Genomic DNA, 144,179 nt, shown 5'->3' on the forward strand with positions numbered 1-144,179 from the left:
GCTTGCCATGGAGTCCGACAAAACGGTGCTAATAATATTGGATACGTACCGCTTCCTAGTGGTGCCACCTATGGACACTAAAGGGGTCCTCCCATGAAACAAAAATAGCCCACCCGAGACCACCACTCGTTGTCGGGCTGTATGGCGAACGACAGTCAGGTTGATCAAAGGGCTCAACTCGAAGCGAGACTCATCGTTGAAGACAATTCTGCTCCCACCAATTACATTCCAGGCCTAGGACAATGTCTGGAGACACCAAGGATTCCGGCGGAATACAAGCCTGACAACCAGGATTGACGGTCTGACGTGACATTTCTGTTCATAGTAGGACCCGTTTGGTTGTCATTACTGGCACCATTACAGCGCAATGCTAAATCAACGATATTCTACTCCTTGTTTTGTTGCCCCTCATGGGAAGCCAACCTGAACTTAAATTTCAGAAACTTAATACCGGCCCACACACACCCACACACACACACAAACACACAGAGAGCCGCGCGGGATTATCCGAGCGATCTAGGGCGTTGCAATCATGGACCGTGCGGCTAGTCCCGGCGGAGGTTCGAGTCCTCCTTCGAGCATGGGTGTGGGTGTTAGTTCTTAGGATAATTTAGATTAAGTAGTGTGTAAGCTTAGGGACTGATGACCTTAGCAGTTAAGTCACATAACATTTCAAACACATTTGAACACACAGATAATTTCTACTGCACATCTTCGTGCTTATCAGATCCTCCGTTGGTCTAAAGTTCACCTCATGTCTCTCTAATTAAGAACTTTTGAAGCATTGTGGGCAGAGCCTACCAACAAGCTCAAGATTCTGACAATCTAGCGCGCTAACTGCACAGAATTCGGTGCGATGTCTCTCACGGGGACATCCAACGAGTTCGTCTAGTGCAAAGTCAATTATGTGCTTGTATGAGGGCCGAACGTGGACCAACGCGTTATTGACTTGCGCAGTTTGTGAAGCTATCTTCGCATCCCATTGACAGAATTCGTGGAAGTTCATTTTTTTATGTCTTAGAGTTTATTATGATGTCATCGAGGCAACTATTCTTAATAAAGAGCAGTCGAAAGGAGAAGATGTGCTCATTTCAAGTGTTCGTATCAATCCCACCGCCATGGCATTTGTTTTAAAACAATAGCTGTTCCCCACTCGACTAGCACTCTCTGTAACCAACAACAAGGCATAACGTCAGTCACTTCAACTGTGCGGATTGAATCTACGCAATCCATGTTTGTTACATGAGCAACGGTATGTTTCATGCTCACGAGCTGAACAGCCAACAAATTTATTTGTTTTTGGTGAAGGAGGAAAAGCAAAAGATATTGCCTACCCTAAAGCACTTCAGTGCTAAAGTTAACAAAATAAAATGAATGTCAGTTATATTTCTTCTTTAGATATCATTCAATTGCAGTAATTATATTCACTATCGACAGTAAAATAATAGATATCATTCATTCTGTTGTTACTAATCAATGTAACTTTTCAAATTTCAAACGATATTTCCATAATTATTTCTTCTGCGGCAGCAACGCGCTGGGTACCAGGTACAAGGTTATAAAATCCCAATTAACACAAGTAAAACGTATGTAAAGGAATGTAGGCGAATCAAATGCGGCGATGCCGAAGGAATTGGAATAGGAAACGAGACACTAAATGTAGGAAACGAGTATTATTATTTGCGCGGAAAATAGAAAAAGCAGGAAAGTCATAGAACAAAAAAAATGGGGAAAAATGAACTGGTTAAAATCAGTGTTATGAAAGCTTTTGGAAAGGTATTTGGAGTGTAGATTTGTATGGAAGGGTAATGTGGATGATGGGTAGAATACAAGCTTCTGAAATATGCTGTTAGTGAAGAATGTGGGTAGAACAATTAGCTAATATGGTGGCAGTAAATGGAATCGGAGAGAAAAGAAATATGTGTCACATTTGGGCTAAAGGAAGATATTGGTTCCTAGAACGCGCCCTGAGGCACCGAGGAGTTAGCAATTTGCGAATGAAGTGAAGAGTGTCAGGTTAAAAATTAGTAAGGGAGACTATGGGGTGAATACGTAAGAAAGAAGAAATTGATGCAGTCTGCAGTAGTTATTCGGAGATGAAGATACTTACAGACTCGCTATGAAATCTGCATTAAAACTGATAACCACAACAATAAGAATAACAACGGACAACGGCAACACTGACGAGAAGTCTGCAGTGAGCAGTTCCCAAACGTACCTGTTGACCATCGTTGTTGAACTTGACGTCAGTGAGGAGCGGCGAGGCGACCTGCCGGTAGAAGTTGCACAGCTCCAGATGGGCGTCAGCTGCCTTGGAGATCCTGCGGCTGATGCCGCTGTTGCGCAGCTCGAGGTGGCGCAGGTAGCTGTAATTGGCGCCCGTACCAAAGGCCAACATGGAGCTCGCGGCCTTCGACTTCAGGTTGAACGCCGTGATGCGACGCAGGATATCGTCCGTGTCGGTCACCCTGCCGTTGGCCTCGCCACCTGTCAACAGCGCCACCATGGGCGCATGAAGCCACCGCCCCGTCCCCAAGCTGCCGCCCCCGCTTGGCCGCCCTCTTTTTTTTACACGCGCAGCGCTGTCTTCAGTGCACTGAAGATGTGCGTGCCTGCGCAATGCGCACAAATGGTTAGACATTTTAGGATCTAGTTTTCAGATCATTGGAAGCTAACAATCAGATTGCCCAGTGTACAAGGCTACCTGCGTACAGTTCAAACATGGGAACAACAAAGACTACTCCTCTTCAATTTTCTTCATACTCATACAGTTTAATGTTCACTGTGCATACATCAGTTACCTAAAGGAGTGCAACATATTTATCAAAATATTTTAAAATACTGACTTTGTAATTTAAAGCGTTTCTGAGTGCTGATAAGAAAGAAATATTTTGTATTCATTAACATAGTCGCTAGTAGTACAATTAATGGCATAAGAGTCTTTTAAATGTTACGTTAATGATCGGAACTTACTTACTGCATTTGTTTATTTAAATTCTATTAAAATTCCATATTTACTGACAGGTGTACATAATATTTCAATAAAAATAACAACATTTTAATTTTAAATACTAATCATATGAAAAGTTCGACCATTCGCTATGAATTAAAATTTGTTGCAAATCGCAAAACAAAAATTAGAGAATAACTACTTTTCTGTATCTACATTTTGATCAGTGTTATTGATGTTTACTTTTCATTTCACAACATGGATTTCATACGTCTGAACGAAATTTTAATTTACTTTCATATAAGTTAAAAATGGCTCTGAGCACTATGGGACTTAACTTCTCAGGTCATCAGTCCCCTCGAACTTAGAACTAATTAAACCTAATTAACCTAAGGACATCACACACATCCATGCTCGAGGCAGGATTCCTACTGCGACCGTAGAGGTCGCGTGGTTCCAGACTGAAGCGCCTAGAACCGTTACATACATCTACATGACTACTCTGCAATTCACATTTAAGTGCTTGGCAGAGGGTTCATCGAACCACAATCATACTATCTCTCTACTATTCCACTCCCGAACAGCGAGCGGGAAAAACGAACACACATATAGGCTGTCATTGAAAACAAAGAGATATTACGTCTATTAGAATTGTGATTAACCACAGGAAGACCAACGCATTTTCCATAATGCCTAATACCAACGGGGTTACTTTATGGCCTAATACCAAGGTGGTTCCTCCATACCCATAACTAGAAAAAACTGAAAAAAGAACAAATTTCTTTAGATTTGTGTAGCTTTTAATAATATTAAAGTTTTTAAATAGCTCCTCATGTATAACCAGGATACAGAAACTGGAGAACCTCTTTTAGCACAAACTTTGCAACACCAACACGTTTCTCGTAATGTTTACACCGAGTGAAGGGATGCTCTATAACCACCAAGAAACTGTTAAAAAATACAAATATCGTTGATTTTCATTTACAGCATACATTTTAATGTGATACAGATGTGTAAGAATGGTCATGAACCTGGAAATACTAGCATAACTTTTGTTACAGAAAGTCACATTCAAGTCTCAGACTTAAATTTTTGGTTTAAGCTTTACTGAAAAATTTAAGAAAGTAACGGAATACGACAGAAGGAACCATTAAAAGCAATAAATAATTAATTAGAATTAAAAACACAGTAGCAGATTATATTACGACATTTAGAGGGCTGAACATTTATTGAGTAACATTTCCATTTTTTAACAAATGTACAACTGAAAAAGAAAGATTTGCTATAGGCTGCTGGTGAGTTTTAGACCAGTGACCTTATCATTACAAGACTCTTGTGCTATGCGGCTACTGGCGACAGACTTAGTATATTAGACATGCTTTGTATTTAACAACACTCACAACAGTTCTAATTTCAAAACGTGATTCCGTGGAGTATTTTGTGAATTTCATCGTTTGAGCATTGGAAACCTGTTCTCAGAACTCCGACCTTCCAACGGCGTAGCTTTGAAGGGAATAAAAAGTGTGAGAATGGCAAGAAATAATGATATGCTACACAAAATGGGACAGACAAGGTCAGAGTAGAAATGGAGAGACGAAGAAAAGGTAGTAGAAAAATAAAAAGATTGGAGGGCCACATCATAGGAAGGAGGTGAAAGGCCGGCCGCGCTGGCCGAGCGGTTCTAGGCGCTTCAGTCCGGAACCACGCGACTGCTACGGTCGCAGGTTTGAATCCTGCCTCGGGCATGTACGTGTGTGATGCCATTAGGTTAGTTAGGTTTAAGTAGTTCTAAGTTATAGGTGACTGATGACCTCCGCTGTTAAGTCCCATAGTGCTCAGAGCCATTTGAACAATTTTTTGAAGGAGGTACAACTGTGTAAAAAGACATGGAGTGTACTGAGTAACAGTTTTATGTGACACTTGTGTTTTATATTTGGCTGCAACACCATTCTCAGTACAGCAAGTGAAATGTCCGGAGCACAGCAGCAAGTTCATATTTGCCTGAGTGCCAGCTACCCTAGTTATGCTATGAGAGTGAACCGTTATTTCATATGTACTCTTGACTAGTTGCGAAGGATAGATTAAGGGGTCTTAAAATGTAATCACATGCTTTATCTAGAATTGTGGACGATAATGAGGAAAACAAAAATCTGTTTTGAAGTAATGTAGGGAAGTAAATCTTTTTCTACAATGATGAAAATAAATGAAGAAGGCTAACTGAAGAGGATTTGTGAGGAACTATGAAGGAAACAGAACCAGAAGGATAGCATGGCATTACTGAAAGGTTTGTAGGTGATTCTGGACTTCCCGAAGTAGTGAAGTGTTGTCAGGTATACAAAATGGTTTTAGTCAGAAGGAGAAAATCAAAACACTTGAAGAAGGTAGTGGAAAAGTGGTTTTCCAGAACAGCATGTGGGCTTCTTAATAGGCTGTGTTTCCACAAAAAGTGATTACAGAAAGGAGATTCTATTGCCAAGATCAGTGAAACAACACATTGACACGATTGCATAATCAGTATAAAACTGATACTGAAGTCAGAAATTCAGCACAAATACTAAGATTACACAAGGTGAAAAGTACAATCAGTAACATCAGAAGAGATAACCTATAACGAATGGGCTTACTTGCTCCATTACTGATATGCAAGTGCAGGTGCAGAGCTGTTTTCCTATGGTGGGTGGTTTTACAAAGTATGTGAAGTTGTACCCAATTTGGACATCTAATGCACAAGTGCTACTGTACTATGCTGTATCGTCCGAACAAGACACAACCAGGGTAAAAGCAGCATATTTGCAGATATGTGAGCTGATGGCAGTGCCACTTGCGCGTGCTCCACCAGCGCCACAGGCGACAAAGATATCGAACTCGCCTCGGCCATTTGTCGGTCGAGTACAATCCACCAATGACCGAACGACAACGGACAGAAGCTTACTCAGAAGTCAGGAGAGCAACTCTCATCCATTTGGTTGTAGATGATCGTCCGGGGCTGATTTAGACAGGCAAAGTCGTCTACTGAACTTTTAGAAGTGAAGAGACAGTTGTTGTAAATTGCATTTGCTATGTGCTGTGAAGTTGACCAAGGATTATTTGCACTTAGCCACTGAGGAACTTTTCTTGTCCTGTAGCGCAAGTAGTGTTGCAAACTCATATTTCAACAAATCAAGAAGATAAATAAACCTTTTTAGCCCATTGGTGTGAGTTTATTATTGACTTGTTGGAGTGTTGTAGCACCTTCGCTCTGTTATCCTGTTACCGGATTCATGCACACAACTGTGTAATAGTGACAGTGCAAAACTACACTCCTGGAAATTGAAAAAGAACACATTGACACCGGTGTATCAGACCCACCATACTTGCTCCGGACACTGCGAGAGGGCTGTACAAGCAATGATCACACGCACGGCACAGCGGACACACCAGGAACCGCGGTGTTGGCGGTCGAATGACGCTAGCTGCGCAGCATTTGTGCACCGCCGCCGTCAGTGTCAGCCAGTTTGACGTGGCATACGGAGCTCCATCGCAGTCTTTAACACTGGTAGCATGCTGCGACAGCGTGGACGTGAACCGTATGTGCAGTTGACGGACTTTGAGCGAGGGCGTATAGTGGGCATGCGGGAGGCCGGGTGGACGTACCGCCGAATTGCTCAACACCTGGGGCGTGAGGTCTCCACAGTACATCGATGTTGTCGCCAGTGGTCGGCGGAAGGTGCACGTGCCCGTCGGTCTGGGACCGGACCGCAGCGACGCACGGATGCACGCCAAGACCGTAGGATCCTACGCAGTGTCGTAGGGGACCGCACCGCCACTTCCCAGCAAATTAGGGACACTGTTGCTCCTGGGGTATCGGCGAGGACCATTCGCAACCGTCTCCATGAAGCTGGGCTACGGTCCCGCACACCGTTAGGCTGTCTTCCGCTCACACCCCAACATCGTGCAGCCCGCCTCCAGTGGTGTCGCGACAGGCGTGAATGGAGGGACGAATGGAGACATGTCGTCTTCAGCGATGAGAGTCAGAGTCACTTCTGCCTTGGTGCCAATGATGGTCGTAAGCGTGTTTGGCGCCGTGCAGGTGAGCGCCACAATCAGGACTGCATACGACCGAGGCACACAGGGCAACACCCGGCATCATGGTGTGGGGAGCGATCTCCTACACTGGCCGTACACCTCTGGTGATCGTCGAGGGGACACTGAATAGTGCAAGGTACATCCAAACCGTCATCGAACCCATCGTTCTACCATTCCTAGACCGGCAAGGGAACTTGCTGTTCCAACAGGACAATGCACGACTGCATGTATCCCGTGCCACCCAACGTGCTCTAGAAGGTGTAAGTCAACTACCCTGGCCAGCAAGATCTCCGGATCTGTCCCCCATTGAGCATGTTTGGGACTGGATGAAGCGTCGTCTCACGCGGTCTGCACGTCCAGCACGAACGCTGGTGGAACTGAGGCGCCAGGTGGAAATGGCATGGCAAGCCGTTCCACAGGACTACATCCAGCATCTCTACGATCGTCTCCATGGGAGAATAGCAGCCTGCGTTGCTGCGAAAGGTGGATATACACTGTACTAGTGCCGACATTGTGGATGCTCTGTTACCTGTGTCTATGTGCCTGTGGTTCTGGCAGTGTGATCATGTGATGTATCTGACCCCAGGAATGTGTCAATAAAGTTTCCCCTTCCTGGGACAATGAATTCACGGTGTTCTTATTTCTATTTCCAGGAGTGTATCTTAGCGGGGTACTCCACAAGAAGCCGTTTTATGAACTGACAAACTCGGCCTACCGTAACAACTGTGGTAGTGTTATGAACTATCATTGACCTAAAAAAAAATATTTGAACGAAGAAGAAGAGCTGGGCTTGAGTATTGCATGCTTCGCAGTGCTACGTGATCAGTGATCACTTGATGCTTGAGTTATTGACAATATTACTTCAGTTTACTTTTGTATTGCCAGTCTTCGTATTCTATCGTTGTGGCCTATGCCCATCGTCTTTAACATTCCTCACTGCCTAGGGCAATGTCGACGAGAAATGTAATTCCAAGTGTAATATGTAACTGGATACAAGAAAAGGTTTGTGAATTTTATAAATAGAAAAAGTTGCAATTATGTTTAGTGAACGAAGTAAAAGGAAAAGGAAATGCAGAAATAAGAAATTACATATTACAGAGAGGTCTAATACTTTGGTGGTTAATCTACAGAGAGTCCTGCATTAATGATATAAAGATTGCTGAATTTCTTTAAGGAAAAAAGGAGACTGTGTGTAGAATTTAATATGATAAAGTATGCTACCAATATATCTGAGAGTATCCAGATTTCTTATATACGTGATATAGTGTTACAGGAAGCAAATACTTTGTTCTAGTAATGAGGAAAGAGAAAACTGTCAGTAGTTGAAGAAAATGTTGCCTTAGGGGACTTCTGTAGGAAATATGTAATGGGAGTGGCAATGTTTATATGACGAACCTGAAAAGATGAGACAGTAAGTATGAAAGATAATTACCAGAAGATCTCTGGAAACAGTCTCCTGATTTTTGCCTGTAGAATGCTTCTTACTTTGGGTCAAAGTTTAGAAATTGAAGACGTTTCTTGAAATCCGTGGCTGTTTCTTTACGATAAATGTGACTATACATAAATTTAACGAACGGGACAGGTAACGAATGGTAACTGTTCGATGCCTTATTTTTGTAAAAGAATGATTTTTCCAAGAAAAATATAAGTATCCTGAGCTAGCCAAGTAAGCGTATAATTTTATTGTCAGCCTAATTTCTAATACAGCTGTTTTCACATTGGGAATAATACATTTCAGGTAAGTTCGATTTAGTGTCATTTGAGAGACCAGTAACTGGACTTCTCTTGCATTACTGTGAGAGAAGGAAGTAATACCCTAAAAAGAAGCAATTAATAATGGAAAGAAAACTGAAAAATTATTCTATAAATCTATAGTCTTCGATGAGACTAAGTTTACAAGACAGACCTAAATTTCAATTAATCTGGAGTGTATCGAAGATGAGGGTAGACTGTTATGAACGCCACAGTAATGAAGTGCTGCAACCACACCAAACATAATTGTTTTGTGACAGAAGTATGACAAAAAAGTGACTGTTCTAATTTTGAATATCATATACATGTGTACTGAAAAGACGCACAATGCAACAAATGAACGGTTAGTGAAAGTGTAACGGAAACTCGAAATGTAGTAATTTACACTACAGAGATGCTTATCATAGACAAGCTACATATCTGCAAAGTTATGGTATGAACTTGTAGTATTTTAGAGACTGCTAGTATATTACATGGCTTCTGTAAAAAATTTAAAAAACAATTATTATAGATAATTTTATATACTTTGCTTTCGAGCTGCCAAGACTGGAGTAGAAATTAGTAATCTGATTTCATTTGCTTTTTGGAAACTTCGTAAATATTTATACCCTTTTATGTAACTCTGGAAATCTATTTAAATATAAATAAGAATCACAAATGTAAAGGCTGGCAACATACACCGCTCTCACAGATTCAGACAGAAGCTGGCTTAATACTTCCGGTAAGTCATGTTTAAAGTATGGGTCAGCCTGCTGTTCCAGCTGTGTAGTGTCGTAATCTTACTAGTTACTGTTAGATTCATTATTACAAAGTAATACTTGCCTTTGCCATACAACAAATGTGACAGAGTTAGGTGCAAGGTTTTGTTGTGTCAACAGCTAAATACTTTACTAATTTAAGCCTGATGTTTACGGTACACAAAATCACACAGAAAACATAATATAGAGCTTTTATGATTAATTGACTTTCTGAGAAGTTCACATTATCAGGTGAAAGTCACTGAAGAAGTTTGACGACGTATGTAGCCTATCAGTTACATAGAAGACCTTATTTGTAATTTTTTATTTAATGACATCATGACTCAGTTTAAACAATGCTAATTTCTTTTGTTTATTTGCCAAGTGAGAGGGAGAATAAATGTGGTAAATATGTGTTGAATGAAGTTCTTTGACTGTATGTAACGAAATATGAATACGAATTGGAAACTGAGAGTGCGTTGCCTTTGTGAGTCTTATACGTAGTGGGAGGTGGAAATTGTGAAGCATCCAGTACACAGTACTGTACAATTATAATACCCAGCTCAGTCCTTCAGACTATCGATGAAAATATTAATTTGTTATTATCTGTCTGTCTTGTATTTATGTTTCAATAATCCCGTCTAAAGTAACTTCAGAATGTGACTGGTTCAAGGGAAACAGTGTGGAATTGTGTCTGTCTAAACTGAAAGCTGATTGGCTAGGTTGGCACAAGGTCAATGAGAAAAAGTGTGGTGCGTGAAGAGGAAGGAGTCAATGCTATTCTCCGACCATTGTCGGTTGTGTCGTCAGAGTGCTCTACAAAAGCGTATTACTAACGAGTAACAGCGAAATTTAGGAAATGAAATGTTTCGAAAGGTAGTTACGAACAGACATAAACGAAGATCGTGCAAATTCCCAATTGTTCCGTGTAGGCTGTGGGTTTTGTTATGAAAATTTAAATGTAGGTGTGGCATGTAGAATGGTAACGAGTACTGACACTCGAAAGCGATCATCTGAAAAGTATCTTTGGAATATTCTAACCGTATAAGTCCATGTGTATTACTTTGTATCAGGTTATGGCGGAAACCTTTAGCTGGCTGCTAGTGAGCGATTGTGCTGTAAATATCAATTACGTAGTAGAGACTCTGTTCGTTTTCGTGATTTACACAGAAAACTACAAACTAATATTGACATGGCAATATAAATATGTACATGAGCGGGGTAATACGTTGGAGTGTTATTCAATGGCTGCCACTAATTTGATAGTAGTTTTTAGACCAGTTGGCACATATAATGCAGTGACTTTTCTTATAGCTTTTCTTGTCGAGAGCAATATAAGTCGCACCAGGGCAGGACTGCCTTTAGTAGAAATTCACCTAACGATGAGTAAACTTTTGTTTTTGGGACGGTACGTCGCGCAACGGCAGTACATTTTTTGAATGTCTTCATCAGCAGTGGCGTTAGTAGAGATGTGAACTTTTAGTATGGTGTCGAGTGTTGGCTTTGTATTACCTATGATAAGTCTTACAGTTTAAAGATAGACTTGATTATTGCGACACTGCTTCGCAGAGTAGTTAAGACACGTGAGCAACAGGATCATCTGAGTTTTGCGATTATAATGTAGTACTGCTATGTTTGAGTTTTAACACATCGATATTGCAACTCCTGACTTGTCGCTTGCTTCGGGAACTTTCGGGTCCGAGCCTGCTTTTTCTCCGAGGGGACATTGTCCTGCTGTTTAATAACAAGGCCGCAGTGTAATGGAACACGAGCGGACATGGCGCATGCAGCACAGTCGGTGTTGAGCTCCTGTACCGAAATGTCGCCCGCAGCTACGTCGCTTGTAATTAGTATCAAGTATCGGTAAAAATAGTTACGAGTTGCAAGTGTCATGTCGCATCATAGAGGGAAGATGCTCCAGTAATTGAGTTAATTGTTGAAAGATGCGGGGAATTAATTATGAGTTTTATGGTTTAACCGTGTGAATCATTAGTTTACTGTCGTGCAGAAACTAATTGATAGAGAAACGTAAATGATAAGGCTTCCCTGATCAGTGATTACCTGCTTACTTAGTATAGAATAGCAACATGACCATGGTTACTTCAGTGTGTATATGAAACAAGCATAACAATTAACACGAGACTAGATGGGCGCAGCCTGTTTTAGGGAGGTGTGTTACGCACTCAGCGGAGAATAACACAAAGTAATTTGCTTGTACTGTTATTACATGAAAGTGAAAATGGCTCTGAGCACTATGGGATTCAGTTGCTGTGGTCATCAGTCCCCTAGAACTTAGAACTACTTAAACCTGACTAACCTAAGGACATCACACACACCCATGGCCGAGGCAGGATTCGAACCTGCGAGCGTAGCAGAGGCGCGGCTTCGGGCTGGAGCGCCTAGAACCGCACGACCACCACGGCCGGCATGAAAGAGACAGTTTCCATTCTTTAACTAAATGACTAATATTTTAAAAGTATAACAGCCATGCGTTCTCATTAGGCACATAGTTTATATCGTAACAATGCGTGTCCTCTATTTAAATCTTCCATACTTGAGGCCAACAGTTTAGTAGCCAAAAATGATCTAGAATGACCTGAGAAAGGACATCAGTACTAACGAGAAGAAGAAGTTTACATACTGAGAAAGCATGAAATATAGTATATAATTCATTGTAGGAAATTGCATTTAGATACCACAAACTGCAGTATTAAAAGCTGGTATGAAGGTCACAGAATGTTGTTCTTCTACCGGTAAGTTTCTATGGGGCCAAATTGTTGAGGTCATTGGTCCCTAGGCTAACACACTACTTAGTCTAACTTAAAGTAATTTACGCTAAGGATAACACACACACCACTGCCCGCGGGAGGACTCGAACCTCAGATGGTGGGAGCCGCGCGAACCTTGGCAAGGCGCCCTGGATCTTGCGGCTTCCACGCGTGGCATCTGGAGTTAATTGGTTTCCTAAATGTGATCGAGTGTCTAATGAGATAGGATGCAAACCTGAACAATAACATATCGAATGTTTTAATGGTATAGAAACGTAAAGAAAAACGAAAATTGGCACATTTTCACTCAGCTTCGTCCTCTTATCGTATAGTTTCTCAACGTACTGTATCACATGTATTGCTTTAGTTGCAAGTTGCAGCAATCATTAACATATAAACTTCGTACAACATGGATGCATTTAAAGCTACTGCTGTTTGCATGCTCTAAATCGCTAATCGAAGCTATACTGGTCGGTTTACCACTGTGAGAGATACCAGTTGTTAAGCCGTTACTTTGGTACGCTACCCACAGCTCTGTTCTGCCTGTCATTGGTTACTTCTAGCGGCTGCAGCTTTAGATAGGAACGCCATTTCCACGTACCCCCTTACCAAGGAATACTTTCCGTGCAGCCTCTGCGGCACGCCATCACATCGCGTTCCAGTGGGAACTGGTTATGTGAGCTTGTAGGTTTCAGCCACAGCCGCGAGTGGGAATTTGTTTGACGCCGCGGACGTTTCCAGGTCGAGAATCATTTCAGTAGGAATGACTCATTTTTTTATCACTATAAGTTTCAAGTCCGGCATAGGAACAGCATGGATTCTGTACCGAGTTTAATGCAATGACGTATGCTGACAATTATTTACTGTCAAAAACACGGAAGGATATATATGAAAGTTAATTACATCTGATTTATTGTAGACGAGTGCTGGTAGGCTCAAATTCCCAGAAGAGACTCGTACATACCTTCATTCGCTGCAAAGGAGCTAATGCTACGTTTGGCCTTGGCGATGTTCTCGCTTGTGGCTTGGACAATGGCGCTGGAGTTGAACGTTGGGTTCAGATTCCCCTCCCACGTGGAGTGAAACCAGAAGGGCACGTCTGCATCCCATACCTGCAGCAGAGCGTTACCACTGGGTGTCACTGCTGTCAGCGCGCTACAACATTCACTAACAGTCTAATAACCCTCTACATATACACAAATCAAAGGATTTGGGTGATCAGAGCAGAATGCATAGTGCCTTGAACATTTAGTATGTGATCATCTACAAACGTAATTATATATAAACACTTTGCAATTTTGTTTTGTTTTACTGGTACTGTTTCGGCTTCCTGCCACATTTCATGATTCGAGGAATACGGGAAGTTCAAAAAATGGTTCAAATGGCTCTGAGCACTATGGGACTCAACTGCTGTGGTCACCAGTCCCCTAGAACTTAGAACTACTTAAACCTAACAATCCTAAGGACATCACACACATCCATGCCCGAAGTAGGATTCGAACGTGAGACCGTAGCAGTCGCACGGTTCCGGACTGTGCGCCTAGAAAATACGGGAAGTACCCTATAGGTTTTGATCAATGAGTTTTCAAGTATCAAAATATGTGACATACATGGTCCTATCTTTTGATTACACTAACTTAGAAGCTTACATTTATTACACCACCAACAACATATAGACCTTAGTATGTGACATAAATTTGAAGCCGGTATGGCAGCCTATTCCTGTGAGAAAGAGGTCTTGGTAGTAAGACGGACGGACAGACAGTCCGATAACAAATAACAAAAAAATAGTTTTTTAGTGTTACAGACATACAAGTTCCCAATTTTGGGATTTTCTTTTCCTTTAGTAGCACTTTCAAACATTGTTGCTTGCAAAATTTCATGATTCTAGGCCAAAGTGAAGTACGCTATACCTGCCGACGAGTGAGTTTTCGAATATGAAAATGTATGGCATAAAGGGCCGAAACTTTTCGTTGCATTCACTTAGAAGATTCAAATATCGTAGATATTAGCATGTAACACGAGTTGCAACTTTAAACGTCGACCCGTTCATGAGGAAAAGGATTTTTAACTGGCCGACAGACAGACAGAAGAAAGATGGATGGACACCAAAGTGATCCTATTACGACTTGTATGCCCATCCTTTTAGCAGGGGGTCTCTGGGACGACGGCCGTTTACTATCGAGACAAATAATAAAAACACCTACAGCGGTCCTTACGATTTTATTTTGTTTTGTCACTACCAGTTGATGGATAGGGTTCTGACACATTATCTGTGTATCCAGTAACTCTCGCAACTGATGGGTTATGCATGGTGATCATATCAACCGAAACAGCTTGAAGATGACGCAATGAAACGTGAAAACTCTTAGCGACAAAGTAAAAAAAAAATCATAAGGACGGTTGTAGGTGTTTTTATTTTTTTGTCACGATATAACGATTCTGTTTCTACCTACTGAGCTAAAGAGCACTGAGAAAGGCACATACCAGTGAAATCAGCATCTCTCCAAGACGAAAGACGCGATATCTAGTACGCTCTGTGGCAAAGTTGCTAGGTACGCGACAAGCAGCCGACTATGTAAGAGCATGTAGACAAATCATTCGCTCCATATTGCTACATCTAACTACTTCGTGCCTACGCATAGTCAAACCAATGGGCACATTTGCAAACTGGACTGGTGTTGTCGCACCTTCCCGGACAACAGCAGTAGAAGGACTGAACGCAAATACTTACGATTGCTAGACTGCAAAAGGGATGTCAATAGTGAACTCCTCTACTTTGAGTTAATAACTTTGAGAGATTCTCTGTCCACTGATATCTCTCCGCATTCTCTATGTGTTATAGTTTTTGTTTAGAGATTCGCCGAAACCAAAGAGCTATATACGAATAATCCTTTAGCCATCGACAGATGGAAAAGATTGCTAAGGATAACCTAGTGTGGAGAGTTTCACCAAACCAGCCTTCAGACTGAGAACCACAACTACAACAAGAAGAAAATTAATTTGTGGCGTATGCAACCTTGAATGGTCGTGACTTTCACGTAGTTTTGCTGACTGTCTGCTGTATTCGCAAAAATAAGTTAGATGAAAACAATCTACATAAAAAATTTAATCAAAGATGAGGTGCTCAAGGCATTCTCACGAACTAAAACAAGGACTGAGATCAAACACCAGTAAACTGAAATGAAGCAGTATTAAGTATTGCATACTTCCAAGTGAAAAACTTGAAGAATGTGGATGACAATGGAAGAGTTCCGACGACATACTGACTTGCGATATTACGTATTTCTTCAGATATTTTACTCATGTTTCTCCGAAAACATTTCAGTTGCAGCTCTTAGAACAGAACTGTAACAACGTCAGTTATGAGCCGACAAATCAGTTTTTTACCATGCGAGACTATCTGCTGGCAGTTCGCCTTACGCGCACTGCAGAAGAAAATGGGTTGAGGGAGAAGAGGTCGCCGGCGTTGAGCTCGTCCAGGATGGTGCCCATGGCCATCTTGAGCTGCTGCATCTTGGGGCCGCGCATCGAGCCGCTGACGTCGAGCACGAAGACGACGTGCTTTGGGAGCGGCGGCAGGCCGGCAGCCGCGTAGAAGTGCACAGTATCCGTCATCGCTCACCTGCAGGCGGCGAGGCCGGTACAGTGGCAGGCCAGTGGGCATTACGAGGACAACCTGTTTCACGTCCCACTTTCTTTTTGAGACTGATTGTACCACAGTAGCAGAGAAAAACCAGTGCTCATCTCATGTTTTAGTTTGAAGCGTGGTAACTTAAAAGTTTTGTGAGTTAACTTTGAACCTTCTCGTCCACGTTGCGTTCTGTAAACCAAATTTTACTCTTAATTTAAAATCGACATATACTCTAAGGAAAAGGAAGATGCGCCAAAAAAGAATTGTCTGAATGGGGCGGAAAATCGGTAGATGTGACTTACTTGTAAAGGCAAATGTTCACCACTTGCATGTGATCGAGGCCCATTTCGAAGTGGGACTCATCACCGAAGACAATTCTACTTCATTCAGTGAGATTCCAGGCCGACGACGAGGCTGGAGACAACCTGGACATTGGTGGGCTAACAATCTGACTGTTGCCCGCCAAAAGGCCCGACAACTTGAAGTGATGATTTGGGATGGTTGTCATTCGCGGCACCCTTACGGCACTGAAGTATGTCGTCGTATTCTATGCCCCGTTTTGTTGCCCATTATGACAAGCCATCCAAACCATACATTTCAGCCCGCACGGGACAAGAGATTCTAATATTTGTCTCCGTGCTTGCTAGACGCTACCCCTGCCGGCAAAGTCGCTAAATTTCTCCTACATTGAGAACATTTGCAGCACTAAGGGAAGACCCTCCAACTGGGTTGAGATTTTGGAGATCTGGCGCGCCAACTGGACACAATTTGGCACGTTATCCCTCAAGAAAACTTCCAAGATCCAATGAATCAATACCAAACCGAGTAACTGCTTTCATAAGGACGAGAGGAGGACCAATTTGTAAAACTCTTTCTCTTGAGTAAACCAACACAATTTTTTGTGAAACTGCAACAATTTATACATGTACGAGTACGTCACCTCTAGTGATTTTTGTACCATTCGGATAATTCCTCCCTCGTGCGTCTTGTTTTTCTTATTATGCGTAAGTTTTCCATAAGTCTATATCAGTAACAATATTTATCTGAAGTGCAAAATGTAATTAATCTGGTAATAAATGAAACAAGTACTCTGTATATTAGCTAGAGGAGTACAGTGGATGACTTGACGCACAGAGATGTTTTAGTTTCCTTACTTACCAGGGAAAAGTATAAAGAGACGTGTCTAGGAATGATGTAAATGGCACAATGTTGCTGTAGAGGGGACACACGCAGTCAGAACATAGCTGTATGGTGTCCACACAGAAGCACTGCGAAGGAGTCTCAGAATCTTCTACAGCTTTAGTGTAAGTAGACATTCGGTTTCCAGAAAATTTAAGTCCCAATATACCTCAGCCTAAAACCTTGCAAATGTGTTTCCATTCATAGCTCTTAAAGGTGATTTGTGACTCGAATTCTAGTGTTCAGCTTTGTTAAGTTTCCAAAAATATCTCTCTAGGGCCTGGTATAGTTATCGTCGCAAAGTATTGCTTATATTTTTCGCGCAATCGCTTTTTCATGATAAATCATAACTGGTTTCTGCCAGCATTGGCCATCTTCCGATTCTATATTAGGTAAAGGAAAAGCTTATGTTAAGACCGGAAGCATGTACAAAAATATTCACTAGAGGTACTTCTGAACTTAGTAAACTGCTATTAATATGCATGCGGTTCATACCTATGTACGGCATTTTATGAACAAGGTTACTGAGTTTACAACTAATGCAGATTTTAATATTTAAGACGGTTTACTTAGCTGAGATAGCCGCTGCCTCCTGAACAGATTCTCCAGTTTGTCGTGGGGACTTTTTGTGAACGAATGTCGCAGTGTGCTGCTCGGGTCGTGTCTGCGCTTCCTAACATCTATGCAGCTAAAATAAACATCTCGTAGCCAGAAGAATATTGCTGCGAGCTGAAACAAGTAACGACCATTGTCGTCGATTCCCTACAATCTATCCTAATGTTATGTGTAGTGGCGTAAACTCTGGCAGCCTGGAATACAGCACAGATTGCGAATCTGTATTGTTTATCGTAACGCAGATCATTAGCTGAGGTCTTCTAATCTGTTGGCAGGTAAAACCCATTTATCTCACTCAGATCCATCCGTCCGAGCCCAAACAAGCAAACTAAAGCTAGTGATGTTTATATCGCAAATTAGTGGTTTTAGTTTTATGTCTTTATCGAAGTCTTTAGATGTTGAAACAGAGCAACTGCTAAGACGGGGGGAAAAATAAAATTGAAGTGAACTAGTATGATTGTTCCATTCGTACACACCACGGAGCCAGTTAGGTATCATTTCCTTATGGAGTATCGTGATGGTTTGTATTACGTAGGCTGACAAGATGCATTCAAGCTCGATTTATTTCTTTTCCTCATGTCGTCAGTTACTGTATTTCAGAACCTGAATTTCAGCAGCTCGTGGACTAGTGGTTAGTGAAACTGCTTCTAGGTCGCGGGACCCTGCGTTCGATTCCCGGTTGGTCAAGTTTGTCTTCGCTCCAGACTGTGTGTACTTATTGTCATTATCATTCATCTCATCTTTATCGGGCACGCAAATAGCCGGAGTGGCGTTCAGTACAACTTGTTTTTTAAAGCGGAACAGCACCATATGGGGTTGTCAAGACAATAATGCCATAAACTCATTTCATTTCATCCCGTAAACCACTTCATAGCGAATGAAAATTGAAACAGAAAAGAGATAGATGAAGTGGTCCAAATGTCCGCTAATGTCTAAATTTCGGTTAGCCAGATACGCTGTAGCGTAGCGGAAACAATGTAAAACAGCACTTCAGGCCACATCACTTGTTCTGTAAAGCAGCAGCGACAGTTCACTGTGCAAGTGACTGTAGTCAACATATACTCAGTTTCGAACACTTTAAAACTTTTGCCGGTACACCTTGATCGTGGTCTCATAGATTTTCTTTGTTGACGAATAGTCTGCTCTCTAATATGTCGCGTTAAGTATAATATTAGCCTTTAGAATATATAGCTACTACTATTCGTTGATTTGTAATTAATCTAAAAATTACGTTGTTCTAATGGTCCACATTCGGGCTATTTCATATGGTCTAAACTTGCTCTGTAGACAGATTTTGGGCCATTTAGTCAGTATGACTAACGGAGCGAAAATATAGCCAGCAGGGAAAGAGGAAGAAGCGAAACGAAGCGCATATGAGCAAGGCCATTTGCGCACCCAAAGAAAAAAAAAAAACTATAGGATGACCTGAAGGGCTCCCATCCACTTCGGGTAGTCCTATGCCGAGAACGTCTGACGTGTCAGAGCTTATATTTAATAATTCCAGCCAAACAGGATGCCCTCATCGACTAGTCTTTAAGACACTGATATCTTTCCCACAGCACACAAGATAGAAAACAATCAAGGACCTAAAGGCGTAGGATATGTCCTGGTAGCTGACACTGTTCGCTGATCAATGTTCCAAAAGTGTGTTTAAGAACAAACTTCTAAAAACCATCTAGAACGAAACGGTGAAGAATAAACTCAATTTGGAAAAAAAGCTGAACGATGATAAAAAAATAAGAAGAAAAACAACCAAATGGGAAATGGACGAAAACAGTAAGGAAATAGTTCAAATGAGCGACAGAGAGAGGAACGAAACACGCCAGTCTTTGATGATGACTTGAGTGATTTATACGTACTCGCTGGACATTAACTGCCAGACACTGATGAAACAGAATATGTCTTTTGTGAGGGAAACTTATATGATGACGTGCAAGGGGAGGTCTGTGTAACGAGCATTGATTGGAACACAAGGACTGCGCCTATAAGAACATTTATACTTGTGACTTTTGTAGATACAATAGAATGTTTTACCTAATATTAACACGTTTGTGCATAAACTACTTCATCAGTATTGGGTTGTCTGCATTGCGGCAGGTTTTGACTGCATAGCCCTCCATGCTTCTCTGTATTCTGCGTTCCTCTTCATTCTTTGGTACCCTCGTTGTGGCCTGCTGACATCATCCAGCACCTGGAACCTTCTTCTGCCCTTCCCTCTCTTTCCCGGAACGAAACCTTCAGTTTACTACAAGGCCATCTCCTCTTAGACTGCGGCCTACCCAGTTTAGTTTCCTGTTCTTCACCGCCAGCAGCATCCTCCGTTCTTCTCCAATTCTCCTCAGTACTTCTTCATTCCTAACATTATCAGTCCAGCTGATCTTCTCCACAATGATTTCAAAATAAAAATATGTCATATTGTTTGTCAGTTACGTAGTAAAATGTTTCTATAGTTGTATTCTATGAATAAATTGTTTTTAATTCATTTTACTAAGTTTTTTCAATGATATATAATTAATTTTAGGACCACCAAAAATTTCTAGCACACTACTAAGTTGTATTAAGTTTCCGATATTTCTTAAATGCAAAATAAGAAAAAATAGATAGAGTGTCACAATTATTTAAAGCAGGACACATCAGAATGTTGTTTACCACATAATTCTTTACTTTGTTTCGAATAGATGAGATATGCCTTAAAATCTACTCAGTAGTGAAAATCTACTCAGTAGACCACTTCTGTTTACAATAAGTATGTGCGTTCAATGGTGGATTTGCTGTTGATCAAATAATTCGACGATAATGCGAAACAAGTAATATACAATGATTCTTGAGTTTCTCCCGGCGTATTTGATAATCAAAATATCCACGGGTGTACTGCCGGTCTATAGTGTCCAACGGGCACAATATTTCGGCGATCAAACATGTCGCCATCATCAGGTGAACTGACGGACTGAGTTACTGTGAACTTGCCAGCAAGGAGATCCGTACGCTATGGCTGCTCAGAGGGAACTGGGTTCAGTCGCGGCGGCGGCCGATTTAAATACCCTCCGCCCGCGGCGCGCTTCCTCCGCCGTCCGCACCCCGCGCCACGGTCGCGCGGTTGAACAGATTGCGACGGCGTCTGAGATGACATCGGTGTGATGGCTCTGTCCGCCGTGGACGTCACAACTATAGGTTTGCTCGGTTTACTCTTGATTAACCCAATCGCTGGTTCCCAAGCCTTGCTAAGATTATAACCCACAGTCACGGCTTATGAGGTCTTCATTGGTGCGAATTTCGATGGCCTCTCTAACAACGCTGACCCAGTATCTCGACGTCTGTACCAGAATCCTCGTGCATTCATACTCCATAGCGTGATTTTCCGACAAACAATGTTCAGCGACCACCGACTTGCTCGGATACATCAGTCGAGTGTGCCTCTGGTGTTCATGGCATCGATAAAGAGAATCAAGAAACGAGCCAGCCTCGCATTGGTACGTGAGAGAGTGCAATTCACCCGCCGGAGCCTTGAGTTTATCTCACAGGAATTACTCAAACTACATTTGCCACTGGCTAATAAGTTCACTTCTTTTTTGTGGGATTGGATTGATGGTGTCACCTGGGTGTCAGCTGACACCGCCCATAAGAAGGCTACGGGACGTCAAACAGCAAAGTTCTCACGTCTCCTTGACAAACTATCTCTGCAGGTTCCCTGCAAGACTATCTTCAATTTGAGTGGCATGGTGTTGAGTGATGATGCGGTCTCGGTTTTGCAGAAAGGTCTCAACTTCGCTCCCACCCCCAAGTTCATTCCGGTCGCAGAAATTGTTAGTGCTGTTGAACAGGTTGCAGCTCGACTTCCACCAGAATCAGCCGAGGAAATATGTCGTGAAACGTGTCGTGCGTTGACGAAATCCAAGCCTATGAAGTCCAATATCAGCAGTAAAGAAAGTGCGGCCATTTGTGATCTGAGGGAACGCTCTGAAATTGTTGTCTTACCGGCGGACAAAGGCAATGCTACAGTTGTTGTCTCCCATAAGGACTACACTGATAAGATGCAGAGCCTGCTAAATGACGATTCCTACCGGAAGATCAGCGTTGACCCTACAAAGACGGTGGAGAACAAGACGAGGGTTGATTAAGTAATAGACAGTTATCTTCTGAGCCTGCTGTTTTTTTGGTAACTGTGGCTTGAAACAATACTTGCGAAGGGCGAAGCGTACATTCGTAACTTAGTTGAAGACCAAATGGAGTATAACGAAAACTGAGAAAGTCGTCGTAGTTACAAAATTAATTCGACTGTGAACGCAGGTACTTTAAAATCAATAAAATAATGTCATAGGCAACTCCACCGTCGGTGATATAAATATCACCAAATTTTATAATTACATCGGTACTTGAGTAGCAGTGACTTCTCCTGCGTATAGCTGTGAGACTGGTAGGGACAAACGGGGGCTATCGCAGACAGAGGGCAGCAAGGTCACTCACGAATATCTGGCTGGGGCTGGCGTCGCGGTCCACGTCGCAGCGCACCACCAGCTGACCGGAGACGCCTCTCTTGTCCCGCTTCTGCTGCTCCTCCCTGTTGGGCGCCCAGCGAACGATGGCGGACGACGACGTCGGACGTTCGATGCGCGCCAGGGGGTCCGCTGCAACAGGTGGCACTCAAAGGTACGTGCGTCTTTTCTCCTTACAAAGAGGACTACGTTACATCCTTTATTCGCTGTTAAATCGCAAAATCCGTTTCTCTGACTAGAGGCGTGTAGGCTACAGATTCTTTGAAGTGTGACCCATACCACAGGCCAGCCCAGCTGGCTCTTCAGACAGTAGGGCTGGACGCAATCGGCTTTGCCATGTCAGTCAGGCATGTCGGTTTTCCACAACTGGCCGCCCCGACTTTTCCGCAGACCGGCTGATTATGGGCTATGATTACTCGCTGCGCCACGCCGTCGTCTCTGCAGTGTTATGTTCTGTATATTTCAAGCAATGTACCTGTCTCCGTGAATATTTTTACCATCTTTCCAGAAAAAATTGAAAGCAGTTTCAATGAATGTTCGAGTTTCTATAAACACTGAGGGTACAAAAGTCATACGATATCTCGCAATATCATGTCGGACTTCCTTTTGCCCATTGTAGTGCTCCACCTCGAGGTGCAAGGACTCAACAAGTCGTTGAGACACCCCTACAGAAACGCTGACCCTCGCTATCTTTATAGTACTGATTAAATTCGAAAGAGTTCAGTACCAGGCTTTGTTCATAAACTGACACTTCGACTGTGTCTCAGAAATGTTCGATGCGATTCATGCCGGGCTCTAATTGTTCTCAATGTTCTTCAAACGAATCACGGACAATTGTAGCCCGGTGACAAGGCTCACTGCCATCCATAAAAATTCCATCGTTGTATTTGAACATGATGTCCATGAATGGCTGCAAATGGTCTCCATGTAACCGATCATAGATGTGTTCCAATCAATGATCGGTTCAAATGGACCAGAGGACATAGGTCCTACCACGTAAACACAGCTCACACCAGCTGTACCAGTGCCTCGTTGAGCCGGACGTTGTGGCCGAGCGGTTCTAGGCACTTCAGTCCGGAGTCGCTGGTTCGAATTCTGCCTCGGGCATGGATGTTTGTGATGTCCTTAGGTTAGTTAGGTTTAAGTAGTTCTGAGTTATAGGGGACTGTTGACCTCAGATGTTAAGTCTCATAGTGCTCAGAGCCATTTGAATCATTTTTTCCTCACACTTGGAGGTAGAAAAATTGTTAAATGGGAATTTGCTTTATTTACAAGTTAGAGCTCAGTTTCTGAAACACTTCAACACACAAGAGAAGAACGTATCAGCACAGTGTGAAACAGTTTCCTGAATTAAATGTTCAAAATATTTTCCGTTAGCAGGGAAACAAGGTTCAACCTGCCGTCGCAGTGAATCCGTGACGATCTTATCAGTATTGTTTCACAGGTTTCCACAATATGCACGCGAAGACATTTTACATCTTGTTCCGTGGTTCCATACACAACAGCTTTCAAATGCCGCCACAAATAAAGATCTAGTGCATCTAGGTCATGAGATCGTTGAGGCCAATAAATTTGGCGCACCTCTGCCTGTTAATCAGTCGCGGAATGCGTAATTTAGAAGCCTACGAACCGTTACAGTGAAATGGTGAGTACACCCATCGTGCATGAATACATGTTTAGCCGCACTCGTAAAAGCACATGTTCTAGTACAACAGGAAGAGTTATATCAAATAAAGTTGAAGGAAGGTAGAGCAACATGGTCTGAGAAAAAGTCGCCAACATTGCCGGTCCAAAAGTTGACAGGAAATCGTTATAGATGATTTGAGTGCACAATTTCGTGAGGGTGTCGACAGGCCATACGTGAAGATAATGAAAACTTACAGCGTGTTCACAATGAAACGAAGCTTCATCTGTGAACAGTATATTTGCAGTAAAGCGAGGATTCACGTTTTTGAGTTAACCATTCGCAGCAGTGTACCGGTGGATCGTATGCTGACAGTGGTTACACACGCGCACATGGTACGGATTGACCAATTTCTCATGTAGAAATCCCGCCGGCCCTGTGCTCAACATTATACATTGGAGATAATCGTCTTACGCTGACATTATTGCTGTCGTCAACTGCACGAAGGAGTTCCTCCTTCAGCTGGAGCGTCCTCGTCCTCCTAGGCCTCCTCCAGTCAGCTGGAACGTCCTATGCTCCCTAGAACGACCAGTTGCTTCCAACATCTTCCGTTCAGGGTATCGTCGTTCTGGAAAACGTTCCCGGTATAAACAATGAGTGTCACAGGCTTTACCATCTGTTAATCTGTACAGGAAATGAGCACCTAGCACCTCTGCATTTGAGTATACTTCCACAGCTCTGTACCTGAAACCAAAACCGTGATGAACACAAAACAGTGTATGCTACGTTCTTAATCCAAGCACAGCCAATGAGTTAGTAGCGCGCCAAAAAAAGCAATGATGTTTGTCGTATTTGAACACAAGCAATGAAGTTAGGCACGTGTCAACATTCTTTGGTTCAGTTAGAACAACAAACACTGACAGTGAACCTGAGAATTACAGCTTCCTAAGCCAATCATAACCAAGAAACTACGAGAGGTGGAACTTAAATGGCGGCAATAATTTATTCACAACAGATGGAAAAGAGTTACATGTTTTCACCTGTTACTGTCCTTCAAAGTAATCACCAGCGATTTGGAAGGCGTAGTATATCGTCAGCGGAGCCTGTTCTGTTGATGGTGCGAATGGAGCGGTCTACTACCTGTCGAATCTCTGGAACAGTTCTGAAGCGAATGCCACGAAGTGGTTCCCTTATCTTCGAAATGAAATAAAAGTCACAAGGACTTGAGTCCGGAGAGTATGGTAGATGGTACAGTATTTCCCAGTTCCACAGACGGAACAGAGCAGCCACAGTTTGCGCAGTATGCTCCCGCGCATCGTCATGCAAAATGATGGTTGAGATGCGCAGAAAGCGTCGCCGCTTCATTCAAAGCTGGTCGCAGGTGTTTCCTCCAAAAACGAACACTAAAACTGTGTGCATTGACGGTCTGTCGCAGAGGAACGTAATGCGTAAGGATAACACCATCACAGTCATACAGGAGAATCACCATAACATTCACCATATTGGGGCTCTGACGCACTTTCGACTTTAGCGGCGACCCATAATGACGCCACTCGTTGGACTGGTGTATCAGTTTTGGCTTCTCGGCATTCGCTCCAGAACTATTCCAGAGATTCGACAGGCAGTGGACCTCTCCATTCGCTCCGTCAACAGAACAGGTTCTGCTAACGGTATACTACGCCTTCCACATCCCTGGCAAAGGGTTGTACACAACGCTGGTGATTACATAGAAGGACAAATGGCTTTGAGCACTATGGGACTTAACATCTGAGGTCATCAGGCCCTAGAACTTAGGACTACGTAAACCTAACCTAAGGACATCACACCCAACTACGCCCGAGGCAGGATTCGAACCTGCGACAGTAGCGGTCGCGCGGTTCCAGACTGAATAACCTAGAACCGCTCGGCCCCTCCGGCGGTCCTTTGAAGGAGAGTAACAGGGGCAAACATGAAACTCTTTTGTATCGGCTGTGAATAAATACTTACAACCCTCGTATTTTTAACATTTCTGTTTCATACTGCTGATAAGTTCTTATCCTGTGTGTTTCCGAAGATTAATGCGTTGAATGGTCGTAGAAACATAGCTCTAATATGGAAATATTCAGTTTAGATACCCACGTCCGAATAACATATTTTCGGCCTCTATGTTTAATAAATGCCTTCTGAAAGTGTGGACATTTTTTCTCGTGGCAGCTATACAGCCCTCTGTTTGTAGCGCTGCCGTCCAGATCGCGAGAAAAGCAGTGGGTGGACTATAACTTGCACGGTGAAACTGTAAAGAAGACCATCTGTAAACTTTTCTGTGTCGTAAAACGACAAAACACTGCGCATTCCTGTTGTGCCTAAGAACTATAATTGCCTGGCAATCTCGTTGTGTTTACATAGGCTGGCGGTTGTCTCACTGCTGTGCCTATATGGTAGTGTAAACATTCTAGTTTTTGGAATCAGAAATGCCGTTTTTCTAGTCCCACGATCTATGTTTGATCCACGTAAATGCTCTATTGCATTCGAGACGTAGCTGTGTTATATTATTTCTAATGGCTGTTTCAAAATGTAGATTAATGTGAACGATGTTGTCTCTTGTGGAGTGAAGTGCTGGAGAAATTGAACAATTTATATTTATTGAATGGAAAAAGCTACTTCATTGCTAACGTATTTGCTGAAGTAGCAAATCAAACAGCCTGCCAACAAAGATACTCCTGTGTTGCATGCTAACTGGGAAATTGCTAGATTCCTTAATAGCGAAGGCTCTCGTCAGTGATCAATGACTGGTGACTAAACGTTTTGCGGCCACTCTAAATTTCTAGTATTTCATCACTGACCATTGCGCAGTTTTACCATTACAGTCGTCATATTGGTGGTCATAATAAAGGAATTTCAGCAGCGAGGAAGTAGCGTGTATAAGACCTTAAAAAATTGTTTTGAAAAATCTCTTAACTCCCATCTCTTTACGAATTCAGAGACGTACAGAAAGAAAGTGCAAAGTAAGCGATGAGCCCACCACCGTATTGAAGTAAATGGAACAGCTAATTTGCACACCCCATCTCCGCAAAACTACTGACACTCAGAAAACACATGTTTGATCAGGATAAAATCGATACAGGCCTAAGATGTAAACCGATGACAACGAAAATCGGTTTTTCCTATTGCATTTCAATCCTTTGCAGTTTGTAACACAATCTAGATTTGGTAAAAGTGCCGCACGCTAGAGGCTAAAAACCGAAAGACGAAATGACAGGAAAGATCGGTGTCTCATACGATCAGATGGTGGCAGCCAGCATGTTTAGAGTTTTCATTTAGTAAACTGCTCAACTTGAGGTGGTACAATGGAAGTGGATCATCTTGTACTTGTAAGACTTAGATACGGATTGTTTTCCTTCTTTCGCGTGAGCATGGCTTGCAGGCGAGAAAGTGTGAATGTGCCCTCATGGCTAGCCGAGCGGTCTAACGCCCGGCGGTTTAGTGTCGAGCTCTGGTTCACCGGCCAGCCTGTGGATGGTTTTTTAAGGGGGTTTTCCATCCGCGTCGGCAAATGTGGGCTGGTTCCCCTTATCCCGCCTCAGTTACACTATGTCGGCGATTGCTGCACAAACACTGTCACGACGTATGCGCACACAGTAAATACTCTACGACGCAAACATTGGGGTTACACACGTCTGGAATGAGACGCCCCGGAGGCAGGGGGGGGGGGGGGGGGGGGAGGGGGGGCACTAGGGGCCGAACCTCACAAATAAGCCTGGGTTCGGTGTGGGGCGGCGGTGGGGTGAGGAGACTGCGGTAGCCTGTTGTTGGTTTGTGTACCACTGAAGGATATGGCTGGGACGAAGCCTCTCCGTCGTTTCTAGGTCCCCACTTCAATACATACATACATACAAGTGTGCATGTTGGCAGTAGTAATTTTGAGTAGGAACTCAGTGGTTGGTTACTTAAATTTGCCCTAGATTATTTGATCACTTTCTTTACCGAAATGATGTGGAACGTATCAGATTGCACTTAATGACATTTTACTCTGATATATTAAGGTATGGGAAGATACGTTTACTGAAACCACAAGTGTTAATGAATGTTGCGTTAAATTTTCCAGGTGCACTTGTCTCCTTAACTCCATACGACAATCAGGGCTTTCGGCAATGGCCACTATTGTCTTCGTCGGAAATGCAACTGTTGGAGAAGAAATGGAATCAGACATATGTAAATGATGTACTAGTCCATATTGCGACTTGAGTTTACATTTACTTGATATACTCCTATGCAGTCTCTCATCATCAAATTCCAGCCTCCACACACAGCTGAGTACAATTCAAATATCGTTATCCAAGTTTTGTTTTCCACAGCCGCTTTGTTCTTTGTGTCTCAGTATTTTGAAGAGTGGCCTATAATCCATGTCTGCTCCGAACAAGATGCTATGTTTACTTCTTATACGAACTCACAGCTGGTTGGCTGTGAGTGGTCTGATAGCTTCTTGAAACAACTAGGCCACTAACAAAGTGACTATTCTTCACTTCTAAATCCCTGTTAGGTATAGTCACTACGAACACTGCTCAAAAACAAGATTTCATAAATTAAAAGTACTGTGTCGATATCTTTAAACATCTCACACAGACTGAACCTCGAATTTGCCTGATACGTTTAGCACAAGTATTGGCGACTTGCTGGCATTGCCCGGCCAGTCCAGCGCCTCGTTGCTCTCCTGCAGCTTGGGCACCTTCACCAGCCGCAGTGGCGCCTTCTCCTCTATGCGCACCACCACCACCAGGTCGTCTACAGGCTGCAACAAGAAAATGTCAGCAATCATTGTTTAGCCCTGCAACGCTGAAACAAGATTCATTAGTATCAGATTTTGACGTTAAGGTATCTCTCACCATTGCGTCTTAGAAACAAGGGAATGAAAAATCAGGCATCGAACAACGACCATAAATGCGACGAAAACTTTCTCGGCAAGTATTGTAACAATTTGTGCATTTCGTGATCTTTTGTAATCCGACGTTTCGCTATCATATTATTGGCCATAATGGTTAGGAGGATCTTTTTCCATTGTGGAAAACATGGACAGTCACTGTCATTGTGACATGACACCTTGTTGCAAGTCAATATCCTATTCGTGAGATACTGAATATTTAGTATCTGTTTACCTCTGACGTCAATTATGGCTAAGTGCTAGTAATGTCTCTATACATTCTTCTGGAGGTTTCCTTTCACAGTGGTTAAGAAACTGTACTCATATGAGAGAAGTTGGGTCCAAATCCCGACCCAGCCGTATAGTTTCCCTACTGCAGTCAAAACAACTGCCGCGGTAGCTAGTCTGGGAAAGACACAGCTGGTTCCCTTCTCCATCACTATTCTATCCAAGTCTAAACTTCGCTCCTAATTACTCCGTTATCGATGGAGGGTATCCTCTTACCTTCCTTCATCTTCGAACATAGCTGCCGTTTGCAACAACTGTATACACAAATTTGAAAAATATGTAAAAATCTGCCAACTGGTTGCATAAATATTCTATATACCTTGACCATGTTTCGTCACCTGTAAGGGTGACTTCATCAGAAGGTTTGGTAATTACCTAAATGAATATTTCTTTTTTTCCTTATTGTTATTTTTTAACCCGTTTACAGGCAGAAGCGACAAATGAAGACAGTGTGAGATAAAAATATGGTGGACATATAAACGGAGACAAACACTTTTTAAAATACATGGAGCCGTTCAAGGGGGTAGAGTCCAAGATAAAATTTGTTCAGACAATTGGACTCATACATAGACGAAAATTGTCACACGTGAACGTAGATGCACAAAACGAAAAACACTGAACCACTTAAGCACAAAGCGACCTCACACACAGAAACACGAGGCGTTCATCTCCAGCGCGCGAAAGTTCACTAACCGTGTACGAGTCCGGGGACCTGCCTAGAGAGAAGGAGGGGGGGGGGAGGGAGAGGTGAGAGAAGATGCCATGGGCAGGGAAGATAGGGGGAATGGAGGAAGGGGGAGGGGAAGCCCAGGGAAGAGGGTTGGAGGAAGGGGACAGGGGAAAAGGAAAGAGAGGGGAGGGAGGGTGCCTAAAGGAAAGGACACAGGACGGGTGGGGGAGGATCGAAGTTGATATGGAGGGGACATCAGCAGGGAGGGGGAGCTGACAGAAGCCACCTTGGGAGAGGGTATGGAGGATGGAGAGATGGAGACCGGGTGGGATGTGGGAATAGAGACAAGCAGGTGAGGAGGATCTAGTTTGAGGGAGGTGTACAGGATGTGTATCCTTTCAAGGGAAAGGAGGAGATGGGAGAACGGAATGAGATCGTACAGGATCCGCATGGGGGAGGGGAGATGAATGCGATAGGGGAGGCGGAGAGCATGGCGTTCAAGGATTTGAATGGATTTATAAAAGGTAGGGGGGGGGCGGAGATCCAGGCCGGATGGGCGTAACAAAGGATAGGGAGGATGAGGGATTTATATGTGTGGAGGTTGGTGGAGGGGTCCAGACCCCACTACGGGCGGAAAGGAGCTTGAGGAGACGGAGTCGGGAGCATGCCTTGGCTTGGATTGTCCGGAGATAGGGGGTCCAGGAGAGGCGACGGTCAAGTTTGATTGAATGTGTCAGATTAAATATCTTATCTAATAAAGGTTTACATTGATGTAAAAGAGTGTAAAACTAATAGTACTTACATGAAGAACATATCGTCAAAGATGTACAAGGAATTAAGAGCTGAGTTGTTCAACTCATACATTAAAATATAAGACAATGTTCTTCAAAAGTCAAACATTAAAACATAAGTAACATCGGTGTGGTGTGATTAAGAAAAGGCAAACCTACGTTTCTAGCATTTGTAGACTTGGAGGAAGCGTTTGACAATGTTGACTGGAATACTCTGTTTCAAATTCTATAGGTGGCACGGGAAAACGACAGGGAGCGAAAGGCTATTTACAATTTGTACAGAAACCATATGGCAGTTATAAAGGGAAGGGAGTGAGACAGGGTTGTAGCCTCTCCCCAATGTTATTCAATCTGTATATTCAGCAAGGAGTAAAGGAAACAAAAGTAAAATTTGGAGTAGGTATTAAAATCCAGGGAGAAGAAATAAAAACTTTGAGGTTCGCCGATGATATTGTAATTCTGTCAGAGACAGCAAAGGACTAGGAAGAACAATTGAATGGTATGGACAGTGTCTTGAAAGTATAAGATGAACATCAACAAAAGCAAAACGAGGATAATGGCATGTAGTCGAATTACGCCGGGTGATGCTGAGGGAATTAGATTAGGAAATGGGACACTGAAAGTAGTAAAGGTGTCTTGCTATTTTGGGATCAAAATAACTGATGATGTTCGAAGTAGAGAGGATATCAAATGTAGACTGGCAATGGCAAGGAACGCGTTTCTGAAGCAGGGACATTTGTTAACATCGAATATAGATTTAAGTATCAGGAAGTCGTTTCTGAAAGTATTTGTATGGAGTGTAGCCATGTATGGAAGTGGACATGGACTATAAATAGTTTGGACAAGAAGAGAATAGAAGCTTTTGAAATGTGGTGCTACAGAAGACTGCTGAAGATTAGATGGGTAGATCACGTAGCTAAGGAGGAGGTATTGAATAGAATTCGGGAGAAGAGGAATTTGTGGCACAACTTGACAAGAAGAAATGATCGGTTTGTAGGACATGTTCTGAGGCATCAAGGGATCACCAATGTAGTATTGGAGGGCAGAGTGGATGGTAAAAATCATAGAGGAAGCCCAAGACATGAATGCACTAAAGAGATTCAGAAGGATGTAGGTTGCAGTAGGTACTGGGAGATGTAGAAGCTTGCACAGGATAGAGTAGCATGGAGAGCTGCATCAAACTAGTCTCAGGACTGAAAACCACAACAAGAACAGTAGTTCTAACTTCTTGAGGTATGCTCTGGCATACCCATTTTAAAATCTTACGGACAAGTTTTAAAACTAGATAAATCCTAGGCGGAGCATACGAAACAAATAATTCATGACAAACTAGCTTGTTTTACATGACAAAAATGTATAAAACTCTAATGTCAATGAGCCATGAAAGAAGATCTGCAGGGCGGAAAAATTCTCTTCAAGTTATTTGGTTATCTACTGGGCACAACTTTCTAATCTCTTGGCACAGAAAGTACTTTGTTTATTGCTGCATTGCCACAAAAGTAACTCCTTGATGCTCTAGGCACCGACTGTACGCTACATATTCTTAGGATATCAGCCTGCATTCAGTTGAATTGGGAGCTATACTTCTCTCAGCATAACGAATAGAAGAGAAAATTTGTATATTGGCAATTATCACCTGAACACTGTTAAAGCTGATGTCTGGGAGCCCTGTATGGTATGCTCTGTCTTCGACAGTTCTGGAGCTGTCTCGTGGTAAGGATTGCCATCTTATTACCTTTGTAGGCATATTGACGATAGCAATAACAGAGATTACAGAATTTTGGCTGTACTATTTCCTCCGTTAACATTCTAAAGTATTCCAAACGCCAACTGAAAGAAAATTACTAGTCGTAGAGGTACACTGGTAGTATGAATTAGAATTTGTTTGTCTAAAAATTGCATGATATGTTTCTACATGTCTAGTTTCCTGTGGTACCTTTTCCTAGTTTCTGTCCCTGACAATTAAAAGGATTTTGATATTAAATCAAGACCTGACCAGTTTTCGAGAAGTTATAGCTGACAATGGTGAAGTTAATAGAATCTTCGTGGCCAAGCAATGTTGCAAAGAATAACAGGAGTGTATTTTCTGAATGAACAATATATCTACAACAAATCGGAAACCTTCCACGAAAGTGATGGAAAACTGTCAATTGCATTACACGAAAAGCGCGTAATTGCATAAACTATTGCAACAATTTAAAATTAATGAATTTAAAGAGAATTGTTCTCGAAGATTTTTCTGTTAAGTTAGGTAACAAATATAGTTTGAGAATACTAAGTGCTTCCTCGTTGCGAAATTACAGCACTGACTTGGGATTTCACATATTTGCATAAAGCAAACGTATACTCTTAACTCACTTCAGAACAGGTTTCTTCAATTTTAGTTAATGAAAATCACTCCGGATATCAAATGATAACACTGAGATTGAATATAAAACGCAGTGACCAGACTGGATAGATTGTGGAACATTATGAACGATTTCAGGGGAGTAAATACCAACTCATTGTACATTTAAAAGATAACTATCAAGCTACTTCAGAGGGACGTTCTTTGTAAGAAAACGATATAAATGTAGTCAGTTCTCCATAGGGTTCGTAGTAGCGCATATGATTACATTCAGTATTAGGTCATATGCTTGGCAGAGATTGTGACTTGCAGTGGTAGGAAATATGTATCACAAAAACCGCGCAGATATTTATGAATTAATATTTGTCAACAGTAATATAGCGGGAATAGTAAGCATAAATATGTAAACAGATATAGATAATTTAGTCAACAAGGATACTACACAATTTCGCGAAAATTACAAAGAAAGAAGTATAAAAAACAGTCCCTCCACCAGTCGTCATCGTGTTCTGATGTTCCTACATTTCACTGATGTCGTATAGCACTGCAACGTTCCAATATGTAATAGTTGCAGAACAGCAAGGGATTGCTTCCTATTGATCCGTATATTTGCAGGCACAAGATATTACTAGTCAGTAATCAGTTTCCGATTATTATTCCATATTAATATCTGAGACATAGGTGACACTTTGTGTACTATTCTGTTGCATGCCGGCAATCAAGTTTCTAATGGGTGATTACATATTACACATTATAATTAATAGCGAAAACTTAGCGAAAGTATACGATACTAAAAAACAGAAACGTTTCCAGTAACATGAGTCTGTAAACAAGCCATTTGCGTGGTTGAGATTCGCCATTGAATTTAAGTTGAAGTATTATCCAAACTAGTATAAATTTATTTGAAATGTAGATTTATCGATCTATTTCCCGTAGAAAATGGCTCAAATTTTACCTGCGGTCTGCCATAATAGTATATATAATCGGTGCAACGGAAAATAGCCAAAGATGCAAATTTCGTTTTTATTTACTTGATTACTGGCTTCGGATCGGGACTCTTTTTCCACATCATCATACAGGACAGAAAACACTAAAATATCATTCATGTACGAGAGAGGTGTTACCAAATTATAAAGCACACGTCAAAAACATAGAACGTGTCGCTTCAGGAAATGCGAACCATATAGTAAAAATGGTATTTAAAAAAGTATAACAACCATGTCAAACTAACAAAACCATACTTAAGTTATAACAAACAGCAAATAAACAGTTACATAGCATACAGGAAATTGGCAGTCCACTCCTCCCGCTGCCATAAAGAAACATCGCGAAACGTGTGCCCTACCACGATATAGGAAATATCTTTTAAATTTATTACAGTATCCTCCAATCATCAAAAATATAACAGTTAATGCAGTAATAGTACAGCTGAAGAAAAAGGGTCATACGTTTAAAGCTTTTGCCCAAAACAGTGAAATACTTAAAAATCATCTTAAAGTAAAGCAGAACAGCGTAACACACTTTGCGTATGACAAAGTCGTATGCCACGATGGTAAATAAGGCATTAAATGTGAACCGCAACATTCATATTAAAAGAAAAAAATTAGAATATAAAATATCTTCATCTCTTCCAAAACTTTACAAGAGGAAAAGCCTGAACTTAACAAAATTTCGTGAACTATTGGAAGATAAAACAATAATCTGACGTTTCCCAGGAAAGAACAGCCATTAAACCGCAAAGTTGTCTTTCACAAAACATCAAAAACGAAAAATTATGGCTGCTACCGGTACTAAAATGACACCTACCCGTTTAGTCAAGCAGCGAGAAAGGCGTTCCAGATACACGTGTATATGGAAGGTTATAGCCAAATGGTACCGACAATCTTGGGGAAAGGCACACTATAAAAAACACTCGTGGACATGGTGGGGGTGTGTTCGAGAGAGATGGAGAGGAGACAGATAGAATGGGGAGGGGGAAGGATGGAGTTTTGGGAAAGGCGGAGGGAAGTACTACTCCAGCGAGCTGCCGATTCGTAAGTAAATATAATTCTCCTTCTTCCAGTAAAGATTTATATGAGCTAAGATTTATTTTTCATTCAGAGTTATCGACAGCACAAGGTACGCTCCAGCGGCTGAAACAGAAACCGATAGACACACAAAGGTAAGGTTAAGCGTGCCACGAGGCCTGCCCATAGTGTCTCTACAGATGCGCTGGCAAACAGTAACTCAGTCTGCCCTATTCCTAAGTATCTGAATGATAAGAATTTCGGATTATGTCCAAACGTATCCGGATGATCTAAACTTCACGTAAGTTATTGAGAACCTCAAAAACATCAGAACGATATGAATTTTGCGACATGTTTACAAGTATCCCAAAAATGTGAATTTTGTTTCAATTAATGTCAAGTTCCAAAGTATTCGAATGATCTGAATTTTCTGAAAGTTACACTATGTTATCAAAAGTATACGAACACCCAGAAAGATACGTTTTTCACATTAGATCCTTGTGCTGCCAAATACTGCCAGGTACTCCACATTTGCGACCTCAGTAGTCATTAGACATCTTGAGAGCAGAATTGGGAGCTCCGCAGAACTTATGGACTTCGAACGTGGTCAGATGATTGGGTGTCACTTGTGTCATACGTCTGTAGGCGAGAATTCCACACTCCTATATATACCTGGTCCACTTTTTCTGATGCGATAGTGAAATGGAAACGTGAAGGGACACGTACAGCACAAAAGCGTACAGGGCAACCTCGTCTGTTGACTGACAGTGACAGCCGATATTTGATGAGCGTTGCAATCTATAATAGGCAGACATCTTCCAGACTATCACACAGGAATTCCAAACTGCATCAAGATCCACTGCAAGTACTATGGCAGTTAGGCGGGAGGTGAGAAAACTTGGCTTTCATGGTCGAACCTCTGCTCATAAGCCACACATCTTGCCAGTAAATGACAAACGACGTCTCGCTTGGTATAAAGAGCGTAAGCATTGGACGATTCAACAGTGGAAAAACATTCCATGGTGTGACGAATCACGTTACACAATGTGGCGAGTACCCGGTGAACGTCATCTGCTAGCGTGCGTAGTGCAACAGTACATTCGGAGGCGGTGGTGTTATGGTGTGGTCGTGTTTTTCTTGGAGGGGCTTGCGTCCCTTGTTGTTTTGAAGGGACACTATCACAGCACAGGCCTACATTGATGTTGTAAGTACCTTCTTGCCTCTCACTGTTGAAGAGCAATTTGGGAATGGCGACTGCATCTTTCCACACTACCGAACACCTGTTCATAATGCACGGCCTACGACAGTAATATCCTGTAATGGACTTGCTTGCACCACTCATGGCCTGAATCCTAAGGAACGCCGACTTAGTGGCAGGCCTCACTGACCGAAATTATTCTCAGAGCAGCAGTCCGTGAAGAATGGGCAGCCATTTCACAAGAAACCATCCAGTACTGAACATATACCGGCAAGAGTGGAAGCTGTCATCAAGGCTAAGGGTGGGCCACCACTATACTGAATTCCAGCATTACCGATGGAGGGCGCCACGAACTTGTAAGTCATTTTCAGCCAGGTGTCCGGATACCTTTGATCACATAGTGTAGCATTGTGTTCAAAAGTTGACCGTGCATATTTTGTTAAAGACGTTCATTAGGATCAGATCACAATATAGAAATCACTGATTACTGTTTTCAACCTTTTAAACGGAGATCTTCACTTCAGAATATGATGTGCAAATCGAGCGAATAAGTAACTTCGATACGAAAACGTCACCTACAATCGTATCCACAATATGCGTACGTGGAACACTGCACAAACATAGTTGCCGTACATGACTTCAAATACAGCCATCATTCCCGACCACAGTGACACTCAAAAACCAAGCAGATCAAAATAGCAGGCAGCCTGACAGGTACAGTGTACGTATGCTCACAGGTACATCGCACGGACGTCGTTGTCTACATGACATGAGGTGCAGTAATGTTGCCTGGCTACACAATCAGAAGTTAACCGGGTCAACGTAGTTTATTCGATTAACTTTGACAGACACTGCGGCCAGGCATGATGACTGTAATTCATATCAAATTCGACAACCACTTTTGTGCAGTGTTTAACATACATACATCGTAAAAAAGACTGTAAGTGATATTTTCTTGAGGATGTTACCATTATAGTGACAAATTGTCTTACTTACTCCATCAATTCAGACAACAGTCGCCTGTTTGTATTCTCACCTGAAGATGGCCGTTTAATTGTTCGAAACAAGTAATGTGTACGCTTGTATTATAATCATGGCCAAATAAAGATTTTTAACAAAATCTGGAAGGATCAACTTTTAAACATAATGCTAATTTACCCCAACTTCGAATACTTTTGAACATGACGCCAATTTATGCAAAATTAAGATCATTTACACACAAGCATTTTTGTCGAGTAGGTGAAATACATGTTCAGAGACTGCGAAAGTATTGGCATACTGTCTCAGTGAAAAGATAGATGAAAGGTGAGGCAGCTACTTGTAAAAAATTAGTAATGTTGAGCTATCACAGCTTAGTTCCGACTCACAATATACACACACACACATACACACGCACACGCACACACATACACACACAACTCTCCAAAAAACTGTATCTCTGTCACCCATTACTATCAATACTTCTATATCTTTCACCTATTGATTACTTGCTATAACTCAGGGATGATTTTCTTTCTCATTTACTGTTGCCGAATCTGAAGCAGCTGGGAGCACAAAATATTTACAGCAGCAGCAGTGGTCTCAAAAAATATACCTCTCACGATGAAATTCAAGGATTTGTCGTTGTCACCTATCAGTAAGATTGCAAAAGACTGAATAGGAACCAAAGTTTGTGAACAAGTCACGGTATTCTGAACAACACGGATAATGGTGATATCTGAGACCTAAAACAAACCAGTGGTCAGGGGGCCGTATTTCGTACGCAACCATTGTATCTACTAGTATTTTAATGAAAGTTATCAGCAGTGACAGTTGAAGACGGTCAGCATAAGATGTCACCCTTGGTTTGTCAACGGCTTCTCCAAAGGCTGTCGGAGTGGAAACTGCTCCTCAAATACGAAAGAATCAGCAATGATCAACTGCTTGTGGATGCATAACGTAATGTAAACCATTGCATTAATGACAGATATCGTGTATTGGCAGGGTATGTTGCCTGACAAAGTGTCATGAAGGTCTCACCACTTGGCATCTTATTCCGAGTTAACCCCCATTCGGATCTCTAGAATTGGACTGATAAAGGGGAGGGGAGCACGAGAAAAATGTGAAGTAACCAGCGATGGCGTAACATTCCACGAGTGGAGGATAGAATGTTCAAAGTTTGAACGTAGTAGGAAGCCTATAAATTTAAAAAGAATAAATACAAAGGCTCAATATAGTACAGTGACGTGGGAAGAAAATACGTATTCTTGCCAGATGAATGAAGAGTACTTCAACAGCAGCAAGAAATAGTCTAGTGTGAGTAGGATTCGTTATGAACATGAAAAAAGGGCAGAGATTGAGCTATTGTGAACATTTCAGTGAGATGTCTGTTTTCACCTAAACCTACAGGAAACCAACGTCGACAACAGTAATTCAAGTACGCATGTGACGGACTGAGACGCTTGGACGTCTAAGTGATACAAAGGGGTTGGTGACGCCACTACAACACCGTTTGAGTGTATGACTCACTAAAAGGAAATCGGCTGACAGGCAAACGGAAGTGGACTGTAGTCCTCCATCCAAAGCAGAGCCTGAACTACGCGCCTTCCAAACTCTAGCTGTTAATCCCTGTTTTCGTGTTTGGGGACCACTATTTGGCGACACACACAAGATGGAATTGATGTTAAGTAGCGTAATGCGTATCTGATGTGTTAAGGAGAGTTGTTACGAGTTGCCATCACAGAAGAGATGATATTTTTGACAGAGATTACGTTCAGTAGCAAGAAAGAATGTTGTGGGCTACATTAATTAATAAAGAACAGACGATAAGCTTCGACGTACTACCATGACAGCGGTATGACATCCTTGCTTCTGCTCTTCTGTTTTACTACTCATCAAATGTCATAATTAGAAAACGGACATATCCTACATTCAGAACGTATCACACGGTGGATGAAGTATTCACACTCACTTCGGGGAAGTAACCCCTATTGTAACACGCATTGCACCATCTGCCCACAAAATCATGTCAGCAGAAATCATACATCGACAATTATATGAATGTTAATATTGTCTTAAATGCTATTTGCCAAAAATTTCCTCTGTGGTAATGGCATTGATAGTGCGTCATGTGCCAACTGCACCTGAGTCACAGTGGTACTACTCGTCAAATACATAATGTCACATACATGAAGTCAGCCAACGGTATATATCATTAAATAACATCATGCATCGATTTCGTCAATATGAAATAAATTTTATTGTACCAAAGCGATCGCTGATACATCAGTACTGCTACAGCTACAAAATCACATTGAATTTCTATTTTTCGCAGTAAAGAACTGGAGATGACACACATAAGTAACTCGTAACACGTAACTATAACAGTTGTACTGTAGAAAGTCTTTGAATTCCTCACATTCATCATGAGCAATATATCAAGTTTCATTCCTAAGAGTCGTTAGGAATATTTTCTCTGATGTTACGGCAGATAATTGCTGTATCGTTTTTGCAGTGTGCAGCTTGATTCACCCAAAACAAATACTGCTCATCAATTTTTTTCCATGTGATACTCAGTGTAAAAAGGAAGGTATTGGTTTGTTTCCTGTTACAAACAAAATTATGTTTAAAGCAGAATGTTACGTGCCCATTTTATAGTGTGGTAAAAAAGTAATCTAATGTGATGTTCGTTTCATCTTGATATATTATAAGGGACAGTAATAACCGAAGAGTAACCAGTTCTCCAGGAGCACTGCACCGCCCTGGCCTGCACTGATTACTACCGCCTTACAGCAGCATTGCTTTGTCGCAGCTGGAAAATTGGTTGTATTTCGTGCTTTAGTGTTCTTGTCAGTACATTCAGACAAAAGGAATATCGCACTAGGTAGAGTAGAGAAAGAAAAATAACTAGTAGTCTAGCAGCGATGGAGAAACACTGCTGCATTGCGTTGGCAGTCATCACGGGCCAGGGCGGAGCTGTTCTACATTCAGATAAAACGAATATGGCACTTTGGGCAGTAAAGCACGAAAATTAACCAGCACTCCAGCGGCAACAATGTAGTGCTTCTGCAAGAAGGAAACAGTCAGCGTGGCCAGGGTGGTGGCGTGCTGCAGGAGAACTGGCTATTCTTCATCTTTTTTTGCTCTCCCTGTTAATACATTTAGATAAAACGAACGTGGCATTACTCTAATATTATCCACTCTATCAAATGAACCCATAAAATTCTGCTTTAAACATCATTTTCTTCTAACAGAAAACATACCAAAATTTTCCGTCGACCTTGGGCGTCGCATGAAAGACGTGGTGATCAGTTTAGTATGATCTTATTCTAGTTACATACTGCAAAACCGCAGTGCAAGTAGTAATCGAATAATCAGAGAAAATCCGTTTGCCGATTCTTAGGAGTGACACCCTGTATGTGATGATGATTATGATGGTGATAATGAGTGGAATTTCCAAGGTACTTGACAAACTCGTTTTTAGTCACTGTTAACCTCATAATCAACGAACCAACACTGGATTTTTCCGAGTAATGTAAGACTGTGACGTCGTTACATGAAATGTCTGAGTGAACTGAGAGTTTTCGTAGACGGAGCTGAAGGTTAAGCAACAGGAGTAAATGAGCGGATAAAAGCGTCTCAGGGCTAGACGTACCTCTCAGGGAAGACGTACCTCTACGTTTCTCCTCCACCAACCACACCCCTCCCTTACAATCATACATCAATGATACATCTGTACCTCCAACACCAGGAGAGTAAACTGTAAAGATGTAAACAAGTATGTATGACATGGACGAATAACGTTTGGAGAGATAACAAGTGTAGGAGTTGAAGTTTGAGATTCAAACGTGAACAGATGAGGAGCTGACTGAATTCTCTTGTAGGGTAAATCAAACGGCAGCCGGTATCACGTTCTCAGAGCCATCCCATAAGTGGACAACTAAAATCAGAGCTTTAGATTCTCAGTTGGAAGGTTAAAATGCAGGCTGCTGTCGTTACATCTTTCACTAGGATATGTCGAAGACGTACATCTACGTTTCTCCTCCACCAACCACCCCCCTTCCTGCCAATCATACATCAATCATACATCTTTACCTCCAACACCAGGAGAGTAAACTGTAAAGAAGTAAACAAGTATGGGTGATAAGGACGAATAACGTTTAAACAGATAACAAGTGAAGGAGTTGAAGTTTGAGATTCAAACGTGAACAGATGTGGAGCTGACTGAATTCTCTTGTAGGCTAAATCAAACGGCAGCTGGTATCACGTTCTCAGAGCCGTCCCATAAGTGAAATACTAAAATCAGAGCTTTAGATTCCCACTTGGAAGGTTAAAATGAAGGCTGCTGTCGTTACATCATTCACTAAGATATGTCGAAGTGACTGCTCGAGATGTGATCTATGCCTTAGTTCTATTGAGACTGGACCTGTGTGGGTCGCGCAAAAGATACTTTTGAGAGAGTTCTCTTATCCTAATTCGTAGCAGTATCTGAGGAAGATACGAGCGACAAAGATGAGAAACTATAGTGCAGATTTTCTTTGATAGGGAAAAGTGACAGTCTGCGTTTATTGGTGTTCACAGTTCTTTAGTCGAATACTTTTCATCCATTCCTTTTCCACTTTTGTAAAATAATGCGACTGAAGTGCACACGAAGGTGTGTAGGGTGTCAGGCAAATCCAACACCTTCCTTGAAAACCCTGACATGATAAGAAAATCCAGTAGTATGTCACATAGCTCCGAATAAATCGTGACATTAAATTAACCATAGTAATACGAGTAACGAGTGAGCAAATGGAATACCACAGACTAACACAAGACCGCCTAAATGCATTTCATACCTTCCCACCGTCAGACAGACGAAGTTCCGAGAGGAGAAACGAGAACAGAAGCCGAGAGCAGAACCGTGTTAAGCTAGAAGGCCCTATGATAAGTGACGGACTGGACACCCACGTCGTCAGCTAACCACTAGGGCCACACCTCTCGCAAGTTTTAGCCTGCGACTTTTTCGCATCTCTGTTACGTCAAGGACCCCCCCCCCCCCCCCCCGTGTTAAAAGCTAGAGCCCTCCAGAAAAGCAGTATAGATCTTACGATAACGCTAAAAGGACCACACCAGCTGCAAGTTTAAGCGTGAGACTTTTTCGCTTCTCTGCTACGTTGCAAACTTTAAAAACATTGCCCCACCACGAAAAGTATAACGCTTCTCATTGGATAGACAGACTTTTTGTAGGCAGAACTTAATGTTAACATTGAGATCCTGACTGGTCAGATGAAAACAAGTCAGATAATTTTTTTTTAAACCAACTTCGGTAAATTGTAGTAGGGAGAAGTTGGGAGAGAAGGAGTTGCTTCTGAGATGGCGAGGTGAGCGGAGCTATGCTGCCCGCCGCCCTGACGCTGCCTAAACACCGACAAGGTAATGAAAACACGCGCTGCCGCATTTTTGAGCGCATAACTGCAGAAGTCTCATATGTTACACCCCCTTTTTGCGTAATACTACTGTCGATCGTTAATTAAAACTCATGGTGTTCACATTTGCAACTTGAAGTAAAGATCTGAAACTCGATGATTTTTCTGTTATACAGTTATTGAGAAGCCACATCAGCCACTGTAATTTACGACAAGTTAGATAAGTAATTAAAGATAATTGAGGGTCACTGTAGACCAGTTTGATAGTTTTCTCTTTTGTGAAACTTAATTTAAACCTAGATTATAGACGTGATATGGCATAGGTCATCCTTGGATTCATTGTAGAACTTGGATACCCATTCAGGGAATATTCTGTCACATTTTTGTTGAACGCAGTTGGGTTTTACCATCCTGTATTAAAACACTTCCTTTTATCAATAGTGCAATTTAGAAACAATGTTTTGTAAGTAGAATAAAATTTCCAATGGTAAACTTAACTGCTTTTTTGACGTTATTTTACCAGCTAACTAAAAATACGAAAGCCTTTAACCCCTTCCACTACATTTTAGTTAGTATTAAGATTCTTTTACAGGGAGTGCAGTGGAACTGACGCTGAGATCATTTAGTATTTGGTTATATCATCGCTAGTCTCACTGAACTCTTCTGAATTCTACATGTCAGGTGTGGTCTGGCGTCGCCTTACCATCAACAGGTCCCAGGTTCAAACTAGTCAATCCTGTAAAAAACACGCTCAGAGCGTCATTGCGCGAACGTGGTAGGAGACACGATGTAGAACAAACAGACACCACCATGAATGTTAGAAGTAAGCTTTCGGAATTTATGTTGACCATGAGTTCTTTGAAATGGCTTCCTGAGCTAATTCATTTGTTTGACCATTTCCAGGAATGCCCATGTCTTTTGGTTCCCACAGGGAAACCAAGGAGTTCTCTGTATTGTGGGGGGCATGCAAAAATTTGTGAACAGTGGAGACTCGTAGGTGAGTCACCTTCAGTTAGCACTAAACTAATGATGGAACCTTGCACTGGAAAACATTTTTATCAAATTGATATTTTACACGTGAGAGGCTCTGTGTGTTGTCACTAATTATCCTGTGCAGTTATTGCGTACAGTGCGAATAAAGTGGTGTTCATAAAGAAATATATAGTAGATAAAGCATAGCCGTCTTTCACATCCTTCTTAGAGCTGGCGGTATATATGAAACAAAAGGTTACGAAGTTGTGGATGACCGAATGAAATCTACCTCAAAAACATTAAACTCTGTGTGAGCCTTGGTTTGACACCGGAGATCTCATGGACAACATACGATACAAGTTTAAGTCGCATGCGGTGCGGCAGTTGCACTCTATAGATGCTGGCAGGCGTACCTGTCGGGGGTCGATATTTATGCGGAGGTTGTAGGCGCCTACTTCTCTCTGAAACAGCTCCTCGTACGTCATGTTGAAAGTTACTTTTTTCTGCGCCTCAACATTGACCGACACGTGTACCACGTTGGAGTCGCGTGCGCTGCAACATTCAACAATTACATTACACCAGTGAAGTGAAATACCATAACACACACACACAGACACACACACACACACACACACACACACACACACACACACACACACAGGCACACAAAAGCATACACAGGCCTTGTTAGGACAGATATGAGTAATAATCAACTCGTTTGACTATTAACTTTTTCCTCATAGGTTCTGGAAAAGGTGAAGGACTTAAGACTGGATGAGCGTATCAGCAGATGTGTAAGTCCACTTCTGATTTCCAGAAGAGCCTCTCCGCTGAATGGTATCTCACTGACCGTCTGAATGACAACATTTCATCTACCAGAATTTATTTATCTCTCTACTCTATATCCAGTACTTACAGTTCGGAGAAACTTAAAGTTTACTGTTTTCATGTTCAAATGAATACACAGTTCACTTAATATGTCGCTAATAAGAAGCAGGGGCTCTTTTTATGTAGTTAGGCAGATTTGCTGAAGCTTCTGAACGGTAAAACTTACTATTATTGCGCTTCGTTTAAGCAAATCCAAGATCATAATGACAAAGTCTGCTAAAATACGAGATTGACTATTACACATCTTATAATATAGTATGTAATAGTATATAATGGCTGAAAGTAAATAAAAGTAAGTTAAAACAAGTTCCAATAATTCTATTAGTTTTATACATTTTGTAGTGATCATCTTATTATAGTTTAGCAGGTTGTTTTTGCTGTGACCTTCAGTCCGGAGACTGATATGATGCAGCTCTTTATACTACTCTACGCTGTCCTAGCCTCTTCGTTTCCTTATAATTACTGCAACGTACATCCTTCAGAATCGGTTAACTGTGTTCATCTCTTAGTCTCGCTCTACAATTTTCACTCCTCACACTTCCCTCCAATACCAAACTGCTGATCCCTTGATCTCTTATACGTTTCATATCAACTGGAGACTTCTTTTAGTCTGGTTCTGACACAAATTTCTATTTCCCCAATTCTGTTCAGTACTTCCTCATCAGTTACGTGATCTACCCATATAATCTTAGGAATTCTTCTGTAGCATCACATTTTAAAGGCTTCTGCCTCTTCATGTCTAAACTGTTTAAGATCCACGTCTCACTTCCGTTAATGGCTACACTCCAGACAAATACCTTCAGAAAAGACTTCACGACACTTACGTCTACATTTGATTTCAACAAATTTCTCTATTTCACACAGGTTTTTCTTGCCATTACCAGTATACACTTTATATCCTCTCTACTTCAGCCATCATAAGTTATTTTGCCGCCCAAGTAGCAAAACTCATCTTTTAATCTCAGTATCTCATTTGATAATCGAATTTCTTCACCAACATAAGATGTAGTCCCATTATAATCCATTATCACTGTTTTACTTTTGTTGGTGTATATTTTGTGTCCTCATTGCAAGACATTGTGCGTTCTGTTCAACTGCCCTTTCAAGCGCTTTACTGCCTCTGACAGAATTACAACGTCATCGGTAAACCTTGAAGTATTTATTTATTCTCCTTTAACTTTAATTTTTAATTCAGATTTATCTTTGGTTTTCGTTACTGAATACTCAGTGTACCGCTTGAATATCTTCGAGGATAGGCTACAACGCTATCTCACATCCTTCTCAACCACCGTTTCTCTTTCATGCCTCTCGACTGTTATAAATGCTTTCTTCTTTCTGTACAAGTTGAAACAGCCTTCGTCAACGGTATTTTGCCCCTGCTACCATCAGAATTTCTAAGTCATTATTTTAGTCAACATCATCAAAAGGTTTCTTTAAGTCTACAAATGCTGTAAGTGTATGTTTACCTTTCGTTAATCACTCTCCTGAAATATGTCGTAGGGTCAGTTTTGCCTTGGGCGTTCCTACATTTCTCTAGAATACAATTTAATTTTCCCCGAATTCTGCTTCTCCCAGTTTTTCTACTCTTCTGTGAAGAATTTCTGTCAGTAGTGTACAATCCGGACTTCTTAATCTGGTATATTGGTAATTTTCACTCGTGTGAACAACAGTTTTCTTTGGAACTGGAATGACTATATTCTTCTTGAAATGTGCCGATATTTCACCCATCTCATACATCTTGCTCACCAGATGGAAGAATTTTGTCATGGCTACCCTCCCAAAGCTATCAGTACTTCTGAAGGAGTTTCATCTACTCCGGGGTTTTTGTTTCGACTTAGGCCTTTCAGTACTCTGTCAAATTCCTCTCTCAGTGTTTTAAGTCCGGTTTCATCTTGAGCTTTACGCTTTTCATTTCTGTAATATTCACTTCGCATTCATCTCCCTTCTATAAATCCTCTATATACTCACTTCTTTGTTTAGGACTAGTTTTCTATCTAAGCTTTTGACATTTATACAGCTGCTTCTATTTTCTCCAAAGGCTTCTTTGATTATCATGCATTTGATATCTATCTTTCCGATAGCGAAATAAGCTCCTAAGCCATTATATTTGTGCTCTATCCACTCCTATTTAGGTATTTTGCATTTTCTGTCTATCTCAATTTTTAGGCGCTTTCTAAACATTCATGTTTCTGTTTGTACTATATCGTGTCTCCCTACCACTTTCGCGCAACGACGCTCTGAGCGTGTTTTTTAGGGAATTAACTAGTTTGAACCAGGGACCTGTTGCTGGTAAGGAGACTCCAGACCACACATGACATTTAGAATTCAGAAGAGTTCAGTGAGACTAGCGATGATATAACCAAATACTAAATGATCTCAGCGTCAGTTCCACTGCACTCCCTGTAAAAGAATCTTAATACTAACTAAATTTAGTGGAAAGGGTTCAAGGCTTTCCTATTTTTAGTTAGCTGGTAAAATAACGTCGAAAAAACAGTTAAGTTTACCATTGGAAATTTTATTCAACTCACAAAACAGCGTTTATAAATTGCACTATTGATAAAAGGAAATGTTTTAATACAGGATGGTAAAAACCAACTGCGTTCAACAAAAATGTGACCGAATATTCCCTGAATGGGTTTCCAAGTTCTACAATCGATCGAAGGGGCGAAGGATGACCTATGCCATAGCACATCTATAATCTAGGTTTAATTTAAGTTTCACAAAAGAGAACACTATCAAACTGGTCTACAGTGACCCTCAATTATCTTTAATAACTTATCTAACTTGTCGTAAATTACAGTGGCTGATGTGGCTTCTCAATAACTATATAAAAGAAAAATCATCGCGTTTCAGATCTGTTTTTCAAGTGGCAAATGTGAACACCATGAGTTTTAATTAACGATCGACCCTAGTGTTACGCAAAAAAGGGGTGTAACAGATGAGACTTCTGCAGTTCTGAGTGAAGCCTTATGCGCTCAAAAATGCGGCATCGCGTGCGTTCATTACCTTGTCGGAGTTTAGGCAGCGTCAGGGCGACAGCGGCTGGCGCACCAGCCGTCCAGCTCGCTGTCTCGGAACCAACTCTCCAACTTCTCCTTACTACAATTTACCGAAGTTAGTTAAAAAAAACTATCTGACTTGTTTTCATCTGACCAATCAGGGTCTCAATGTTAAACTTAATGTCCGCCTACAAAAATTCTCTCTATCCAATGAGAAATGTTATACTTTTCGTGGTGGGGCAATGTTTTTAAAGTTTGCTACGTAACAGAGACGCTAAAAAGTCTCACGCTACAATCTGCAGCTAGTGTGGTCCTTTTAGCGTTATCGTAAGATTTATACTGCTCTTGTGGAGGGCTCTATCTTTTAACATGTGCTGTGGAGTGATCCCAATGTAACAGACACGCGAAAAGGCTCACGCTAAAACTTACGGGTGGTAGTGGCCCTTTTTGTGTTATCGTAAGATCTATACTGCTTTTCTGGAGGGCTCTGGCTTTTAACATGGGCTGGGGGTGATCCTTGACGTACCTGAGACGCGAAAAAGCCTCACGCTAAAACGTGAGGGTTGTATAGTCGTACAGGTAGGCTCGCGGCGTGGGTGCCCAGCCCCTCCCTTATCTAGCTTAACACGGTTCTGCTCTCGGCTTCTGTCCTCGTTTCTCCCCTCGTAACTGCGTCTGCCTCACGGTGGGAAGGTACGACATGCATTTAGGCATTCTTGTGTTAGTGTGTGGTATTCCATTTGCTCACTCGTTACTCGTATTACTTTGGTTAATTTAATGTCACGATTTATTCCGAGCTATGTGACATACTACTGGATTTGCTTATCATGTCAGGGTTTTCATGTAAGGTGTTGGATTTGCCTGACACCTTATGTATCACCACCCTTCGAACCTAATTTTTTCACTGAATTTAGGCAATGTTTGAATCGTTGTCTAAGTCAGTCAAAAATTTTCTAATTTATCTAAATTTTGTTGCATACTGTTCAGCCACGTTATTCTGTTCTATGCTAGTTTGTATTACTAATTTATATTTTTATATTCTTCCACATTATAATTAAAAATGACAAGAGAAGAATATTTTTATACTATTATTAATTTTTAGTTATTTTCTTTCTTTATTTAAGCGTGAAGTTTGTTTTTTAAGAAGTTTGTTATCGAAAGTGAGGAGTCTTTCACATCGATTTTCTTAGAAATATTGTTTTTATAAATGTAATAATTAAGTAAAATCTATTCCTAACACATTTTCTAAATATCATGTACAAGTAAAATGTTTTTGTTTCTCGACACGCACTTCAACAATGTTACAATAACAAATAAGAATTATTTCCAAGAATTGCTTTGAGAAAGAAATATACATACACAAGTATCGAGATATTATCGTAACAAATGGTAAAAATGTTAAAAAAATGCTTTGACAAAGATATATACATACACACGTATTGAGGTATTATCCTAATAAAGGGTACAAATGTTAAAGAAAGGGAAAACATCCAACAAGATATATTTCTATTCTTAGTTTTTATAAGGAGAAAATAAGTATAATATAGTTATTCTTTTATTTTTATGAGGAGAAAATAAGTGGTATATACTTTCTTTATATACTGTCCATTTCAGAACTAATGACTTGTTTTTATCGACAGTCTATTTTTTACCTAAGTCCATAGTCAATGACTGTTATTTGGTAGTTTAATAGCTGTCTGGTGTGCTTTACTTATTTAGTTTTTCACACGTTTCTTTTGCACAATTCCTACATCACATAATTTGATTTCACACATTCACATAATCCTATGAATGTTCAAGCATGAGGTTGGCGAATGTTTTTGCACGAAGGTGATGGACATGAGCGAGATAGATGTGGGCAAGTATTTGACGTACAGCTTCGTTCGTCGTTCCTTGTTGGCTTTGCAAGTGTGTGTTGCTGTTGTGAAGGTCCCATAATGGAATGGAGCTGTGAGTGCAGAATCTCGTGGTTTACTGGCTTTGTATGCGTGAAAGTCATCGTTATATGTCGCTGAATGCGGTCGATTTTCGTTGTAATACTTCGCAGACGACTAGTTTACAATAGGATAGGGATTTGGGAAGGCATGTCGTCTATTCTTCACCCATATTCTTTCTTGGTCTCAATCTTGCGAATCTTCAACTTCTGTTCTTCCCGCTTTTTCTCTGCTTCTTACTTGCTTCTTGGTTCTTCTCTGGGCAGGGTATGGAAATATTTATTGATAACTAGCCGCTTTGAAGGTCTCCTCCTAGTAACAGTTTGATAAATTGTTTGGGCGCGTTATTTTTACTTTGTGGAAGTTCTTCTTTAGTTTCGTGCATCAGCGTGCTGTTCAATAGCAGTAGTGTGACTTTTACGCATATTTTTTTGCCAGCGGTGGATTGCCCAAGCGGTCTTCTCGTCCGGCCGTTTTTTGCTCGCTCCGTTCATTCGGGGCTCGGAGACCCTTCCGGCGTTCGCCGTCCCAGCGCCGCCCCGCCGCGTCTAAGCAGGTGTCTGTCACTGTGCGGCTCGGTGTTCCATCCCAGCAGGATTCCTCCTAGTGGACACATTTATTGCCCACTTTCGCTACAAGGGCCGTCTGTTAGTTTCGCCTTTCCCTTCTCTCGACGCTCCTGCTATGTAGGAATCGTGTCTTGCTAATTACGTCCTTTTCTTTCATGATACATCTCGCGTTGCAACTTGTGGGTCGTTGCATCTCTTAATTGCTGGAGTTTTTACAATGGTTCTTACAAAAAGTTTTACTTATAATTATCTAACATATATCTACTATCTACTTGTTTTCCGCCTACTTAAAAAGCTTTACAAATTTCGGCGCCCTTTCCATGTTACAATTGTAAGATATTCTGAGTCTTAACGTCTACAGGGTGCAGCCAGCTGCAGGTGGTGGCACATGTCGGCACTAATGACGTGTGTCGCTTTGGATCTGAGGAAATTCTCTCTGGATTCCAGCGGCTATCTGATTTGGTGAAGGCTGCCGGTCTTGCTTACGAGATGAAGGCAGAGCTCACCATCTGCAGCATCGTTGACAGAACCGACTGCGGACCTTTGGTGCAGAGCCGGGTGGAGGGTCTGAATCAGAGGCTCAGACGGTTTTGCGACCGTATTGGCTGCAGATTCCTTGACTTGCGCCATAGGGTGGAGGGGTTTCGGGTTCCGCTGAATAGGTCAGGAGTTCACTACACTCAGCTGGCGGCTACACGGGTAGCGGAGGCTGTGTGGCGTGAACTGGGCGGTTTTTTAGGTTAGAAGGCCTCGGGAAAGTGCGGGATGGGCTGCAATGTCAAAGGGTGCTTGGCAATTACAGGACGTGCTTGGATCAAGGAACAGTCGGAATTATAGTTGTAAATTGTTGTAGTTGCGCTGGAAAAGTCCCTGAGCTTCAAGCGCTAATAGAAAGCACAGAAGCTGATATCGTTATAGGTACAGAAAGCTGGCTAAAGCCTGAAATAAGTTCTGGAGAAATTTTTACGAAGTCTCAGACGGTGTTCAGGAAAGATAGATTAGGCAGAATTGGTGGTGGAGTGTTTGTGTCTGTCAGTAGTGGTTTATCTTGTAGTGAAGTCGAAGTAGATACTCCGTGCGAATTGGTGTGGGTGGAGGTTATACTTAACAGCCGAATTAAGTTAATAATTGGCTCCTTCTACCGACCCCCAGACTCCGATGATACAGTTGCGGAACAGTTCAGAGAAAGTTTGAGTCTCGTAACAAATAAATACCCCACTCATACGGTTATACGTAGTTGGTGGGGACTTCAACCTACCCTCGGTATGTTGGCAAAAATACTTGTTCAAAACCGGTGGTAGGCAGAAAACGTCTTCCGAGATTGTCCTAAATGCATTCTCCGAAAATTATTTCGAGCAGTTAGTCCACGAACCCACGCGAATTGTAAATGGTTGCGAAAACACACTTGACCTCTTGGCCACAAACAATCCAGAGCTGATAGAGAGCATCATGACTGATACAGGGATTAGTGATAACAAGGTCATTGTAGCTAGGCTCAATACCATTTCTTCCAAACCCATCAGAAACAAACGCAAAATAATTTTATTTAAAAAAGCGGATAAAGTGCCACTAGAAGCCTTCCTAAAAGACAATTTCCATTCCTTCCGAACTGACTATGCGAATGTAGACGAGATGTGGCTCAAATTCAAAGATATAGTAGCAGCAGCAATTGAGAGATTCATACCTTATAAATTGGTAAGAGATGGAACGGATCCCCCGTGGTACACAAAAAAGGTCCGAACGCTGTTGCAGAGGCAACGGAAAAAGCATGCGAAGTTCAGAAGAACGCGAAATCCCGAAGATGGGCTAAAATTTACAGACACGCGAAATTTGGCCCGTACTTCGATGCGAGATGCCTTAAATAGGTTCCACAACGAAACATTGTCTTGAAATTTGGTAGAAAATCCGAAGAAATTCTGGTCGTATGTAAAGTACACAAGCGGCAAGACGCAGTCAATACCTTCGCTGCGCAGTGCCGATGGTACTGTTATCGACGACTGTGCCGCTAAAGCGGAGTTACTGAACGCAGTTTTCCGAAATTCCTTCACCAGGGAAGACGAATGGAATATTCCAGAATTTGAAACACGAACATCTGCTAGCATGAGTTTCTTAGAAGTAGATACCTTAGGGGTTGCGAAGCAACTCAAATCGCTTGATACGGGCAAGTCTTCAGGTCCAGATTGTATACCGATTAGGTTCCCTTCAGATTACGCTGATACTATAGCTCCCTACTTAGCACTCATATACAACCGCTCGCTCACCGATAGATCTGTACCTACAGATTGGAAAATTGCGCAGGTCGCACCAGTGTTCAAGAAGGGTTGTAGGAGTAATCCATTTAACTACAGACCTATATCATTGACGTCGGTTTGCAGTAGGGTTTTGGAGCATATACTGTATTCAAACATTATGAGTCACCTCGAAGGGAACGATCTACTGACACGTAATCAGCATGGCTTCAGAAAACATCGCTCTTCTGCAACGCAGCTAGCTCTTTATTCGCACAAAGTAATGGCCGCTATCGACAGGGGATCTCAAGTTGATTCCGTATTTCTAGATTTCCGGACAGCTTTTGACACCGTTCCTCACAAGCGACTTCTAATCAAGCTGCGGGCCTATGGGGTATTGTCTCAGTTGTGCGACTGGATTCGTGATTTCCTGTCAGGAAGGTCGCAGTTCGTAGTAACAGACGGCAAATCATCGAGTAAAACTGAAGTGATATCAGGTGTTCCCCAGGGAAGCGTCCTGGGACCGCTGCTGTTCCTGATCTATATAAATGACATGGATGACAATCTGAGCAGTTCTCTTAGGTTATTCACAGATGATGCTGTAATTCACCGTCTAGTAAGGTCATCCGAAGACCAGTATGAGTTGCAAAGCGCTTTAGAAAAGATTGCTGTATGGTGTGGCAGGTGGCAGTTGACGCTAAATAACGAAAAGTGTGAGGTGATCCACATGAGTTCCAAAAGAAATCCGTTGGAATTCGATTACTCGATAAATAGTACAATTCTCAAGGCTGTCAATTCAAATAAGTAGCTGGGTGTTAAAATTACGAACAACTTTAGTTGGAAAGAAGACACATAGATAATATTGTCGGGAAGGCGAGCCAAAGGTTGCGTTTCATTGGCAGGACACTTAGAAGATGCAACAAGTCCACTAAAGAGACAGCTTACACTACACTCGTTCGTCCTCTGTTAGAATATTGCTGCGCGGTGTGGGATCCTTACCAGGTGGGATTGACGGAGGACATCGAAAGGGTGCAAAAAAGGGCAGCTCGTTTTGTATTATCACCTAATAGGGGAGAGAGTGTGGCAGATATGATACGCGAATTGGGATGGAAGTCATTACAGCACAGACGTTTTTCGTCGCGCCGAGATCTTTTTACAAAATTTCAGTCACCAACTTTCTCTTCCGAATGCGAAAATATTTTGTTGAGCCCAACCTACATAGGTAGGAATGATCATCAAAATAAAATAAGAGAAATCAGAGCTCGAACAGAAAGGTTTAGGTGTTCGTTTTTCCCGCTCGCTGTTCAGGAGTGGAATAGTAGAGAGATAGTATGATTGTGGTTCGATGAACCCTCTGCCAAGCACTTAAATGTGAATTGCAGAGTAGTCATGTAGATGTAGATGTACTCAAGAATCCTCAAATTCGTTTTTTATTTTTGTGTAGTGTCGTGGTCTATAGCATTTTAGTATTTCATGCTGTTAGACTATCTACGCTTTATCCCTTCACCTTAATCTATCGTACTATTGGTGTTACTTTCTTTTTCCCACCTTCCTCTCTCTTCATTCTTCTTTCTCCTGACGATCTTATCTGCAACATAATCTTGAAATATTGTGCTGATTATTTACCAGTAATAAAATTAATCTTCAAACTTGTACTGAAAGTGTTTAATACTGCCAGTCTTAGGTAAAAATACCTCTGCTTTATCTCGTAAAATACCCTCTAATTCTCTTTTACTGTGTTCCGAAATACCTTGAACTTTTTGCAATGTTTCGTGGATTTCTTTATGGACTTCTAACATGAGTTGAGGCGATTCCTCCTTTTGTGCTTACCATTCTAATTCTTCATCCTCTTTATCTCGCTGGTATCTCTTCTAATTTTAGCTTTTGCTCAAAGAGAAGTGTGACATTCCCGAATGTTACGCTACCTTTCCCCATATCTATTATCGCTCGTCTCTCATTTAAAAAATCTGCACCTATAATCAAATCTACATTTAGTTTAGGTATAATCACGAAGTTGGCTTCGATCTTTTGACCTTGGCACGAAAGAGTTAACCTTGTTTGTCTCGTAACTTCCGCAGCATAGTTTCTAATAGGACCTCTTACTTAAATCTTACATGTTTTCAGAACTGGTAATTCCTCATTGGCATTACACTGCATGAATAAATTTTCTGAGATCGCAGTCAGTTCACTTCCGCTATCAATTACAATATTGACTGGGATATTCTTGGTTGAATTTGAAAGGGTTGGCTCTGTTCTTCTTTTTCTTGCATCAACGAATCCTCCACTGAATCATACATGAGTCTTTTTAGGAATTTCCCTTGTGAATTCTAACTTTCTGTAGGATAAGCTTCGACTGCTACTTCTCTCTCTTTTATTTCCTCTTCTCTATTTTTTCCTTCATTTACGCTTTCTTGTACGTCCTCTACTTTTTCCTCATCCTCGTCTATCTTCTCCTTCTTCGTCGCTACTTCCACATAATCGCATCTAAATGCACTATTTATCGCTTCAAAACTTCCTTCATTATATACGTTGGGTTATGTGCCCACTCGTAACTTATTTTCAACTTCTGTCGACTGCGCATTATCCTCATTGAATTCGCTTTCCCTGGTTTCCATCTCAAATAGCTCTGCAATACTCATTACTTTGTCCTTTCGTCCTACATTCGTTGTGTATGCCTCTGGTAATTCATCTTCCTCGTCAGTATTCTCCCAATTAATTTCGTCCCAACACGATATTGTTATTTTCTTGTCTTCGTTTTCATCTGGTCCCTGCGGATTTATTTCTTCGTTCTTCTCTTCACGTGATAAGATTTTTACTTCTCTGTTCACGGTGCTGCAATTGTCCTGGATCGGTGCGTCATTCTCTTTGGCATGGGCGCTTAGCTGTCAACTCGAACGTTTATTTGGGTTTGGTGGTCTTACTTCCACCTCTTCTATCTTTATTCGCTTTTCTTGTTCAGCTTGATGATAGTGATTTCTTTGTTGATAATTTGTCGGTCTATTGGTTCTCCAACATCCGTTTCAGTTGTCGTTATTCCCTCTGTAATAGTTGTTGCCGTTCCTGGGTGAATTATAGTTATTGCCATATTCTCTTCTAAACCCATAACCGGTTCTTTGTTGAAATCTATTGTCGTTTCTCGGTGCGAAGTTATCACGTTGTTCGTAATTATTGTTACTTCGTACTGTGTCTTGTGGATTCCACCGATTTTTGCTTTCGTTTTCACGTGCGCTTCGTCTTTTTCTTGCGTCATCTTCCGAAAATATGAACTCTAGTTCCCTTAGAATACCTTTAAATGCTTCGACGTCATTGCCTCCGCGACCTACTAATGATTACTGGTATTTCAATGGTAGCTTCATCGCGCATAATTTAATCAACTCTCCGTCACTGTATGGTACATCTGAGGATTGATTTTTGTTTGCTATTGCTTCGAAAAATTTCACGGGACTCTTCTCTCCACAGTTTTCAAAATATGGGTTCTGTAATAATCCGTACTTCACTCTGTTCTGTGCTTCGCTGGACCAATATCGTGAGAGAAACTTCTCTCTGAAATCTACGTACGATCGGCATGTCACTGCAACATTCTGCATGGTTTCTGCGACTGTTCCTGACATGTGTGCACATATAAAGTCTAATTTGTGTGCTAGCGTCCAATGCTCTGGTAATCCTACTCGGAATTGATCAATAAAAGTTCGTGGATGTAGTGCGTTTCCTTCTCGAAAGTGTTGAAATTTTCTGACTGTGAGGAAATGATCGTTGTCGTTCTTCGTCATAGTTCCATATGAAATTCGCGATTCTTCGCCACTTTTGTTTCTGATAATTTCTCCCGTTGTTCTTTCCTGTTGTGGTAGATCCATTGGATATTGTCCACTGTAACTTTCGCGTACCCACGGTGCAGGCTGTCTGATTTCACGTATGTTACTTTCCGCCTGTGATTGGAATCGCAATTGCGTAATATCTTCGTTAATTGCTTGTGTTTCCGGTGCTGTTGCAGATACGGATGTGGTTGCAGATTCTGTGCTTGTTCGATCCTGTTCACTACGCTCTTCAATGGTTTGCAGCAACTCTGATCGCAATTTCTGAAATTGTCGCTTCGTTTGTGCTTCTATTTTGACTATGCGGTTATCATATGTCTTCAGCGCTGCTTTTGTGATACGTTTGTGTAACACACTGTTTTCAACAATTTCACGCGCTGTACCTGCTGCTTGTCTAGTAATTACGTTTATCTGTTTCTTTAGTTTCTTGACTTCTCCCTGGGTGTTGTTACGTAATGTTTTGATCTCGCCCTGAATGTCATTACGCAATGTTTGTACGTCCGCTTGTACCTTGTTAATGTCTGTTCTCAATTGATTGTGACCTGTTATTAAGTTTCCTATCACTTCTCGAGATTCTTTTGCCTCGTTTTCAATATGACTTAGGTGTAACTGAATTTTTTTGTTTTGTTCTTTAATCTCACGCATTTGTCTCGTGGTTTCCGCATTCTGAATTTTAATTTGGTTCGCAATTACTTTATTTTGTCTTGTCATGGTTTCCGTAATTTGTTGTAATAATTCTGCGAGATTGGTGGGTCCTATTACGTTTTGTTCCGACGTCCTACGCTCTTTGTTTTCGCCCAAGTGTTGGTTCGCAACCGATTGCATTAAACTGTGCTCTCATTCCTTGTACTCTTTGGTGAGGGAGCTCTGATTACTTGTACTATGGGTTCTACGTATTCAAGACGCAAGTCAGAATCCTCATCGCCTGTCTCTCTACTTTGCTGCTCTGTCGTATGCTGACCTAGGTTTTCTGTGCCTCGAAGTACATTATCCTCGTTATGGTGCGTTATCTGTCCTATTTCTCGCGATACTGCATCGTCTGTTGTACTGTCCTCTATTCTCTGTACATTTTCATGCTGGGTCTCTACCTCAATTCGGTCAAGGTCTCGATCTGCGATAGCTAATCTTTCCGAATCCCTTCTTTTATGTTTTAAAAGCAATTCACACGCCCTACTTCGGGTCAACATGCGCTCATACGATCTCACGCGTTTCATAAACTTTTTGTTCACACGACTTGACACTACCAAGACTGACAATCCATTCACTTACTTGTTGGGTCAGAACCAACTTTTCAACGATGTATCCGCCACCTGTGCGCTTGCATTGGAGAGAAAACTTAATTCTAACAATTTTCAAAATTCATAACTTAATTATGCTATTGTTTCTGCTAGACTCATTTCTATTTTATACATTTACTATCTATCGCTGCAGCTACTGTCTTTGACTAGGTATAACGTTAGAAATTTTTTTTTAATTTTTTAAACAAGATATTTTTCTGACCTACTTAGGCACTTGGTCGACCTTCAATCATGGAATTTTACCATCCTGGCAGGGTCGCCATTTTCTAAACATTCATGGTGGTGTCTGTTTGTACTATATCGTGTCTCCCTACCACTTTCGCGCAACGACGCTCTGAGCATGTTTTTTAGGGAATTAACTAGTTTGAACCTGGGACCTGTTGCTGGTAAGGAGACGCCAGACCACACATGACATGTAGAATTCAGAAGAGTTCAGTGAGACTAGCGATGATATAACCAAATACTAAATGATCTCAGCGTCAGTTCCCCTGCACTCCCTGTAAAAGAATCTTAATACTAACTAAATTTAGTGGAAAGGGTTCAAGGCTTTCCTATTTTTATTTAGCTGGTAAAATAACGTCGGAAAAACAGTTAAGTTTACCATTGGAAATTTTATTCTACTCACCAAACATCGTTTACAAATTGCACTATTGATAAAAGGAAATGTTTTAATACAGGATGGTAAAAACCAACTGCGTTCAACAAAAATGTGACCGAATATTCCCTGAATGGGTTTCCAAGTTCTACAATCGATCGAAGGATGGCCTATGCCATATCACATCTATAATCTAGGTTTAATTTAAGTTTCACAAAAGAGAAAACTATCAAAATGGTCTACAGTGACCCTCAATTATCTTTAATAAATTATCTAACTTGTCGTAAATTACAGTGGCTGATGTGGCTTCTCAATAAGTGAAGGCCTATGCGCTCAAAAATGCGGCATCGCATGCGTTCATTACCTTGTCGGTGTTTAGGCAGCGTCAGGGCGACAGCGGCTGGCGCAATAGCCGTCCAGCTCGCTGTCTCGGAACCAACTCTCCAACTTCTCCTTACTACAATTTACCGAAGTTAGTTAAAAAAACTATCTGGCTATGTTTTCATCTGACCAATCAGGGTCTCAATATTAACCTTAAGATCCGCCTACAAAAATTCTGTCTATCCAATGAGAAACGTTATACTTTTCGTGGTGGGGCAATGTTTTTAAAGTTTGCAACGTAACAGAGACGCTAAAAAGTCTCACGCTAAAACCTGCAGCTAGTGTTGTTCTTTTAGCGTTATCGTAAGATCTATACTGCTCTTGTGGAGGGCTCTATCTTTTAACATGGGCTGGGGAGTGATCCTAATGTAACAGACACGCGAAAAGGCTCACGCTAAAACTTACGGGTGGTAGTGGCCCTTTTTGTGTTATCGTAAGATCTATACTGCTTTTCTGGAGGGCTCTAGCTTTTAACATGGGGTGGGGGTGATCCTTGACGTACCTGAGACGCGAAAAAGCCTCACGCTAAAACGTGCGGGTTGTATAGTCGTACAGGTAGGCTCGCCGCGTGGGTGCCCAGCCCCTCCCTTATCTAACTTAACACGGTTCTGCTCTCGGCTTCTGTCCTCGTTTCTCCCCTCGTAACTGCGTCTGCCTCACGGTGGGAAGGTACGACATGCATTTAGGCATTCTTGTGTTGGTGTGTGGTATTCCATTTGGTCACTCGTTACTCGTATTACTTTGGTTAATTTAATGTCACGATTTATTCCGAGCTATGTGACATACTACTGGATTTGCTTATCATGTCAGGGTTTTCATGTAAGGTGTTGGATTTGCCTGACACCTTACAGCTTGTTTTCCCTTTCGCCCTCTTCCACTGCTAAATTTTTGTATTTTCTCCTTTCGTCATGTAACTGCATATCTCCTGTGCTAGCCAAGGATTTCATTTATGCTCTTTTTTACCTGTCTTACACTCTACTGCCGACTCTGTTTAGTCTTTTAAAGCTACCCATTCGCCTTCTGCTGAATTCGTTTCAATGTTCGCGCCAACCGTTGCTTAATGCTCCCTGTCAGCAACTTCTGGCTCCTTCAGATTAATCACGATTCATCTCCTTGCTTTCGTATTTTTTTTATTCTTAATTTTTAATATACAATTTGTAACCAATAACTTATAGTCAGAGTCAGCATGTTGTGGTTGTTGTGGTCTTCAGTCCTGAGACTGGTATGATGCAGCTCTTCATGCTATTCTATCTTGTGCAAGCCTCTTCATCTCACAGTACCTACTGCAGCCTACATCCTTCTGAACCTGCTTAGTGTATTCATCTCTTGATCTCCCTCTACGATTTTTACCCTCCACGCTGCCTTCTAATTCTAAATGTGTAATTCCTTGATGCCTCAGAACGTTTCCTACCAACCGGTAACTTCTTCTTGTCAAGTTGTGCTACAAACTCCTCTTCTTTCCAATTCTATTCAATACCTCCTCATTAGTTACGTGACCTACCCATCAAATCTTCAGCATTCTTCTTTAGCACCACGTTTCGAAAGCATATATTCTCTTCTTGTCTAAAATATTTATCGTCCACGTTTCACTTCCATACACGGTTACACACCAAACAAATACTTTCAGATACGACTTCCTGACATTTAAATCTATACTCGATGTTAACAAATTTTTCTTCAGCAGAAACGCTTTCCATGCCATTACCAGTATACATTTTATATTCTCTCTACTTCGACCATCATCCGTTACTTTGCTACCCAAATAGCAAAACTCCTTTACTACTTTAAGTGTCTCATATCCTAATCTAAATCCCTTAGCATCACCCGACTTAATTCGACTACATTCCATTATCCTCGTTTTCTTTTGTTGATGTTCATCTTATACCCTCCTTTCAAGACACGGGCCATTCAGTGCAACTGCTCTTCCAAGTCCTTTGCTGTCTCTGACAGAATTACAATATCATCGGCGTACCTAGGTTTTTTTATTCTTCTCCATGAATTTTACTACCTAATCCGAACTTTTCTGTTGTTTCCTTTATTGCTTTCTCAATATACAGATTGAATAGCATCGGGGATAGGCTACAGCCTTGTCTCACTCCCTTCCAAACCACTGCTTCCCTTTCATACCACTCGACTCTTATAACTGCAATCTGCTTTCTGCACAAATTGTAAATAGCCTTTCGCTCCCTGTATTTTACCCCTGCCAACTTAAGAATTTGAAGGAGAGTATTCCAATCAACATTGACGGAAGCTTTCTCTAAGTCCACAAATGCTATCAACGTAGGTTTGCCTTTCCTTAATTTTTCTTCTTAGATACATTGTAGGGTCAATACTGCCTCACGTGTTCCAACATTTCTACGGAATCCAAACTGATCCTCCTCGAGGTCAGCTTCTATCAGTTTTTCCATTCGTCTGTAAGGAATTCGCGTTCGTATTTTGCAGCTGTGACTTATTAAACTGATAGTTCGGTAATTTTCACATCTGTCAACACCTGCTTTCTTTGGAATTGTAATTATTATATTCTTCTTGAAGTCTTAGGGTATTTCGCCTGTCTCATACATCTTGCTCACCAGATGGTAGAGTTTTGTCAGGTCTGGCTCTCCTAAGGCTGTCAGTAGTTATAATGGAATGTTGTCTACTCCGGGGGCCTTGTTTCGGCTTAGGTCTATCAGTGCTCTGTAAAATATTCACGCAGTGTCTTATCTCCCATTTCATCTTCGTCTACATCCTCTTCCACTTCCATAACATTGTCCTCAGGTACATCGCCCTTGTATAGACCTTCTATATACTACTTCCACCTTTCTGCTTTCCCTTCTTTGCTTAGAACTGGGTTTCCATCAAAGCTCTTGATATTCATGCAAGTGGTTCTCCTTTCTCCAAGAGTTTCTTTAGTTTTCCTATAGGCGGTATCTATTTTAGTCCTAGTGAGATAAGCCTCTACATCCTTACATTTGTCCTCTAGCCATCCCTGTTTAGCCATTTTGCACTTCCTGCCGATATCATTTTTGAGACGTTTGTATTCCTTTTTGCCCGCTTCATTTAGATAATTTTTATATTTCTTCCTTTCATCAATTAAATTCAATATTTCTTCTCTTACCTAAGATTTCTACTATCCCTCGCCTTTTTACCTACTTGATCCTCTGCTACCTGCACTACTCCATCCCTCAAAGCTCCCAATCCTTCTTCTACTGTAATTTCTTTCCCCCACTCCTGTCAAGTGTTCCCCCTTCTCTCCCTGAAACTCTGTATTACCTCTGGTTTTGTCAGTTTATCTATGTATCATCTCTTTAAATTCCTACCTTTTTGCAGTTTCTTTAGTTTTAATCTACAGTTCATAACCAATGGATTGTGGTCAGAGTCCACATCTGCCCCAGGAAATGTCTTACAATTTAAAACCTGGTTCCTAAATCTCTGTCTTACTATTACATAATCTATCTGATATCTTTTAGTATCACCAGGCTTCTTCCATGTATACAGCCTTCTTTTATGATTCTTGAACCAAGTGTTAGCTATGATTAAGTTATGCTCTGCGCAAAATTCTACCAGGCGGCTTCCTCTTTCATTTCTCTCCCCCAATCCATATTCATCTACTATGTTTCCTTCTCTGCCTTTTCCTACTACTCGATGTTAACAAATTTCTCCTGAAACGTTTTCATTGCCGTAGCTTGTCTTTCCTTTATATCCTCTCTGCTTCGACCATCGTCGGATATTTTGCTCCCCAAATAGAAAAACTCATTTACTGCTTTCAGTATCTTATTTCCTTATCTAATTCCTTCAGCATCACCTGATTTGATTCGATTACATTCCATTAACCTCGTTTTTATTTTGTTGATGTTCATCTTATATCCTCCTTTCAAGACACTGTCCATTCCGTTCAACTGCACTTCCGAGTCCTTTGCTGTCTCTGACAGAATTTCAATGTCAACGGTAAACCTCAAAGTTTTTATTTCTTCTCTATGGATTTTAATTCCAACTCCAAATTTCTCTCTTGTTTCCTTTCGTGCTTGCTCAATATACAGATTAAGACTGAATAACATCGGGATAGCCTAAAGTCCTGTCTCACTACCTTCCCAACCACTGATTCCGTTTCGTGCCTCTCAATTCTTATAACTGCTATCTGGTTTCTGTAGAAACTGTGAATAGCCTTTCTCTTCCTGTATTTTATAACTGCTACCGTCAGAATTTGAAATAGAGTATTAGAGTCATCATTATCAAAAGTTTTTCTAAGTCTACAGATGCTAGAAACGTAGGTTTGTCTATCTTTATCTTCCAAAATAAGTCGTAGAGTCAGAATTGCCTCTCGTGTTCCAACTTTTCTACGGAATTCAAACTGATCTTCCCCAAGGTGGGCTTCAACCAGTTTTTCCTTTCGTTTGAAAAGACTTTGTGCTAGTATTTTGCATCCGGGACTTACTAAAGTGATAGTTCGGTAATTTTCACATCTGTCAATACTTCTGCCTTTAGGATTGGAATTACAATAATCTTCTTGAAGTCAGAAGGTATTCTGCCTGTCTCATACATCTTTCTGACCAGATGGAAGTGTTTTGTCATGGCTGAGTTTCCCAAGGCTGTCAGTAGTTCTAATGGAATGTCGAAGCCTTGTTTCGACTTAGGTCTTTCAGCGCTCTATCAAATTCTTGTCGCAGTATCATATCCCCCATTTGAATTTCATCTAAGTACAAATTGTTCTGAGCACTATGGGACTTAACATCTGAGGTCATCTGTCCCCTATAACTTAGAACTACTTAAACCTAACTAGCCTAAGTGCTTAGAACCGCTCGGCCACAGCGGCCGGCTTTCATCTATGTCCTCCTCCATTTCCATAATACTGCCCTCAAGTACATCGCCCTTGAATAGACCCTCTATGTACTCCTTCCACCCTTCTGCTTTCCCTTCTTTGCTTAGGGCTGGTTTCCCATGTGAGCTTTACATATACATAAGTTTCTTTAAGTTTCCTGTAGCCAGTATCTATATTACCCCTGACGATATATCTTTCTACATCTTTCCATTTGTCCTTTAGCCATCCCTGGTTAGCCATTTTGTACTTCCTGTCAATTTCAAGTTCGAGACGTTTGTATTCTTTCTCGCATGCTTCATTTAGTGCATTTTATATTTTCTCCTTTCATCAAATTCAATAACTCTTCTGTTACCGATGGATTTCTACAAGCCCTCGTCTTTTTACTTACTTCATCCTCTGTTGGCCTCACCATTTCATGTCTCAAAGCTACCCATTCTTCTTCTGCTGTATCTCTTTCTCCTGTTCTTGTCAAGAGTTCCCTAATTCTCTCTGAAACTCTCTACAATCCCTGGTTCTATGACTTTATAGAGTTCCCATCTCCTTAAATTTCTATCTTTTGGCAGTTTCTTTACTTTTAAGCTACAGTCAATAACTAATACATTGTCGTCAGAGTCCACATCTGGTTCTGGAAATATCTTACAATTTAAGCCCTGGTTGCTAAATCTCGGTCTTACAATTACACAGGGTGAGTTACGAGGTCTTGCCACTGTTTCTGGAGGGTATTCCTCGGGTTATTTGGGACAAAATACGTAAATTCAGTAATGGGATCAGATCCACAATTGAGGAGCTACACTAATTGAAAAAAAAAACCCTCAGGAAAATGGAATAAAATTTTATTGTGGGATTTCACTATCAAAAATGTACATAATAATGAATTTAAACAATTTTGTATCAGTCTTTTTCATTCAGAGTGCGCAAATTTTTCTTCACGTTGTATATGGCCAACAAGAAGCGATGTTTTCGCAGAGTAAAACTATGGCGTTTGTAACTCTACATACGTTCAATATTATGATACATTGTCAGGAGACCTACGGATCATGTAAGAACGTACTCCTCGCGCGCCTCCTCCTTCCCCTCCACGTACGCCTCGTACGACACGCCGTCCATCTCTGTGCAACAGTAACCACCACGTCGTTCACGTCCCTCTTTCAACTTTTTCAGCCAGTGGGTGTGTCGAATCAGTCAACAACCGTTAATACCACAACACTGCGGCTGCAACATAAATATCTTATCGCAGTACATATCTTTAAAAGAAAAAAGGTTCGAATGGCTCTGAGCATTATGGGACTTAACCTCTGAGGTCATCAGTTTATACGTCCCCTAGAACCTAGAACTACTTACACCTAACTGAACTACGGACATCACACACACCCATGCCCGAGGCACGATTCGAGCCTGCGACCCTAGCGGTCGCTCAGTTCCAGACTGTAGCGCCTAGAACGGCCACCGCGGCCGGCACGAACATTCATTTCGTACGTTTTGTAAAGATACTGAAAATTCTCATAACGGGATCATCAATTAACTTTCTCTTCTTAATTTGTTACATATTGGATTCCAATCGTTTCAGAATACCTGTTACTCTACAATAAAATCAGCAATCTCACTCTACCGGTGCGGAGTATACAAGAGTTCCCAAATTTGTTTCTAACAGATCAAAATAATTTTCTATTCTTTATCTGTGGTGGAGAGTGTTGTACCTGGGTTCACTTTTCAAAATTTCGCCTCCACCTACCCCTGTAACAGAAGTCCGATATAGATTCTTATTCAATTTCTTAATAATCGTATTTCTTTTCTATGTGTTGCAGTTCTTTTTTCTGAGGTCATAAAAGTTACTGCAGAAAATAAAAGAAATTCCAAACGTGGAAATAGATTCCAAGGCACAACATCGTCATGTCCCTAGGAACCAAAATTCCATTTCGATTTAAAAGCGTTGCGAGGAAGATATACTTTTATAATTCAAAATTTTTTTGTCTGTCTTTGTCTCTATTGCTCTACTAGACAGCAAGCTGTGAAACCAAATTAAGCAGCAATATTTTCAAAAACCATTTACAAGTAAAATATAAATGCAAACAGTGTTTAACGCTGGAAATGCATATCCTCCTATTTCCATCTATTGTAGTATAACTTTTATTCCTTATTTTGTCACTTGAAGATATGACGTTTCTGTGTCTTTCTATATTGTAATTGTTTTACTCTTTGTATATATATTTATGCATTTATGTCGATGTATAATTGGTTTATTTTGTAAGTATTATTTGTATTTTTACACTGGGTCTGGCCTGGGGAAAACTATGCTACCGAACGATTACTTCCATAGCTCGTGTGGAGAACGGAAGTGTTAACTTTGCCGCATGGAGCGCGGGCAGAGGGAGTCTGGCTAGAGTAGGGTGGAGGAGCAGGTGTGTTGTGTGACGCTCCCGCGAGTTGCCGCGCTTTCGGGGTTTGGCAGTAGGCAATTGCTCTATACTTCCTATAATACTTTCTGACACGGTGTCGCGGATGGGAAGCATTAGCTGGCGCACATCAAGAGCCCGTTTCGGCTGGTGACCGTGTCGAGAAGAAGGCGCGCCAACATCCACCTTCTGCAACAGCGACAGCCGACAATGAGTGACTGTCACCACCTCCTCGATCGACGACTTCAAACCTTCAACCAACCAACAAGGAAGACTGGAAGTACATAAAGTTTTAGAACTGTAGGGCTGACCTCAGCTTTTCAAACTGTTAAATTATTCTCACTAAATTACAGAAATGTAGCATGAACCTTTGTAGCTCATTGTCCCAATTGCATTACCAAGCAGGGTCCCTTCCTTTTCCGGAATGAACCCGAGTGTCGTTGAAATTCAAATGCCAGCATTAAAGCACTGTCATTCCATTTCACTGCTTGAATTTCAATGTTCAGTTAAAGTATTCATAGCTGGCTACAATATTTAGATTACACAAGCACAAATTAAGAGTGCGAGTTTTGTTACCATATTTTAGGTTACCTGTGACTGCAGCTCAGCTTGGTACGTACTACATTTTACTATTGTTAATTGTTCAGGATCATTTAATTCAAGTTCAAAGTTAAATCTCTTATTTCTAAATTGCGTAGCTTCAAGCAGCTTTTGAAGTGATTGTTGAGGTAGCCCAAGACTAACCTTATTATAATGAATTTCGTAATGCTTCAGAAACAAAGCTCACTATTAATTTCAGTCACTAAATCAACTTCCAATTTTTGGGTTTTATTAATTCTTTTGCTAAATTAAGTCTGAGTGTAGCGAAATTTATTACTTATGATCAACATTCAGTTTTCACACAAAACGTGTCAACCTTCAGTTGCTAAGCTTTTAGTGCTAAATATATGTGCATTAATCTCTCTTTTTCAGTTATTATAGTAGTTGTCCATGGGAATGGCGACCATAATTTTCCCCAAATCTCAAATATCTAATTAACGCCAGTTAACTGTTAACGTAACGACCGCACATTTACGTTCTTTATTAACTGTACCTCTTTTCAAAATTAATTTCCACCAATTTCATTTGTAATTTTCCTTTCATTTAGATGTAACCCTTTCCTCCCTCTTTACCAACAAATTACCTTCGGTGTCGATTGCTTTTTCCAAATTTCCATTAGGTACAGGCGGTTTAATTTTCACTGTCATTAAGGCCGATGGGTGAGGGGGAGGTTACAAGTGGTTATTCGGAAATAATACAAATCTCCGTTTTCAAGACAGGTAAAATTCTCAAAACAGGTAAAATTCTCAAAAAAGGTAAAATTCGCAAGATAAAAAATAATCACCATCCATTTACAGATATCACGTTTTCCACTGTAAAATAACTACTTAGTTCCCAAGGTGCTAGACGGAGAACGACCGACGAAGTATGCCATACTTGTCCATATGTTATACAAATAGTTCTAAAAATATCTAGCGGGGAAATTTACCAACATATTCCATGTAATTTAATACGTTAGGTAGCTCTTAATTGTTGAGCAGCCAAGCAGAATGTACATTTTCTTGAAATTGGAATATAATATGAACAACAACAAAAATTAGACGTGGATAATGGAACGTAGTCAAATCAAATCAGGTGATGCTGAGGGAATTAGGTTAGGAAATGAGGCACTTAAGGAGGGTAAGACGTGAAACGGGCTGACTTGGAGCAGGAGAGGCACCACAGGACATTTTAATTTGCACTGTGGATATTTTTACAAATAAATTCATAAAACTTTGTCAGCTTAACCAGGAAGGATTCAGGATTCACACTCATAGCAGAAGAAGTTCAAAAACATAACAAAATTATTTTTTTTAATCTGAAATTACATCACATTTTTCACTTGGTATTCGCTGCATTTGTTGCTGTAGGTACACTTTTCTTCATAAGTACGAGAGATTCTTCGATGAATTTGGCACAGCATACAAACCATACTTACAAGTATACAAAGCTCTAGAATTTTCCAAATTTGTTAAAAACTGTGGTAAAAGTTGAGATAATTAACTATAAAATTCGAGTTTTCTCTAAACACGAAGTTTAAAACGTAACAGCCCATTCACTATTCTATAGATTACATAAATCCTAGAGTACCATATACCTGTAAGAATGTTTTGTAAATTGTGCAATATTCATCGAAGAATCTCTCTTACTTATGAAGAAAAGTGTACCTGTAGCAACAAGTGTAGCCAACAGTAAGTGAAAATATCATGAAATTTCAGATTATAAAATATTATTTTTTCGTGTTTTTGAACTTCCACTACTATGAGTGTGAATTATGAATCCTTTCTTCTCATGCTGACAAAGTTTTATGAATTTCTTTGTAAAAGTATAGACAGAGAAAATTGAAATGTCCCGTTGTGCCTCTCTTTCTTGAAGTCGGCCCGTTTGACGTCCTACCGCCCTTAAAGTAGTTGATGAGTTTCGGTATTTTGCAGGAACAGTAACTAATGGTGGTCGAAGTAGAGAGGATTTAAAACGTAGACTGGCAATGGCTAGAAAATCATCTCTGAAGAAGAGAAACAGATGTGTCAGGAGGCCTATTCTGGAAGTGTTTCTACGGAGTGTAGACACGTATGAAAGTAAAACATGGACGATGAACAGTTTAGACATGAAAATAATATAAGATTTTGAAATGTGGTGTTACAGCAGAATGCTGATGGTTAGACGAATAGATCACGTAACTAACGAGGAAGTACTGAATAGAATTAGGGACACATTCTGAGGCAGCAGGGGATCACCAGTTTAATGATGGAGGGAAGGGTCGGTGGTAAAAATCGTAGAGGGAGACCAAGAGATGCATACACTGAGCAGATTCAGAGGCATGTAAGCTACGGTAGTTACTCGGAGGTAATGAGGCTTGCACAGGATAGAGTAACATAGACAGCTGCATAAAACCACTCTTTATACTGAAAACCAAAACAACAACAATTATGTGGAACACGAAACAATTACGATTATTGTACAAAACACCGTCTCACATATAACAGTCTAAAACAGTAAAAGACGGCGAAAACAGCTAATGGCGGGTTCTAGTGCACATTCCTTCATCGGATTCTAAAATCAGTCATTAGACTGAAGTACGGACCAAATGATATCATGTGATCCTGCATGCACTGTCTTATTGGTCCCATTCTCTTCCGTATGTAACGATTTATTTACATCTTTCATTCCCAACTCATGCGGGTAGGACGGACATTTGTAGAACTTTGTCCAGTCAAGGTGTTTGCGATGGAAGTAATCCGGAGTAAAGTTATTTGGGAACGGATTTACAGTTACGGTATTTACTGTATGACGAAGGGAGACCTGGCACAAACCTCGGTCCGCCTGGGATATTAGGGTTATTTAATTTCTAGGACAACGTAGTACCATTGTCTTAGAAAAAATTTAAAATATTGGATTTCTGTATTTGTTTGTGGTCGTATGTGTATAATTACACTTGTATGTTGTGCGCAATTCAGCACATAGCTATAATGTAAGCTGTAAAATGTTTGAACAGAAAAACGATTCCTGAAACATCTATAAACATCTGAGAAGGTTTCACACTTTTGGCAAGTACATCAAAGATTAATCCTGTTTTTGCACGCTGACGAGTTCTCAGAGACTTTCAGTCAGGGTGCCAGAGAATGTGAACAGCGGTTGCCGGCGACAAATGTGGGCTGCACTGCACTCTGGATGATGAAATAGCTTGGAGCCTCGGTACTTCATCGGGTTAACATAATGGAGGAATCCACTTTCTTAACGTTTTCCATTCTCTAGTCCGAGGAGTAGAGCATCTTCTTTCAGGTCTGGTTCATTAACGGGTAGAAATCCTTCTCACCTAATGCCAGACGACCTCTACAGCGAATAAATGGGAGAGAATGAACAAGTCCGACAACGAGGGAAAGACTGTTCAAAACCTTGGTCGAAACCAGGGATGGGAATGTTTTTAATTTCTTACTGGAGCAATGTGCATTAAATTAAATCTGTGTGTCCATGCATCGCTTGTGGGGATAAGCAAGTGTGTGTGTGTGTGTGTGTGTGTGTGTGTGTGTGTGTGTGTGTGTGTGTGCGTGGGTGGGTGGGTGGGTGTGTGGGTGTGTGTCAGATGAGAAAACTGAAGCAAGAAAGATATCTACCAGTGTGAGAGCATAAACTTTGTTGCGGCCTCCAACAGTGCACTCAAAAGCATTACAGTTTATATTTTTTCACAACGTCCAGAACCCTGGCTCTCTAGTGATGGATCGGTAGCAGTCGGTCGTTAACTTCCCGCAAGTGCTTTGAGACCTTCCTCCGGCAACACTTTCGATACTACAGTACAGTGCCGGTGTGTGTGCCGCAGCCATTACAAAGTGGTTGTCGTACCACGCCGTGCCAAACCAGGAGGCGCATGAGCAGTGCCAACCGTAGATTCTGGCTTGCACACCCAGCTATTGGGATAGTGTTACTAAGGTAGCTGTTGAAATCAAACTGTCAAGCAACCTTATAAACAGAGATGGTTGATTTTGTTTAAATGCTGCTTAGAATCCGGCTCTGTTTCTCATCTAAAAACAGAGGGACAGAATTAGTGCTACCGTACCTGTTGATTAATAGCCACTATCGATATTTCTGATGAGGGTAATCTTTCGTTGGGTGTTGACTCTGCTATTACTTGTTCTGTGCGTGGTATCTTCCTTGTTTCTCTTTTGTGAACCGAGGTATTAAATTACCTTGCACACTGCTTCCTCCTTGCAGTTGTGCCTTTTGAATGGCAGGGTGTGCTCCTGTCGAAGTGTCGGTGGTGGTCGACGACGCCACCCGGCAACAAACCCGTAGGTTATTTGAACATTCAATTCGCCAGGAAAAGTTGAGGTCTCACACTGTTTACCTGTACGGGGAGGAAATGTATCGTTGCTTTCCGAGGTTGGATCAACTTCCCAGCAGTAGAGTAAGGTTGGAACGTGCATTATCGTTTTCATTGAAGTGTCGAAATCATAGTGTGGTTCCTACGTTAGCCAAGGTTGTGCATCATATTAATTCTCCTGCCGCTATCGCATCAAGGAACGTGCTGGTTTACCTCTTGTTCGTTAAAGGATCCACTATATTCGCCGTCAATTAGAATTTGTTTCTAAGGAATTATTTCAGCTTCAGTTAATGATAGCGTCTAATGTTTCTGAATTTTCTTGGGATTGGGTGGACGGTGCCTCGTGGGCGATGTCTGACTGGGAATCTCAATCTGCAACTGCTTGTTATTTGGTGATGTTTGAACGTTTCCTTGGCTCAGTGTCTAATTCTAATATTAATTCTCGACGTTCTGTGATCAATCTCACGGAGAAAACGTTAGACGACGCATCATTTTCTGTGCTGGGGAAAGGTAACTATTTATTCGCAACCGATACAAAAGAGTTAGATGTTTCCACCTGTTACTGTCCTTCAAAGTAGCCACCAGCCTTGTGTATAACCCGTTGACAGCGATGTGGGAGGCGTAGTATGCCGTTAGCAGAGCCTGTTCTCTTGATGGGGAGAATGGAGCGGTCTACCGCCTGTGCAATCTCTGGAACAACTGTAAAGCGAATGCCACGAAGTCATTCTTTCATCTTGGGAATCAAATCAAATTCAAAGAAACTTCAGTGCGGGAAGTATGGTGCATGCTACAGTACATTCCAGTCCCATCGACCGATCCACAGCTTGCGCTGTATGTGCCCGCGCATTGTCGTGCAAAACGATGGGTGGGTTGCGCAGAGAGTGTCGCGGCTTCTTTCGTAAATCTGCTCACAGGTAATGTTCCAAGAAAGAACTGTAATAAGACTTCAGTCCTTGTAACTTTGATTTGATTGTGAAGATGAAGGAACCACTTAGCGACATTCGCTTCAGAACTGTTCCAGAGATTCGACAGGCAGTAGACCGCTCCATTCGCTCCATCAACAGAACAGGCTCTGCTAACGGTATACTATGCCTCCCACATCGCTGACAACGGGTTCTACACAATGCCAGTGACTGCTTTGAAGAACAGTAACAGGTGCAAATACTTAACTCTTTTTTATCGGTTGTGAATAAATAGTTACCAGTATTTATGTTCCAGCCCTCGTACATATTTATGAGTTATTTCACTGCTGGCAGACGATAGTTCGGGCAGCTGGTTTTGGTATACGCTTGTATCTTTTTAGAATTTGCTGTAAGTTATGTATTGCAAAGGTCACCATTAAAAGTACGGTACCATTGAATATTAACTTGCAATTAATATTAGAAGAGGAAAAAAAAATGATAATAATAAGATAGAACTAATACCTACTTAAAGTGAGGTGGAACATGAGGGTAAAATATTATAGTGGAAAGAAAGAAAACAAGAATGGAATCTGTCACTGTCATAAATAATGTTACGAAATCGTGACAAACTCTAAGATAGTTCAGGTGATCTAATATAACCTCAGTTTTATTTCGCACTTGTTTTAGGAACCTCTTGGATTGGGAAAAAAAGCGACTGCGTGCTGGAGTTATTTCTTGTTTCATCATCTGTGTGGTAGATTAGCACGTAAGTTCCAATCACTCTGTAAAACTTAACCTCGGATTTCCTAAATTCCTAATCTGATATCCATCTTCGAGTGGAACAGGCAATGAAATTTCTAGCAGTGATACAAGTTATCCTCCGTCATGCACCATACAGCGGCTTCCAATATGTGTAGATGTAGGCATAGATCAAGACATTACGGTTCCGCATGGATTCTCACATCCTTCTACTGTGGTGAGCTGTGCAGCTTTCTCTCTTTCGGCTCCAAATGAGAAGTCTCAAGCGATTTCAGTAAAGAAGGCTAATTCATCCTCATTTTCCAACACCTCGTAGGCAGGATGCAGTCTATCATTAGGGATCCATAAATCGTTCTGCATATTTTGCGCAAATATTCCGGACATGGAGCACATAAAACCAGACAACACATAAAACCAGCAGTTGGTTCTACGTGAACCATTTGGAATCTCTGCGTGTCATTGTAGGAGGAAGTATGGCCTCCGTCTTCCATTTCAGATTCACTTTTGATTTCCTCTGATTCCATCTGTGCTGTGTGTTGTTGATAAGAAAATCTGATTTTCATTCTTTTTCGTGACATATGAGGCCACTCCAAAACTGTCTTGGAAATCGAAGGGACTTGATTAGACTTTACTGGTTCTGTATGTAGATGGGGCTCCCTTCCTTTTTACGAGGTAATGAAGAAAGTAGAACCATTTCCGAAGAAATTTTCAGCGAGAAGGTAGCTGCTGGGATAATTTTCTGTTGAAGTTAGGCAAAAAGTTCATGTCATAAAATTTATTCGAATCAAAACGTGTATAAATACACATTACAAATGCCCTTCATACCTTCACTTAGATTGCGTTCACAGAAAATATGGTAGAGGTTGGCTCTGAACACTATGGGACTTAACATGCGAGGTCATCAGTCCCCTTGAACGTAGAACTACTTACATCTAACCAACATAAGGACATCACACACATCCATGCCCAAGGGAGGATTCGAACCTGCGACCGTAGCGGTAGCGCGGTTCCAGACTGAAACGCCTAGAACCGCTCGGCCACATCTTCCGGCCTGGTAGAGGCACACCTAAAGATAGTATCATCAAGCGCCTCTACGGCATATTCCAGGAGACAGTAAATGTGACAGATGCAACCAAAAGCGACCTACCGAATATGCCAACACCGAAAAAACTGACCAACGAGCAAGCTGCCGGTTCTTCAAATCCTATGGAGTCTCTACGTTGCCTTCCCAAAAACTTTGGTCTTTGGTGGTGTTGCACTCATTGCAGTTCTCAAGTCCTTAAAGACGCATTCGAACTTAATTCGGATTAATCATCAGTTGTTGCACAGAACCAACGAGAAATTTACAGTTTCCTCTCAGCGGCCGATGCTGCTTGTAACCCCAGATGAGTAAGAAATCTATGATTGGTTTTGGCCTGGCGGGGAACTGTTTCAGCTTTCTGGATATGTGGTCCAAGGATTTGGGCTACTGGAAATCTACATCAGATGGTCACTCTCTCTGCACACGCCCAAGAGGTGAATGTTAGGTATACAATGTCAGGTACCAATTCTACCTTTCATTCATTCATGATGCAATGAACAGTGTACATGCAGATACTGCTACTATTTGTGAACAAATTACATGAAAACCAGCTACAGTACAAGTGGTTTTGAAACGACACCGCAGTTCTGTTTCTGCATTAAACTAACATTGTAATTTAAATTCTAAAAATATTCTTGTAGTATATGGCCTCATTTTTTCATAAATTTTTTCTAATACTGGAAAAAGTCAACACTACGGATGGCTCTATATTCATAGTACATACAACATAAAACAAGCACAACATGGACAAAAGTCATTATTAATATACATATGGTGTTGTGACAGCCGCTTGCGTTTGCATATGTATGTTTTTGTACAGTAAGATAACCGTGTTTTCCTAAAGGTTCAACTTTTTCTTACTTCTGCTTGCGTTTACCTTCACAATCAGTGTAAGTCGGAAAGCGGATAAAGAGTACGCTGTTGTCCGCTCCTGCTCAACTATAACGTCAACCGTCCACATAAAAGTAATCCCCATTTCCCGTGTCCCTTTCTTCCCATGTTCCTCAACCCTCTCTCGTCCCTAAGCCCTCTGTGCACCTAACAACATTTTCAGTTTTATTCCTACTTACCATGTGACGACAAGATATATGCTAATATTATCGACAAAGCTTGTATCATTTTCTTTGGTTTTTTATGTGCATGAAAATAGCGTTTACAAATTATGGTCACTTGTTTGTTGATCACTGTAATGTTCTGATACTGGTAACGTGGTTATAGCAATTATTGAACATCTTGACATAATAAATTGTTCTTCGAACTGTAAGAGGTTGCGTACCCCCGTCCGACAATATGTCAATTCTTGCAATATACGAACTCATTTTTTCATAACCTATTACTTATACATACAAAAAAATCAACATTAAGGTCAGCTCAAACGATCCATGTCCTAACTGGGAAGTATTGAGGTATAAATCTTCAGTGGATTTTTTATCTACAGCAGCTGTGGACATCAATAACATCTTTTTGACAAAAGTTATTACTTGAATATTTGTAACAGTAGAGAAGTCAAACAAAGGTTTCATTAAGATCTGTCACCAACTTTGCGAACGTAATAACAGAAGTTTAAGGAATGATAGAACAATAATGCAAAAATTTGGAAACTGTAAAGAGTGGCTATAAAGTCACTTAAAAATGACTGCTTGAATCGGAACTTCCGAAAGAATCAAGGAATATTGTTGTTTACAGTGTCGTTAATGGTGAAGGTATTAGAGGTGAAATATATACATGTTTGTGTCAAGGGTGAGAAGGAAATCTAATGATTTCTTTTCAAACATATTTTACGGCAATTACAGAAAGTCTAAATCAATATGGTCAACCACATACGATAGTCACGAAAATTGAAACATGGCTGTAAATAATTTCAGCTTATTCGATAATTCCCAACTAACCTCACGTGACTTTTCACTTCTTCCATCACAGTCAAAAATACTGTAGTATATGGAAATGATGACATCAGGAAGTGAGAGTAGTAGCTGTCGTCGCACGCCAGAGCTTTCTGTAGTGCAACTACAGTGAAAAAAATTTTCAGCCCTGCATGAATTTAATCCTCTGGAAAAACACATCGGGTGTCGTTCGTATGTACTGTCAGGCACGTTATCTCTGGGATTTCTGCAGATATCTCTAGTTTTGTTTCTTCCTTCTGTAGACTGAATGAGCCCAAAGTGCTCACCACGCGCATAATGTAAAGCTAGCGTAAAAACCTGTCTACCCGTTATACAGAAAACGTTTATCAAATTGAAAATTTATGTTTACCAACGTTTTGGTGCCCGCTGTTGCTACCAACAAAATTAGAAACAACTCCTAGTACAGGCCGAAAAATTATCACTTTCAAGATGTTTTCGTGGAATGGTTTGGTGTTTTAGTTCAAATAATTCCACTTACTCTGCCCCATGTGGCTGTCGGTGCGTGAGAAACTGCCATGTTGAAGTGCGACTCAGTCTGTGTAGAAATATTAGTGTTTTACTGTGCCTGTTAGCACAGACTGTTACATTAGACCTCGCACATGACTAATATGGTATATTATCGAATGAGCATATAAAATTTTAACTGAAATACTTTTATTCCTAATGGAAATGCAAAAACTTTCCTTGTTGATGGTTGGAATCACATAGAGCACACGATGGGTAGTGTGCTGGGGCTGACTCGGCAAACTGCAGAAAGGGAAATACAGCCAGCAGCGAAAAAAGCAGAAAAAGCGCATGGTGTCTCTTACATGGGTCAACTGAGATACTGAAATCTGCATTTAATATTTTTTAAGGAAGTACAATAGTAATTTAGTTTTTCGTTATTATATGTACAAATCTCCTTCACATATCACAATTGCTTATCTGTTTCAAAGTAGAGAAAATGCGATAGTCCAGAAGCTTGTGAAACTTAAAGCTGCCAGTAGTTACCCTGGCTGTGCGTACTCACATGACAAAGCGGGATATAAAGGCGTTCTCAGGCAACACAGCGTCGAAGGATATTTTCTTTGCTTCACTTGCAGGGTTGCCAACCTTACTGGTAATCAGTGTTTTAGCATAACGGTTGCGGACCTCGGAAAACACAAGCAGTCTGTAGAACTTTGGTTTTGGAGTACTCTGGAAAAGAAAGTGTAGTCAGTGAAAGTTGTCTTGCGACTTTGCGTGATCTGGGTAATTCAAACACACACACACACACACACACACACACACACACACACACACTGCATATATAACGATGACTCAAATACCAACGAATCTTAAGAACAATTTCCTTATACAGAAATAAGTAAAAAATCTGCATTAAGCGCTTACTATAAAATGCATACCTTAAGAGATATGGGCACCTGTTCATCTTCAATACTATGAAATTGATATCTTCTACTACAAGGTGTTTGCTTTCCATATTCTTGGAGGAGGTAGTACTAACCTAAACCAGAAAAAATTATCCAGGTAACGTGGGATATAAAGTGTATTCTTTATGATCTATGACCACTTGTTCATCTTCGCTAATGAGAAATACATTCCTTCTGCTGAACAAATGATCATTGTTCTTAAGGTATGCATTTTAGGTCCAGTGGTTACTACACATTTTTTCTGCTCCGTTTCGTCCGTACCCCGTCCTCCCACAATCTAAGAAGGAAAGAGCTTGCAGTAGAAAAGATGTATTTGGTGTATTGAAGATGCACAAATGCTCATACCAGTGAAGGTATGCAGATTAGTACTCATGTAACTTGATATTTCTCACTTGTTTTGGTTCAATGAGCCCAGTACCTCCACAGCTTTAGTAGTATTCTACACTCTAGGACGCCAGGATTTGTCCAAACATATTCAAAACAAGCACTACATCATAGTCGCAGGACGGTGAGGACTGAGGGCAGTATTTGTTACGAGGGCCATTCATCTGATGTTGTATGGGGCCTGTGGCAGTAATGGAAGCCACCATGACATCTGTGGACTATGTGAATTGAGAACTATTGATTATTATTGCAGATCACCTAGGCACCCTCAGGAATGATCTCTTAGCCTACAGCATTGTCACCTTCCAGTATGATAACAATTCATTTCACAAGGCCAGAATCTGGAGAATCATCCTACAGTGATTTGAGGTGCATGATGTCTTGGACACCAATTCACCTGACCTGAACCCTACAGACCACCTCTGGAGGGTTATCAGTCGCCAGTTCCACGCCCACAAACCATGGGTCAATGAAACATCGGAGCTGTGTGACATATCCATTGACATTTGGTGCCGCATACCTCCAGAAACTTTGGACAGGGCTTGACGAACTCATTCCACACAGAATCAGTGCTGCATTGGGTTCTAAATGTGTACCAACCACTATATATATACATAGGGTGCAGAGAAATTCGCGATCTCAAGTTTCCCAGCACAACTCTTCACATGCCAGCGATAAAAAAACGTCTGTCACAAAATTTCCCCTGGCGAGTACATACCGCAGAAAGACATTAAAAATTGGCAATCTGGCAACACCGTAACCACATGTATGGTAACTACCTCTGGCAGCCCATGTTCGTTATTCTGTGCAACTGGTGCAGTGGATAGAGTTTTGGGTTAATATGCAGAAATGTATTAGGTTGAGGGTTCAATCCTGGGTTGGAGCGCGTTTTTCCATTCGCTAATTTCATTCTCATATTTCATTCTGTAACATTCACCGTTTCTTAGGTCACATGTATCCTAAATTTGCAACATTCTGTAACGCAGAACATAGCAGATACGTGGTTAGTCAAATGAGAAATACACAGCTGAAACAAATGACCTGTCATAGGACAGAATAACTACACAAAAACGACGTAAATTTCTAGATGCTAAAGATGATCGCACAGTGCAATAATACAACGTCTACTTGTCATTTGTACTACATGTAATCGACCGCTCACATTTCGCACATTAGCAACCATTGACAATAATAATGTCTATATTAATGACCGCCTGATCTTCACAACAGAATGTGTGGTTCTCCGAACAACAGATGCTCAAAGCAACCGCCCTGCACGTTCAAACAGCGTGCAACTTGCCCGATCATACGGCTCTGGACTATTCACAGCAAAACTACGTCCACACTAACAAGAGCAGCATGAACACGCATTGCCAATTATTCCACATTCGTCGGCGGCGTAGAGTACACATGCTCTGCTCCTTCAGGTGTCCCCACAGGAATATATCCAGGGGATGTAGCTCAGGTGAACGCGGTGGCCCTACGACTGAACCTCCACGTCTGAGCCATTTCCGAGGAAATGTTATGTCTGAATACTGACTCACATTAATTCCAGAGTGTGGAGGTACACCATTATGTTGGAACCATATCCTCTGCCAAACATGTAGTAGGAACGTCTTGCGGCGCATCAGGCGGATAGTTTGAGAGAAATGTATGTTACCTATGTGCAGTCAACCTGTTAAGCAACATGTAGGAGCCAAACATCTGTAGCACAATATTCCGGCACAGACATTGATGCCAAAGCAAACTTGATACCCATGGTCACGGGTGACGTTCGGGTTTACCTCAAACCAATGATGAGGATTGCTCATATTGAAGACACCTTCACGAGCGAATGCTGCTTCATCCGACCATATTATGGTTTTCACGAAGTCATCGTTGGCTTCCTATTGTTGTTGGAAGTATTCACACATTTTCATCCGCTGATGGCGACCTGCAAGATGCAGGTGTTGCGTGAAAGCATAATGGTAGGGGCGCAGCCCAAGCTCGTGCAGCACGTTTACGACGGTGTGTTGCGAGACACGATGATGAAGAACTACTTTAGAAGATGTGTGTAATAGCAGCTTATTCCGCTGAAAACAAGAGAATATAAAAACCCCTTTCATACATCAGAGGAATATACAGTGAATCCAAAATGTATTCGTCTAGCTCCATATATCTTAGAAAACAAAGTCTGTGTAACTTGAAAAGATATGTATACAAAATCTAAAGAGCCAACCACGTAAGAAGTACCTTCGTAAGTCATTTTTGTTGAAAAACAAGGAAAGAAATACATCAAAATCGACAGCGATGTTAACAAAATGGTAAATGTAGTGCAAGAGCTACTTCATAAAGTATTCGTCCACTATCATAACTTGCGGAAATTCTGCGCGCAGTGATTTACCTATAACGCTGAACGACGACACACACTAGGAGTCATCCATGCGCGGCTCCACTCTATCGCCTTTCGTGGTTCTGAACGGCGGCTATACAGTGGAACTAGCGCTATGGGCCGCAAGGGTAGTGAGACGACGCCGAAAGAAAGGAAACTTATTCTGCACTTACATAATAAGTGAAAATCTTCTTACGAGACTGCTAAAGTAATAGGTAGACCTAGATCGATGCTTCAGTCGATAATACACTCCTGGAAATGGAAGAAAGAACACATTGACACCGGTTTATCAGACCCACCATACTTGCTCCGGACACTGCGAGAGGGCTGTACAAGCAATGATCACACGCACGGCACAGCGGACACACCAGGAACCGCGGTGTTGGCCGTCGAATGGCACTAGCTGCGCAGCATTTGTGCACCACCGCTATCAGTGTCAGCCAGTTTGCCGTGGCATACGGAACTCCATCGCAGTCTTTAACACTGGTAGCATGCCGCGACAGCGTGGACGTGAACCGTATGTGCAGTTGACGGACTTTGAGCGAGGGCGTATAGTGGGCATGCGGGAGGCCGGGTAGACGTACCGCCGAATTGCTCAACACCTGGGGCGTGAGGTCTCCACAGTACATCGATGTTGTCGCCAGTGGTAGGCGGAAGGTGCACGTGCCCGTCGACCTGGGACCGGACCGCAGCGACGCACGGATGCACGACTAGCCCGTAGGATCCTACGCAGTGCCGTAGGGGACCGCACCGCCACTTCCCAGCAAACTAGGGACACTGTTACTCCTGGAGTATCGGCGAGGACCATTCGCAACCGTCTCCATGAAGCTGGGCTACGGTCCCGCACACCGTTAGGGGGTCTTCCGCTCACGCCCCAATATCGTGCAGCCCGCCTCGAGTGGTGTCGCGACAGGCGTGAATGGAGGGACGAATGGAGACGTGTCGTCTTCAGCGATGAGAGTCGCTTCTGCCTTGGTGTCAATGATGGTCGTATGCGTGTTTGGCGCCGTGCAGGTGAGCGCCACAATCAGGACTGCATACAATCGAGGTACACAGGGCCAACACCCGGCATCATGGTGTGGGGAGCGATCTCCTACACTGGCCGTACACCTCTGGTGATCGTCGAGGGGACACTGAATAGTGCACGGTACATCCAAACCGTCATCGAACCCATCGTTCTACCATTCCTAGACCGGCAAGGGAACTTGCTGTTCCAACAGGACAAAGCACGTCCGCATGTATCCCGTGCCACCCAACGTGCTCTAGAAGGTGTAAGTCAACTACCCTGGCCAGCAAGATCTCCGGATCTGTCGCCCATTGAGCATGTTTGGGACTGGATGAAGCGTCGTCTCACGCGGTCTGCACGTCCAGCACGAACGCTGGTCCAACTGAGGCGCCAGGTGGAAATGGCATGGCAAGCCGTTGGACAGGACTACATCCAGCATCTCTACGATCGGCTCCATGGAGGAATAGCAGCCTGCATTGCTGCGAAAGGTGGATATACACTGTACTAGTGCCGACATTGTGCATGCTCTGTTGCCTGTGTCTATGTGCCTGTGGTTCTGTCAGTGTGATCATGTGATGTATCTGACCCCAGGAATGTGTCAATAAAGTTTCCCCTTCCTGGGACAATGAATTCACGGTGTTCTTATTTCAATTTCCAGGAGTGTAGATCGACTTTGTTCAACCAAATCGTTAAGAAACTAACCACTTACCGGACGCCCTCATACTTTAAGTGATGCAGACGTGTGATTTATCATGGGGGAAATGAAGAAGAAACCTAAAATCAGCGCTCCTAAGTTGGCTGTGGAGTTAGAGTCTAGAGGAAATAAAGTATGAATGAATACAATAAGAAGTACCTTCAAAACGTATGAATATCAACGTCAGAAATTTAGGGTCAGCGAACAGAATCGAAAGAAAGGTGTTTCTCTTTGCGATGGTACATAGATTGAAAGAGGAAGACTCCAGGAATAGAGTAATATTTTTTGATGAGAGTAAATATAACGTATTAGGGTAGGATGGCAGGCGAATGTTGTGGCGTAAGAAGAATGCGGAGATGTAGCCACGTAATCTTGTGGTAACGGTTAAACAAAGTGGTGTCTCCGTGAGGGTTTTAGGCTGTATCAGTGCTGCAGGTGCTGGAAAATTTCATATCATAGAAGGTACAATGGATCACCATACGTATTTCAACATTTTAAAAGACAATCTGAATCCTAGCGCCGAAAAATTAGGTCTCCAAAGAAATTACATTTTTCAAGATAACGACCCAAAGCACACGGCTCTAAGTACGAGGTTGTGTCTCCTGTACAATATCCCACAACAACTTAAAACGCCTCCTCAGAGCCCCGACGTTAGGAAAGTATTGGAAGATAGCATCGGAAGAAGACACATTTCTACCAAGAGAGACCTAAAAGAAGCACTTCAAGGAGAATGGGAAAAAATTCCAGCCTCTCACGTCGATGCCCGGACGACTACGAACAGTAATAGCTGCAAAGGGAAACCCTACTAAATATTAATTTTTGTAACTGAAATCATGTTTTCCGATTGTAAATTTTAAAAAAAATATTAGTGGACAAATACTTTTTGAAGTACCCCTTGAATACGTTCTCCATTTTGCCAAATTTGTTATCGCTATGGGTGCATTTATTTCCTTGTCCATAGATAAAAATAATTTACCAAGGTCCGTTGCGTATGCCTGGATGTGCACTTTTTATGTTTCCTTCCTTTCCCGTGACATATACTCAGTCTTTAAAAAAATTACAACTAGAGGAATATTTTTTGTACTCAATGTATATCTTTTGTTGTCTGTTCTTATTATGACAGGCACTTTTCGTACCATGTAACTATTTTGCAAGGAGGCCTACTGTTGTGCACAGTTTACACGTTACTCAACTTTGTAATAGATAAATATTTTTGTAAATGTAATTACTTTTGCTTCAAAATATTCTTGCCGTATGTGGCTCAGATGCAGCAACAATTGTGGAACTGGTTTCTTCTATGTTTGGAAACAGTTTTATTTATTTTGTTCTTTTATTATCACGTCTGAGTGGCTCTTCCTGGCTACAGTTGTGGTAGCTCATCTGTACGTTAAATAATGTAAGTACTGCATTCTATACGCGTTTCCAACGGTTCACATCCACTGATTTGACTGGACGTGTTGTAAAGAAAGCTTCACGTTTTTTTAGTGTGTACACGACGCATTTCTGCAACAGGTCAGGTTTCTGCTGTTTACTAGTAATATTTTTGTTCTTAAGGAACATGACAATCGCAAGTAAATATATGTAGCTCAGAAGAAAATAGTAAATGAACTGGTCTATAATGTAGCGGTGCACGCCGACTTGGTTAAATAGGTAACATAGAAATTAAAAATGTTGATCTTTTTTTCTTGTTGCGCCACAGACGCTCCACTTTGTAAAAACATTTACGCAGACCAATAAAAATTTAGTGTTTCAACTGTTTCGCTAGATTGTGACTCGACGGCACCATTTGAACAGAAATTTTAAAGACGAAGATAAATAAGAAGATAAGATATTAGCCTTACAGGTGGTTAATAGTTACAAAAATACCTCGTAATATATGTTTTGGAAAAGCAGTAACGTATGCAAAACACACGAACATCATGGGCAACAAAACCGAGATAAAAAGGTATATTCTAAAATTGTATCGTTGATGTAGACTATAATTGTATCACTGACTCTGTGTTAAATTAGCTCATCGAGTTTAATGGCCGACATTAATTCACAGTTTAAGGAGGAGCTGTATCTCAATGTATTGTAAAATACTGTAAGTAAAACAAATTCCTTAAGCAGTAGGTTTAGCCCCGAATTAATTTGGTTTGATAGGTGATTGTTGGATTTTACGTTTACTTATGAATATTAAACACTAAGTAAGAAGAGCTATGCAATATTCAGCGATGCTAACGTGTTTGAACTACACATTACTGCGCACATTTTCCTTGCGATTTGATTCTAAAGATCAATATTACAACTAATTTTCTGATAACTGTTATTCTAAATAAATTAAATAATGGTAAATTTTATGGAAGTAGTATAAGGTGCTGGCAGTGACTTTATACTTGGTTGCTATGGATGGTAAACTAGTGAACTTAATTTGTAGTTCTAGCTGACAGTATGCATACATGTGATAGTAATATCCTTAATGTATGATTCTTATTGTTGTTTTAACACATACACAAATGATGGTGTCGCACACCATATGTGCAATGGCCCTCTGTGGTTAATTAAAGTACAAGGAATTTCTGCCCGCAAACAAGTATAATAGTTTGTTTAGCCTAACGCAACGAAAACAAGCAGCACAGTATAGCCTTATGGGGACAAACGCAATGGTTAGCATTACCAATGGTTTAGGAGGCCGGTTTGGTTAGCAATGAAAGCTCTCTCGGTCCCGAATTCAAAACCCATAACGGCTTAAATTTTGATTAATGATAAGCAATGGCAGTCGAAGAATTCCGTGGTGAGAAGTCACCCTCATTCAGCCAAGGGGTTTGTCAAAACGGGCGGAAGGAGCGGGGTAGTAAACTGCCAATAAAGATGTCCTTAAGGGTAGCAAACTGCCAATAAATAGGGAAGAATCAGAAATGATCAGTGGCATAAGGATAGAAGGCAATCTAAATCAGTGCATTAAAGACATGTAACGTGTATCCATAGGGCATATGGCCTGTATTTGAAAGTGTCTTGATTCTCCTTTAGCAAAAGGTTTCAGGAATCGTCCCCCATTCGTACATGCGGCAGAGAAATACCGAAAGGGAGCTGACCATGAGAAGAAGCATGAGTAAGCTACGAAAGGATAACGTTTTACGTGTCTGGGCGTGGAATGTCAGACCCTTGAACGTGGTAGGGAAGCTAGAAATTACTGGTCAGATGAGTATAGAGTAATATTAACAACACCAGTAAATGGTATAACGCGGGTAGAAGTCGATTTGAATAGGCAGATAGGGCAGAGAGTGTGTTACTGTGAATAGTTTGATGATATGGTTCTTCTTATCGGAATCGACCACAAACCAACATCAACAACGATAGTTCAGGTGCACATGCCTACATCACAAGCTGAAGATGAAGAGACAGAGAAATTATACAATGATATTAAATGGCTAATACAGTATGGAAGGAGGGATGAAAATCTAATAGTTTAGAGGGACTGGTCTGCAGTTGTATGTGAAGGAGTAGAAAAAATGGTTACAGGAAAATATGGGCTTAGGTCTAGGAATGGGAGAGGAAAAATACTATTTGAAATCTGTGATAAATTTCAGCTGGTAAAAGAGAATATCCTCTTAAAGAATCACAAGAGTAGGAGATGCACTTGGAAAAAGACGGGTGATAAGGGAATATTTCAGCTAGATTACGTCATGGTCAGACAGAGATTCCGACGAAGGCGTACCGAGGCGAAGATACAGAATCAGATCGCAATGTAGTAGTGATGAAGAGTAGGCTGAAGCTTAGGACGTTAGTCAGCAAGAATGAATACGCAAAGAAGTGGGCTGCTAAACTACGAAGGAATAACGAGATATGCTTGAAGTTCTCTAAAGCTGTAGATACAGCATTAAGGAATAGTTCTTTAGGCAGTACAGTTGAGGGGAGTGGAAATCTCTAAAAAGTTTTATCACAGACGTCGGAAAGGAAAACATAGGTGCAAAGAAGGTAATAGCGAAGGAACCATGAACATCGGACGAGATACTTCATTAGATCGATGAAAAATAGGAAGTTCATAAATAGGTAGGGAAATTCGGGAAAACAGAAATACAAGTCACTGAGAAATGAAAGAAATAGGGAATGCTGGGAAGCTCAGACTAAATGGCTGCATGTAAAATGTGAAAAGATAGAAAAAGAAATGACTGTCGTAAGGACTGACTCGGCATACAGTAAATTCCAAAGAACCTTCGGTGAAATTAAAACCAATGGTGGGAACATTAAGAGTGCAAAGGGAATTCCACAGTTAAATGCAGAGAAGAGGGCGGATAGGTGAATAGAGCCACTGAAGGCCTCTGCGAGGAGGAAGTTTTGTCTCATGTGATAGAAGAAGAAACAGGTGTTGATTTAGAAGAGCTAGGGGATCCAGCATCAGAATCAGACATTAAAACAGCTTTCAGGGTCTTAAAATCAAACACGGCAGTAGGGATCGATAACATCATAAATTCTAAAATCACTGGGAGAAGTGGCAACAAAACGACTATTCCCGTTGGTGTGTAGAATACAAGAGGCTGGGGACATACCATCTGACTTTCGGAAAAATATCATCCACACAATTCCGAAGACAGCAAGAGCTGAGAAATGTGAGAAGTATCGAACAATCAACTAACAGCTCATCCATCCAAGTTGCTGACAAAAATAATATAAAGAAGAATGGAAAAGGAAGGATACCTCAGGTGACGACCATTTTGTGTTTACGAAAGATAAAGGCACCAGAGAGTTAATTCTGATATTGTGAATGATAATGGAAGCAAGACAGAAAAATCACGATACGTTCATAGCAGTTTTCGACCTGCGATGCAAGATGTTCTAAAAACTGAGAAAATAGACGTAAGTTATAGGGAGAGATGTGTAATATACGACTTGTACAAAAGCCAAGAGGGAGTACTAAGAGAGGACAACCAAGGACGAAATGCTGGTATTAAAACGGAAGTGAGACACTGATGGAATCTTTCGGTACATCGAAGAAGCAATGATGCAAATAAAAGGAAGGTAATGAAGTAAGATTAAGATTAAGGGTGAAAGGATATCAATGATACGATTAGCTGATGACATTGCTATCCTGAGTGACAGTGAAGAAGAACTACGTGATCTGCTGAATGGAATGAACAGAGTGATGAGTACGGAATATGGGCTGAGAGCCCATATTCGAAGAAAGACGAAAGTAATGTGAAGTAACAGAAATGTGAACAATGAGAAAGTAACAAAGACTGATAAGGTAAGGAATGAGGAGGTTCTGCACAAAATCGAAGAGGAAAGAATATGTCGAAAATTACTGACAATGGGAAGGGACAGCATTATAGGACATTCATTGAGGGAATGGCATACATGGTACTAGAGGAAGACACAGAGGGCAAAAACTGTAGAGGAAGACAGAGAATGTAATACATCCAGAATATAATTGACGACATAGGTTGCTAGTGCTACTCTGAGGTGGAAGGGTTGCACAGGAGAAGAATTCGTGGTGGGTAGCATCAAACCAGTCAGACGACTGATGACCAAAAAAACTGATACCCCGTATATTTCTTAATCTAACTGGAGGGGCTATAAGAAAAATACTGAATTCAAAGGTTTGGATTTATTAATAGTTATTTTTCATTAAGCAAATTTTCATTTCGCAGCAACCAATGTTATTAAATGCTACTGTTTCTTCCGAAACGTAGATTTGACAACAAATCAGCATACAGAATGATAAGCGTGGGACGTGCCTCTATGGGAACGAGGGGAAGAATTCTGAACGGCTGGGAGTGATCCAGTATGCTGAAACAGAGATAAGCGTTGCTAAGGAAAAGGAACAAGAAAACAAAGTTGATGTTACTGATTCACAGAGAATCTTGGAACTGATAAACCTTGAATTTCATTAACCGATTTTCACAGGAAAAGAGCAGAGCGAGAGAAAAATGGATATTATTTACAGTTTTTGAAGCAATAGAACGAATATACATCAACCTTGAACAGGGCTGTATAAAGAATTTAGTTAACGACAAGCGGAGCAGGGATTTCATGAATTCGGGAAGATTTTGGTACAGAGAACTGTGACTACGAACAAGCTCTGATCGCGATCTAAGCAGCAGCTTAGCTTCCAGGGGCAACACGAGGGTTCAATAGGCACGCGTCTGAAGCACGCCTTGCAGATATATTGTTCGTCCGTTTTAACCCACAGATTTTCTACGTAGAAGTCTAAGCTTTCGACAACCAATGGAACCAATGGAAACACCAATGAACGAATCCGACGGGAAGGATCGTTCCACCTCCATGCTCGAAATCACCCACGCAAACGTGGAGAGTGCTGCGGTCTTCGGCCTTCATTTATCTCCTACCTGTCCGATTCCGTCCGCCCCCCTCCCCATCACCAAACCCTCTCTTCCCCGGAACATTGACCTTTTAATTTAAACGATTCAGCCCTCCTTTTGTAAGCTCGGAGAGTAAAAATGTCGTCTGTTCCCACAGTCAAATTAATAGAATGGATTTCTTGCAAGAAAGGGAGTATTTATGTGTTCGTGATATAGAGGCTGCTGATCATAAAGGGAATGTTACGATTAAATAAAACACATACTCCACAGATGACTTCCCACAGGCATTGGTCCGAGTGTGGAATGATAAAAATGGCATATAAAAATTTCAAAAATTCCGTCTGTAAGTGATACGATATACTCTAATGAAAGGTATACTCAAATAAACATAAACATGCGTCTTTCATCAGCATAAATACTATTCAGGAGTAACACTGTGGACTACATCGCTACTTGCTGGTACGTAGTGGATACATCGTTCTGTATTTAAATTTAGAAAAACACGACTACTGTGCAATATGCACTTAAGTGCCTGGCAAAGGGTCCTCCGAACCATATTCAGCCCATTTCTCTAATGTTCCCCTCTCTAACTTCGTATGGGAAAAATGAAAACTTAAATCTTTGAGTACGGGATCTGATTTTTCTTATTGTGTGATGATGATAGTTTCTCGCTACTTAGGTTGGCGACACTAAAGTATTTTCACATTCTGCGGAGAAAGTTGGTGATTGAAATTTCATTAAAATATCTAGCCGCAACGACAAACGCCATTATTTTAATGATTGCCATTCCAGTTCCCTTATCGTGTTCTTGACTTCTTTTTCCCTTTTTAACTGTAATAAAAAACGAGTTGCCCCGCTCTGAACTTAGTTAGTCTAGTCTAGTAAGGATCCCGTTCAGCACAGCAATTCTCAAGCAGCAAATGTACAAGGGTACTGTAGGCAATCTGTTTAGCAGACTTGTTACATCTCCTAAGTGTTCAGCCAATAAAAGACAGTCCTTGGGTCATTCTCCCCATCCCCAACATGTTCTATGTGATCGTTCCAGATTACGTTAATCGTAATGGTAATTCATAGGTGTTTAATCGAAGTGACAGACTTGACATATCTGTGCCTTAGCGCATAGCCGAAATTTAATGTACTTTTTTTGTACTCATATGGATGACCCTACACTTTCCTTTACTCGGAGGCAATTGCCACTTTCCGCACCATACACGTATCGTCTCTAAGTCATTTTTCAATCGGTTTTGATCTTTTAATAACTTTACTAGACGGTAATAGACAGCATCATTTTAAAACGGTCTAGAAGTACTGCGCAGTTTGTATCGTAAATCGCTTATGTACATTAGGAAAAACAAAGCGCCTACGACGCTTCCTTTTCATCGATTACGCCGAATTGTGACCTCTTCGAAAGAAAATCACGAATCGGGTCTCACAGCTAAGACGATACACACCAGGTACGCAATTTGATTAAGTTATCTTGTTGGACGTGACGTGGCAAGCATTCTGGAAATGTAGAAACCGGCCGCTGTGGCAGTGCGGTTCTAGGAGCTTCAGTCTGGAACCGCGTGACCGCTACGGTCGCAGGTTCGAATCCTGCTTCGGGCATGGATGAGTGTGATGTCCTTAGGTTAGTTAGGTTTAAGTAGTTCTGTGTTCTAGGAGACTGATGACCATAGATGTTATGTCCCATAGTGCTGAGAGCCATTTGAACCATTTGAAATGTAGAAGCATAAAATCAATTTAAGATTCCCCGTCGGTAGCAGTCATTACTTCGTGACCATAAAGATCTAATTGTGTTTCACAAGAACGAAATTTTCCGAAGCCTTGCTGACTGAGTGTCAATAGACACTTGAGTTCGAGGTAATTCATAGTGTTCGAACACAGTATTTGTTGCAGAATCCTACGGGAATTTGACGTTAGTGAGACAGGTATATAATTCAGCGAATTCATCCTTCCTTGAGTACTGGTGTGACTTGGGGAACTTCTCATTCTTTTGGTACGGATCTTTTGTCGAGCGAGCTGTTGCAAATCATTGCTAAGAATGGGGCTATTCTGTCAGCTTATTCTAAAAGGAATCTAACTTGTATGCTATATGGACCGAATACTATCCTCTATTAAGTGCCTTAATTTGCTTCGCTACACCCAGGATATCTACTTCTGAGAAACTCGTGTTGGCAGTTATCCTAGATTCGGATTAAACGATATTTACTTCCCCTTCTTTGGTGAAGATTTTTCGGAAAGTTTCTCTTTAGTGGCGCTGTCACCGGTAATATTTCCATTGGTACCGTGTAGTGAAAGTACTGATTTTGTCTTGACGCTGCTGTACTTACCATACTTTCGGTGAGATTTCGGGATAGAGTTTTGTAGTGGACGCTATTAAAGGCATCTAGCATTGAATTCTACTCTCAGTTTAAACCTTCAATAAAACACCACGAATCTTGATGATTTGGTGTTCTTTTAAATTTGGCATGTTGTTTCCGTTAATTCTGAAACATTGTTCTGACCCGTTTTGTACCATACGGGATTAGTACCATGTCCTATTAATGTGTTCGGTATCAATCTCTCAGTTGCTTCAGCTACTATTTATTTGTATTTAGGCCACACGTGGTCTGAAGTCAGTTAGTCATTTGAGAACGAGTAGGGATTGTCTCCTATGAAGCCATTAAGCAAATATTTATCTGTTTTTTTTTTTTTTTTAAAGTAGAAATGATTTGTGCTTACGTTTGGTGAAGTGCAATGTTGCGTTGGTTACTTATCCCTGTATCCGTCGTGATGCTAGCCATTTGCACTGGATTATGTGTTTCTAGGAAGACAAGTTCAGCCGCTTATCGTCGGGATTTGCGTCTATTTTACTTTATTTATTATGTTCTTTTCTGATGTCACTTTGATACAATATTTTTTTCCATGAATGTAAAGATTTATTCTTACAGAGATAGACCCATAAAATAAAAAAATTGTGTCCCTCACTTCAAGAGTCACTGCGAAGAGGGTTTCAAATTAATGCAGGGCACTGATGCAAACTGGCGATCAGGAGCTTTACACCATCTTTCCAGCGAAATACTGAAAGGGATAATTTACTACCAATATGATTCGAACCATCTTCATTGAAAGCCGCGATCTCCAGCACAACTTACTTTAGCCACCTTAGGTGGAAACTGGTATTCTCTACAGTAACTTGCAATTGTTCATTCATTGCATCTTCCTAATTTCAACATTCTGCTGTAGCATAACATTTCAAATGACTCTCTTCTTGTTTTTGAATTTTTGATCGTACACATCTCAGCTTCACACAATATTTCACTCCCGATAAATACCGTGACTTCCTAACAATCAAATTTATATTCGATATTAACAATTTTTTTGTTTCCAGAAAGGTGTTTCGTGCTACGCCAGTATGAAATTTATATCCTCTATGCATCTTTTTTTCTGTGCATTTCGAACAGAACCTAGAAATCCCTGTGTGATTGCCGATATGATTCATAGTTCCCAAATAATAAGGAGTTCTTACCATAGAACGAAAGCTTGCAACTATTGCGGTTAATGTTAAAGAATAGAGGACACCCCACTAGGGCTCGCGATACCACATGCATCCTTACTTGACTTTTCTTCGTAAATTTCAAGTAGGTTTAGGTAATACGGGCAGCATCGTGTAACAGTCTAACGAAAATGATTCAAAGCCGTAATCGTCTCCACTCGGGCGCTACAATCGTTTCGAGTAGCTTGTGTACCTCAAACAGGTAACGGGACTGTGTGTTTGGAAACCTGACGGCACTTGTGCTTTTGCACATTTATTGGCTGCTGTTGTGGCTGTTTGCCAGACGACCATTTCCTGGTCCAGTAGTGGATGTACATGCATTTTAATGGATTCGTTGAGTATTTTGTACGACTATGCATATCGGCGTAACAGCGCTACAGGTAACAGTCAACTGAAGTAAGTGGCATTGAGTTGCTGCCCTGAGGAAATAACTACGTGTAGGAAGTTGGTCTCCCTAGGTCTTTTCTTTCGTTTTGATTTTCTAGTTTCCTTCTTTGACAAGAACTGCTGCCGCCAAACGAGGTGATAGCAAGCGGAGCGTGAGTCAAACGACAATCCGCTGCGATGACCTCTGCTATAGCAGGATGACGAATTACGAAAAGGCCTTCCTAACGAGGAAAGATTTCGTTGACATTTAGTGATATGTGCTAATCTTAAGAGGATTGGAGTACCACTGGTTACAGCATTGCTTTCGATTAAAGTTGTTTAGGCATCTGTCAACCCATGTGAAACAGCCATCAGCACTACGTCACTTCTGCGGACAGTTTCTTATTTAACCCAAGAAATAATTTTCAGTATTCGGATTTACCTTACTTGAAGTCGTATTTTCATAGTAAAAGTGGAAACTGGCATTACATTATCCGCAGACTGAAACGTGCACCATAAAACAATAACGCATGAGTAGCGTTACTTGTGTTCAGGATCGGAGGGGGCAGAACTGGGAGATGAGGATTCATGGGGCCATTTCTTTTAAAGAAAGAGAGACCTTGAAATTATTAATGGCGTAGCCAGAGAAGATGACAAGGCTACCAGTGGCTTGGAGGTGCCATTCTAACAGTTTATAAAGGAGGGACAAGATTATGAATTTTGAATGGTCGGAGAGAGTGCCAATTCTAGAATCCACGATCTGCTTGCAATCTCCGATGCTTCATAAGACATCGTCCCAATTTTATTATCGGTGAGCTACCATAGGCGATGCATACTGACTTGCCGCGTTTGTAGTACGCAACCGTAGGATGTAGCTTACCCCATCAACACGGACCTGTGGTGTGTGCGAGGTGTGGGAGCAATCGTCCAACAAGCAACACATAGGAAGGAAAAGATACTGTTTCCATCCAAAAACCGGCCATAATTTTTTCCAATTTCTCGTCGCGCAATTGACCACCTGCAAATTCGCTAGATATGTTAAGCAGGAGATAACTGGTAATACCGCTTGAGGCTGAGCCTTTACTCTGCATTACAAAATCCTTAATAGTTGAAAATTTTAATTAATAGTGCCAACTATACGAGAAAGTACGAGACACCTAGACATGAAAAGACGATTCGAATAGGAGAAAAAGACAGCGTTCACGGACTTCTAGAAATGCCGGGTTATTCATAGGGAAGATTCCCAGTCACCGAGCCAGTTCTGACAGTTTTTTAATCAATGAGTCAAATAAATATCACACAGATTCAGTAGATACATTTAAACACCGCCACTGACTATTGGCATTCTGACAGCCTGAATGTCCTACGAACATCTGCATTGTATATGTATATCACATTATTTACCACACATTAATTTTCAATGTGCAGGTTATGTTGTATTTGTCTACGAGTATAACTCCAGTTCTGTGCCACGACCCACAGCAGTCACACCCACTCACCCTAACACTCAATCACACACACTGTCTCTATCTCTCTCACACAAACACACACACACACACACAAACACACACACAGGAACCAACTTGGATTTTGTGCCAGTTCAAAAACTTTTAAGGGCTTGCATTATTTATAGAAAAAAATGCGTCTTCAATTAGATCACTTTAACTAGCGACAGTTTCACACTGTGTGAACGACATGTATTACTTGTCAGAAATACGTAAAAGATTTAACTTACAGGATTTGTATATTAAACCTATATCCAAAAATAGTGTGAAGAGTACGTCGTGTAAAGAATTTCTATGTAATTTTAATGTCTAAAACATCTGTCAAAATATGTACAGGACGCAGTTCACAGAGTTTCCACTTCTGTACTGAACTATAACGGTAAAAAGTCAGGTTTTCTTCCAAAATAACACACTAAATAGGCAGCCGACATTTCATCCTAGGCCTACATGAATTGTTGGGCAAAAACGGACCTGACCAAACATCATTTCGAGGAGGAAGAAGATTATAACAGGTACAGTGTTTATTTCATATGCCACAACATCCATCAAAATACTTAAATGATTTAACTTAAAATAGTTCTGTATCTAAAATGTATGTCAAAAAATAGGTCAGCAACACAAAAGGTTTAAGGCAAGTGTTACAGTGGTACTTCCCCATCTAATATATATACATCAAATAATGAAGAGGGAGCTGGCATTTCGATCTTAGGCTTACTTGAGGTTACGTTACTCATAGTACGAGGATTTAATTATGATCACCTGATGAGTTTAGAAGTTATCAGTAATGATTCACCTCACCAAGCACTGTTTCAGGGGGGGGGGGGGCACCATTTCGTACAGTACAAAAATATATTCTACGTTAGTGACTAGCTAATACATCTTTTTCATTACATTTGATCTTAGACGTTACTATATCAGCATGGTTACTCATCAACCTTTTATTGTAAACATTATCGTAACAAAAATAGCAAACTGTGCCATTTCATTAGATCGTAAGCGTATTGTATTACTCACATGTATTGGTAAGACGCAAAGAGAACTAGTAATACATGAAATCGTTTGTAAGTGTGGCGAGGGAAGTTTGATGTCTTGAAAATATTATGCTTGCGCCAAACTGAAATTACTTATCAAAATAAATACAAAAGATAAACCGGTTGCTTACCGTAACACGCAAGTAAAATTATTGATTTCTAATCATGAACGAAACATTTATCTTCGCACAAAAATAAAGTTATTTTCCAAAAGACGTAAGGGTTTTGGAACAAAACACTCATAACACCACTCAGCAACCTAACAGTTCTGTAACAAACTATAGGTACATTGACTTAGGCTTTGGCATCTACTAGGGGTATCTTCATCAGAATAACTGTTACTCAATCGTAAAATTACCTTACTGAAAAGCAATAGACAGAATTTGGAGCAGCTATGCTACTGTTAAAAGGTGCATACCTACTCCAGTTTCTGACTACTGCTTTTTAGCAATGTAATTTTACGATTTGGCTACATTTATTCTGAAGAAGAAATCTCTTGTAGGTGTCGAAATCTAAGGCAGTGTACCTACCGTTTATGAGCAATCGGCTATCTGTTTAATCCTATGTTTAAACTAGTATTCGGTTGCTCAACAACAACCATGTTCAAAACTGTAAGTTCTGTGACATTTGAAAAATATACATGATCTGTCAAGTAACACAACGAAACTCTTTTGCAAATTAAGCTGGATTTGTGGATGAACCTAGTTTGTACCAAGGATTAAAGACACTAAAACAGTCTGTACTACTATCAAAAGTAAAAATATTTGTTCTATAGCATTACGAAACACTGTCTCAGCCTGTGAAGGTTCATTTCATTTCCTCTTCCCCTTCTAGATTCTTCACATTTGTTAGCAGGCAGTGTATTTTCTTTTAGTTTATAGATGTCTTGGGATCTGGATAAATGTAAGATAATGCGAGAAATAAAAAGAGAGTAACGTACTGCATTGCTAGGTAAGTGGTAATCTTCTAGAACCGGCCTCACCATTTCAAAACAAAACAGCATTAAATTAAACAAATGACTGGAATAGGAAGTAGAGAAAGTGAATGAAAAACTTAAATCTGTTGGGAGACTACTGGAGAGTGTAGTAAATTTATGAAAATGACCGCAAAAAAGACGCTAGTTAAACCTACTCCAGGGTTCCGATTCCATGATACCAGTCCTTGTCAAGTGAGCATGAGTAGACATCTAATGACCCAGTGATATGCTGCTAGGATCATAAAAGATGGTATGGCCCATTAGAATGTTAAAAAAGGTGTATAAGGAACATGGGTTTTTTGTGAAAAAAAGGTGAAATTCTCTGGAAACTTTATTGGGCCGCCTTAGTGATCTAGTATTAATGGCAGACTGAATGGTTGAGTTATTTCGTCGTAGTTTTCAACTCTATATCATGCATTTAAGAGTAGATCTTCTCTTCTAACTTATTCAGCTCCACACCTATAGCCTAAGTCTTCAATTATTCGTGTGATGCAAGCCAACCTCTGTCTTCCCCCCACAGTTTTTACTATCTACTGCTCACTTTGATGCCATGGAATATTCATGATTTATCTTTCGTAGGGGAGATAGTAATGAACAATTTTTTAAAGACATTTTCGATATTTGACTGTAAATTGTTCATTTATTTCACACACTCTTAATTCTGGATTTATATTAATTCTCAAGTGCATGTTGGAATGTTCCTATGTATCTGACCTACGTGACGTGTCAGCGTCGAAAAACGTTGTCTCTCATCTTACATGCTATTATATTACTTACAAAAGAAGAAAAAAATATTAGGGAAATACGGAAAGTTCCCTGATGCCTTAACACATTTCCTATCACCTTACGTCTTCTTCTTGTAAGAGTTTTCCACGTATTACGTTCCCCACCGATTCTGCGGAGTACATCCTCATTCCTTACCTTGCCAGTTCATCTACTTGTCAACATCCTTTTATAGCACCACATCTCATACCCTTCCATTGTATTAATTTCCGGTTTCCAGATAGGCCATGTTTCACTATCGTGCAATGTTATACTCTCAACGTAGTTTCTAAAAGGTCGCTTCCTCAGATTAAGACCCATGTTTGATATCAACAGATTTTCCATATAGCCTGCTCTAATTTTCCTCGGAATTTCCAACACCATGCACCGTCTTGCATTCTCGAACGCTTTTTCCGGTCCGAAAAAAGCTACGAGTACTCGTATGGTTGCCACTTCCTCTGTAATTTCCGAAAATCTTAACGTGTTACTCCTCCCTTCCGCTTTATTTATTCCTTTCCGCTTTATCTTCTAAGCCTTTACTTAACACCGAATCTAGTACTAGTCCACTAATTCATCCATACCGACTACCATTTCTTCTTAAGTCACGTCATCACGTTAGTCTTTCCCTCTTGGTTGCCTTCAGCGAACTCTTTCCATATACCTGCTCTCCGCTTTGTGATTAGCAGTTTAGTTCCCGTTGCATGCTTAACGTTCACTCTCTATCACCTAATGTGAATGACGGTTGATTTGTCTCTTCCATATGATGAATCAATCATTTCGACGACGAGGTATTTTCCCATTTCTTCACGTTTTTCCTGCTGCCGTTTCGACTTGGCTTCCCAGCTCTTCCTATGTGTTTCATTGTTATGTGACCTCCGTTCCTGTACTTCTGAATCTCCGAGAACTTTTGTATCTACATCCTCCTCCCGTCGATCAACTGAAGTATTTCGTCTGTCAACCAAGGTTTATTTGCACCAAACTTTCCTAGAAACATGTTGAGCTTTCCAACTTCTGTGACTTCCCTTTTCAGAGAAATCCATTCCTCTTCAACTGAACTGCCTACTGTGGTATACGTTATCGCAGTACTTAAAGTCTCAGAGAACCTCAGAAGCATCCTTGATTTCTCAGTACTTCAGAATCTCTCTTCTTTATGTACTGATTGTTCCTCAATAGTTCCTCAAATTTCAGCCTAGTCTACATCATTACTAGACTCTGATGCGAGTTCTTGTACTAGGTACACCTTACAATCCAATATCTGATTTTGAAACCTGCATCTGACAATTACGAACTTCAACTTGAATCTTCTCATATCTTCCTGCATCAAAGTACGGCATACTTCCTCCTCTTGCGACTCTTGAAGAATGCATTTGCTATTACTCGCTGAAGTTTGCTACAGACGTCAATTAGTCTTCTTCATTTCTGCTACCAGTGCGAAATTCTCTCGTAATTCCACTGTTTGTTCCCCTACTTTGTCATTCCGATCCTACATTATTACTAGATAATTTCCTTTTGTACTTTTTGCCCTTAAAGGCGGAAGAATCAGCAATGGTGAACGGCATGAGGATTCAAAAGGCAATGGAAATCACTGTATTAAAGAGACGTAACGTGTATCCACTGGACATGTGGCCTGTAACTGAAGAAGCATCATCATGATCTCTCCATTGGCAAAAGATTCCTGAATAGTCCCCCATTCGGATCTTCGGGAGGGGACTGCGATGGGGGAAGTTACCTTGAGAAAAAGATTAAATAATCAACAAATAATCAATTAAATAATCAAATAATAAATAACTGGTCGAGTCGTGGAATGTCAGAAGCTTGAACGAGGTAGGGAAACTAGAAAATCTGAAAAGAGAAATGCGATGGCTCTGTCTAGATATAGAAGGGGTCAGTGAAATGGAAAGAAGACAGGGATTTCTGGTCAGATGAACATAGGGTAATACCTACAGCAGCAAATTGTATAACGGGAGCTGGATTCTTTATGAATATTAAGGTTTGGTAGAGAGTGTGTTTCTGTGAAGAGTCATTATCAGAATCGACAACAAACCAACACCGACAACGGTCAGTGAGGTATACACCTCGGCGTCGCAAGCTAAAGATGAAGAGATAGAGAAAGTATACGAGGTTTATTGAAAGGGTAAACAGTATGTAAAGGGGGATGTAAATCTAATCGTCATCCCATGACTATGCAGTTGTAGGGGAAGGAGTAGAAGAAAAGATGTCAGGAGAATATGAACTTAGGACAACGATTCAGAGAGGAGAAAGACTAATTGAGTTCTGTAGCAAGTTTCAAATAGTAATAGGGAATACTCAGTTCAAGAATCACAAGAGGACGAGATATACTTAGAAAAGATCTCGTGATAGGGGAAGATTTTAATTAGATTACATCATGATGAGACAGAGATTCCGTAATCAGATACTGGATTGTGAGGTGCACCCACGAGCAGATATAGACCCATCTTACAATATAGTAGCGATGACGAGTAAGCTGAAGACATTAGTCAGGAAGAATGAATTCGCAAAGACGTGGGATACTGAAGTGCTAAGGAATGACGAGATTAGGTTTAATTTCTCTAAGGCTATAGATACAGCTATAAGGAACATCTCAGTAGGCTGTACAGTTGAATAGTAATGGACATCTTCAAAAAGAGCCATAACAGACGTTGGAAAAGAAAACATAGGTACAAAAAACAACTGCGAAGAAACTATGAGTAACAGAAAAAATTCTTCAAGTGATCGATTAAAGGAGGAAGTGCAAACATTTTTCCGTGAAACTCAAGAATACAGTAATACCAGTCGATGAGGAATGAAATAAATGGGAAGTGCGGGAATTAAGACGAAATGGCTGGACGAAAAATGTGAATACATCGAAAAAGGAATGATTGCCAGTAATAAGAGAGACTCAGCATACAGGAAAGTCGAAAAACCCTCAGTGACATTAAAAGCAAGGGTCACAACATTATAAGTGCCACGGAAATTCCGCTGTTAAATGCAGAGGAGAGAGCTGATACGTGGAAAGAATACATTGAAAGCCTCTATGACTGGGAAGAATTGTCTGATGTGATGAAAGAAGGAACAGCAGTCGATTTAGAAGAGAAAGGGGATCCAGTATTACATTCATAATTATAAATAGCTTTGGAGGAATTGAGATCAAATAAGGTAAAACGCATTCATAACATTCCATCTGAATTTCTAAAACCATTCACGTTGGTGTGTAGAATTATGAATCTGATGACATACCGTGACTCTCGGGAAAGCATCATCCACACAATTCCGAAGACGGCCAGAACTGAGAAGTACGAGAATTATCTCACAATCAGCTTAACAGCTCACTCACGCAAGTTCCTTATAAGAATAATAAACTGAAGAAAGGAAAAGAAAATATAGGATGCTCTAGATGACTATCGGTTTGTCTTTAGGAAAGGTAAAGGTGCGAGAGAGGCAATCTGACGTTTAGGTTAATAACGGAAGCAAGACTAAAGAAAAATCAAGACACGTTCATAGGATTTTTCGACCTGGAAAAAGCATTGTACAATGTAAAATGATGCAAGATGTTCGAAATTCTGAAAAAAGTGGGGGTAAGCTATAGGGAAGACAGGTCATATGGAATATGTACAGCAGCCAAGAGGGAATAATAAGAGTGGACGACCAAGATCGAAGTGCTTGTATCAAGAAGGTTGTAAGAGAAGGATGTAGCCTTTCTCCATACTGTTCAATCTGTAGATCGAATAAGAAGTTACGGAAATAAAAGGAAGATTCATTAGTGGAATTAAAATTCAAGGTGGGTAGTTATCAATGATACGATTCGCTGATGACATTGCTATCTTGAGTGAACGTGAAGAAGAATTACATGATCTGCTGAACAGAATAAACAGTCTGATGAGTGCAGAGTATGGATTAAGAGTAAATCTGACAAAGGAGAAGGTAATGAGAAGTAGTAGAAATGAGAACAGCGAGAGACTTAACATCAGCATTGATGGTCACGAAGTAGACCTACCTAGTTAGTTAAATAACCAATGACGGACGGTGCAAGGACACCAAATACAGACTAGCAATGCCAGAAGGGCTTTCCTAGCCAAGAGAAGTCTACTAATATGAAATATCGGCCATAATTATGATTAATAAATTTATGAGAATATATATCTGGAGTACAGCTTTGTACGGTAGTGGAACGTGGACTGTGTGAAAACCGGAACAGAAGAGATGTGGTGCCACAGACGAATGTTGAAAATTAGGTGGACTGATAAAATAAGTAATGAGGAGGTTCTGCGAAGAAGGAACATGTGGAAACCACTGACAAGGGGAAGGGATAGGATGATAGGACATCTGTTAAGACATGAGGGAATGACTTCCATGGTACTAGGTGTAGCTGTAGAGGGCAAAAGCTATAGAGGAAGACAGTGATTAGAATACATCCAGCAAATAATTGAGGACGAGCTGAAAGTGATACTCTGAGATGAAGAGGTTAGCACAGGAGAGGAAGTAGTGGCGGGTCGCATCAAACCTGTCAGAAGACTGATGACCAAAATAAAAAAACAGTCATTACTCTTTCCATATCCTTTCTGTACCTCATCATCAGCTGCTTGTGATGTCAACACGTCAAGCGGAACTGTTGTGGTTGGCGTTGGCTTCCCGTCGATTAAGTTGACAACAATCCTGTCACTGAATTGTTCACAGTCATCCACCTTCTGGCGTCCTTTCCTATTCATAAGGAGTACCACTCCTATTGTAACCATTGTCTGCTGCTGTTGATATTACCCTGACCAAAAATCCATGTATTCTCAACTAACCTGGAATGCATTGTATTGGTGGTACACGGCGGCTAGCCGCGTTGAGTGGCCGCGAGGTTTAGCGCCTTGTCACGGACTGCGTGGCACCTCCCATTGGAGGTTCGAGTCCTCCCTTGGGCATTGGTGTGTGCATTGTTGTTAGTATAAGTTAGTTTATGTTAGTTTAAGTAATGTGAAAGTCAAGGGCCGATGACCTCAGCAGTTTGGTCCCTTGAGAATTAAGTTCGCTGATCTCACTGCTTCCACACTCCGCCTTTGCAAATTCTTCTTCATATTTTCAAATTCTGACTTTCCAGTCGCCGACTTGTAGTATGCGATCCTTTCTTTTGTTACTGAATCTTTTTCTCCCCGTTAGCATACTGCTCTCGGCTATCCGAGTGAGGAATTAATCCGGAATCAGTCAGTTGCCCTGAAATTCTGTTCTGTTTGAGTTGACAGAAAGAGGAAAGGCCCTTATACCGGGAGTACCGACCACCGATTCTAATACTTTTGATTGAAAATATAAGTAGTGGCTGTTTTAGATTGTGGGACCCAGGGCGTTAACGGTCAAAGACGCAACCCGTACACCACGGGTCACATCGTAGAGGTAAATAGACAGACATTTTTACCACTCCATGCAGGAAAGTAATAGTACACGAAATCACTAATATTAGTAGTAAGTGTCGTCAGCTATACTGTAGTAATAAATACACGGCAAAGTCATATCAATCTGACCACCACCAGTGACCTATGTTAAATTGCAATGACCATTTACAGACGGCAGCTGGCAGCACAAGCAGTGGAGGGTATACAAAGCGTGTAGTGAGGACTTGGACAATAGTGCAATCATTGCTGAAGCATGGAAATGAAATGAAACCTCTGACGTCGAAAAGAGGATTATAATTGACTTTCTGGCCGAGGTTGAGAACATTTTCTAAATGGTGAAGTATGTAAACTGAGCGCATGCCACTGTTGTTAAAGTATGTCCTGCGTGCAAAATGGCGCTATCCAAAAATGGCGCCGAGTTAACTGTGGTGCACCACCGGCCATAGGTGATGGGTGAACGAAGACTGCGGAGATGTGAACAGGCGAAGAGACATGTAACTGTTGAGCAACAGGATGCCCAAATGAACCAAGTTGCTACCAGCAGTCTCTCCTCAACGACAGTTCAGCGAAGGTTGCTGAGTACGGGCCACTGCAACAGACAGACGCTTGGTTCAAGCATCCATGCTGACTAATGTTGATCGGGGTAAGACGGCGCGAATTTGCACGCCAATACCACAAATGGATGTCCACTGAGTAACGAAAGATGGCCTTTCCGGATGAATCACGTTAAACTTTCCCTTGAACAGACGATCACTGGTTCGTCGGAGATGTCCGTGATGGAGGAGGGAGTGCTATGGTCATTGAAATGATTTTATGACATTCCTGGGGATCCTGTTTTTCTGGAAGGCACAATGGATCAACACGAGCATCAATCTATCTTTGAGAACCTTATCACTCCCTATATGCTTTTACCTTTCATCGAAACGGTGACATCTACTGATAACACAATGCAACGTGTGTGGTTTCAAGAACATGAATGTCAGTTTACTGTGGTCACCTGGCCAATAAACTCCCCCTATTGAAACCTAATAGGGAATCTGAGGAACCCACTCAATCGGTCAGTTCTTTACCTAAGAATCTTTACGCAGTTGGCCACAGAACTGGAATTGGCATTTCTCCACATGCCTGTCGGTAGCTACCTAAACCTCATTCACTCTCTTCCTGCATGTCTCGCAGCGGACCTTGATACAAAAGGGTTATTTAGGCTTTTGGCTGTTGGTCACATTAATGTGACTTTTTAGTGTATGGAGATATTTATTGTTATCTTCAAGTTTTCGAAATATTAACGAGTAAACTTAGATAATTCCGAAACGTCTGAAATATGTAGTGTAGTGAGCATTACTGGAAAACGTCTGGGGTGTGTAAGGCATATTAACATTACCAACAAAACTAAATTAGGCTGTAGAAGTGAGTGACTACTTTTCCACGAGGATACTCTGCGATTTTCTTATGTCATATCCTTTACCTCAATGATTTACATCTATTACATAACTGTCACCAGTTGGAATTTTACGTTATACTGCTGTAGCTCAAGTTACTACAGCTAAGTTAAATAGTAATCTTATGTTTTCTAAGAACAACATTACATTGTTCTGCCAAGAATTTCTAGAACATTTGCATTAATAGACTGCGATGCAGTCGTGTATTTATTTTGATATTAGAAGCTACGTCTGTGTCCATTCCCAAAACAGTGGCTGTAAGCAGCCTTAGCCTTAGTGGAAATGAAACCCTATTAAAACGAAAAGTGATTACTTATCACTGTCAGCTGTCCTGAATTTGGGTAGTTCGAGACAGTTACATTGTTCGAATATTCCAGAAAGCTCCAAACCACCGCGTACTACCCTGCAGTTTAAAACTCTCAATCTGTGAACAGTCTGCAAGTCTGTGGCTCAGTCACTTCTCGGAAATATCCTTTCTTAAGGGAACAGGAGCTTCTGCGGAGACTGGAGAGTAGGAGAGACGTAATACCGTTGTGAAGGTATGAGGGTAGTTTTGTGAGACGAGCTTTGATAGTTGAGTAGGTACGAGGTCTGGGAACGGAAACGTTCCTGGTTCGAGTCCTTACCCCACACACAAGTATAAACAACTATCACTCAACTGCAAAGTGAATGCTTCGTTCTGGAAGCGCGTATAGTCATCTCTAGCACCGTATGTCTGCAAATAACTTTACATTGCTTTCTTCAAACTCGAATCGTTGTTGTGTCCTTGAATAAGCGAATGTTCCGAAAATCGTCAACACGTGGTAGCAGTGGTGTAAATACGGCCCAGGGAAAATGTTTCAGTGTTTCACGCTGACCTCTGGGAGAGTAGTGTTCAAGAGTGTGTTCTTCAGAAACTGAAAGCGCAACTCTTGTTGGAAGGATCTACTGACAATATAGTTTTTAGACTGGAGGCTCCAAGATCACTTGGCGGTTTCCAGTATATTATGGATGGATATTTGTAGGGAAGTTGCATGAAATCTGTGAAAGATTCACCCACACTAGATCCGAAATGATTACAGTGCTCCTAATTATTGTGTTGTAACAAACTCATGTCATCCCTGTCTCTTCATCTTTCTTTCCTCTCATCCCAATCAATACCTGCTTGTGAAAAGCTTGCCTAAGACCTGCTTCAGTCAGTTTCCAGCAAACTGACGTTATTGAATAATAGTAACGAATGCAATTTCCGATTCCAGGATTTTGTTTACAACATGGGTAAACTTCCCAGAAACAGAGCACGATGAGAGGAGGAGCGTGTTTCAAATATACATTCGTACATACAGACGCTAAGACTTACTGTAGGTTCCCTAAATCATTTAAGGAAAATGTTGGCATTTTTATTTGGAGCGCACATGGTCTCTTTCTTCATGTAGCTTTTTAAAACCGATATACCGATGTTGTATTACCTTCCTAATCATGTTGTTGTCGACGGTACGTTAAATGTCATTCTTCGTTTGGCTTAGTGGTGAAGCCGCTATGACAGGATTTGAAAATACGTCCACAGCGAGCACGTATAACCGGGTGCTGTTTCCGGTAAGTTATAATGGATGGTGTGGGCGAATACACTGACGTGTGGGAGTAACTTCTCACGTTTAGTGATGTCCAATTACAACATCGACCTTGCTTTATAGAATGGAACTACATAATTTTGCTTTGACATTGGAAACATCCTTACAAGTGTCCAGTGACATGACATGCGTGGAACTTCATCACACAGTAATAATAAAACATTGCCGTAAACCATATATCCGCAGTCAAAAGGAAGCAGTCCACACACACTGCCCTGCTGTACCAAATGTAAGTACGTTCGTAAACCAGGAACGATCTGTTTTTCCACCGATGCCCTTGAGACCTAAGCAGTCTGTGCACTTTTGTTAGCGCTCAAATAACTTCCTTCTGAAAAGTTTCAGACGAATCTTATGCTTGTATAATGGACACGATTTCTGTTTGCGGCGAATGTCGTCGAACTACTGTAGGAGCGATGCGGTTATTTGCTGCAAGGTATCATGATGGTGGCGAGCCCTTACGTACAGTCTTTACAAATGTTGTAATCAAATGCCAACACACAATAAGATTGAATGTCGTTACACGCCAACAAAAGCAACAGAAAATCCCGTGAGAAATGCAAATAACAATCCAACTACTATTATGAGGGAGCTTGAATGTGCAAATAGAATCAGAAAAAGAAATTTCTGCATGTAATGTACCCCGCCGACTCTATCCTTTTCACATTTCGATTCATCAAAAGCTTCAAAGTAATGGTTTTCAAAATCGACTATAATTCCACTAATTGTGTCTACAAAATCTGCGAAGTGACGTGTCATTTGTTTGCGGATGTGGCACCGTTTCCAAACCTTGGGCAAAGCACTCCTTCCAGTGTGCACTACAGGTCAGGTAAAAATCAACACTGACTGAGGCGTGCGTCACTGCATGGAATTGGGATGTAGTGGTCTCTGATTTGTCGACGGAACATTAAACAGTCACAGGTACCTATCCACAATCCTTAACAGATGTTTTAGACGACGTACTGCCGGACATGCGCGTATAAATACGATGTACAGGTTGTTCGGAAATTCCAGTTGCAAACTCCTAGGACTTGTAGAGGGAAGTGAGTAGATAATATTTTGAACTGGAAACCATGTCCAAAACTAACCACTTCTTCAAATAATTGATTGGGCGTCAACCAGTACATGACTTGATTTACAGTTCCACTGACTAACAGCGAAAGAAATTGCTCGTGTACTCGTTGACTGCTCCACTTGAACGTGATGCAGTATGGTTTCTTCCTTCTCCTTGGAGAATCACAGTAACGCCTGCTGACGGTAGAGAGACCGTTTCGGAAGCTGTTGCGTAGTTATGGCTAAAAGCGTGTATGATGGAGTCGTACGTTGTGGAGAACGATCTTCCATTACCTTGAGCTTCGTCATTTAGAAGGATCATGTCGGTGTATTCTGCCGGCTCATGTTGTTATAACTCACAGACACATGACTGAGGCTCCAACCAGGTCAGAGACGTTGGACGGATGTCAAATATACACCCTCATCTTGACTACTCTTTTGCATGCCTACCAGGCAAAAATCCTTTAACATGGAAATGGGACGTTTCCGGACAAGGTTTCATATTAAAAATGTTATGTTCTCCCTCTCCTTTAAAAGTTCTAGAAGTGTGTAACGGGAATTGCCGAACACCCTGTACAGCCCACCCATTCTGCCGAAACAATTACAGATCGTGATAGGTCGTTCGGAAAACACAAATAGATAATAAGCTAATCTGTCTTAGTATCTCTGTATTTTCATCTGCGAAAAAAATTAACAAAAGTTCTGCAAGGAAACAAAGGTAACTCTCGAGGACATGAATCTACTCTGTAGGAATCAACATGGATTCCGGAAACAGCGATCGTGTGAGACCCAACTCCCTTTATTTATTCAGGAGACCCAAAAATTATTAGATACAGGCTCCCAGGTAGATGCTACTTTCCTAGACTTCCGGAAAGCGTTCGATACAGTTCCACACTGTCGCCTGAAAACAAAGTAAGAGCCTACGGAATATCAGACGAGCTGGCTGGATTGAAGAGTTTTTAGCAAACAGAACACAGCATGTTGTTATCAATGGAGAGACATCTACAGACGTTAAAGTAACCTCTGGCGTGCCACAGGGGAGTGTTATGAGACCATTGCTATTCACAATATATATAAATGACCTAGTGAAGTTCCATGCGGATTTTAGCCGATGATGCTGTAGTAAACTGAGAAGTTGCAGCATTAGAAAATTGTAGCGAAATGCAGGAAGATCTGCAGCGGATAGGAACTTGGTGTAGGGAGTGGCAACTGACCCTTAACATAGGCAAATGTATTGCGAATACATAGAAAGAAGGATCCTTTATTGTATCATTATATGATAGCGGAACAAACACTGGTAGCAGTTACTTCTGTAAAATATCTGGGAGTATGCGTGCGGAACGATTTGAAATGGAATGATCATATAAAATTAATTGTTGGTAAGGTGGGTACCAAGTTGAGATTCATTGGAAGAGTCCTTAGAAAATGTAGTCCATCAACAAAGGAAGTGGCTTACAAAACACTCGTTCGACCTATACTTGAGTATTGCTCATCAGTGTGGGATCCGTACCATATCGGGTTGACGGAGGAGATAGAGAAGATCCAAAGAAGAGCGGCGCGTTTCGTCACAGGGTTATTTGGTAACCGTGATAGCGTTATGGAGATGTTTAACAAACTCAAGTGGCAAACTCTGCAAGAGAGGCGCTCTGCATCGCGGTGTAGCTTGCTCGCCAGGTTTCGAGAGGGTGCGTTTCTGGATGAGGTATCGAATATACTGCTTCACCCTACTTATACCTCCCGTGGAGATCACGAATATAAAATTAGAGAGATTCGAGCGCGCACGGAGGCTTTCAGACAGTCGTTTTTCCCGCGAACCATACGCGACTGGAACACAAAAGGGAGGTAATGACAGTGGCACGTAAAGTGCCCTCCGCCGCACACCGTTGGGTGGCTTTCGGAGTATGAATGTAGATGTAGATGTAAGATAGACGCAATTCAACGAGTACAATTGTCCGTCTGGCACCACTTTACATCATTTATCAATGCTCAAGTTGAGCAATTTGAGCACTTGATCAATATTTACAACGAGAGATACATGAACCAACCACAGTTACGGGTTTTTGACATCTGGTAAAGTAGGTCAATAGGGTTTTTGTGGTACTTCTTCTCTTGACAGCGGTACAGCGCTTTGCGGCACTGCTGGCTTGTTACTATTCGATGGAACTCTACACACGCTATGCCGTTGATATCCTCTTCGAAGGTTCCTTTCGTTTCCACAGAAACAGAACATAGGTAAATTTGTAAGAAATTCGGTGTCTTGGTTTATATGCTGTATAAACGTTAAAAACTGCCTGAGTAAGAGCAGTACCATTTCAATTTGGACAGCAGAAAACCTTTTACTTTTTGTGGGCATCATATCAACTAGTCGTTTAGTTAATCTCTCTTGGAAAATTGCAACTTTGATAAACAAGTGCTTTCCGATTTTTTAAGGGTCAAAGTCAACCCAATGCAATAAAATCAAGGGATGCAAAGTAAAATTTTCAGTTAAAATTCATAATCAAGATTACATTAAATAGTTGAAGATGGTGTTCATTCGGTAATTTTAGAACATAACTTTAATGTTATGTTCATAAATTTGGTATTTTTGTAAATAACAGTTTTAAGAGGAACATAAATTATGTCATACTGTTCAGCATTTTATTTAAAAACAATATTAGTGAACATTTAGTAAGATATTCAGTGGAAAGCTGCAGAAAAATTAAAAAGTAAATAAAACCAGCAGAAAATGTTTCTGGCTATGCTCCACCTTAGTAGGCAAGATCCATTCATCTCGACGATGACGTTGTAGATTGGCTGCTGTTTATGTTTCATTGTGAGAGTATGATACCAAATGGGAAGCCAACACAGCATGTTGGTCGTGATTCATATGTGTACAGTGTGAACTTATAAAGTAATTAGTTTTTGATAGTTAACAGCTTTTAGTTAATTTCATATGAAAATTTACTATTTTAAGTAAAGCTTCATTTTAACTGTACAATATAACGTCCTGGATGAAACACTTCCATACAATTCAAAAGTACTTCGCAATGTGCATAAAATAAAACTAAAAAGCGTTTTACAAATCAACGCCGCTTCAACCCCTTGCACACCACAAAACATTAGATGTTAAACCTCGTCGAAAATTAACGCCTAAACTTTTGGATGCATAGGAAGTGTAAAAAGTCGTTGTCGCTGTAAGAAGTGGAAAGAGTTAGTAAACCTGTACCATAATTCTAGTGTTAATGTTAGTAGTGAGTGCATCGAAAGCAGTAGTGAAAAGAATACTTTGGATAGTTCCACTTAACAGATAAAAGAAACTAAAATTGCAGGGTTAAAACTAAACTCATGTCTTGCAGGCAAAACTCTTGAGTTCTCCAGTGGCCGGCCAGAGTTGCGGAACGGTTCTAGGGGTTACAGTCTGGAACCGCGCGACAGCACCGGTCGCAGGTTCCAATCCTGCCTCGGGCATGGATGTGTGTGATGTCCTTAGGTTAGTTAGGTTTAAGTAGTTCTAAGTTTTAGGGGACTGATGACCGCAGCAGTTAAGTCCCATAGTGCTCTGAACCATTAGAATCATTTGAGTCCTCCATTGGAAAAAAAGAAGCTATCACGGAAAAATGTGGAAATGTCTGAGCAACAATACTTACAGCATCATTAGAAGCTAGGCTTTTGAGCAGTCTTACACAGGTGAATTACAAACCTAAACAAGGGGTCTTAGAAAATCTAAAACAAAGGTTCTATTTTGCTCTAAGAGTCACGCCGTCACTCTGCGTCCATTAAACTGGTCACAAAACCATTTTATCGTAACAGAACAAGGTATTTCTGTGTCACAAGGGATAACTGTAAACAGTGGGAAGAAATACATTCAGTCCTTCTGGAAGAAAAGGAGTAGAAATTAAATATGTGCAATCTAGAGGGAACCTGTAGCAATTTCATGGACAAATATCGTACCAGTAAGATAGGCTTCTCAAAATTCGGGTCACTTTGAGTGGGTACTCGTGGCACACATTGTGTGTGTGTGTGTGTTTGCGTGTGTGTGTGTTTGTGTGTGTGTGTGTGTGTGTGTGTGCGCGTGTGTGTGTGTTAGTGCGTGTGTGTGTGCGTGAATGATTCTTCAAGACGTTAAGGTTTTAATAAAGATAAAATGTGGCTGAGAACTTCAGGACTGACAGAACATATTCAATTTTGAGATCAACATTGTTGGGTAAAATAATCTATAAATAGTGGATTACACGAAGGAAACTTATTATGGACAGTGGTGAAACCCACAAATACATTAATTGACGTCACATTGGAGACGTTGGAAAATGTACTCGTTTAAAGCACCACAACAAAAGTTACACTATCGGGATACAAGAACGAAACCTGAATCTACATAAATTGTTTTTTTTAATGGAATTTTCGAAAAATTACTCATTTGTCACTGAAAATGAGTGTTCGGTTTTCAGTGGAACAATAACCAGGCCACATAACATCCCACTCCAGTCTACTACAACAGCGGTAGTTCTGTCAACAATACGTCGTTCGTTGCAATGTCTGTCTATTTAAAACACGGTGCACTAGAGTTCATATGTTTCAGAGCTACATAATGAATTTCTTCGAACATAATTTTCAAAATCTGCCTAAAATAATATAATTTAATGATCGTGCCCAGTCCCAAAATAAGAATCTGAGAAAAACTTTTCATATTTATTCAGTCATCTACAAGACTTTGCAGTAAATGCAGAATAGCACATTTTCAAACATCTCAGGAAAAGGGTAAATGAGATGTCGTTGGAGGAATTGTCAAGAGACGAGCAGCTCGATAAAGTCTCCAGCGTCCATGACGAGATCAAATAACCACACCTTACGAATTATATTAGTGGTCAGCATCGCGTCTGACAATTATAATATTCTGTTACGTTGCGAAGGAGGAGCGCGAAATTGATGACAAGTACTTCGTCCTAGCTTCGAACAGGCACGCCTAGTTCCTGGGACCCTAACACCAGATGCGTGCATTCCACTTTCAAAGAAAAAAATGTTGTCAAAGTCATGTTCACAAGCAACAGATACTGCGGAGATATCGATACGGAAGCAGCCGAGACTAGTTACCCCTTAACGCCTGCTATTCACCGTGACTAGCTGCGGAGCATTTTCTCAAGTTGAGTACAAACGGTAGCCCACCGGAACCTAAGTAAAGCACAAGTGTAAATATTATTCAATCATTTTTCCCTCGTTTCGGAGAAGAATGTCCATGAACCCTAAAACTGAAATCAATGTGTGATAAAAGGAGGTTGAAGCCTATATAAAGTTATCTTCACTAGAACTATGTTTATGCTCGATACACTTAGTCAAAGATTTATAAACTTCTATTAACTATTGTTATATTATTTATTCTGTATTTCCATCAACAACAAACATTCAACATGAAAATGAATTGGAGTTCCCAAAAATTCGATACCTAAGTTTCTTGAGTTACAAGGCAGAAAAAATGAGATCAATTTTCTCATTTTCCTTCCGATTTGAATTGGAATACCCAGTACGTCAGGTACAACTAATGTGTCACATTATCTTCCACAGCTTAACGAAAAGCACACCTCGATGTAATCACACGTTCTGCATACATCTGAGGCCGCTTGTCTTACCTGTCTGAACCTGCACGTTGTACGACGCAGAGCATTACTTTGTGTCGACAGGAGGTGGCGGAGGTGACCCAAAGTTGCATCGAACCAATCTAAGTATAATTTATACGTGGTTTAGAAAATTAACACAAAAACTACTACAACAAGGGAACAAACGAATGGAGAGCACGTTTCATTTCTGATTTGAATACCCGGATGCCATACTCTCCGTTAGATGTAACATAGTTATCCAACTGAGGAAACAAAACTTAGGTAAAGAAAACGCAAAGTTTCAAGATGTCCGGGCTTCTCAAAGAAAGTAGGATGCGTTTTTTAACAGTAAGCTCCATGATAAAACGTCTTACGATTCACTGTTGTACTGCACGATAAAGTGACAACTTATCCAGACGCAATCTCAGTATTTATTTCACGATCCGTCGTTAAGGTATACACATATTTCGAAAAGGTAACGTACTTTACGTAAGTATTTTGATCCTACATATTACATGGTATCGAGAGTTAGCTTGACAGCTTGGTTGTAGCAACTGGAAAATATTAACAAGAGGAAGCTGTATCATTAACGTACTTGTCAGGCGACGACTAATTCAGGAGAGCGCTTAGATGTGGCCGTGACTGGATATGCTTGCCGCGACCATCCACCCGTTCGTTGGAAAACCATTTAACCTCGACATTCTTCTGTAACAGTGTTGTAAGTGCAGTAGTTCACAATATAAATGGCCAAGTGAATATCAACGGAAACGGCATGCATCTTCGCAGGTACTTGTTTGTATTTAGAGAACTTAAAAATTAAAAAATTGTAGTCCAACCAGCAGACAGAAACCGCTTTGTGGAGGGATTGTCTTCAGTATAAAATAATCCATCGTCTTGCGTGTAAAGAGGAGGAACGATTATTTATTGGTTGATTATACAACAGCCGATTAATAACTGGGAACAGTCTAATCCAGTAGATATGGAGTCTGCTTACGGAGCGATTTAAGGTGGAACTAACTCATAAAAATGAGAAAGAAGGGCAGATGGAACATTGAGATTTGTTGGATGAATCAAGAGAAAGTGTGAACAACCAACGAAGGAAACAGCCTACAAAACCTCCGTTGGCTCGTCACACGAATGTTTCTCTGCAGACTTGGAATCTTACCCTTATCCCTTATGCTTGATAGAGGAGATCCAATGAAGAGCGATGCCTTTCGTCACTGGCTCATACAAGAAGTGTGTAACCATGACAGAGATACTCATCTGACTGCGGTGGCAGAGGCAACAAGAGAGACGTTGTGCATGTCGTTGTCGTTTACTGTTAACACCCTGAAACGCAAGTTCCTCGAAAAATCGACCAACGTATTGTTTTCTGCTGCATACATCGTTCAGAAAGACCATGAAGGTGAAATTAGACATATTCGAGCTCATGTGGTTATCATCAGTCACAACATGCAGCATTCACGACTGGAACGAGAAAGGCATTAAGTAACAGCGATGCGCTAACACCTAAGTACTGTGCACAACCACGTTACGGTAGCTTGCGCGGTGTGGAAGTAGATTTCCCCATAAATAATTGCTAAATTATATTCCTCAATATTTCTTTGAGGTGTGAAATCAGGATTTGTAATAGTTACAGTGACAGTCGAAATCTAGGCTATGAACAGTTTTGCTTATGACTGAGGTAACCTGTGCAGAGACGGCGACCAGCACCACCGCCAACACGACCGCCCTGAAGTCCATCGCCGGCTGCAACTGTGGCTGCAGGCCGCGAAGCAGCTGCCGCCGCCCATCATCAGCCATCAGCCAGCCGGCCACACCGTGTGACGTCAGCAGGCGACTACCTCCTCGCGGCGCGTCTTGCTGCTGATTCTGACAGGGCTAGACTGACACACCACAAATACAGTAAGTATCATTCGCTCTAACAATGTCCTCTATTTGCTTACCTAACATTACGAGGTGTATTTGTCCAGATTTTTCTTTCCAAATATTTAATTCCCTCCGAAGAGGCCTTGGCAAGCCCAATGGTACCGACCGGCCGCCGTGTCATCCTCAGTTCTAAGGTATCAATGGATGCGGATAGGGAGGGGCATGTGGTCAGCACACAGCTCTCCCGGCCATATATCAGTTTACGAGACCGGAGCCTCTATTTGCCAAACAGGTATCTCCTCAGTTTGCCTCACAAAAGTTAGGTGCAACCCGCTTGCCAACAGCGCTGTGCAAATCGGATGGTCACCCATCCAAGTGCAAGCCCAGCCCGTCAGCGCTTAACTTCGGTGATCTGAAGGGAACCGGTGTTACAACTGTGGCAAAGTCCCTGAATTTCCAAATATTAGCTTGGTGCATAAGATCGTAGCGTTTTTCTTTTGTATGTTGATATTCCCGTTACTAAGAGTTTATTTATCGATTGACATATGTATCTGGAGTTCACTGATGCTATTTGAGTTCACATATTCTCATGTGGTCATTTCGAGACAGCGAGGGGAACTATCGATTCCAGAAAATGGAGTGCAAAACGGAGAAATCGAAACATTTCGGACATTGCCTTCTGTTTTTGAGTTCAGTAGAGAACTGACTGCAGTGGAGAGATCATCACTAAACCTTTCTACAGACCACATGTTCTGTGGATACACATTATGTGTCTTTAAGGTAGTAGTTTCCATTGCCTTCTGCATCCTGAAGTAGTTGATACTGGCTGTATTTCAGCCTTTAGGGGCAGTTTCCCACCCCAAGAGCAGGAGAGTGCCCTGGACCTCTGTCCCCTACATAGCCATCATTGGCAAGGCAGTTGGCGGAATGAGGGGGTAACGTCGTTGGACGTCATTGCTGATGATTTTATCCTAAAGTTAAGTTGTGGCGGGGTCCAAACCCAGAGCGAATACGTATTGGCTACTAATCAAAGACAGTACCAATTTGTTTCTTTTCTTTTACCCCTAGACCATGGTGCTATAAACTTTGACTTCTGTTAGCGTAAAGACACCATTTGTCATCACCAGTGATGGTACAGGATGGAAACGATTGGTTTTGTTCCCCAGCCGATTGATGATGAGTAAGCAGATATGTACATATGGCCACCCGCTGATTTTGTGATTTTGAATTAGAGATTCCAGTGTTCATAGATCCGAATTGAGAGGAGATGATTCCGCCACTGGTTCCCCATCCAGTGCTCCAGAAGAACGTTGAAATTTAGGTGGAATCACCAGGTAAGGAATGATGAGGAGAATAATATATGGAAAATACTGACAAGAACAAGAGACAGGATGGTAGCATATCTATTACTGAGGGGCTGTGTTACTGGAGGGAAGTGTACAGGGTAAAAACTATAGAGGAAGAAAAAGACTGGAATACACCCAGCAAATAATTGAGGACATAGGTTGCAAGTGCTACTCTGCAATGAAGAGTTTGGCACAGGAAAGGAACTCGTTGCAGCCCGCATCACACAAGTCGCACCGATGACGCATAGAAAAAAAAAAGAATAGGAAGGAATTTTTGAACCCAAACAAAGCGTCAACTCCCCGTACAAAGGCCTAAGTGCATCTACAAATATAATGTTATATATATGGTGCAACAGAGACGGTGAGGTGTGCTATGAATTTCCTCCCCCAGGTGTAACCATCACTGTTGACGTTTATGTCAACAGCCGAGACGGGTTGCAGACGAATTCCAAGAACAAGCGTGGTGTGATGTTACTCAGGATAATGTCAGCCCGCATGCTGCTAGACTGACCAAAAGCATTGTACAGATGTGGAGTTACGGAGTCATTCCACACACAACTTATTCACCTGATCTTGCGCCCTCGGGTTTCCACCTTTTCCGCTCTGTATCGGACAACCTTCAAGGAACTTCCTTTCCGGATAAAAATACGTTCCGAACATGATTCGATCAGTTCTTCGCCTCAATACGACATGATTTCAACAGTCGCGGAATATTAAAGCTACACTCTCGATGAAAGACTGTTGTAAATATTGAAGGAAAATATAATATTCATGACTAAAGTGTCTGTTATGTTTACCTGTTGTGTTTATTAAACTTATGCCAAAACACTAAGAATTTGTGCACCAACCCAGTAGTAGCCATAAATCACCAATCTATGTAAGTGAAACATTAAAATACACTCCTGGAAATTGAAATAAGAACACCGTGAATTCATTGTCCCAGGAAGGGGAAACTTTATTGAAACATTCCTGGGGTCAGATACATCACATGATCACACTGACAGAACCACAGGCACATAGACACAGGCAACAGAGCATGCACAATGTCGGCACTAGTACAGTGTATATCCACCTTTCGCAGCAATGCAGGCTGCTATTCTCCCATGGAGACGATCGTAGAGATGCTGGATGTAGTCCTGTGGAACGGCTTGCCATGCCATTTCCACCTGGCGCCTCAGTTGGACCAGCGTTCGTGCTGGACGTGCAGACCGCGTGAGACGACGCTTCATCCAGTCCCAAACATGCTCAATGGGGGACAGATCCGGAGATCTTGCTGGCCAGGGTAGTTGACTTACACCTTCTAGAGCACGTTGGGTGGCACGGGATACATGCGGACGTGCATTGTCCTGTTGGAACAGCAAGTTCCCTTGCCGTTCTAGGAATGGTAGAACGATGGGTTCGATGACGGTTTGGATGTACCGTGCACTATTCAGTGTCCCCTCGACGATCACCAGAGGTGTACGGCCAGTGTAGGAGATCGCTCCCCACACCATGATGCCGGGTGTTGGCCCGGTGTGCCTCGGTCGTATGCAGTCCTGATTGTGGCGCTCACCTGCACGGCGCCAAACACGCATACGACCATCGTTGGCACCAAGGCAGAAGCGACTCTCATCGCTGAATACGACACGTCTCCATTCGTCCCTCCATACACGCCTGTCGCGACACCACTGGAGGCGGGCTGCACGATGTTGGGGCGTGAGCGGAAGACGGCCTAACGGTGTGCGGGACCGTAGCCCAGCTTCATGGAGACGGTTGCGAATGGTCCTCGCCGATACCCCAGGAGCAACAGTGTCCCTAATTTGCTGGGAAGTGGCGGTGCGGTCTCTTACGGCACTGCGTAGGATCCTACGGTCTTGGCGTGCATCCGTGCGTCGCTGCGGTCCGGTCGCAGGTCGACGGGCACGTGCACCTTCCGCCGACCACTGGCGACAACATCGATGTATTGTGGAGACCTCACGCCCAACGTGTTGAGCAATTCGGCGGTACGTCCACCCGGCCTCCCGCATGCCTACTATACGCCCTCGCTCAAAGTCCGTCAACTGCACATACGGTTCACGTCCACGGTGTCGAGGCATGCTACCAGTGTTAAAGACTGCGATGGAGCTCCGTATGCCACGGCAAACTGGCTGACACTGACGGCGGCGGTGCACAAATGCTGCGCAGCTAGCGCCATTCGACGGCCAACACCGCGGATCCTGGTGTGTCCGCTGTGCCGTGCGTGTGATCATTGCTTGTACAGCCCTCTCGCAGTGTCCGGAGCAAGTATGGCGGGTTTTCCATTTCCAGGAGTGTAGTTAGGAGTATATAATTAGGAAAACACTTGTGATAAACTACCCTTGAATCCTCATCTACTAACCATGGTAAGGAAAGCCCACAATAGATTAAAAATACTAAGAGGCTAAACACGAGGATTAAATCCCACGACCATCATCAATACATATAAAACCATCAGTCGGCTCAGCCTCACCCACAGCCTCGTAGCATGAAATTTCCGCCTACCAAAGTATGTCACTCCCTCCATATTCTTAACCGACATGCACTCCGCAGCATTTACCAAATCAGCCTACCTCCTGCCATCTCTCTCTTGTACCAGATCATGAAGTTCACACTTCTCCTTCGCCCCTCCAACACATTCCATAAAGTTGACTTGCCACGCAATTATCAACAAATCCCACCTTGCACCATCCAAGTGTACCAGACTCGCATGAACCACCGTCTAGGTGGTGGCGTTCGTCGAAAGTGTTTTTAAAATTTCCTGTGTGCTCATGTACAGTTCTTCAAAATTCGTTATCTGAGAACCCAGTGGCTTTATATAGCTTACCGAGAGGATGTGTTTCATTCATCTTGTTATTTGCCTGCATGTGTCATTTATGACTGTATTAACTTCTTTGGCACATGCAGATGTTGTCCACATAGAGAATGTATGCATCACCATGACAAAGCAGAAATCTTGGGCAGTTATTCCTAATACGCTTAGCTGGCTCTCCATTTAATGTTCGCTAGTTACTTCAAGATGATGTTGCTGACAACAACCTTTTGCTGATTTTCTCACATTGATGATGCCAGTGATCGGTCCAGCGTGACACTCAGGGATGTCCCCCCTCCCCCCCACTCACCCCATCAAAGGTTAGTCTTCCATCGAGCTTTTGTGTGTGTTGTCCTTAGCGTGAGTTAGTTTATGTTAGATTAAGTAGTGTGTAAGCCTAGGGACCGATGACCTCAGTAGTTTGTTCCCATAAGAACTTACCACAGATTTCCCAATTTGCAAGGATGTTTCTTTGCTGTGTGTTTCAGATTGCTGCCATTTCAGGTGACATTCAGTTTTATGTTTGCCTGTTCCAAGTGAAATACATAATTCTAACTTGTGTCAATGAGGGGTTTGGTCTGAGGGAGTACTCTTGATAACAGACATTGCGTTTAACAAGGCTTCTAGTTTCTTTTCAACTTCACCGAAGCTCTTGCCTTGTGCCAGGTAAATACCATACAAATATTTGGGAGTAACGGTATATTCACATGTGAACGACAGGTAAAGCAAATGAAGTGCCAAAAAAGAGATTGCATACAACACGTACATACCACCCCTTCTCGAATAAGACTCAAGTGTACAGAATCAATGTCAGGTCGGCAGGTGGAGACATCGACATTATACAAAGAGAGGATACGCAACTTATCATACTGTTCTTCGACTGACGGGAAAATTTAACAGAAACAGTGATATTGTTAATCGGAAAATACTCACTTGTGAGCAGCAACTCAGAAAACTGGAACAGTCCTTCAGGAGAGAATTTAGAAATATTCGTGTGCTCTTTACGAATCCATCCCACCGACAATCCACAGATATAACTGGGAAAATGACACTTGGTACACAGGCATACGTATAGTCGTTCTTCCCGCGAACTACGCGTATAATGAAACCAGAAGAAAACATACGAGGGACATCTGGAAAGTACGTTCCGATCGGTCAAGAAATGGTAACCACTGTGAAAATCTAATAAAGCTTTGATCATATGTGTTCGACAGTGTCTCTACTATGCCTGTCGGTTACATCACTTTGCTGTTTTCAGTTCAGAGCGCATGGTGAGCACATAAAGATGCGTAGAAAATAGCGTCTCCCGCAAAGTATTAGGCTCTGGTGAGAGATTCCGCCTGATGTTATGCAGTCCACATTTTAAACCTGTCACACGGTTCCTACTTTGTGACAATTCTCGGTCGCAATTTGTAGGGGCAGTGAAAACGCTCCTGCAGCGTTTTCGATGGGAAGTGCTTGACCACTCGCACTACAGCCCGTAATTGTCTGCCTCTGTGTTTCATCTCTGCTCTCATTAACTACTGGCTATGAAGACAACATTTTCGCTCAGACACGTAGCTATAGACGAGCGTAGAGAATTGGCGGGAAGCACAGGCGGCTGCCTTCTATGACGAGGGTGTCGGAAAGTTGGTACAAACATACGACAAATGTCTAAGTCGGAGTGGTGACAAAGTAGAGCAGTGGGTGGAAGCTGTTACAGACAAAATGTTTCTGATTTTAAAAGTGGTTTACATTTCGCGATCAATCGGAACTTACTTTCCGGGTATCCCTCGTACGTATGGTACACACCACATACTTCATGGCGAATCGCTCGATATTGTTGTAAATAATAAATTGTATTTTGGAATGCAAGCTCCAAAATATGGGAGTTTGGCTACCCTGGAGAAGTTAGAAATAGAGTTAGAAATAAGGACAGCAATGCTACAACATTATAAGACTGCAGAGGGTACTTCGCCTTCACGCGATTTGCGACGATGTCGTGGAAAAACAACGAGCCTCACAGACACAAATCTCTTCCGTCTATACCAGTGTACCTCTTTTCTATTACTCTCCAAATTCCCAGAGACGAATACCTGCATTGTTTGCTTGTGTTTCAGATAACGTTTCTGTTCAAGTTCTTACCTAATCGAGATATTTCCCTTCCTAGCTAGAAGTAAGTGAAAGCCAAGTGTAATGATGGTTTTTTCTTAATGTGCGAGTTGCAAGTATCAAGGCAAATTTTGTCTTTATTTCTTTCTGAGTTAACGGAATAAAAATATAGACAAATTAGAAAAATAGACAGCTTCACAGATTTTAATTAATTACCCCATCAGTCACTATTGTTTGTTATAGTATTGAGTTATGACACACTATAAAGGCGACGCCTTTCCTGCGGCTTATTACGACGTACCTTATATACAGGAAAATTAGCTTCCTTATATTAAACTACAGCTTAATCTAATCAACTGTCCCATTTAACAAAGCACCGATTGGCGAATGGAGTGTAGGGAACTGAACCTTTGCTAATGTCACATCCAGGAAAAGTCGACCTTATATGAAGGATTGCACGGCTATGTATTACCATAAAACAGGTTAAGACCTGCTTAAGACTTTCTGTGAGTCTATAAACGCGCATTATCGTAACCCAACGTCATTCCTACCAGTGTCGTCTGGAAGCATAGTTAACCAGTAATTTATGCACCAGTGAAAAATGCTTCTTTAAGAGCACAAAAATACGAATATGCTCTTGTTTAATTATAATACTCTGACTTATAAGTGGGATGCCAGCTGCCTCATTGCACCTTTCTCGGCCCTTTAAGAACACTCCCGAAAAATTTGCCATGCGAACATAGTCGAACACTTTTTAACATGTAGCTTACCTCCCACTTCCAATTTAATACTCGCTACACTCACTACTCCATCGCTGTCACTCACACCCATCCACTCCCAGTTGCCCATTGTCACTCACGTATTCAGCGCAGCTCATTGTCATTGACTCTTTGTGTCTCTCTGTCACTGTCTTCTGTTTTACAGCTATAGTGTCCTTCTGTGTGTCCTGCTGCTACTGTCTCCTCTCACTGACATTGTCTCCTTCTTGCTATCTCTTACTGCTACTGTCTCATTCATTCCATCCCACTGCTGCTGTCACTTCTCATTGCCACTAACTCTCTCTTTCTCGTTTCCTTTGTCATAGACGCTCTTTCATTATCACTAGCTATCACGCACTTGCGCTTTCTCCTACTGTTTATTCCTCTCCGATTGGTACCATGTCCTTCACTCTTTTACTAACGCTCTTCTGTCACTGTAGACTATGTGTCAATGCCACTGTGTCTCTCTGTTTCTCTCACACTGTCACTGTCTCCTTCGCTCATTCTGTACTACATCCAATGTCTGATACCTTCCAGTACTTATTTCGTTTCCATCTCGTTGCTGCTGCCACTGTCTCCTTCCCTCTCAGCTTAAAATGACGCGAATATGTTGGCACGCAATAATTAGTTGGGAAAATTTTTAATGGTGCTAAGGAAGGTAGAATGAGGCAGCTGGTAGTCCACATTTCAGTCTGAGTTTTCTAATAAAAGAGGAGCATATTCATCTTCTATGCGATCAGATAGGAGCGATTTTTCGCTGGTTTCCTTCCTTCCTCTGCTGCCCAGGGCATGTGAAGCGTATGAAAATAAATTTATGGGTATGTAACTTTTCGATACCTAACTTAAATAAAACTGAGATAACGCAAAACTAATAAGTTTATACATCAAACCTCATTTTACGTGCACAGAATTTTTGCATCTGTTTCAGTACTAAACTTGGGGCTCCTAGAGTATTTCTAACAATAGTGCTGTGTCACTTTATAAATTACTTTTTCGCGTCAGATCATATTTTACTTGTGTAATTTATGCACCCAAGTACTGTAACTGCCAACCTCCGCATCTCAGAAACGGAGAAAGACACGAAGAAAGTTTTTAAGATTTTTCAAGATCCTGAATAGGAATTATGGCAAAAATTACAACCATTTGCTGTGCATAGCCGTTTTCGAATCCACAAGTCAAATTTGTTATACCTGAAGAATATACGGTTAAAGTCTGAGCAATCTGCTGCACTTATTTGTTATTTAGATTTCCCCACCCACCGTGTTTTGCGTGCTTGTTTCATGTGTACATGTAATTTCAAACATCTCTATCTCGGAAACGGATAAAGCTATCAAGAAAATATTGCATATTGTTCGAGATCGGGATCTTAGGAACAAATTGTAAAAATTTCATCCATTTTCTTGCATTCGCCGGCTCTGTTTTGTTTCTCGATAACGGGTAAATGTTTTTGGAAACTGGAAGACAGCAGTTCTAGGTAAATGCCCACAGCAAATACTGTTAAAATTAGAGCACCTTACCGCTGTTAGCTATTTAGCGGGGAAAAATAGTGAATAATGCTTTTTCCGGGTTCTGACAGGAATCGCTCAAGCGTGCCTCCGTAAGTCCCTTAACGTGCACCGTAGCCCATATCTAATGAAAAAGAACCAACCTATTTGCTTAATTTGTCTACGCTGGGGGAAGTGTGTGATATTGAAAATTTGAAACAGTACTTTAGGATAATTATAGTAAGATGATCTACAGCCCATGCGGTATCCAAAACACTTGACCAAACATATCATAAATAGAGTCTGAGATATGAAGTCCAAAAACATATTTTTTCATTTACGGCGTCTTGGAACACATTGGTAGTGCATGCTGTTGTAGGGTACCGATTGCTACAATATGGTTACGGTTCTAATATCCTGCTGTGCGGCTGACCCCGGCGGTGGTTCGAGTCTTCCCTCGGGCATGGGTGTGTGCGTATGTCCTTCGAATAATTTAGGTTAAGAAGTGTTTAACCTTAGGGACTAATGACCTTAGCAGTTACGTCCCGTAACATTTCACACACATTTGATCTAATACCCTGTCGGCATGGCCAACTGTGAGATGTGTAGAAATTTCGTTGCAGTTACCACCTGTTCACGAAATTAAAACAAATAAAATATCATATATATCGAGGTTTCTTTATTATAAAATTCGTACAAAGATCGAGTTACTTTATTGACTACAGCTATCAGTCCAAAGGGGTAATTCCCTTTGATGAGGTCAGTTTCATTAATTATAGCTATCCAATAATATAATGATGAACAATTGATCGATAGAACAATGTTATCATTTCATGTGCATCAAAATGTATGCCATACCAGGCATTCTGAAATTAACCATGGATACAACAACTGCTACCTCTCCCTAAAATATATTCATAGTGTGACCGAAAATGTCCCTTGATTTGTCACTGAAAATACGTTTCTGAGCAAGTGAAGACTCTATCCTTCAGGTATTTCGCACGTTTTATCGAATGACTGCGTATGAATGAGTTACCTTATGTCCAACACTCGCTCGCAGCCTGGCAAACAATTTTGTTTCCGTCATATATTCAAGATTCCTTGTAAATTCAGTCCTGTATCTACAGGGAGACCAATATTCAAGAAATGTGTTATTATCCGTCAATAGCAGTTTATTTTGGGGATGTTTCCGTAGTTGACATTAGTGGTCACGCAGCAGTGTATTGAAAAATACATATAACTTTCTGCAGACGGAACACATACAATGGGAATTAAATAAGTAAGTTACTCATTTGTAAATAATAGATTTCAGCTATCAGTGGTCTTTTTGAAATTTTTTGGCAGATATAGATTTCAGCTAGAAACTAGTCCTTCTCTGCTACTTTAGATCAATGCATGTAATGCTTGTTGGTCGGGCTTCATCCACAGTTCACTGAATACTGAGTACTCAGTGAACTGTGGATGAAGTCCGACCAAGAGGCATTACATGCATTGATCAAAACTAGCCGAGAAGGGCTAGTTTCTAGCTGAAATCTAGATCGGCGAATAAAATTTCAAAAGGGCGACCAATAGCTGAAAACATTTTATTTATAAATCAATATAACAGTCGCAGCCTGCAACAGTCTTCTGAATGGAGGGTAACCTGATGAAGTTATTATTATGGCGACGCAAGCAAACGCTAAATGTAAATACCGTTTGACTAGGGCCTCCCGTCGGGTAGACCGTTTGCCTGGGGCACGTTTTTCAATTTGACGGCACTTCGGAGACTTGCGCGTCGACCGCAAACGCTGCATTACAAAGAGGCACAGACACATGTACTGTTTTTCAGCATCTTCATAGTGTCTCTGTAAAAGATGGTCGGAATGTATTAACAATCTACGATACCGACTATGGAAATCCGCTTCTTGGTCAAAGAGTCATTCGACAACTGCTATTTGATCTCCCTCGTTGCTGGAAGATGTCTTTTCCCCCTGTTTTGTTTCAACCTGTCGTAAAGATGGTAATCGTGTGGTGGAAGATCTGAACGTCCAGATTAATTAGCATCATTCACATCTGTGTAGTCTTATTCATATTTTTTGGTGAATCTGTGTACATTTGAAACATTCAGCCCTTATGAATAGTACTGTCCCGTGTACTTCAATACTGAAGTATTCTTCCATATTTCAGTCGCGACAATGTGTCTGCAGCAATCCTGGAACGTGTAGCGTGGAAAGACATGTGTAACCTACTTTCTGAAGTCCCTACGTAGCATTCTTCAGTCTCTGTTAAACAGAGGATGACTTAATGGTTAACTTTGTTCGCCCGTAGACAAGTCGGTATCGAATTCGATTACCAGCCGTATCAGAGTTCTTCTTCGCTCGGGGGCCTGGTGTTTCTGTTGCTCTAATCAGTTTTGTCTCATCTTCATAACAAAGGAAGTCGAGTAGAAGCTGTAACGTATGACGGTCGAACAACATCACACGGGATCTAACATCCAATAATTTCGTACAGTTATTTTCAACAGAAAATTCATACGTTTGGTTTAAGCGAGTAGGGCATTCCATTTTAACATACTTTCAGTATTCAGTTATCACTAAAATTCAGTATTTTCTGTTATTTGGAACTTAGGTCCTGTAGTACAGCTTAAGGATGATTACGGCAAATGTTCGAACTGAAAACTCAACCAAAAATCTTTGGGTAAAGTTCACTTTACATTTTCGTAGCTGACGTTTCATAGAATTACTTTCTATTAATGTCGGGTACAAGTGATTATCAATGTTGTCTCCACGCCGCTTACATTCGAGCAGATCAGAGACCAAGAAAAATGGAAACATGTCATTATCTTTAAATTCAGAATGATGAATTAACAGGCAATAGAATGCCTACAAATTTCATTTCCGTTCTTAAGAGATACAAGGATCAAATTTTCTCACGAATTCTATTGCAGTGTTTGGGCACTAGATGTTAGCATAGTTGTCACAGGATGCATCAATTAGAACAACAGATCAAGTAGATCTTCAAATAAAAAAATATACATTTGCAAATGTTGCTGTTCTTGTTGTGGTCTTCAGTCCTGAGACTGGTTTGATGCAGCTCTCCATGCTACTCTATTCTGTGCAAGCTTCTTCATCTGCTAGTACTTACTGCAGCCTACATCCTTCTGAATCTGCTTAGTATATTCATCTCTTGGTCTCCCTCTTCGATTTTTACCCTCCACGCTGCCCTCCAATGCTAAATCTGGAATCCCTTGATGCCTCAGAACATGTCGTACCAACCGACCCATTCTCCTTATCAAGTTGTGCCACAAACTCCTCTTCTTCCTAAGTTTTGTTAACTACAGCAAACTGTTATAGTAACAGTTTGCTTACGTAAAATGCTGCGTTGTCCTAGCTTCAATATAATACTGTTCATATTGTGTTTCTTTCTAACCCCTGGGTAAGGTTTTAGGAAAAGAATTGAATAGTTTTACTTATCCATCAGACACAATACACGGTCAAATCCAGTAAAAAGGGCAACGCTATTGATTTGCTTTTCCTTTTAACAGGACTATCCTCCCATGGTGTACTTTATTTGGAAACTAAATTAAATTTCGTAAGAGGATTGTACGTGACAACATAGACACAGGGTTTTCTGTTATTTAAGTTAAAGCATACTACATTACAACAGTAGTGCAAGCTTGTAATGCCACCAGGGAACTTGTATTAGGACACTCATTTAAAATGTGGCTCACTACTTGAGTATCACCACTATAATATGTACCATTATCGCAAAAGCCTCACTTGTGCGTTTTGTATTTGCACATACGGTAATCGTTCAATATGTAATGCAACACATTCTTTTATTTTTGAAAGCCGGTTGGTTTTATTCAAGATTTTGTCTCACCAAGTTATTCCCCATTGTTTCGACTACAAAGCTCTATTTTTCAAAATATTCTCCGTTCATGGGGCCACTCTACTGGTCGACTTCAGATCAAACGTCTTGCTGCATCAATAATGTCTCCACCACCACTTACTGTTTCCCGTGAAATACATCCTTCAATGAGCCAAACAGATGGAATTCGAATGTGCGAGATTCGAGCAGTAGTGTAGATGATAAGGTACAGTCCACAGATATTTTGTGAGTTCCTCCTGGGTATCAACACTGCCAAGAGACACATCCAGTTTTGCAGGGCCGTGTTCAATTGCGATCCGTCCATCACCTCGTATGAGAGCATCCGGACGTTACGACACTGCAGGAGTATCAGTTGTGGGCGGCCAGTCTGTACACCACGTACTTCGATCTTGCTGTGATGATGACAAACGCGTCGTCAAACGGCTCATTGGACATTTGTTCACTGTTAGGTCATCGCATACATTCTACAAGCGGCTATGACTGTTGAGATGCTGTGATTTTCTGCGAAACGAAACTGAATGACAGCTCTCTGCTTGGAACTCACCTCCGTTAAAGACGCTATTCTGAATGTTATGTGTGGCTCTGCATTCATGAAAACTTCATGAGCTATAGAGGCTGAAGCGGGAATATTGCTTGATGTACCACGCTATATTCCACATTTATAATCTGAATTTGCCGAACAGAGGAGTGTTGCATTACTTATTCAACGCCTTTAGTACCTTTGTCAGTTTAGAATCTGTTATGCTGAGTCCACACTTCCATTGAAAGATGGCAACATGGAATTTAAACGTTAGGTTGTCAGTAACCTTGTGGTTCCAGATTCTCACGGCTTACCACTCAGCGTCTCTGCGGAACCCAGTGGAGAGCATTTGGACTCCTTCATACTGTGGTACTCTGAATTTCAGGCATTTTCTAGGCAGTGTACACTGTGTGACCAGAAAATCCGGACACCCGAAAAAACATACATTTTTCTTATTGGGTGCATGGAGCTGCCACCTACTGCCAGGTACTCCATATCAGCGACCTCAGTAGTCATTAGACATCGTGAGAGAACAGAAAGGAACTCTCTGAGGAATTCACGGACTTTGAACGTTGTCATGTGACTGGGTGTCACTTGTGTCATACGTCTGTACACAAGACCTCCACACTCTAAATATCCCTAGGCCTACTGTTTTCGATGTGATAGTGAAGTGGAAACGTGAACGGACACGTACAAGACAAAACCGTACAGGCCAACCTCGTCTGTTGACTGACAGAGACCACCGACAGTCGAAGAGGGTCGTAATGTGTAATAGCAAACATCTGTACAGACCGTCACAAAGGAATTCCATACTGCATCAGGATCCACTGCAAGTACTGTGGCAGTTAGACGGGAGGTGAGAAAACGTGGATATCATGGTCGAGCGGCTGCTCATATGACACACGTCACGCCGGTAAATGCCAAACCACGCCTCTCTTGTTATAAGGAGCGTAAAAATTGAACGTCTGAACAGTGGAAAAGCGTCGTGAGAAAAGACGAATCATGGTACGCAATGTGGCGATCCGATGGCAGGGTGTGGGTATGGCGAATGCCCGGTGTAGTGCCAACGGTAAAATTCAGAGGCGGTGGTGTTATGGTGCGGTTGTATTTTTCATGGAGGGGGCTTGCACCCGTTGTTGTTTTGCGTGGCACTATCACAGCACAGACCTACATCGATGTTTCAAGCACCTTCTCGCTTCCCACTTTTAAAGAGGAATTCGAGGATGGCGATGGCATCTTTCAACACGATCGAACACCTGTTCATAATGCACAGCCTGTAGCGGAGTGATAATACGACAATAACATTCATGTAATGGACTGACCTGCACAGAGTCCTGACCTGAATCCTATAGAACACTTTTGGGATGTTTTGGAACGTCGACTTCGTGCTCGGCCCCACCAACTGACATCGATAACTCTCCTCAGTGCAGCACTCCTTGAGAATGAGCTGCCATTCCCCAAGAAACCTTCCATGACCTGATAGAGCGTATGCCTGCGAGAGTGGAAGCTGTCATCAAGGCTAAGGGTTGGCCAATACCGTATTGAATACCAGCGTTACCGATTAAGGGCGCCGCGAACTTGTAATTCATTTTCAGCCAGGTGTCCGAATACGTTTGATCACATGGTCACATAGTGTATTTGCTCCTCGTGTTCTACCTGACAGCATCGTCACTTGGTTCAATGGTGTTTACCCCTTCTCAGATGTAATGTAAAGGTGTTTATGATATGTCAGCTTTCTGTCTAATGTGACAAAAAGGCAGTTTGCCTTATCGTTTTATTGGCTACATGAAGAGGGTGGAACTACTGGCTGGTAATTTGCTTTTGCTAGACTATGAAAGAAGTGGAAAAGAGATACTCCTGTATTCGAAACATTACATCTAAGCCGCCATGTTTTAAATTATTAATAGAGTATGGTGATATGTTTGTCATGTGTTCCTCACATTCAGAAAGTCTTCCTCCGATATGAAATAGCAAGGTCATCTGCATACTGGAATTTCCTGCAGGTCAGTTCGGCAGGTTTGCAGTAAAGAGATTTAGTAACAGCGGAATAAGAATTTAAGCCTTACAACTCATCACTGAATACGTGCCCTCTGCTATTCTTTTCACTTTGGTGTACATAGATGTTCAACATATGGCTTGAGATGCTATCTGAAGTCTTACAAGGTACTCTTTTCAGAAATTTTGTCATTAGATCCTCACGCTACACATTGCTATAAGCTGCTGACGGATCACAGATAACTACTCGAGTACTGAGTTTATCAAACAAACACTGATAATACTTTTTTAGAATTAAGAAATGTTAATGTTTTCTAAGATACCACAGTCTACTGAATATGAAATAGATTTTTAACACGAGGAAGTGAGCTTATAATCAAGAAAAAAATGGCTCTGAGCACTGTGCGACTTAAGTGCTGAGGTCATCAGTCGCCTAGAACTTAGAACTAATTAAACCTAACTAACCTAAGGCAATCACACACATCCATGCCAAAGGCAGGATTAGACCCTACGACCGTAGCGGTCGCTCGGTTCCAGACTGTAGCACCTAGAACCGCACGGCTACTGCAGCCGGCCTTATAATCTAGAGCGAGTAGTTTAAACATTTGTAGCTTGAGTGTCATTAGTGTTCTCTAGGCTATAAATCAAACTGTAATCTTAAGAGCTGTCATTCTGTCAGAGCCGAAGAAAGAGAATAACTATGTTTTGTACGAGAGTCCGTGACAGCTACGAGAGAAAGGTTTCTTGTTTGCGTTTGTTTCACGAACATAGCTGTGAGGTGGAACCCATAGTATGAAAAACCATACCCTCCAGGAAACGTCATGATTTACTGCCATGAGCTGCTGATAAAGATTTCTATATTATTCAGTCAGTTTCTCTCCAAAGGCTATCACTATCTTCCATAAATATTTTCAACAGAATACAAGGATGACAATACTCAGACTTACAATCGGCATTATGTAGAGTGCCTTCTCTCGTAACCCTGAAAGCTGGTTCTTAGTGTAACATGAAGGAAAGGATTCTATCCTTCATTTTTGCTACTGGCGATGTAAGTTTTACATATATTTGACAACAGTGAAGAAATATGTATTTTACATCATTTGACACCTTTCGTCCTGTATACTGTTGTAAATTATTTTTATGAATCGAAAGTGGCTGTGTAATATATACATTTTCATCAGCAGATCTTGGCAGTGAATCATGACGTTTTGAAATGTTTACGATCTGTGTAGCACCAAATTCTAGTAATGTAAGTATCAGCAGGAAGTTCGAATTCCAGGAATGGATATCTCACTGGGAAGAGTAGTAATGATTTGTATTTAAATTGACCTCTAGGCCATGACCACAACACATCAGCCTGACCTTGCTCCTGTAAGAGCGAATAGAGGAAGAATATCAAGTAACAGCAACACATTCGTTAAAGATACGTTATCTCGAAGTGAGACGATTAAATGGGTTAATGTACTTAATGATTAATTGACACACGAAGAGTTTTGACTCATAAGGTGCTTGTCGGCGAAGAATAACAGACCAATACTCTGAGTTTACGACTCCTGACATGGTTTCGTACACACCAACGGAAATGTATCAAATTCACACTGATATGACGATGAAATGTATTCACAGGCTGTGTTAACAGGATATGGAAGAGAAAAGGTTGGACTTTCACTGCTTCAAACCCGAAAAACTAAATAATGAATCCAGCGCTTCTTTTAGAATCAAATATTTAAAATATCATCCCTTCGAAGTTCGAGTCACTAGGTTCATTAGATATAAAGTAGGAACTCATCTGAAAAATGGAACACCTGGATCTGTATGGTCGTCGGAGATGGTAAACTCGCTGGTACCCCTCCACACAGCGTCCTAAGTGCAGGAAACACTTCGCACAGTGTTAAACATTTTTCTAGTCATGGGTGAGCTGGACGATTTCAACAAGAACGTACGACCGAAATTGCTAATGCTCGTATTGCCATACCGTAGAGAAAAATGTAAAATACTTTTCGAGGCTTTTCCTCGTGGTCTGTTTACAACACTTAGTAGCATTTATGACTGTGGAGTGCTTGCATCATAAGTAGCGCCTTTCCCATTCTTATTAGGACGACACAGGAGCTGCGTGATTTTTCTTTTTTTTTCGTACTGGAAGAAACTCCACGTTCGGTAGACGAAAATCAGTAAAATCAATAATAAGAGAAACTGTATATTGAAACCGACTCTACAGAAATTATGGGTAGTGAGAACACTGAAATATTTTTTCGTAACTGCCGGAGAGTTCCAAGTCGCAGAGTTCACGTTACTTATAGAAAAAGTCGCTTCCCCATTCTGATGGGATCTATTACTTGGTTGAAACCGAAGTTTGAAGTGAAGGATACTTTATGACAACATCAGAAAGGGACTTCCGTTTGGGGTCGATGTCCATAACAAAAAAATTACTACATATTAACTACATACTTCTTGTAGGTCTAGGACGAGCTAAATAAATTGACTGCAACCACTCGTGGGCTAAATTAACTGGCATAGGCGGACATTGATAAATTATTTGTAGTTTCTACGGTGACCAGATTCAGATACAGACGTCGCAGCGTTATTCGAACACGCCTAAGCCCGATAGCACTGAGATAACCTGAATATAATGTAATAGTGAGGGCGTCTTTAAAGTGTCTGATATCGACTGCGAAAATTACTTGTACGTCATCGAAGGCATGGACTAAGTAATACTAAGAGCATTACCACAAAACTGCCACACGTAACTACTTCAGCAACCGACAGGAAAAAGAAGTGTGTTAGACTTCCTCCCTACAGACGGATAAAAGCTTATCAATTTTAGTCCTCATGTAAGAAATTAAAAAAAATGGCTCTGAGCACTATGGGACTCAACATCTGAGATTATCAGTCTCCTAGAACTACTTGAACCTAACTACCCTAAGTACATCACACACATCCATGCCCGAGGCTGGATTCGAACCTGCGACCGTAGTAGCAGTGCGGTTCCGGACTGAAGGGCCTAGAACCACTCAGCCACAGCAGGCGGCGAAAGAAATTCCTAAGATGTTTCGGTCTTATCGAAGCTTTGTGCCCAATCAAGTTCTGAGCATTGGAAACGAGGATGGTACAGACGGGGCAGACAAACGAAACGTCATTTTCCGAAAATGTTCCAATGACGCAGATTTCGCTCTTGTTCCTTCTTGAAACCCTCGTACAAACATCAGAATTTCATATATCCGATTTAGTGACCAGTGTAAAGAAAAACAGCTGAAATGACCCAATGAAAGCCACTTGACAGGAAACCAAAAACATTCCGTATAGTGTGTGCAGAAGTAAAAGATCGTCTTACACTAAGGAGACACAAGTCATGGGATAGCGATGAGTACATATATAGATGGCGGTTTCATTGCGTTCATAAAGTTAAAAATGGGACTGCATTGGTGGAGCTGTCATCTGTACTTCGATGATTCGAGTGATAAGGTTTCCGACGTCATAAAGGCAGCACAACGGAATTTAACAAACACTGATCGTGGAATCGTAGAAACAGCTGGAGACATAGGACATTCCCTTTCGAAAATCGTTAGGGAATTTCATATTGCGCGATTCCTAGTATCAAGAGTGTACCGAGAATACCAAATTTTAGGCATTGCCTCTCACCACGGACAACGCTTAGACCGACGGGAGAAGAAATTAACAACTCCAACAACAAAATCAAATCAGTGTGAAATGTTGTTAGAAGGGAGACAGGAAAGGTAAACACTGGTTAGGTAGTATTACTGTTAAAGAGACTGAGACCATCTTAACCAACAACACAGGTAGCCACTGTATTTAACAATCAATTCTTATGTGTAGGAGAAAAATTGGTGAAAATAGTTTAAAAGAAAAAGCCAGGCAGATTGAGTTTCATCCAACAATCTCTTGTGAAATAAGGAAAATTATTAAATCTTTGAAAAGTAAATGGTCTGTTGGGGCAGATGACATCTCTAACAAGTTATTAAAACAATGTGGTGCAATTAGAGCTGATGTTTTGAGTCATTTATGTAATGCATCACAGACTCACAGGATTTTTCCAGACAGGTTAAAATATGTCATTGTCAGGCCTCTCTACAAAAAGCGGGAAACCACAGATGTCAATAATTACCGGCCAGTATCCTTGCTTACAGCATTTTCAAAAACCTTTGAGCAAGTTGTGTACTCAAGAGGGTAAGTCATTTCAACAGTAATGGGAAACTAAGTAAATCACAGTTCGGATTTCAGAAACGCTGTTCCACTGAGATACCAATATAAAAGTTCACTGTCCACATAATACAGTCTTTAAGTAGGAAAATCTCACCAGTAGGAGTATTCTGTGACTTATCCAAAGCATTTTATTGTGCGAACCATGACATTATGTTAGAGAAATTACAATTCTGTGGTATAAATGGAACAGCATATGAGTGGTTTAAGTCATATCTACAGAGAAGGAAGCAAAAGGTCTCTTTATATGCTTCAAGTGTTTCAAAGGAGTTTGCCACTTTATCTAACTGGGGTGAAATTACATTAGGTGTTCCACAAGTTTCGTTCTTGGTTCCCCTCCTGTTCTTGATATATGGGAATGACCTCCCTTCTTATGTGAAACAAAATGCTGCACTGACAATGTTTGCTGATAATAAAAGCATAATTATTAATCTAGTAAAAGAAAGACCAACTGAAAATGATACAAATAAGGTCTTTGGAAAAGTTATTAATTTGTTTTCTGCGAATGGGCTTCTGAACTTTGGAAACCTCAGTACATCCAATTTTCAGCTGGAAAAAGTATAGTTCCTTCAATAAATATAACACATTAAAAGAAGTTAGAAGGCGGGGTAGAGCATACTTAGTTGTTGGGTGTGCATATAGATGAGAATCTTAATTTTAAAAGTCATATTTTGGATCTCCTAAAGCGACTGATTTCAGCTACTTTTGCAATCAGAATAATTGCCAATTTTGAGGATTCAGAAATTAGTAAACTAACATACTTTGCATACTTTCACTCTCTGATGTCATACAGAATAATATTCTAGGGAAACTCAACACTGAGGCCGGAGCTATTCACTGCCAAAAGAAAGTTGTTGGAATTATGTGTGGAGTTCATAGTCGCACATCTTGTAGGCATCTGTTTAAAAGGTTAGGAATTCTTACAACTGCTTTACAGTACATTTACTCAGTAATGAATTTTTTTCCAAACAACAAGGACCAGTTTATAATCAACAGCGACATTCATGATTACAATACCAGAAAAAATAAAGACTTACACTATCCTTTACTCAACCTATCTTTGACACAGGGAGGGGTAAAATGTGCTGCTACAAAAGTTTTTGGAAAATTAGCAAATGAAATAAAATGTCTGACAGACAGCAGTAATAGTTTCAAAAACAAATTGAAATCATACTCCCTTGACAACTACTTCTATAGCATAGATCAGTTCTTGAATATGAGTAAATAAATCTGGAGATATAATGTATGCATTTTGTGCCATTTAAAGGAATGAGATAGATAATAGAAATATTTAGGTATAACACTATAATGTAAAATAATACTTGATTACTGTGCGCATTTCTTGTGCATTTGACACGTTCTACATCATAATGGTTTTTCCGTTCTACTGATCAATGGAACACGTAACTAACTAACGTGCTGTCGCAGCGGACGACCTTTGTTAACAGCACAAAATTGCCTATAGCCCCTCACGTGAACTCGTGATCGTACGTGTTGGACCCAAGACGACTGGGAAACCGTGACCTAGTCAGATGAGTTCCGGTTTCAGTTGGGAAGAGCTGATGGTAGGTTTAGATTGTGGCCAGACCCCACGAAGCTATGGACGCAAGTTGTTAACAAGACACTGTGCAAGCTGGGGTGGCTCCATAATAGTTAGGGCTGCGTTTACATCGCATGGAATGAGTCCTTTGCTCCAAGTTGTTTGGTAACGGTTATGCTTGGCTACTTGGAGACAGTTTACAGCACTCATGGACTTCATGTTCCCAAAGAACGTTGGGATTTTTAGGTATGGCAATGCGCCACGTCATCAAGCCACAATTGTTTGAGATTAGCTTGGAGAAGATTTTGGACAAATTGAGTAAATTGTTTTGTCTCCCAAATCGCCCGATATGAATCCCGAAGAACATTTATGGGGGCTTCAGTCCGGAACCGCGCTGCTGCTATGGTCGCAGCTTCGAATCCTACCTCGGGAATGGGTGTGTGTGATGTCCTTATGTTACTTAGGTTTAAGTAGTTCTAAATATAGGGGACGGATGACCCGAGATGTTAAGTCCCATAGTACTTGGAGCCATTTGAAGATTTATGGGACATAATCGAGGCGGCAGTTCATGCACAAAATCTTGTAACTTCAACACTTTCGCAAATATTGAGGGATGTAATGACAGCAAGGGTCAATATTTCTAAATTGAACGATGCCACGTCCAGATGCTACATTACGCCGGGAAACAGGAGGTGTGATACTGATTAGGAAGCATTACACGACTTTTGTCACTTCAGTGTAAAGCAGCAGTAGGCCGTAATCGATGGAGGGCCAAACTGTTGTTCACAATTAGAAAAAAGTGCAACGCATTCCCGTATCTCATCATAACGACGGACAAAACCAAACTGCCACATCGGTGACATCGGTCTGTGTATAATATTGGAACATGTTTTACGCTCAGCTGTTGTGACAATTCTGGAGGCCGCTCTGTAAGAATTAACGTGTGTTCCGAAAACAACGGTCGTGTGAAACTCAGGTCGCTCGTTTCGTCCACGAGATGCAGTAAAAAGTAGATACTTGCGACAAGGTTAATGCCACGTAACTTTACTTCCGGAAGCTGTTCCATACAGTTCCGCAGTGCCGACTAATGAACAAAACACGACTGTATGGAGTATCAGACTAGGTGTGCGACAACATGAAAGGAGAATACAGTATGTTACCTGCATGGGAATAAATCTTCAGACGTCAGAGTAACTCCTGGTGTGCCACGAGACAGTATTATTAGGGAATTACTTTCCCCAATACACTTACAAATAACCTGGTGCATGGTATCATAATTAGGATTAGCTTTGCGTGGATGGCGCTGATGTATATGGAACGGTTTCATAGCCACAAAAGTGCAGCGAAATGAAGGAAGACAGGAAGAGAATTGACGCTTTGTGCAGGTAGTGGCATTTGAGTCTCGCCGTAAATAAGAATGTAAATGAGTGCACAGAAACAGGCACATAGACAAATTATTGTGTTATTGCATTATTGAAACGAAATAAATCAAAGCAGTCACAACCAGAAAGGCATTTAAGAGAATGGGTACGAAGAGATCACATCAAACTAATCACAGGTGAGGCGGGAACCAGACTGAGATTCTGAGGGGAATACACATCAAATGTAGTAGTCCACCAACAAAGACGGTAGCTTACAAAACCATCGTTCCTCCAATAGTTGAATACCGGTCGTCAGTCTGTTATCCGTGTAAGACTGAGTTCATGGAGGAAATGAAGAGTACCCAAAGAAGAGCAGCGCGTTTCGTAACAAATTCATATAACAAGCACGAAAGCGACATAGATATGTTCGGAAAATTCAAGTGACAGAGGCTGCAATACATTTTGAAATGTGTGTGAATTCCTAAGGGACCAAACTGCTGAGGTCATCAGTCCCTATACTTACACACTACTTAAGCTAACTTATGCTGAGAACAACACACACCCATCGCTGAGGGAGGACTCGGACCTCGGTCGGGAGGGGCCGCACAATCTTTGGCATGGCGCCTCAGACCGCGCGGCCACTCTGCGCGGCTACGCTGCAATAGAGGCTATAAGCATCATGCTGTCATTTACTGTAAAAGGTTTGAGAGCATACCTCCCTAGAAGTGTTTTAAGGCTCCTAGTAATTTTTGGTGGGCAGTGATTGTGATGTGAGCTCTCTTTTCATTCTAAGTCTCGTACTTTATATTTGTACTTAGGATATTTTACAAACAGTTGATATATTATAGAGATTCTGAGTACAAGCGATGTGATCTTTGTTAGTTAGTAGCATTGTCGTTGCGACTGCTGCTTTCAGTGAGAAGTAAGAGAGAGAGTCGGGTGTTGGTCACGCTGCTGGGAGGTCCGGAAATAACCAGCAGAACACAAAGACGCCAGTGCAGAGAATGTTCCGTTTTGGAAATAGGACTTTGAAAGAAATGGTTTGATAAGTATGAAGATTTGAAGTTAATGTTTTCGTCGCATTGGTTGCTAGAGCATAATTTTACTTGTGTTTAAGTAAGGCAATTTAAAAAAAAAAAAAAATAAGTAGTGACTCTTGTAAAGATTGTAGTAACTTTTAAGGAATCGGAGTTTCACGATACAATTGTTTAATACAATGCAGATCTTGAATGTTCGCTTTTCAGTCATTCAGTAACTTTTATTCTTGCACCATGTCATTACGAAAACGTTGATTTGTGATTGAGTTTTGCCATGTTGCACTGAGCGGAAGAGTCTCTCAAAGTAAAGCATGATGTGCTTAGCATAGTTGTTTTTCCTTAATTACACTTGGGATGGCTTTTCTTTAGCAGCTTTTCTGCGGTGTTTTTTTTTATTTATTTATTTTTTTAATATTCAGCACTTCTGAGCTGCAGGGAGTTTCTGTTGGCACAAGGTAACTTTGTGAGACATCCGATTCTTATGTGTAATGTTACATATGCTTGTGCGTAGGTGCATGTGCGTGCTCATGTGTTTCTGTGTGTGTGTGTGTGTGTGTGTGTGTGTGTGTGTGTGTGTGTGTATGTGGTGTGTGTGTCACTTGGTGTCCGGGATTCCTCGCAGTCAGTTCGCGTTCTTCAAACTTGAGCGAATTTTGTTAAAGGCTTCTTGGACCTTTAATCTTTCAAAATTCTATTTGTATTTGGATGTATGTTATTCTCTTAGTTTCGCGTGTAGAAATGGTACGATAAGTAATGTACCGTGACCTCACGAGTTGTAACATTGTTCACTGAACTGCAGAACAGTTTCCTTACCATACGATTACACAACTTCTAATTTTTTTGGTAAACGTTAATTCCAATACATACACGTTTCCTACGTGGGTAATCATTGCTTAATCTATGCAAAGTTGAAAACTACTATTTTAAGCCAAATTGTGGTAAAGTCTTCTACACAATTACAGAGCCCATTTGTGGCTGCTAACCCTTGTTTATTTTGGAATTACGATAAAACCAGTTTCGAGATAATGAATCGCACCTTCAGGTTACATTTATACCGATTATCTTAAGTCATTAAACCAATACGACCTCCCAACTTTCTATAAGGTACATGGAACCACAAACGTAATCGATGTTGAAAGTTACTTAAATCATCTTAGATAATTATTAGTCATCACTAAGGGGTTTACTAATTGGGACCAGTGTTGAGCTCCTGCTAGTACTTAGAACAACATATATCTCGGCTGCGATGAAGAAATGATTACATCGTGTGCAGACGCAATTGGTAGAAAGTACTAGCGACTAAGGTCGTATAGCATTACTGACCGGGAGACCACGTCTTGGGTTGTTCGACCATCTGATTCGAGTCTTGAAGTCCCTCTGGTAACATACACTTGCATAACTATGACACATCAAACACTGATCGAAAAGAGAACTCGGACACCAAGAAAGAGTTTTGCGACATAGCGAAAGGCGGTAGGCGTGTTTCTACATTTTGGGTGCCATTGGTGCGCAGAGTAGCACTCGTAGTGTCAATATGAGTACGCGAATCAATATTGCTTTAATTACACTCTTAACGGTCTTACATTTGAGATTGGGATTGGTGAGTTGATCTTAGTCAAGATTCCCTAAGGCGACAAAGATGCTGTTGTCACCACCTCACCGAGTTTCTACGTGGTCGTGGTCATGAGAAGCTGGGTGTTCCTTCTGCGATACTGCACGAAGGTTTGGCAGGAATGTAGTCACTCTACACGACTGCTGGCAGCGGTGATATGAGAATATATGGTCGTACGAAAACCGGACGCCGGAGGACCACTGGGCACTACCAAGAGGAAAAGCTATCGTGTTGCATCTGCACGAGTAATCTGACCAGTCGTTGCCACCACAATGACACAACGACCTGTTACAAATCGGTTACATCGAAGACAGCTCCGATCCACATCGATGTAGCGTGCATTCCACTAACTACAAAACACCGCAATTTGCGATTTCAGTGTGGTCAAGAGAGAACCTATCAGACGGCAGGGTTTTCTGATGAAAGCTGGTTCTGCTTCAGCGCCAGTGATGGCCGTGTGTAGGTTAGAATGAGGTCAGGTGAAGACCTGCAACTAAATAGTTTGGTTGCTAGACACACTGCACCTTCACCTCAGGTATGGTCTGCAGTGCGATTTCGTATTACAGCAGGAGCACCTTCGTGGTTATCCCATGGATCCGAACCCCAAATTTGTAAGTCTGTGTCGTGATTCGATGCCATTCATGAACAGCATAATTGGCGGAGTTTTCCAATAGCGTAACACTCGGTCACATATCATTGTTGCAAACCAACATCTTCTACAGGCTGTAGACAAGTTATCTTGGCCTGCTCCATCACCAGATCCATCTCCAGCCAAGCACATATCGGATGACAACTTCAGCATTAATTGTCCCTGTGTTGACCAACAGAGTACAACAAGCGTGGAATTCGATCACAGCAACGGAAATCCGGCACCTGTAGAACACAATCCAGTCTCGTTTTCATACCTCCATTACACTCTGGCGTTTACACCTGTCTTTTATGTACCAAGATTCCAAATTTGCAAATACTTTTGTCACACTTACACTAGTGTATGATCTTGCAATGTTAAATACTTAAATATGGTACCGAGACAAATGTATTTATCAATATTCAGTACTCCACACTTATTCTTTTATGGTAGCACTATTCTTTTTTCCGTCAGTGTATTTTCAAAGATACACAAAGGAGTCGAATAAGGTTCTACTAATTCTACTGATAGAAACAGTTAGGTTATACTGGATGACTAACTCTGAAAACACTCGAGAACAGCATGTGCTGTGCCATAACTCTCTTCATAATTAAGCGATTCATTCAATAGTATCAGCAATACTATTAGATCTTTCGTTGACTATGTTGGTGTCTACAGGGAAGTATCACCGCAGATGACCGTATACATACGCAGGACACGTTGGGTATTATTTATCTTTTATGTAATGACTCTTTAAATGTGCGAGGTATGTTATTGTAAGACAAAGTCCATAACTAATAGGATGTACTCGATGACGTTCCGTTATATGGGTAGTGGTACTCATTTGCAGCCCGTCCTACAAATCGCATATTTCGAAGTAATATTACCAAGTGATATGAAATAGAATCAATATGTAAAATCAGTAGCAGGCTAGAAATATGTAATACATGTTTTTTGGAGGTTTCTGGGGAAGGTTTGGTGGCGTTGTAAAGTACCAAGTGGTATGACATGGAATTGGTTCAAATGGCTCTGGGCACTATGCGTCTTAACTTCTGAGGTCATCAGTCGCGTAGAACTTAGAACTAATTAAACCTGACTAACCTAAGGACATCACACACATCCATGCCCGAGGCAGGATTCGAACCAGTGACTGTAGCGGACGCTCGGTTCCAGACTGTAGCGCCTAGAACCGCACGGCCACTCCGGCCGCCGAAATGGAATTAACGTGTAAGATCATTTGTAGGGGAGAAAAATGTAGGACATGTTTTTGGGAGGTTTCTTGGGAATTTTTGGTGTCCTTGTAAAGTACCTGGAATACAAGAAGCCAGAGTGACGTATTCACAATGTTCGGATGTTTATCAAGTAGGCATGGCAAAACGCAAAGAAATAATTCAGAAACCCGCAGCCAGGATTAAGGGGTGATTATCATCCAAACGAAAGTGTAACAGACATGTTTCCCGACATTAAATGCTATCTTTCTAATGCATGCGACGTACTTAGTGCGAATTTTTGAAAACTAGCCTTCGAGAAAGAACTGCGACAGGTCTGATGTCACAATCGTATGTCTCGTGTGGGAATCCCAAAGGGCAGATGAGGTCCCGTACTGCGTCATATAGCGATTCATTTCCCTCGCACCGTATGCGAATAAATTTTAAGTCATTAACCTTAGAAGAAAGTACCCTTCGCCGTACATCGTATAGGTTCTAGCAGAGAAAATATCTAGATACAGATGTATGGCATCCTAATAAAACCCATCAAGTCATTTACGTTGCGCAAGTTTGTTAGTTTATCTTGTCATGTTGCTTGAAGTTTATTGTAAGCTCATCCCTTTGCTATCTTCTACCTGTGGATTGGTTTTGCAATATTAATTGGACTTTCGAATTCATTTTGTGTAGACAGCTCGAGTATTTTTGCTATCTTCATCTCTGTTATGGTTACGTCGTGCACTGAGGTACTTTTATATTCTTTGTTTCTATTTCTCTGTATGCGCAGGCTTCTTAATCTCATCTATTGAGTGAGTAATAAATGCATTTCGATAACTGTAAGAAAGCTGGCCCGCCTCTGTAGCTGACTGGTTAGTGTACCATACTGCCCTGCTGAGGACCGTTCAATTCTCGGTACTGATATGAATTTTTCTATAATAGGAGAACTGGTACTGCAAGCGTTCAGCCTAGTGCTTCCAAATGAACAGGTAGTTGAATCTCGGGAAGCCAAAAATTGCAGAGGCCGGGAAAGTGGAATGCTGACACTGTACACACACACACACACTCCCCCCTCCCTCTTTCCTTCCCATGCCCACGACACCGCCTCCCGACAACCGTTGTAAATTTGAATGGCGCCAAATGGCAGAGGATGATGCCGTGTCCTGTCGTCATTCAGCACTCTTTGGGACATATTTTTAATAAGAGAGCCTCAGTATTGGTTGTTGTGTGTCGTTTGAATTTAAGTGGAAAAGTGGGTTTATAGAATACTGTTCAAATTTTTTGTTTTCCTTACTTACTGGTCGTGTACGGCTCATTGAGTTGGACCAATGCTATCACACACACAATACGGGCACACTCTATTATATTGTTGCTAGCTACTATCAGTGACATAGGGGAAAATATGATTTAAATAGACATGACGATAGTATCTGTTCCCGAAAGAACAGTTACCGTAGATGACCATGCAGCTTCACTAGAGATGAAATGATAATTAAATGGACACCCTCACGGGGAGCGTGCAAGGGATATGTCCCTGCAGTCGCGCTATCCTCTGTGCTCTCGGTGGATCAAATGCATAGAGCGTCTGCCATGTAAGCAGGAGATCCCGCGTTCGAGTCCCAGTCGGGGCACACATTTTCAACATGTCCCTAATGAAGTACCTCAATGCCTGTTTGCAGTTAGGTTGTCCATTTAATTACTCATTCAAAAAAATTTTATTTCACTGTTTTACATAAGTTTGGGATATCATCCATCCGAATTGTTGCCAGTTAAGAACACGGTCAACCGGCGTCCCTTTGTGAATACTTCACCTACGATGCAAGTAAATTAAAAAAGATTTTACTAGCAAGTTCCATATGTAGATGTTTAGAACCGAGTTGACAAAGTCAAGGCAACAGGCACCACATTGTTTTCTTAACTATAATTACTCGGTAAAGCGTACTAAAGAATAGTAGGAATACTATCAACGTCGGCAACGATATATGGAGAATGGCGAAGGAAACTGGCCCTGGCATTGTCGAGGACACCATTTTGATGTTCATTTGAATTGGTCTAGAGAAAATTCAAATAAGTTAGTGATAGCATGTGACGGTGTTTCGAAACTGTCTCTGGAAGGTAACCTGCCTCAGATAAACTGCAGAGGCCTTACTGGAAGTCAAATACTTTTCCAGGAAAGCTCATTATGTTATCATTATGGAGAGACAGTGACGCAATTATTCAAACAAACATATAAGATGGTGCGGTACAGTAAGTAGAAGGAGAACATCGCCGCAATGGGACTGATACTAGCTGACGATGTGAGTAGTGTCACATTTTGAAATAATGAGGGTATAATGTGTGTAATATAAGCGCTTCGATCGAAATTGAGAAATGAATGTATAGGATAGCACAAACTTTTCACAGTATTGTACATTGGACGTGTGGGGTAAACCGAACGAGTTTCGCCATTTTAAAGACTAGCACAACATTATAGAGGATCGTAGCTGTAATCTCTATCCAGTCACCGCGATTTGCTTTTTTTGTGGTTTCCATGCCGGAATCGTTCCTACTATAAGACTAAAGTCGAGTACCTACCTGTACCATCGTTGTCAATGTAGAACTGTAAATATGTGAAGCTTCTTTACACAGAGGTCACTAAAGTCATGACAGACGTAACCATGCAAATGGCTGTAATATCATTTACGCAACGTATAAAAGGGTGTTGGTGGAGCTATTATTTTTAGCACATAAGATTCATGTGAAATGGTTACCTAGGTGATTATGGCCGCAAGACGGGAATTAGCAGAATCAGAACACGAAATAGTAGTTGGAGCTAGACGCATGGAACATCCGTTGCTGGACATTGTGAAGGAATTCAGTATTCCGAGATCCAAAGCATCAAGAGTGCGCCGACGATATCAAATTCCACTCATTACCTCCGATAACGGACAATCATGTGACCGACGGCCTTCACTTAACGACCAGGAGCAGCGACGTCTTGTAGGGTTGTTAGTCCTAAGAGACAACCACCAGTGCATAAAATAACAGCAAAAAATCAATGTATGTCGTACGACGAACGTATCCGTTAGGACAGCTCAGTCAAATCTGGCGTTAATGGGCAGACGACCGACTTGAGTGCCTAGACTAGCTGCGCGATCTCGCCTGCAGTGGCTCTGTTAGGTGCATGGCTATAAGGATTGGACTCTAGACGACTGAAAAACTGTGACCCGTTCAGATGAGTTCCAATTTCAGTTGGTAAGTGCTGATCCTAGTGCCACGGACCCAAGTTACCAACAAGGCTGTGTGCAAGCTGGTGGTTGAACCATAACGGTATGGGTTATGTTTACATGGATTGGACAGGGTCCTCTGGTCTAACTGACTGATCTTTGAGATGGTGGTCTTAGGGTACTCGGAAACAACTTGCCGGCATTCATGGACTTCACGATGCCAAAGAACAATGAAGTTCTTATTGATGGCAATGCCCCATGTCACCGGATCACAGTTGTTCGATTAGAGCGATTGATTTGGCCACGCAGATTGTTCGACATGAATCACATCGAGCCACGGACTGTGCGGCTGGTCCCGGCGGAGGTTCGAGTCCTCCCTCGAGCAAGGGTGCTTTTGTTTGTCCTTAGGATAATTTAGGGTAAGTAGGGTGTAAGCTTAGTCCGATAAGATTTCACACACATTTGAACATTATTTTCACATGGAGCGTTTATGGGACATAAACGAGATGTCGGTTCGTGTACAAAATCCAGCACCAGCAACACTTTCGCATTTACGGATGTCTGTAAAGGTAGCATAGCTCGATATTTCTGCTGGGGACTTCCAACGACTTGTTGAGTGCATGCCACTTCGAATTGCTGCACTTAGAAGGGAAAAACGAGATGCGACGTTTACAAGGAATCCAATGACCTCGTTTTATATGGTCCATGACATGTTCAACATCCCTGCAGGGGAGATCAATGGATGAAAAAAAGTGCCACCAGTAGTTTAGGCGGCGTCTGGTGCACACGACAGGGAAACTGTAACAAGGAAATACAGAGCTATGGAATAATTTGCGCACGAGGCACTTTTCACACGAGTTCTCTGAAGCAAAATGACACAGCGCAGAGTACCAGCAGATATGCCACTCCTCAGACTGTAGGTCACCCGTGTCAGCAGATTACGTTTGCATTAGTCAAGGCCGTGGCCTGCCTGCGCACACGAGTCCGTCAGGCGGCGCCGCTTCCCAGGGCTCCAGGCGGCGTGATGAGGCGTGACTCAGACGCTGCTGAAACACCAGCTGCACATTCTGCTCAGTGGACCAGTGTCAGGCTGGAAAATCAAGATATCCATGAGTTGATATCAGAACACAATGTTCTATTATAGAATATATGCCGTTTTTACTAATACCATCGCTCCTTTTCAGTGCTCTTGAAGATTTACATCTTCCAATTCCGCAGCGTCGAGAACGGTACGTGAGCCCACTTACAAAGGTGATCTGATATTCCGTGAGCTCATACTTTGTTCATTAAATGATTCGTAAAGTGTGTACTGTGACGTATAATTGTGTTATGTTGGGGCTATAGTTCAATATTCATTATCCTCATTAAGATGAGGGCTATACATGGTGTACAGTGTTAATGTCAAGTAAATATGTTCACATTTGTTGGAGTCGTCATAGATCGTTCAATACATACGCTACGCTGGAGCTCTCATCTGGGTCAACGATAAGCTCCGAAGTATTGTGCTCGCCACGTTCGAAAGACACCACGACATTCGATCACTTCTTGTCATATAGAGAGAATTGTGATGACGCTACTTCTACGTATCAGAATTCCTAAGGAACTGACATTCATGGCAGTTGGATATAGAAGGGACGTCGCTGTCGACGCGTCTGCTTAACAGTCGTGAATTCATCTGCTGCGTATATCCTCACTCTCTCTGCCAACATCCGGACTTGAGTGCACTAATGCATTTCACAGGAGCCGGCCGCGGTGGTCTCGCGGTTCTAGGCGCGCAGTCCGGAACCGCGCGACTGCTACGGTCGCAGGTTCGAATCCTGCCTCGGGCAAGGATGTGAGTGATGTCCTTAGGTTAGTTAGGTTTAAATAGTTATAAGTTCTAGGGGACTGATGACCACAGCAGTTGAGTCCCATTGTGCTCAGAGGCATTTTAACCATCATTTTACAGGATCTGCAAAGCATTTGACACGGTGCCAAACTGCCGAATGTTAACGGAATTCGTTCCCAGACATGTGAGTGGCTCGAAGACTACTTAAATAACAGTGCACAGGATGTTGTCCTCGATGGCGAGTGTTCATCACAGACAAGGGTATTGTCAGGAGTAAATGGAAATGGCGTGTAGCTAGGGCCTCCCGTCGGGTAGAAAGTTCGCCTGGTTTAAGCCTTTCGAGTTGACGCCACTTCGGCGACTTGCGTGTCTATGGGGATGAAGTGATGAGGATAAGGACAACACATCACCCAGTCCCCGAGCGGAGAAAATCTCCGACCCAGCCGGGAATCGAACCCGGGCTTTTAGGCATGACATTCCGTAACGCTGACCACGCAGCTACCAGGAGCGGACATTGTTAGGAGTGAATTAGGGAAGTGTGGCAGGACCACTGATGGTTTCTATATACGTAAATGATCTGATGAACAACAGCTTTGCCGCAGTGGTGACACAGATTCCC

The 144,179-nt window shown here is 41.4% G+C and overlaps 2 protein-coding genes across 2 annotated transcripts; both read right to left on the minus strand.

Moving 5' to 3' along the window:
• Window positions 1–2,568: 2,568 nt before the first annotated feature.
• LOC126355590 (inter-alpha-trypsin inhibitor heavy chain H2-like) lies at window positions 2,569–15,890 on the minus strand. Its single transcript, XM_050005985.1, has 3 exons — window positions 15,696–15,890; window positions 13,237–13,384; window positions 2,569–2,612 (listed from the first exon to the last, which is right to left on the minus strand). The coding sequence occupies exons 1-3, from the start codon at window positions 15,888–15,890 to the stop codon at window positions 2,569–2,571; spliced, it is 387 nt and encodes a 128-aa protein (XP_049861942.1).
• A 6,241-nt stretch (window positions 15,891–22,131) lies between these two features.
• Window positions 22,132–63,981, minus strand: LOC126355691 (inter-alpha-trypsin inhibitor heavy chain H4-like). The gene is made up of 4 exons (XM_050006094.1): window positions 63,926–63,981; window positions 43,786–43,924; window positions 28,471–28,585; window positions 22,132–22,325 (listed from the first exon to the last, which is right to left on the minus strand). The coding sequence occupies exons 1-4, from the start codon at window positions 63,979–63,981 to the stop codon at window positions 22,132–22,134; spliced, it is 504 nt and encodes a 167-aa protein (XP_049862051.1).
• Window positions 63,982–144,179: the final 80,198 nt, after the last annotated feature.

Source organism: Schistocerca gregaria, chromosome 1 (assembly GCF_023897955.1).
Source record: "Schistocerca gregaria isolate iqSchGreg1 chromosome 1, iqSchGreg1.2, whole genome shotgun sequence".
Lineage (NCBI taxonomy): Eukaryota > Metazoa > Arthropoda > Insecta > Orthoptera > Acrididae > Schistocerca > Schistocerca gregaria.

What these genes read in the sequence shown, in the direction of transcription:
- LOC126355691 (XM_050006094.1), bottom strand. Translation starts at nt 63,981, where the DNA reads ATGGACGGCGTGTCGTACGAGGCGTACGTGGAGGGGAAGGAGGAGGCG. An exon ending in TAAATATCGACCCCCGACAG is followed by an intron (nt 28,586 to 43,785) that starts GTACGCCTGCCA and finishes TTCTTGTTGCAG; the next exon opens with CCTGTAGACGACCTGGTGGT. An exon ending in GGACTGGCCGGGCAATGCCA is followed by an intron (nt 22,326 to 28,470) that starts GCAAGTCGCCAA and finishes CACCTGTTGCAG; the next exon opens with CGGACCCCCTGGCGCGCATC.
- LOC126355590 (XM_050005985.1), bottom strand. Translation starts at nt 15,890, where the DNA reads ATGACGGATACTGTGCACTTCTACGCGGCTGCCGGCCTGCCGCCGCTC. An exon ending in CATTTTCTTCTGCAGTGCGC is followed by an intron (nt 13,385 to 15,695) that starts GTAAGGCGAACT and finishes GCTCTGCTGCAG; the next exon opens with GTATGGGATGCAGACGTGCC. An exon ending in CTCCTTTGCAGCGAATGAAG is followed by an intron (nt 2,613 to 13,236) that starts GTATGTACGAGT and finishes CGCATTGCGCAG; the next exon opens with GCACGCACATCTTCAGTGCA.